The sequence below is a fragment of the Hemiscyllium ocellatum genome, chromosome 11, assembly GCF_020745735.1.
Source record: "Hemiscyllium ocellatum isolate sHemOce1 chromosome 11, sHemOce1.pat.X.cur, whole genome shotgun sequence".
In the NCBI taxonomy this organism is placed as follows: domain Eukaryota; kingdom Metazoa; phylum Chordata; class Chondrichthyes; order Orectolobiformes; family Hemiscylliidae; genus Hemiscyllium; species Hemiscyllium ocellatum.
In genome coordinates, this window is record NC_083411.1 from 23,159,639 (window position 1) to 23,289,613 (window position 129,975).

The 129,975-nt window shown below is 43.2% G+C and overlaps 1 protein-coding gene across 2 annotated transcripts; it reads left to right on the plus strand.

The window, feature by feature from the left end:
* Positions 1-11,272: 11,272 nt before the first annotated feature.
* Positions 11,273-87,635, plus strand: LOC132820132 (monocarboxylate transporter 8-like). Of its 2 annotated transcripts, XM_060832072.1 has the most exons (6): positions 11,275-11,956; positions 38,485-38,629; positions 71,160-71,610; positions 73,981-74,124; positions 81,759-81,987; positions 85,068-87,635. In XM_060832072.1, the coding sequence occupies exons 1-6, from the start codon at positions 11,671-11,673 to the stop codon at positions 85,292-85,294; spliced, it is 1,482 nt and encodes a 493-aa protein (XP_060688055.1). In that variant the 5' UTR covers positions 11,275-11,670; the 3' UTR covers positions 85,295-87,635. The 2 variants fall into 2 exon arrangements, with proteins under 2 accessions (XP_060688056.1, XP_060688055.1); XM_060832073.1 differs by lacking the exon at positions 85,068-87,635 and having other exon boundaries at positions 11,273-11,956; positions 73,981-74,134; positions 81,759-81,907.
* The last annotated feature ends 42,340 nt before the right edge of the window (positions 87,636-129,975 follow it).

The window sequence follows — 129,975 nt, forward strand, 5'->3', positions numbered from 1 at the left end:
CTCGGTTGTAAGCCTGATTTTACTGAACATTGTTCGATGGTAAAATGTTTCATCTCATGGTGAGCTTCTTCAACTCCTTCCTAATGAAACTACTGTACATCACAGTTCCAAAGTTATTCACATAGCATAATTTCCTTTATTTTCTTTGTATATCCCAGAGGCTTGACAATAAAGCTGATTATGTCATTTGTGTTTCTAGTTGCTTCCAATAATTGTATACAAGCTATTTGTTCCTGAGGGCACCTCAATCCTATTAAAACACTTCTCTACATCAAGGAGTTTTATTTGCTACAATTCAAAAAGTAAATTAACTGAAGTTCAAAGGTAACTAGACTCATTTTCTTGTCTGAGAGTATCTCAAACTGTTCTGGGATATTGAAAAATAAAGATTTTTCTGGTGTCAAGATTTAAGAAAGCAAATTTTAAATGGAAAAATACAATGGAAACTGGCTGTAAAAATAACTTTTTGGAGATGCTGGTGTTAGACTGAGGTGTATAAAGTTTAAAAATCACAACACCAGGTTATAGTCCAACAGGTTTTAGGTGGAAGTACACCAGATGGACTATAACCTGGTGTTGTGTGATTTTAAACTTTTTTTTTGTACCCTGTGATGAATAGATACATTCCCTCAGTGAAGGGGATTAATGTGAGTAACCTTGTACATTCCAGCACTCCGCCACTATTTCTTTTTATCTAAAAGAAAATGCAAATTAAAGTCAAAGAAGCCATCAAGTTGGAATAATGTGGAGGGAGTACTCCCAAGTGTGATGCACCATTTAAAGTAAGGCCTTGAGTGCCAGTTCAGGTGGAGATCCCATGCCACTAGTGTGTGATGAGCCAAATGCATGTGCACACTTGATGTGTGTGTGTGTGTGTATATGTATTTGAGGATTTTACTGCCATTTTAAGCTAGGATAGAATCAAAGCAGTTGTCAATTGGATGAAAAGGTAAAATTATCACTACTCACCGTAGCCACAAAATTTTTTTTTGAATCTCCATCTGATTTGACTGTGGAAGGCAAAGTTAATGAAACAATAGACTTGAATTTTCCCTGATTCACCTGAACCTAAAGAGTACCACCTCAAACTGTCTACCAGCAGATATTTAACTGCACCCACTGACCTCAATAACAAAATTCAATTATTTAAAAAAAATTTCTTCAATTAAGCTGCCTTTATTTTTGTTCTACAAAAAAAATTGCATTCCTAAACACTTAGCCAATGTAGTAGTACACTTGAATTAATATACTATTATAGTCAACATAGCTTGCCCACAAGAGGGTGCAATAGCTAAACTTAATCCACCAACCAACCAAAGGCCAAGTCTGGTACCATTTGTGGTGAGAGAAGAAAGTTAATGTTTTGAATCCAGTATGACTCATCTTCTGAACCTTCTTTCATCTGTCACATACATTCCACATGCACAATGTGCTGACATGATTTGAATTAGATTTTGCTACAACTGGCTGGGTTTAATGAGAAAGTTTTGAGTCCTAATAGAAGGGTATTTTTTCTATTGTTCTCTCACTAGAAACCATGTACAGATTTATCTGTATGCAGGGAAGCAGTGAAAATGTCTTAGGATTGATAATTGTTGTCATTGGGTGGGAAACTCAAGTCCTTCCCTATGAATGAGTAAATAGCATCATTACTGATTTGGAGATGAAGGATCCCCTGATGAAGGAGCGACGCTCCGAAAGCTAGTGTGCTTCCAATTAAACCTGTTGGCCTATAACCTGGTGTTGTGTGATTTTTAACATCATAACTGATGGAGTTGTAAAGGATTCTGCTGCTAGACTGGATCTACAGCAGGTGTTGAAAGAACCAGCTAAAGGAAAAAGCTTACTTATCCTTCTCACCAACCTACCTGATACATGAATTTCTTTATGGCAGTATGAGTAAAAATGACCATTAAATAGTACTTGCGGAGATGAAGGCCTGCCTTCACAATGTGAAAACCAACATTGTGTAGCACTGCCATCATAGTGAATGAGATTGATTTTAAGTATATCTAGCAACTCAACTCTTGGCATCAATGAACTGCTGTGAGCAATCAGCCAGATGCAGAATTGTACTCAAAACACAATCTACAACCTCGTGGCATGAAGCATCCTTCATTACTTTCTATTACCCAATTATTGCCACCCAGGAAGGTTCAATGAATGCCCTCAGCAGTCTTAACATATTCAGTTGTAAATGGTGGTGAACAATTAAACAACTAACAAGAAGAAAAGATGCCACAAATAGCCCCCCCCCCCCCCCATTCACCCCACTCAACAATGGTGGTGCCAAATATATCAATACAAAATGCCAGCCTGAATGATTTGCATGTATCTTCAGGTAGTCATGCCAAACGGATGATCGTTCTTGGGTTCCTCTTAAGTCTTAACCATCACATATGATGAGCCAATCTTTGGCCAGTTCATTTCACTTCCCTTGATATCAAGAAACAACTGAAAGCACAGAATACTACAATAACTAGGGGCTCTCACAACACTCCGACAATAGTATTGAAGACTTGTGTCCCATAACTAGCTGTGCCCCTAGCCAAGCGAATTCAGTATAACTGCAGTCCTGTAATTACCCAGTAAATTGCAATGGTGTGTCCTGTCCACAAAGCGCATGACCAATCTGACCCAGCCAAATGTCACTCCATTAATCACACTTAATCATCAAGAAAGTGATGAAAGGTGTCCTTGACAGTGGCAATCACTCGATAATAACCTGCTCTCTGATGCCCAGTTTGAGTTCCACCAGATTCACTGAACTCCTGGCCTTATTACACCATTGGTGGAAACATGGACAAAAGAGCTGAATTGTAGAGGGGATAACATCAAGGCTTTACTTGGACAAATATGGCATCCACGAGCTTGAGCTGAATAGGAGTCAACTGAACGTGGGGGAAATCACTCCACTGCCTGGAGTCCCATCTAACATAAAAGAGAATGGATGTGGTTGGAGGGCAATCAACTCAGTTCCAGAACATTTCTGCAGGAATTCCTTAGGATAGTGTCCGTGTTCAACCACCTTTTTAAAGGACGTTCCTTTCATCATAAGGTTGGAAGTGGGGATGTTTGCTGATGATCACACAATGTTCAGCACTATTCATGACTTCTCAAGTACTGAGCAGTCCACGTCCATAGGCAGCAAGAGCTTTTCTTTATTTACAGATGCTGACCAGTATTGATTGCCTGTGCCTCGTTTCCCTTGAGAAGGTGGTAGTGAGCTGCCTTCTTGAACTGCTGCAGTCTATGTGTTGTAGGTAGACCCACAATGCCATAAGGGAGGGATCTTAACCCAACAACACTGAAGGAACAACAACATCTTACCAAGTCAGGATGGTGAGTGGATTGGAATGGAACTGGATGTATCTGCTGCCCTTGTCTTTCTGGATGGAAATTATCTGGGTTTGGAAGGTACTGTCAAAGGATCTTTGATGAATTTCTGCAGGGTATCTTGTCGATAGTACACATTGCTGCTAGTAAGTGTTAATCGTGGAGGGAATGGACGTTTATGGATATGGTGTTAATCAAACAGGCTGCTCTACCTTGGGTATTAAGATTTGTTCTTTGTTCTTAAGTATCACTGAAGTTGCACTCTTCCAGATAACTGGGGAGTATTCCATCACACTCCCAATGTGCCTTTTACAAAGTGGTGAGGCTTTGGGGAGTCAGGGAGGTGAGGTACTCACTGCAGTATGCCTAGCCTCTTGTAGGACCTACTCTTGTAGCCAGCCCAATTATGTTTTTGGTCCATAGTAACCCCCAGGGTTGATAATGGGGGATGCAGTGATGGTAAAACCATTGAATGTCAAGGGACAGTGGTTAGATTGTCTCTTATTGGAGATTGTCATTGCCTGGCATTTGTGTGGCATTAAACTTATTTGCCACTTTTCATACCAAGCCTGGGGCATTGTCCAGGTAATGCTGCATCTGAATATGAACTCTTTCAGTATCTGAGGAGTTGTGAATAGTGCTGAACATTGAGCAATCATCAGTGAGCAAACAAAAGAAAAATCATCTGTCCGTTGCTTCAGGGAAATACTGATCCCAAGCCTAAAGCCAAGAGTCAGAGAGGTGATAGAAGCCATATACAAACTAGTGTTTAAAGTAAGTCTTAAAGGAAGACAATACTGCAGTGAGCAATTGAGGCGACAGAACCTTTACTTCATCACACCAATCATTACTTATGTTCCTTGTGGCAGTGTAGCTTTCAATACTGGCCATGTGGGTTTGCATTGCAGATGAGATTTATAAGTCAAATCTAGAACTGATAGTTCTTGTTATCCAGCAGCCAGCATCTGGTTAACATGGTGGCTAAAAGGTTGGAACAGTGGACTGGCACTGAATGAATGCATCATGATTGCTCTTAGGGTTGTAGGCAGGATTACAAGCACAGTTGTATATCAATTGTACATTTGATGAGTCACAATCTTTCTCATTATGGTGCAGCTCATGTAAAGCCAGAATGTATGCAGCGCATGGCATTCAAGATCACAGGGAATAATGTAAGAACATAAGAAATAGAAACAGGAGTAGGCCCTTCAGCACACTGAGCTCAATCTTCCAGTCAATGAGATCATGACTGATCTACTATTTCAATGCTATTTTCCTGCATCATCCTGCTATCCTTTGATTTCTTTAATATGTAGAAATTTTTTGATCTCTGTCTTGAACATACATGGCTGAATGATTGAACCTACACAGCAGAGAATTTCCAAAGCCTTGCCATACTCTGACTGAAAACGCTTCCTCCAATCTCAGTCTTAAATGATGTACCCTTATTCTGAGACTGTTTTCCCTGGTTCTAGGTCCTCCCAGTTGGAGGAAATATCTCTCCAGTCAGTCCTGTCAGAATTGCGTTTGTTTGAATGATGTCACTTCTCATTCTTCTAAACCCCAAAGAATAAAGGTCTATTTAATCTTTACAATCCCTCCATCCCAGGAATTAGTTTAGTGAATCGAGGTTGCAGTCCCTCTAAAGCAAGTATATCTTTTCATAGGTAAGGAGATCACACTAAAAGCTCTAGGTCTTGTACTCCAAATGTAGTCTTACCAAAGTTCCAAATAATTGTATTACGACATCTTTATTCTCTCTAAAGTGCTGCCCTCTGACCCCTAAATAAGACACTGATCTGGGTTGCCATTTCTGACCAGGCAGACATTTTGCCTGGTCAGAAATATGCCATCTCTGCCAGTCATCCAGCAAGTGGATGACCCTCCTCTGCATCATCCCATCAACCAGGTCCTCCAGGTTACTGTTGGTGAACCTTGGTGCCAACTTAGCCTTGTCAACTATCACCAGTCACAGTGCTCTGGCATCTGCTCTTAAAGCTGGCAGAGCCACAATGATACTGGTCTTATGGCAGATATCCAGTGAGTGGCAACTTCTGGGAACAGCACATGTTTAGGTGGCACAGAGACACTCATCATTATGTTGGCAATGGCGAATAAACTGGTGGATCTGGTAAGACATTGCAAGAAAACTCGTTCTTGCGCTGAGTCTCACTCCACAAACTCAACACCATTCACATCTAAGCAGAAAAACATAAGATTCTGCTATCACTTCTAAGGTATGCAATCCAGATATTACGATATTTGATCAGTACCTGTCCTGTTTAATGTAACGTGTGTGAACAGAGAAATGTAAAGATACTATGCATTGAAATGTGCAACAAAGAATATGAGAGAAAGTGTTGCTAAGCAGACTGCATTTCATTTATATGCGAGAGATGTCATCCATGTTTCGGGTAAAAGATGTTTCATCAGACTGTTATCTACAAATTCTCATTTGTATGTTGTTCAGAATATAATGGATTACTAGATAAAGCAGTGGAGATAAAGGCCCTGGAATCATTTAAGAAAGAAGGTCCTCGGAGGGAGAAGGATGAACTGGATGAATGAACTTAAGACATTCTGTATTGTTATTTTTATCTGGGATTATGGAAAAGAAGGAAGTAAAAGAACCAAGAAAATCTCACAGCAATGATGTGACAACAGCAAGAAGATAGTGGAAGTTGTTTGCTGAATCTGCATGTTAACTTTCTTCAATTCATGTATCATGACTCTGAACACAAACATTTCCTATTCTGTCACAATTTTTAAAAAAATCTATTTTTATATTTTTCCTGTTAAAGAGGATAACTTTATACTACCCCAATATATTTTTCAGATGTCACTTTATCGCCCAGTTAATCAACCAATCCATATTCATTTGTAACCCATTTGTGTCTTCCTTGCACCTTATTTTTTGTATCATTGGTATGCTTGGATACATTATACTCACTCCCCTCAGCTATCATTGATACAGGCAGTAGACAGCTAAAACTCAAGCATTGGTCCTTGTAGTACTCAGCTAATTATAACCTGCCTACCCATTTGTTACTTCTCTCTGTTTTCAGTTCATTGGCCAACCTAATTTATTATTCCCAACCTCATGAAACCTACTTGTGTAAGTAACACTTAGCCGGCACTTTTTAAAATACGTTTTATAAATAAATTTGTATAAACTAGATCCATTGAGTGTCTGTTATTCACCTTACTGGTTATAGCCTCAAAATTTAATTTCTCTCTGATAAATCCATGTTAACTCTGCTTAATCATGTTATGAATTTTTGTATGTATAATTGCCATGTCTTTAATAATAGATTTGAGCAATTTCCTTACTACTGAGGTTACTAACTGATCAGTAATTTCTGTTATGATCTCAGCTGATGGTAATATTGAACAAGTCAGATCCCAAAGTGAAACATGACTTAATAGACCATAAATTTCATTTTTGTTATTTGTTTACCAAGGAGGTCAGTCACTGAATATCATCACAAGAGGTTGCCAGTACACTTTGAAAGATCTAGGTACAAACTCTTAGGTAAGAAGTAGAAAAATAACGATCTAATTTAAAAGTTCAACACTACATTTCTTCTTCTTAGTATAAAGTAGAAAAATGCAGAAATAAAGTTAAAAGTTCAGCATTACAGTTCTTCCTTAGCTATAAGCCTGCAGACGTTCCACACTGGACTTTCCCCACACTGGGTCACCCTCCCCATGAGGGCCCAATCTCTCCCCTGTGCTGGGTTCAATCTCCCAAGAATACAGTTTTGGAAAATTCTGAATTAACTAGTCATAGAGTTATAGAGTCATACAGCACAGGAACAGACCCTTCTGGACCAGTCCATGCTAAGCAGAATCCCAAACTAAACTAGACCCAACTGTCTGTTCCTGGCCCACATCCCTCCAAATCTTTTCTATTCATGCACTTATCTGAGTGTCTTTTAAACTTTGTAATTGTGTCCACACCCACCACTTCCTTAGGAAGTTCATTCCACATGCGAACCACCCTCTCTGTAAAAAACTTATATCCTTTTAAAATCCCTGTCCTCTCACCTTGAAAATGTGCCTGCTGGTTTGAAATCCCCCCCAACCTAGGGAAAAGAGACCTATCATTAACCTTGTCTATACTCCTCTTGATTTTATAAACTTCTCTATAAGTTTACCTGTCAACCTCCTATGCTCAAGTATTGAAAGGTTTGCCAATTGTGTAACTACTGCAATTTTTTTTTTAAATCACACAACACCAGGTTATAGTCTAGTAGAGTCATAGAGATGTACAGCATGGAAACAGATCTTTCAGTCCAATTCATCCATGCAGACCAGATATCCCAACCTAATCTAGTCCCACTTGCCAGCACCTGGCCCATATCCCTCCAAACTCTTGCTATTCATACACCCACCCAGATGCCTTTTAAATGTTGCAATTGTACCAGCCTCCATCACTTCCTCTGGCAGCTTATTCCATTCACGCACCATCCTCTGCATGAAAATGTTGCTCCTTAGGTGTCTTTTATATCTTTCCCCTCCTACCCTAAACCTATGCCCTCTAGTTCTGGACTCCCCCACCATATGGAAAAGACTTTGTCTATTTATCCTATCCATGCCCCACATGATTTTATAAACATCTATAAGGTCACTCAGCCTCCGATGCTCCAGGGAAAACAGCCCCAGCCTGTTCAGCCTCGCCCTATAGCTCAAATCCTCCAACCCTGACAACGTCCCTATAAATCTTTTCTGAACCCTTTCAAGTTTCACAACATCTTTCCAATAGGAAGGAGACCAGAATAGCACACAATGTTCCAACAGTAGCCTAACCAATGTGCTGTACAGTCGCAACATGACCTCCCAACTCCTGTACTCAATGTTCTGACCAGTAAATGAAAGCATACCAAACGCCTTCTTCACTATCCTATCTACCTGCGACTCTACTTTCAAGGAGCTATGAACCTGCACTCCAAGGTCTCTTTGTTCAGCAACACTCCCTAGGACCTTACCATTAAGTGTATAAGTCCAGCTAAGATTTGCTTTTCCAAAATGCAACACCTTGCATTTATCTGAATTAAACTCCGTCTGCCACTCCTCAGCCCATTGGCCCATCTGATCAAGATCCTGTTGTAATCTGAGGCAACCTTCTTCGCTGTCCACTACATCTCCAATTTTGGCATATCATTTATACAAATGACGAAAGATAGTGGACCCAGCACCGATCCTTGTGGCACTCCAATGGTCACAGGCCTCCAGTCTGAAAAACAATCCTCCACCACCAATCCATTCGATCTGATAAGTAGAAGGTCTTCTACCTTGGAGCCAGTTCTGTATCCAAATAGCTAGGTCTCCCTGTATTCCATGAGATCTAACCTTGCCAACTAGTCCCCCATGGGGAACCTTGTCAAATGCCTTACTGACATCCATATAGTTGAAAATGTGTTGCTGGTTAAAGCACAGCAGGTCAGGCAGCATCCAAGGAATAGGAAATTCGACGTTTCGGGCATAAGCCCTTCATCAGGAAGCCCTTCCTGATGAAGGGCGTATGCCCGAAACGTCGAATTTCCTATTCCTTGGATGCTGCCTGACCTGCTGTGCTTTAACCAGCAACACATTTTCAACTGTGATCTCCAGCATCTGCAGACCTCATTTTTTACCCCCTGACATCCATATAGATCATGTCTACCACTCTGCCCTCATCAATCCTCTTTGTTACTTCTTCAAAAAACTCAATCAAGTTTGTGAGACATGATTTCCCACGCACAAAGCCATGTTGACTATCCCTAATCACTCCCTGCCTTTCCAAATATGTGTACATCCTGTCCCTCAGAATTCCCTCCAACAACTTGTCCACCACCGATGTCAGGCTCACTGATCTATAGTTCCCTGGCTTGTCCTTGCCACCCTTCTTAAATTGTGGCACCACGTTAGCCAACCTTAGTCTTCTGGCACTTCACCTGTGACTATCAATGATGCAAATTTCTCAGCAAGAGGCCCAGCAATCACTTCCCTACCTTCCCAAAGAGTTCTAGGGTACACCTTACTGTTTGCCTTTGCTGTTTGAATTCATGTATTGCTGGACATTTGAGTGTGTCTGGGAAAATTAACAAACAGTAAAATTCACAACTAATCTTGGAGGAACCTGTTTGGCAGAGGTCACAGCACAGAAACAAAAGTGAATATTTAAGCGTGGCCTTAAAATCTGCAGTAGTGAGTAGAGTGGGTTCTTCTTCAATTATATGTTTTATTGAAATATGTCTCTTGATTAAACTTAAAAATAAGCCATAACTATTAATTTAACCTGGAGCAGTGTTTTGTAGATGAATACGATGGTGCTATTTTCTTGGTCTGGAGATTTTGAAGGAGCAAAAATGGCTTTTAGTAGAGTGATATGCACTTCTTGTTGGATGTAGGAGTTTAGGGAGAGTTTAAGGGTTACTGAGGATTATACCTGCAATAAATGCTGTTGGTTGCGAATCCTATCAAATCTAATGGAGACACAATGAGGAATTTATAAAAGCAAGGGGATGTGATGGATGACACTTATAGGAAGGGGGGTAAGTCACAGATACAACCACATAGATGGGTTAACTCCAGGAAAGGTAAGGGAGATAGGCAGTTAGTGCAGGAGTCTTCTATCACTATCCCCATTTCAAACAAGTATGACCTGATCAGGTCCTGGGGATTTATCCATTTTTATGTATTTCAAGACATCCAGCCCTTCCTCCTCTGTAATATGGACATTGTTCAAGATGTCACCATCTATTTCCCTACATTCTATATCGTCCATGTCCTTCAGTAAACACTGATGCAACATACTTGTTTAGTATCTCTCCCATCTCCTGCGGCTCCACACAAAGTCCACCTTGCTGATCTTTGAGGGGCCCTATTCTCTCCCAATTACTCTTTTGTCCTGAACGTATTTATAAAATCCTTTGGATTCTCCTTAACCCTGTTTGCCAACCTACCTCATGTCCCCTTTTTGCCCTCCTGATTTCCCTCTTCAGTGTACTCCTATTGCCTTTATACTCTTCTAAGGATTCACTCAATGTATCCTGTCTATACCTGACATATGCTTCCTTCTTTTTCTTAACCAAATCCTCAATGTCTCTAAGTTCCTCTTGTAAGGTCCTGACCTCTCCGCCCCCACCCCCACTCTGACCTATCATCCTCACCTTGACCTCCTTCCACCCATTGCATTTCCAACACCCCTCCCCCAAGTCCCTCCTCCCTATCTTTTATCTTTGCCTGCTGGACACACTTTCCTCATTCCTGAAGAAGGGCTCATGCCCGAAATGTCAATTCTCCTGCTCTATGGATGCTGCCTGACCTGCTGCGCTTTTCCAGCAACACATTTTCACCTCAATGTCTTTGGTCATCCAGCATTCCCTACACCTACAAGCCTTTCCTTTCAACCTAATAGGACTATACTGTCTCTGGACTTTCGTTATTTCATCTCTGAAGGCTTCCCATTTTCCAGCCATCCCTTTACCTGCGAACACCTGCCCCCAATCAGCTTTTGAAAGTTCTTGCCTGTCAAAATTAACCTTCCTGCAATTTAGAACTTCAACTTTTTAAATCCTTTTCCATCATTATTTTAAAACTAATAGAATGATGGTGTTGTGTGATTTGTCCACCCCAGTCCAACACCTGCACGTTCAAATCATGGCCATTTATTTTAACCTAGTTTCCAAATAACTGGAACAGGAGACGACTGAATATTGAAACTTCAAATTCATATTATAACTGTCCCTCAAACTAAAGGGGCACGTACTGGGAAAGCTGCTGTTAAAAAAAAAGAAAAAAAAAGTTAGAGGTCTTCAGTCGGTCAATCAGCTTTATTGGAGAGAAGCAGGACCTGGAACAGATTGAGTGCTACTACAAATATTCCCCATCTGTCTGTGTATGGCTGTTTATAAGTATCGTGGGATGGGAGTGCAAGTTTGGAATGAGTCCTGCTTCAGGCTACTGAGTCAGAGACCTGACCAATTTTATCCACCTACTTCTCTACCCTCTCTCTTTTATCTTTCTGTGTAGAATGGCTATAGAGGCGGAGCGTCTGCTGTTTATGTACTGTCCGGGGATTCGTTTCCTCTGGAACTGATTGATTTTGATAGTTCCATTTATTCTGGCAACAGGCAGACAGCGGGCGACGACACGCACGCTAACACTTGGGATTTTTGTATGTTTACAGAGAAAACTCGCTCCCGGGCTGTGACTGTAGATCGGAGCAGCCTCTGGTTAAAGTCAGGCCAAAAAAAAAACCACATTATATAAAACCATCGGGTGCAGACCAGACTGATCGGGAAAACAAGTGCACGCAGCTAGCTGGCTGGCAGCGAAAGGGGAGAGGGAATGGACGGCGAGGCGACAGAGCTGAAGCAGACGGTGGAGATGGGCGAAGTGGGTGAGCTGCAGCCCGAGGACAGCGCCCCCGAGTTATCACCACAGGCGGCCTCCGCTCCGGGAGCACAGTCCGGCTCCCCTGTGCCTGAAGGCGGCTTCGGCTGGATCGTGGTTTTCGCCACCACCTGGTGCAACGGCTCCATTTTCGGCATCCAGAACTCGTTCGGCATTCTCTACGTGATGCTCCTGAATGAGTTGGAGGCTCTTAGCGACTCGAGCATCCAGTTTAAAACTGGTGAGTGTACCAATTGTCCAGGTCGTCAGCGACTGAAACTGCGCCTGTCCAACTTGCAAAGAAAATCCGCCCAAGTCGCAAAGTTGCTGCATCTACACGCTGTCTCTTTGATATAAAACGTGATTAGCACGTTATATGTATGCTGTTTGATTTATTATTGTCATGTGTAAGCATAACTTCTACAAGAGAGACGGTTTACACCTTAATAGGTGAGGGACCAGCATTCTGGCAGGCAGGTTTGCTATACAGCTACGTCTAAACTGAGTAGCGGAGGGGGAGGGGGGAACAAACTGGATGTTTAAGAAGGAAATTGAAGGGAAAGTTAGAACAAGAGAAGTCAAGAAAGACAACTGTATCAATGAGGCAGAAAACTCAGAAAGGGATCATGCTGTAAGGTTGAGTGAAATAGGGGTTGATGGGAAGGGTGAGGGCAGTAACCAATTAAAAATACTATGCATGAATGCACGAAGCATTAGACATAAGATGGATGAGCTTGAGGCTCTTTTGGAAATTGGCAGATACAATATTGTGGGGATAACTGAGAAGTGGCTTCAAGTGGACAGGGCCTGGGAAATGAATATTCAAGGCTACATGTAAGGACAGACTGATGGGCAGAGGGGGTGGGGTGGCCATGTTGGTAAGGGATGATGTTCAGTCCCTTGCATGGGGGGGACCTAGAATCAGGGAATGTAGAGTCAGTGTTGGTAGAGCTGAGAAATACTAAGGGTAAAAGGATGTTCTTGGGAGTCATCTACAGGCCCCTAAACAGTAGTCTGGATGTCAGATGTAAGTTGAATTGGCCTGTTGCAAAGATGTTACTACAGTTGTTATGGGGGCTTTCAGCATGCAGGTAGACTGGGAGAATCAGGATTGTATTGGACCTCAAGAAAGAGATTTTGTGGAGTGCCTCAGAGATGGATTCTTAGAACAGCTGGTGCTGGAGCCGACCAGGGAGAAGGCAATTCTGGATCTGGTATTGTGTAACAAACCAGAATTGGTCAGGGATCTCGAAGTGAAGGAGCCATTAGGAGGTAGTGACCATAATACAATAAGCTTCAATCTGCAATTTGAGAGGGAGAGGTTACAATCGGAAGTGACAATATTTCTGTTGAATGTAGGAAACTATGGAGCTATGAGGGAGGAGCTGGCCAAAGTTCAATGGTGCAATACCTTAGCAGGGATGACAGTGGAGGAACAATGGCAGGTATTTCTGTGTATAATGCAGAAGTTGCAGGATCAGTTCATTCCAAAAAAGGAGAAAGATCCTAGGAGGAGGCATGGGTGGCTGTGGCTGACGAGGGAAGTTAAGAAACATATAAAGTTAAAAGAGAAAAAGTATAACATAGCAAAGATAAGTGGGAAAACAGAGGACTGGGAAGATTTTAAAGAACAACAGAAGATTACTAAGAAGGAAATATGCGGAGGAAAAATGAGGTACGAAGGTAAACTGGCTAATAATATAAAGGAGAATAGTTAAAGCTTTTTTAGGTTTGTGAAAAGCTAAAAAATGGTGAAGACTAAAATTGAGCCCTTGAAGACAGAAACAGGGGAATATATTACAGGGAACAAAGAAATGGCAGAAGAATTGAATTGGTGCTTCAGATCTGTATTCACTGGGGAAGACACAAGCAATCTCCCTGAGGTAACAGTGGCTGAAGGACCTGAACTTAAGGGAATTTATATTTGCCAGGAATTGGTGTTGGAGAGACTGTTAGGTCTGAAGGTTGATAAGTCCCCGCGGCCTGATGGTCTACATCCCAAGGTACTGAAGGAGTTGGCTCGAGAAATCGTGGATGCGTTGGTGATTATTTTCCAGAGTTCGACAGATTCGGGATCAGTTCCTGCGGATTGGAGGGTGGCTAATATTATACCACTTTTTAAGAAAGGTGGGAGAGAGAAAGCAGGAAATTATAGACCAGTTAGTCTGACCTCAGTGGTGGGAAAGATGCTGGAGTCTATTATAAAGGATGAAATTACGATACATCTGGATAGTAGTAACAGGATAGGTCAGAGTCAGCATGGATTTATGATGGGGAAATCATGTTTGACTAATCTTCTGGAATCTTTGAGGATATAACTCTGAAGATAGAAGAGGGTGATCCAGTAGATGTGGTGTACCTGGACTTTCAGAAAACTTTTGATAAAGTCCCACATAGGAGGTTAGTGAGCAAAATTAGGGCGCATGGTATTGGGGGCAAAAACTAACTTGGATTGAAAGTTGGTTGGCTGATAGGAAACAAAGAGTAGTGATAAACAGCTCCATTTCGGAATAGCAGGCAGTGACCAGTGGGGTACCGCAGGGATCAGTACTAGGACTGCAGATTTTTACAATATATGTTAATGATATAGAAGATGGTATTAGCAATAACATTAGCAAATTTGCTGATGATACTAAGCTGGATGGCAGGCAGAAACGTGATGAGGATGTTAGGAGATTACAGGGTGACCTGGGCAAGTTAGGTGAGTGGTCAGATGCATGGCAGATGCAGTTTAATGTGGATAAATGTATGGTTATTCACTTACCTAAATGGAATCAATTCAGGTAAAGGGGCAGTACAGAGAGATCTGGGTGTTCTTGTACACCAGTCACTGAAGGTAAGCATGCAGGTATAGCAGGTAGTGAAGAAGGCTAATAGCATGCTGGCCTTCATAACAAGAGGGATTGAGAATAGAAGCAAAGAGGTTCTTCTGCAGCTGTACAGGGCCCTGGTGAGATCGCACCTGGAATACTGTGTGCAGTTCTGGTCTCCAAATTTGAGGAAAGACATTCTAGCTATTGAGGGAGTGCAGCGTAGGTTCACGAGGTCAATTCCTGGAATGGCGGGATTACCTTACACTGAAAGGCTGGAGCGACTGGGCTTGTATACCCTTGAGTTTAGAAGACTGAGAGGGGATCGGATTGAGACTTATAAAATTATTCAAGATTTGGACACTCTGGAGGCAGGAAACATGTTTCTGCTGATGGGTGAGTGCCGAACCAGAGGACACAGCTTAAAAATACAGGGTAGACCATTTAGGACAGAGATAAGGAGAAACTTCTTCACCCAGAGAGTGGTGGCTGTGAATGCTTTTCCCCAAAGGGCAGTGGAGGCCTAGTCTCTGGATTCATTTAAGAAAGAGTTGGATAGAGCTCTGAAGGATAGTGGAATCAAGGGTTATGGAGAAAAGGCAGGAACAGGATACTGATTAAGGATGATCAGTCATAATCATAATGAATGGTGGTGCAGGCTTGAAGGGCAGAATGGCCTACTCCTGCACCTTTTGTCTATTGTCTATTGTCATATGGTGTTTTGGCTTTCATTAACCTGGTGATTGAGTTTAACGTGGTGAATGCAGAATATAGTGTCACGGCTACAGAGAAAGATCAATTCTAATATATGAGGTCTGTTCGTAAGGCTAATAACAGGGGGAAGAGGCTGTGTGTCATATGTTATTTGAAAAGTGTATGCTACATTTAGCAGAAAGAATGACGCTTGCTGCAAGTCAATGGAGCTTTGTTTGTGTCTCCTTGTTGGGAGTTATATCAAAGCTTAGCACTTAAACCAAACCAGAATCTTTTCGGAAATAATTATGGAAGTGGTAGATTTTCCCAAGCAAGATAATGAGAGAAAATGCAGGGAATATTCAGTAAGTCAAGCAGCGTTTGGAGGGAGATGTGGATGTCCAGCTGCAGTGGTGGGTTTCTGGTTGGACTTCACATTTCCAGCATTTGCTTTAACTGAGATGAGTGACTGAACTGTGCAGCATTTGAGCAAGTGAAACATTGCGAATAAAAGCAAAATTCAGTGAATGCTTGAGACTCGAAACGTTGGCCTTTTATTTTTCTCCACAGATGCTGCCAAATCTGCTGATTTCTCCAACATAAAAGGTCTCTGGCAAAATTGAAGTGAACCAGAGAGACAGCTCTTGGTTGGAATCATGCCCAGCAGAAACAAAAGCGGTTACACTGATTGAGATCAGTCGCTTCAGTTCCAGGACATCTCTGCGGGAGCACCTCAGGCTAAATAGTTTCCTAATCAAACTGTTCAGAGATGCAATTCTGCACCTTTGAAGCAGATGGGACTTGAAAGTGGGCTTTCTGGCTCAGAGGTAGGGACACTGCCATTGTGTTACAAGAGCCACCAGCTCCTCTTAGAACCTCCGATCTTTGGAATCCATCTGCTGAGAAATGTTATTACACACCTTTGAAGCAGATGGGACTGGAGCCCAAGTCTCCTGGTCCAGAGGTTAGGGACAGTACCTCTGCACCACAAGAGCCCTGATCTTTTCTAGGTGATGTCCTAGACCCAACCATGATTAGCTGCTTCATCAATGAGCTGCTTTCATCATAAGGTTGCTGGGGAGTGGGGGGATGTTTTCTGATGATTGCAGTTCTCTGTGCGATGTTGGCAGATTTGAGTGCCTCCATTACTTGCTGTTTTTTTTATTGTAGTTGGTGTACAGCGAGATTTTGATATGATTTAATGCCATTTTTAGTAGATTTAAAACAAAATGCTGTTACTATTGTAAAACTTGATTTTTTCTTTCAGTTAAGCCTCCACTAACTGAATGAACTAACTTTCAAGTCATGAGGGTTTTGTGCCAGACGTTTGAAGTGATTTCTGAATAATCCCATGTATTCAAGCTTGAAGTGAATGGACGTCAATGAAAAGAAACCATAATCTGCTTTAGATTGATTTAACTCACCTATTTCAGTGAAAGGCTCCCTAATTACAATGATATCAACTATCAAAATGAGGGGAAAACTTCCCTCTTACATTGATGTGCTGTAATTCTATATTCAAAGTTACTGTTTGCTGTGTGCAGCAATTCTTTGCTGCAGTTTAACACTTAAAATTTATTTCCAAATTAGCTGGAGATCTCTTCTGATCTTAATTCACATTAAAGAAACAGGGGAAAATAACCATCTGTGTTCTTGTATACACAGACTCACAATGTTTCAATAAGATTTCTGAAGTAAATATATTCAATTTGCCAAACTAAATAGGTGAAATTTAGTTAGGTAAAAACAATGATGCTGGAAACCAGAGTCTAGGTTAGAGTGGTGCTGGAAAAGCACAGCAGTTCAGGCAACATCCGAGGAGCAGTAAAATCAACGTTTCGGGCAAAAGCCTTTTGGTTTCTGAAGAGTGTGACTGTTCTTCATAACCCCCAAAGGATATGAGTGTACCTTAAATTTTAGGGAGTATTGGCCCCTTTACCTGAAGCATGGCACAAACACTATGTACATAATGCTGTCATAGAAAACCATTTTGGCAACTTTTAAAATTCATTCATGGGATGTGGGCATCGCTGACTGGGCCAGCATTTAAAATTGCCCTTGAGAAGGTGGAGGTGAGCTACCTTCTTGAATTGCTATAATCTACCTGATGTAGGTAAACCCATATGCTGGGCTTTTGGGAGGGTGTTCCAAAGTTTTGACCTTGCGAGGTTGAAGGAATGGCAATATAATTCCAAGTCAGGATGTAAATGGCTTAGAGGGACCTTGCAGGTGGTGGTGTTCCCAAGTATCTGCTGCCCTTGTCCTTCTAAATGGTAGAAATTGCAAATTTGCAAAGTACTGTCTAAGAAGCCTTGGTAAATGTTTGCAGTGCATCTTGTAGATGGTATACATTGCTATCGCTGTACATTTGTGCTGGTGACAGTGAAGGTTGATGCTGTTGGGTGAGTGCCAATTAAGTAGACTGCTGTGTCCTGGGTAGTGTTGAATTTCATGTGTGTTGCTGGAGTTGTACTTATCCAGGCAAGTGGAGGCTATCCCATCAGGTTCCAGACTTGTGCTTTGTAGATTTTGGACAGGCTTTGCAGAATCAGGAGGTGAGTTACTTGCTGCAGTATTCCTAGTGTCTGACCAGCTTTTTTTAGACACAGTGTTTATATGACTGATCCAGGTCAGATGTTGATAGTGTGCAATTCAATAATGGTGATGTCATTGAATGTTAAGGTGGGGAGCATGCTTGAATTTTCTCTTGTTGGATATGGTTACTGCCTGGTGTTTGTGTGGCATAAATGTTACATGACACTTATCAGCCCAAGCCCAAACATTGTCAAGGTCTTGCTGAATTTGGATATAGACTGTTCAGAATCTGAGGAGTCGTGAATGGTGCTAAGAGCACCGAGTCTAATTTTTCTACCAGCTACGTAATCTTTCAAGATTTATGCGGGGCATTAACTTCCAGAACCAGAAGTCAATTCTATAATTGTCGTGACAATGGTGATTGCCACATGTAGAACATTACAGCAGCTGCGCACATGTGCAGCTTAGTGGGAATGTTGGTCCTGAACATTGCGCAATCATGATCAACTATCCACACCTCTGATCTTATAATGGAGAGGAGCTCTTTAATGAAGCATCTGACAATGGCTGGGCCAGTGACACGACACTGGGGAATCCCTGAGGAGATGTCCTGGAGCTGAGATGATTGCGTTGAATTATTGTCACATATAGCGAGGCACAATCTTTGTCTTTGGCTTTGTCTTCCCCACCCAGAGCCGTCTTCCCCACCCATAGCCATCTTCCTTTGTGCGAGGTATGACTCCTACCTGATTCCCATTGACTTTAGTTTTGCTAGGACTTCTTGATGACATCATGGGTGCCTTTGGCCCAGTGTGCCAAGGGCAGCCACTCTCACTCATTCGAATATTTTCCATTCTTCAGGCTTAGTCAGTCCCAAACAACTAAATGTTAAATGAGTCTATAATGCTGATCAACAACATGCATTCTAAGTGAATGTTCTAAGTGTTTAACTGTACGCGGTGCATGTTAACTGTGCAAAACCAGGCTTTTACTTTTCTTGACTTAATAACATAAAGAAAACATAAGAAATTAGATCCAACTGGAAAAACTTGAGAGCTGTAAAACTATGTTAGAAGTGTGTGTGTCTCCAGAGTTATAGATTGCAACCCACTGGGTTGTAGGGATGTGTTGTTCATGCGTAGAAGCACCACTATCCTTCACCACTTGGTTTTATAGAGTAGAACAACAACTTGATGTTAAATTTAATTGCTGTAATGGATTCAGTCTTGAGGACATAGCAATGCTTTGTTGACTTGTTCCATGTTTTATCTGTGTGGAATTGAATAATGGTATCAAAAAATGTTTTCAATCATAGTTTTGCAATTTAGTTGACTAATATTGCTTTAAAATCATTTTGCTCATTGGAATAGTCTTCATCTCAGACTACGTTATCTGTTGGAGGAAAACCTATATTTGCCTTATCAAATGAACATCATATTTAAAGAAGACTAGAGTCACACTCCTCACTTCCTGGCCTCTAAGAAAGAACAAAGAAAATTACAGCACAGGAACAGGCCCTTCGGCCCTCCAAGCCTGCGTTGATCAAGATCCTCTATCTAAACCTGCTGTCTATTTTCTAAGGATCTGTATCACTTTGCTCCCTGTCGATTCATGTGTCTGTCTAGATCCATCTTAAATGATACTATCGTTCCACCTTTTCCCTCTCACTTGAACTCGTGACCCCTAGTAATTGAGTTCCGCACTCTGGGAAAAAGCTTTTTGCTATCCACCCTGTCTATACCTCTCATGATTTTGTCGACCTCAATCAAGTACCCCCGAACCTCTGTCTTTCTAATGAAAGTAATCCTAATCTATTCAGCCTCTCTTCATAGCTAGTGCCCTCCATACCAGGCTATATCCTGGTGAACCTCCTATGCACCCTCTCCAAAGCATTCACAACCTTTCGGTAAAGTGGTGACCAGAACTGTATGCAGTATTCCAAACGTGGCTGAACCAAAGTCCTATACAACTGTAACATGACCTCCCACCTCTTGTCCTCAATATCCCTTCCAATGAAGGAAAGTATGCCTCCTTGACCACTTTACTGACCTGGATTGCCAACTTCAGGGAAAAATGGATCTGAATGTCCAGATCTCTCTACGTCAATTTTTCTCAGGACTTCTCCATTTACTGTATATTTCGTTCTCGAATTGGATTTTCCAAAATGCATCACCTCACATTTGCCTGGATTGAACTCCATCTGCCATTCCTCTGCCATCTCTCCAATCTATCTATATTCTGCTGTACTCTCTGACAGTCCCCTTCACTACCTGTCACTCTACCAATCTTAGTGTCATCTGCACAGTTGCTAATCAGGCAACCGATACCTTCCTCCAAATCATTTTTTTATATATATATATAAAACAAATAAAAGTGGTCCCAGCATGGATCCCTATGGAACACCATTGGTCACAGGCGTCTATTTTGAGAAATTCCCTTCCACTACAACTTTCTGTTTCCTGTTGCCTAGCCAGTTTTTTTTTCATCTAGCTAGAACACCCTGACACCATGCGACTTCACCTTCAACATCAACCTACCACAGGGAACCTTATCAAATGCCTTACTAAAGTCCATGTATATGACATCCACAGCTCTTCCTCCATCAAGTTACTTTGTCACTTCAACATTGCTTTATGCATGGGAAATCATGTGTCACCAACTTAATTGAGTTTTTTGAAGAGGTAGCAAAGAGGATTGATGAGGGCAGAGCGGTAGATGTGATCTATATGGACTTCAGTAAGGCATTTGACAAGGTTCCCCATGGGAGACTAGTGAGCAAGGTTAGATCTCATGGAATACAAGGAATCCTCACCATTTGGATACAGAACTGGCTCAAAGGTAGAAGACAGAGGGTGGTGGTGGAGGATTGTTTTTCAGACTGGAGGCCTGTGACCAGCGGAGTGCCACAAGGATCAGTGCTGGGTCCATTACTTTTCATCATTTTTATATAAAAGATTTGGATAGGAGAATGAGAGGTATAGTTATACGTTTGCTGATTACACCAAAATTGGAGGTGTAGTGGACAGCACAGGAGGTTACCTCAGATTACAACGGGATCTTGACCAGATGGGCCAATGGGCTGAGAAGTGGCAGATGGAGTTTAATTTAGATAAATGTGAGGTGCCACATTTTGAGAAAGCAAATCTTAGCAGGACTTATACACTTAATGGTAAGGCCCTAGGGAGAGTTGCTGAGAAAAGAGACCTTGGAGTGCAGTTCATAGCTCCTTGAAAGTGGAGTCACAGGTAGATAAGACTGTGAAGAAGGCGTTTGGTATGCTTTCCTTTATTGGTCAGAGTATTGAGTACAGGAGTTGAGAGGTCATGTTGTGGCTGTACAGGACATTGGATAGTCCACTGTTGGAATATTATGTGCAATTCAGGTCTCCTTCCTATCAGAAAGATGTTGTGAAACTTGAAAGGGTTCAGAAAAGATTTACAAGGATATTGCCAAGGTTGGAGGATTTGAGCTATAGGGAGAGGCTGAACAGGCTGGGGCTGTTTTCCCTGGAGCATCAGAGGCTGAGAGGTGACCTTTATAGAGGTTTATAAAATCATGAGGGGCATGGATAGGATTAGTAGACAAAGTCTTTTCCCTGGAGCAGGGGAGTCCAGAACTAGAGAGCATAGGTTTAGGGTGAGAGAGGAAAGATATAAAAGAGACCTAAGGGGCAACATTTTCATGCAGAGGGTAGTACATGTATGGAATGAACTGCCAGAGGAAGTGGTGGAGGCTAGTACAATTGCAACATTTAAAAGACGTCAGGATGGGTATATGAATAGGAAGGGTTTGGAGGGATATGGGCCGGGTGCTGGCAGGTGAGACAAGATTGGGTTGAGATATCTGGTCAGCATGGACGAGTTGGACTGAAGGGTCTGTTTCTGTGCTGTATTTCTCTATGACTCTAAGACTCTAAACCATGCTGCCTATTACTGATAAGCCCATTTTCTTCCAAATGGGAATAGATCCTATCCCTCAGTATCTTCTCCAGCAGCTTCCCTACCACTGACACCAAGCTCACCGGTATATAATTACCTGGAGTGTCCCTGCTACCCTTCTTAAACAATGGGATAACATTAGCAATTCACTATTGTTCACTATTAGGAGGCCTGTAGTACAACCCCAACACTGTTACCGCACCCTTCCTATTTCTGAGCTCTGCCCATATTGCCTCATTGCTCGAGTCCTCTATTGTGCCCTCCTTCAGCACAGCTGTGATATCCTCTCTGACCAGTTTTGCAACTCCTCCACTCCTTTTACCTCCCACTCTATCCCACCTGAAGCATTGATATCCTGGGATGTTTAGCTGCCAATCATGCCCTTCTCTCAACCAAATCTCAGTAATAGCAATAACACCATACTCCCAGGTACTAATCCAAGCCCTAAGTTCATCCGCCTTACCTACTACACTTGTTGCATTAACATAAGTGCACCTCAGACCACCAGTCCCTCAGCATTCATCATTTGCTCACTGCCTCCTCTTCCGCTTCGTCACACTGACTTCATTATCTAGTTCCTTACAGGCTTTAGTTACTGCTTCCTTACTGTCCTGTAACCTCATTTGGTTCCCAATCCCCTACTACATTAGTTTAAACCCCCCATAACAGCATTAGCAAAAGCGCCCCCAAGGACATTGGTTCCAGTCTGGACCAGGTGTAGACCATTCAGTTTGTAATCGTCCCACCTTTCCCACAACTGGTCCCAATGTCCCAAAAATCTGAACGTCTCCCTCCGCCAACATCTCTCAAGCCACACATTCATCCTCCTTATTCTACCACACATTCATCTTGCTTATTATATCATTCCTACTCTGACTAACACATGGCATTGGTAGCAATCCTGAGATTACTACGTCTGAGGTTAACTTGGCTCCTAACTCCCTAAATTCTGCGGACCTCATCCTGTTTATTACCTATATCCTTGATGCCCATATGCACCATGACAACTGGCTGTTCACCCTGCCCCTTTGAGAATGTTCTGCAGCCGATCTAAGACATCCCTGACCTGTGCAACTGGGAGACAACGTACCATTTAGCAGTCTTGTTTTCGACCACAGAACCACCTATCTACTCCCCTTATAGTTGAATCCCTATGACTACAGCCTTTCCACTCTTTTTCCTGTCCTTCTGAATAGTCCAAGGGATGTGTAGACTGGGTGAATTAGCTATGGGAAATGTGGGGTGGTGGGGTGGGTCTGAGTGGGATGCTCATAGGAGGGTTGGTGTGGACTCAGTGGGCCGAATGGCATGTTTCCATGCTGTAGGGTCTCTGATTTCTATGAATTGTTTTTGAGGGCCTGGTTGTGTGCAGATTTGCTGCTGTATTTCTTTACATTGCAATAGTTTCAATAGTTGGGTGCTGCAAAGAATAGTGTTTGGGTTATCCATAATTTCAATAAAAGGACAAATTGTAATCTGTACAAGTTTGCTGAAGATATGAAGCTGGGGGCAAAACGAGAAGGAAGCAAAGGTGCACAGTGGACTGAAATGAGAGACAGAGTTAGAATTAATGTAAAATTATATGGTATCATTAAAAATACAAAGAAATTGTATTTGATTTGCTGTGCTTTTGAGTAAATTTAGAAAGCATGGTTGATTAAGCTTAGAGAGCACAAGAACATTTAACTGAATGGGAATGTGATGCTTTTGTATAACTGAGACCTGACTTTAAAAAAAAGGAGCTTAAAAATGTGTTGCTTGAAAAGCGCAGCAGGTCAGGCAGCATCAAAGGAACAGAAGAATCGACGTTAGGAGGTCTGGATGTTTGATATTCTTGGGCACATAATAGTCAAGAAAGGTAGGAAAGGGAAAAATGTCTAGGGAGTAACATTTTGGTTAAGCAAAATGTTATATTGTGGAAAAACATTAAATATTTTTGAGGGACCAAGGACAGAATTGTTATGGAGTTAAGAAACAGTAATGGAGCCATTATGGTGCTGTATTTTTATAATACACTGAACAATGAGAAGGAAGTAGAGAAACAGATTTGCAAAGAAACTACTTAGTACTGTAGAGTTTTGATAGTGGGAGATCTTAACAATCTCAATCAATAATAAAAGGGCAGTAATTGTACATAGGACAAAGATGGGGATGCAATTCTGAAGTGCTTACAAGAATTGCTTGACCAGTTATGCTTCCTTCTTCCAATGAGGAAGAAAGCATTATTGCTTAGTCCTGGAGAGTGAATTGGATCGAGTGGAGAGTGGCAATGGTGGAAGCACCTTAGAAATAGTGATCATCACATCATAAAGTTTAACTTAATTCTGGAGAAAAGGAAGGAGCAATCTGGTATAACATTATTAAGTGGAGTAGGGCTAATTTTAATGAATTCAGCAGGAAATGACCCAGTTAAATTGGAATCTAAGCTTGTAGGCAAAATGTTATGGAGCATTGCATGGTTTTCAAAGAGGAGAAGATTCACGTAAAGTTTCAATACATTCTCAAAAGTGGAAAAGATTCAGGTGTTTAAAAAAACAGGAATTTCAGCTAAATATAAAGAAACCACAATCTTTGGTTCAACTAGAGGAAGTATGTCTGATCTGGCACCCCATTTTAGAATGGACCTGAAGGCTTTAGAGAGGATACACAAAAGCTTAACTAGAATGTTTCCAGGTATGAAGAATTAGCATTTTGTCAAGAGTGGCGAGGCTGGGATTGTTCTTCAAGCTGAGAAGGCTAGCTTTTCTCGAGCTGCTTAAAATTATGAATTAATTGGATAAAGTAAGGAAAGAGAATTTGTTTCAAATACTTTAAGAATCAATAACTAGACAGCATAGATTTAAGAAGTTTTGTAAAGGAACCAAAGGTAACATGAAGAAAGACATTTTGACACAATAAGTTGCTAGGATTTGGAGTGCACTGTCTGATAAAGTGGTGGAAAACATTAAACAGCAACTTTTAAAACAGAATTGAGTGAATACTTGAGAGGGAGACTAAATTGCAACAAGATGGAGAAAGAATGTGGAGCAGGATTAACTGGATTGCTGTTTGAGAAAGAAACTGAAGATCTCACTGTCAGAGCAATGGTAGGAAAAGAAAAAAATTCATTCAGAGTTGTTGATGCTTAGCCATTGGACAGTCTCACGACTGAATTGAATAGATTATTGGATCAAAGGAAAGCAAAGAACATGGTGATAGTGCAGAAAATGGGAACAATATAATGAAAATCTGATTTGAGGATTGCTGGACTAAGAAGCCTGAAAGAAATGGGTGGGTGGCACAGTGGCTCAGTGGTTAGCACTGCTGCCTCACGGTTCCAGGTTTGATTCCAGCCTCGGGGGACTATCTGTGTGGAATTTGCACATTCTCCCAGTGTCTGCGTGGGTTTCCTCCAGTTTCCTCCCACAGTCCAAAGATGTGCAGGTTAGGTGAATCGGCCATGCTAAATTGTCCATAGTGTTAGGTGCATTAGTCAGAGGGAAATGGATCTGGGTGGGTTACTCTTTGGAGGGTCAGTGTGGACTCGTTGGGTCGAATGGCCTGTTTCCACACTGTAGGGAATCTAATCTAATCAAATATTGTGATGATGAAGATAGAGTGTCAGTTTGAATATAGCCAGCAGAAGCGTGAACAATTGTGAACATTCAGTGAAGCAATTTGGTACTTGCATTTTAATCTCAGACAAACTGTGTTTGCAACCATTTATTACATAAGGCCAGTGACGCAAATACACTTAAAATTCCAAAGAGTATTAAAGATTTTGCAGCTTTCGTAAGATTTTCCATGTCTGTACTAGGAACTAACGAAATCACTTACAAGATAAATTATTACTTGGTGTGTTAACACAGGCGGATGGTGGAATTTGACATGAATAAAAAAGTTAGATTAAGGATCTAATCATGACCATTGCTGAATGTGGGAAAAAAACCATTTGGTTCACTAATGTCCTTTTAGGGAAGGAAACTGCCTTCCTTACCTGACCTGACTTACAGACGCACAGGAATGTGGTTGATGCTTTAACTGCCCTCAAGGCAGTTGGGATTGGCAATAAATGATGGCCTAGCCAGCGATGCCCTCATTCTGTGAATGGATTTAAAAAAACCTTGGGCAGACCTTCCCCTCCCTGGAGGTGACAATAGAGGTAGCGAGAAAAGAAAATAATTGGGCCTAAGAAGTCAGCCTTTACGATGGTCTTTAGGAACCAGAGGCTGCTGGTCTTTGATTGGTTTCCCAGTCTCCAGAATCTACCTGCCAATGTCAAGGGCAGTGATGAGATGCAAAATTTCCTGATGCTTACCAATCAGCTCTTAGTAAGCTTAATGATGCCCAATACATTAAGTTTTCTTAGAGTTGGGAGTGATGTTTTAGTCGCTATTTGACATGAATCCACAACCCCCTACACTTCGTCCCAAAAAGAGAAGGTGACAGCCCTTTTCTAGGTACTACAGGGAATTCAATGCACAGGAACAGCCCATTGGCTCAGTACAAATGTCCTTGTGCTTTACAAATGTCCTCCTACGCAAATCGTCTGACTACTTCAGTGATACCTTCTAATCTTTTTCTTTCATATAATTTTCTAGCTTCCTGTTCAATAATTCAGTATTCCTCGTGTGCCTTACCTCAAACATTTCATCAACCATGAACCAGCTCTGATAGCTTCGTTGATAAATTACTGTTACCTGTATTATGAACCCTGTAGAGAATTCATAACTTTTAAAAATAAATTTTAATCTTCCATTGACCAACTCAAAAGGTCACACAAGATTTCAAGTTTGAATAATTTTTCTGTGCCAAATGAACTATGTTCTGTGTACACTTTAAACTAGAGAAAAGAACATCCCCCATTTAACTAGTCACTAGTCTGAGAACCACCCCCACCCCTTCAAGATTATATTTTATCTCTCCCTTAATTGAACATTTCATTATAAAAGAGCCAGTCAAAAGCTATCCACAGCTTCTGATGACTTGGTTCATTTTTTCCTTTTGTATCTGCATGGCTTCTAATCCCTGAACTGACTTCAGAGCAAGGGTTATTCTGGAGATTTCTCTCCCTGACTTTGTTTAAATTTTCACAACTGTAGCCTAAGCACAAGCTCTTCCCTGTATTCTGTGTGGGGAATGACATGTGCTAAGTAGCTCATGCTTTCTACTCTCTCAGATTCTTGCAGATTCACCTTATTGTGAAACACTATCAGTCAATATTGGTTTTCTTTGGTTTGCCCCCTCAAAGCCCATCTCCATGACAATATGAATAACATGGGCCTTTTATCCAGGTAGAAATAATTATCTACCAAACCCCACCTCTACTCTGTCTTGGAATTAACTAGACAGTTTAAAATATAACCATTTATAAAACCTGACATTTCTAATACCTTCCTATAACTCTTGGAGGTTAATGATCCACTCAGAGACAACAGTGATACCCTCGCCATTGCCCAAAAGATGTATGGACATATTCTATAATTATCCTGATAAAATAATCTGGGTCACCCTTTAATCTTTAATAACCAACCAGCCAACAATGTTGTCTGGCAGAATTTGCAACCATTCACATACTTCCTCTTTATTCCTCAATTTTACCCAAAAATGTAATCTTATAAAGTTTGCATTTGTAGCACTGATATTGTATTGATCTATGCAAATTAAAACCTCCCAGATTCACGTGCACTCTGAGTAAGCTGGCTACATGGTCTAAATGACAATTGCCCTTCATGACCTTTGTTAGGAAGAATTACCATTCCTGATTCCTAATTCTGGATCAGTGGTGCTGGAAGAGCACAGCAGTTCAGGCAGCATCCAAAGTGCAGCGAAATCGACGTTTCGGGCAAAAGCCCTTCATCAGGAATAAAGGCAGTGAGCCAGAAGCATGGAGAGATAAGCTAGGGGAGGTGGGGGTGGGGAGAGACCTGATTCCTATCCAATGCTGAAAAATATGCATGCATGGACATTTATTGAAGACAGTGCCCTCACTTGATAATAGCCTGTTGATAATCATTGTCTAAACACAAACTTGGAAAGAATACTGTTATAGTGACTTCGGTGGGACAGCACAGTGTTACTCCAAAATAGCTTCTGTCCACTGTGCAATGCCAGAAATTAGGCGATCCTGTGTAGAGTGCAGGAGGAGGCAAGAATTTTCTCCTCGAGAGATCAGGAGAGAAGTCATAAGTCAACCACTCTCTGCCCCTCTGTGACTTGAATGTTGTCTGTAAATGAATTGTGTACGATATGAAGATGGAAAAAAATTACCTTTAAATATAATGGAAGAAAAAAGATAGCGGTGTCCCAACTCTTGAGTTTTATGTGGCATGTGTTCCACAAATTGGCCTTCAAGTTAAAGCTGTGATTTTACATATTTTATTTTCTTTAATGAGAGAATACTTGAATGTTGAATTCATTTATAGCCTGTGAGCATCAGTGGGAAACCAGCATTTATTGCATATCCCTAATGACCTGAAAAAGGAAGTGATGAGTCGTCATCTTGAATATAACTGAATGATTTGCTTGAAGAAGGATTACACCTGAGATGTTGACTTCTCCATCTGCTGATGCGGCCTGGCTTGCTGTGTTCTTCCAGCCTCCTGCTTGTCTACCTTGGATTCCAGCATCTGCAGTTTTTTTTGTCTCTGACCATTTCAGAGAGCAGTTAGAAGGTAGCCTAGATAGCAAGTATTAACTGGAGTGGTTCTTGCTGCATGGATTGAATGACCAGCACACACAATGATTTTAATTTTTCAGAGCTTCACTTTAGAAAAGGCAATACATGACTAAATGTCATTCTATTAAGTCTGGAAGAACCATCTTTGCCAGATTACGGATGGTCTAATACATGATTTCAATGTGAAATGGACCCTCATTAATGACAGAAATAACTTGAATCATAATATATAATAGTAGGACGTACAGAATATTTCAGATATCTTGCAGGAGGACTCATTATTAATTATGTTAGTCAAAGATCAGTTTGGCGAGAGGCAGCAGGAGGGTGACTAGGAGAGCTTTGAAATAATTGAGTTGAAAAGTAGCAAAGGTATGAAGAGCAGCAGATGAGCTGAGGCTGAGGCAGGGATCAGCGGAGAGAGGATACTCAAGCAGGAAAATTTGAGTGAGAGGGATGTGATGTCAGAGACTCGCCTCAGTATTTAATAGGAGTACTGACTGTGGCAGGGCAAGCAACAAAAGTAATGTCCCTGGACATCCCAGAACAACTGAATCCAAGCAGAAAGTTTTTGCTGCAGAATTGCTGGAAAGGTCAGCAAGTTTCACAGAATAGACCATTTAGTGCTCCATTAAGATGGTCCAAGGTAGCGGAGGCAGAGTAGGCAGCAATCAGGCTCCTCAGCCTGGGTCTCATCCATCTGTCCACATTTTCCTTTCTTCTTTCTCTCTCTTTCTCTCTAAGATTTTAAAGTGATGTTTCTCTTAAAAAGAGAAAACTTACCTTGGAGCTGGCAGGAGATCCGGAGCAGAGCGGGCACTGAGCCGGAATGGAATGGACAGGAGGTCTGGAGTGGAGCAGAGTAGCTGGCAGCGAGGATCGTTGTTGGACTGGGGACTGATGCAATCTGTCAGCAGCTTGCGAGTCCAGTCAGACAACATGTGGAAACCCTTGCACTGATATACTGAAATATAATGTTTATTTGTAATCTGTTTACCTGACTGCAATGTTTATCCTTTTTACTTTGTCTTATTTTCTAACTTATACTATGAAGGTAATGCAACCTTTTTCTTCCTTATTTCTCTATTTCTGTATCTAAGATTTGTATCTAAGATGGTGCCATGAGGATTGACATTGTAATATTTCACTGTGCTCCTGTACATTGGGTACAAGTGACAATGAACCTAATTCTAAGTCTGGAGACTGTGAATAGCTTATGTAGCCTCTGTCAGTGACCAGGGAGCAGGAAGGAGTTAAAAAAACAAATTCCTGTGGATGCTAGAAATCTGAAACATGCACACATTGGCTGAAAATACACAGCAGATAAGGCAACATCTGTGGAGGTAAATAAAATTACAGATCACTGACGTTTTGAAAGTGACCATTTAGGAGTATACGAACAAATTACTATAGATGCTGGAATCATAAAGCAGTTACAAATAATGGTAGGAGTTAGGAAGTTTTCCCCATAAATTGCTGTGTTGGACTGTCAAGTTTGGATTTGATCGATTTTTTTTAGGGAAAATATATAAGGGATATGGAGCAAATTTTGGCAAATATAGTAAGATTACAGAGTAGCTATGATCTCATTGAATGGCAGAATAAGCTTGAGAGCCTAGATGTTTTCCTCCATCCCTATGTTTCTTGAATCTTTTGACCTCAATATTAGATCTGTGATAGCTTCAACAGAGGTACAAATAGCCATCATGTACAGCATTCCCGTGTGGCCGCATTCTTATGATGAATGATTAGTTGTGAGGGTGTCAACAAAATAAAACTTAGTGTTTCAGTTCCCAGTCATCATTTTTAGATACACCTTCACAATTGATGCTTCAAATATTCGATATCTATGTATAAATTATTTTACAATATACTTATGTTGTGATTTTTATTCCTATTGATTTGAGTTTTAGAAAAAGGCAAAATACGAGTTAATCTTTATTAACAACACAAGATCTGCCATTGTGAGATAGAATTTCACTTTGTACTGTTTTTCTGCTAGAATGCACACAAACCAATGTATTCAGTGTGAAAGAACACAGAATTTGAAGTACAATCAAGACCCCGTGATTTTTGTTTTATGTGATTCAGAATGTATCTTGCTTGCAGCTGGTCCTTCCCACAAAATCACTCTTGCCTCTAGGATGATTGAATCATGTGGACGTTCCATTCAACTAGATCACTTGTAGACCTTCAAGAAGTCTCTAAAATTGAATGGATTCTTTGAGATGGAAGACCATATTTTAAAACCTTCTAAATACCACTGTACACCAGATATATATAGCAAATGGTTAGTTTTCAAGAAGTATTTTTCATTATTTAAAATCAGGTTATTTGGTTATTCATTTGGCATGGTAATTAGAATTGCCCGAAACTTTGTGATTTATTCCAGTTTCACTCAAAAATCATCAAATTATTGTTCTTAAGTACATTGAGGAAGGTAAGGCACATGTGTGTAAATAGAATGTTTTACGTTGAAACTTCTTTAATGCCAGATTCTTGAATTTTCATTGCTATTGTATTAGCATTTTGTGTAACAACATTCCTTTCAGTGACTGATGTTACATGATCTGTGTGATCTCATCAGACCATAAACTCAAAAATCAACATGGTAAGATTTCAAACTTTGTTAACATAATTTCCTGAATGCTACTGCAGTAGACCTTATTTGCTCAATAGATGTAGAATGAAATAGATAGGAGTGCAGGACTACAGCATTGAGTATACTGGAATGAATTTGTATCAGTTAACCTTCAAAAAGAGACGTTAATCTTTCTGTCCTGCTCAAGTAAATAACAACAATTATGTTCATTCTTTACATTGCAGCAATTTAAGGTGCGCTAATTTAAGCCTGCAGCTCCACTTGGATAAAATAACAATAGACTTCCAGCTGTCATTTTTATATTCTCTGAATCAAGGGATGTAGAAACTGGGCAGGAAAGTACAAGAATAGCCATCACCATTCGAAAGGTTTTGTGGAATGGTGGAGCAGGCTTGCAGGGCTGTGTGCTCTTATTCCTTACTATCCTATTTATTCCTATTCCTTCTCATATTCTTTTCTTTGAGCTATTTATCTTGTTACTTGAAACTGATGAATTCCCTGATTGTGTTCTTGCAAAGCACTTTGGAATGCATTATTATATTAACATTACTGTATGAATGCAAGTCATTGTGACTTCAAATTCCCCATTGGTAACAAAGTTATTTTGGATAATATTCTGCTTGAAAATTGACCAGCAATTCCAAGTGTTTTTAACTTAGCCACATAAGTCCTGTCACTACTTTTTATTTGTTCCCAGTATGTGGGCATTGCTGGCCAAGGCAGCATTTACTATCCATCCCTAATTGCCCTTGAGAAGATGGTGGTGGTGAACAGCCTTCTTGAACTTCAGCAGCCCTTGTGGTGTAGAGACACCCCCACAGGAAAGGAGGGAGTTCCAGGAATTTGACCCAGTAACAGTGAAGGATTGGTGACATAGTTCCAAGTCAGGATTGACGAGTCATTTGGAAAGGAACCTGCAGCTGGTGGTGTTCCCCTGCAGCTGCTGCCCTTGGCTTTCTAGGTGGTAGAGGTCACAGGTTGAGAAGGTCATAACCTCTTCCAACTGTCACACAAAGGAACAGAGCCAATTATCTATGTTCAAATTCAATTTCTTTGAGGTTTCAGGGGAGACAGTCATTTGGACCTTTTTCCTACCCCACATTAAGCCAACTGTATCCATCTAAAAGTTAGTCTGCCTCAGCATCCATAAGCTGAGTCCCAACCTAGGCTTCCAATCAGCAACTTGCAATACAGTCAGTCCCCATTTTGTGGGCTGGTCTCAATTTAATTGGCCTTGCAAATGATTAACTGAGGTACTGAATGACAATTCCTGGAACCTATAGCACAACAGAACCCCTTCCTTAATACTTCCACCCAGGAAAGTGCACTTTTTCCTCCCAATTTTCTCCATTCCACTCTTGAAGGTTAACCCCACAGTCACCAACTGACCTTTAGTTCCTAATTCTGGCAATCATTTTCATTCTCTGCTAAAGATCACCGGGACTTCACAACTAAAGCATAAAGGGAAAACATTTATTTATGATATCTGGAGCTTAAAATTCTTCCCAACTTCATAGCTACTTCCTACAATATCATATGTCTGTCATGTTTTTGTGTCAGTTGTGTTACATGTACATTTCCATGTCCACATTTAAGTGAAATCTCTGGCTCTCATGTGGGTGGTGTCTCTATCTCTGGAACAGGTGGCACTTGAATCCAGGTCTTCTCACTCAGACGAGTGTTGTAACTCCCTGAAAATGTTGATGAGAAAATATCTAAACCTGTCATGTAGGCGCTGGAGATGACCAATCAGCTTCTCAATCTTGTTCCACCATTCAGTTAGACCTTGACTAGTCTGCTTTGTATCCTTTACAGCCCCTGGCTAGTTTTGGGAGTAAATAAATAATTGTTTGAACAACAAGGTCACTGGAGACTTGCTTGTCTGTGATACTATTCAGCCTATTTACAGAGAGTCATGCCAATTAACCTTTGTTTAATATTTGTACTCAGTTGGTTACTCATTTTCTTTCTTGTGCTAAGATGAGGCAGTCTAACTTGTTCAGTTTAGTCATTTGAATTATAACATTGTTTTGACTGTGAAACACAACTGCAGAATTGTGAAAACAATCTGGATTGGATTAAATTTATTTTTTTTATTCTTGCAAAATACTTTTGCACTGAACCAAAATTTCAAAAAAGTTAAAAGCAATATAGTTCTTAGTAAATGCTGTTTCTGAAGTCTTTTAAGGATGTGCAGAGCAAGTTGCTCAGGTAAAGATATGATTATAAATTTTAAAAAAAGATTTTTAAGTATAGTGCAACAGTGTACCTTGAGTAATAGTTTAACTTTCTTTTGAACCTTGAACTTTCAGCAGCATCACTGAACTGGCATTGCATAAGTTGGATCAACCCTTGTTGGCCATCCTTCACCTTTTTGATTTTGATGTTTGCACAGAATTAGATTTAGATCGTCACTGTCAGGCAACTTCTCCCTTTCCCTCCCCTCACTGAAGTCCTGGTTCTTATTATTTCTTGCATAGGTTTTGCAAGAGTTCTGCACAATCCCCGGAGCTGGTGGAAGAACACATCCACATGAACACCTCCAGTTGTACTCCGCTTGAGTCCAGAACCAGGGAGCACTATTTTCAAATTAGGGGTCACCCTTTCTGGATCAAGTTGAGGAGACTTTTTTTTAATGCTGAGGGTCCCACAACTTTGGGACTTTCCACCTCCGAAGGTGTTGGAGTTAAGGAGGTTATTAAATAGGTTTTAAGACAGTCTATTATAAAGAATTTGATAATAGGACACTTAAAAATATAAACACTGTATTAAGTCAACATATAATCATGAAAGGGAAATCATCTTCCACAAGCTTAGAGTTTATTGAGGATATACATATTGTAGAATAAATGAGGGTAACAAGTGGATGTGATGTACTTTGATTTTCAGAGGCTTTCTATAAAGTCCCACTGAACAGGTCATTGTGCAAAATTAAAGCTTACAGCATTGAGCATGACATACTGGTGACGGGAAACACTGTAGAAATAAATGGCTGTTCAGAGTGGAACGCAGGTCAGTGGGTTTCATAGGACCTTGTGTCACTTGGATGAGGGAATCAAATGTAACATTTCCAAGTTTCCTAACAACTCAAAACTATTTTGAGTGGTAAGGAAGATGTAAAGAGGCTTCAAGACAAGTTGAGTGAGAGAGAGAGAATAGCTGGCAAGTGCAGGATATTGTGGATAAGTGTGAAGCTTTCCACTTCTATAGGAAAAACAGATTGAATAGGAACAATTTAGAGGGATATGGGTCAAATGCAGGCAAGTGAGATTTGTTTAGTTTGGGAAACCTGGCCAGCATGTACAGGTTGGACAAAAGAGTGTGTTTCCATGCTGTGTAATCCATGACTCTAAGACATTTGTACTGTGCTTTAACAAGTATCCAACCTTGGTTTAGGTGTGGATGTTAATTAGTAAGACCTTACTTTTTCATCCTTTAAAATGTATTTTTGAATTTTTGTCAACAGCAGGGACAAAGATTTACTTGATGTTTCTGGTTATTATATCTGTTTTAGTTGTGCAACTTTATTTAATTATCTGTTATAGAACATAGTTAAGTATGAATTACAGAAGTATTGAATCTGAGTTATAACATCTTAATCGCCCTTCTCTTCTTCAAAGGAGTAATGACCTTTTTTTCCAATATGTAGTTCCTTCATATTTCTTGGAACTTGACTCAACTCCTAGTCATGACTTACCTTTTACTTGGCTCTATTGTTAATTTATATTTTGACAACACAATTTCCTTTGATATGAAATGGAACTCCTGTGTCACTATAGCTAAAGCCATGCGCAAATTGCTAGCTCAGTTAAATTTCAAACATTTTATCAAAAAACTTAGTTTCTCCTCAGCAAGGTCTCAATTTTTAAAAAGCACAACTTTGTTTTCAAACTAATCTTTGACCTTGCCCCTCCCTGATACTGTAATCTCCTCTAATCTCACCAAACTCTATTCTCCACTAAACCTGGCATCTTGTGCATCTTCATAAATCATTCCATCGTTGATAGTCATGCCTTTGGCTTGAATTCCTCACTAAACCTTTCTGCTACTCCACCCTTTAAGACAGTCGTCGAAATGTAAGACTTTAACCAAGTTTATGGCCATCTTCCCTAACAAGGCTGGGTGTCAGATTGTGCTTTATAACATTCCTGCAAAGTGTCTTTCATCATTTTACCTCACTAGAGGCACTAGATAACTGCAAGTTGTTGTGATTAGTTAAAAATAGCCTGTCAGCACAAACTCTGTACAAGATCTCACATGAGGCACTATAGTCCAGTAGCAAGTGCTGCTTTCGAGAAATGAGAAAGATAATATTCAGATCTACTCATGTTAGTAAAGATAGAGCTTTTTTATAAAATCTAGCATTGGAGAGCACCTTAGCTAGGCATTTTTTGATTCCAATTATTTCTTCCTGAATTTTCTTGCAAATGCATATTTAAAGATTCATTTTTTCCTCAGAGTGCTGAAATTCATAATAAGTTGCATGTTGCATTTTTATCTGCTGAAAGGCATTTGATTTCCAGATAACTTTGATCGCACCTGATGTACCTTCTTGTACTATAATTACCTTGTCCGTGCAATCCATTTTGGTCACTTCAGTGTAACGTGAAGGACCGTCTTAATTGATTCTCACAATCCAACATGTATACCTTTTATGGGCAGATGTCAATTTTAAACAGATATCTTTTTGAATAGAGATTGCAGCCTACAACTAGGACCGGGAAGCACTTTTGGAAAATTTATCCAAGTAGAGATTGGGACTTGGGAGCACAAAAATAGTGAACACAAAAATAGAATTTCAAGCTATATGCGTCAGCTGAGCATCAGCACCTGCCAGTCCCAGGTGCCTTTCCTAAATGGAGTGAAACTTGTCAGGTTGGGAGCATGAGTGAAAGAAATTCCCACTGGGACATGAGCCAGAAAAGTTTCAGGGCTGCGGTGTCTTGAATGAAAAAGGTAAGCCTGTGGAAAGAAATGCAGCTCTGTTAAAGGAAGAGTTTAACATTTTGCACAACGATGGACTTGTTCCTTACATTAAGAGAAAAACCATTCAATTAGGAGAGTGAAAACAGTCAGAGCTGATTATTACTTTGCCTTTGATGAGGTCCCCAGAAACACATAATCAAATTCCTTTTAAGTCAGAGCTTTTTCAAGAAGTTGGAAGCTGTTTGTGCAATTAGTTGATGAAGTACTGTTACGGACTGGAGACAGCACTCTGTTTGAGCCCCTGCTGGATTCTTATACTCAGCAATTCATGCCAGAGTCTGAGTTGAATATAGACAATTGCAACTACCTGGAAACACTGTAGTTGGCCTATTCACATTTCAAGAATTGAACTTCTTTGTGGTTTAGTTGTGTGCGTGTGTGTTTTGAAGTAATTTGTTGACATCCCCAAGATCCAACTTTGCACAAAAACTGCAGGCACAGAACTTGTTGCAGCAAGATATTGCACTTATTATGGGCCTCAATCTTTGAAGCAAACACTTTAAGCAAATTTAAAGGAAAGTGGAGCTGCCCGTATTTGCTTCCCCATCACCCAGTGGCCCCTGTTAAGAAGCTTTAACTGCTAGAGTACTGAGTCTAATTTGGGAAAATAGTAGTACACTGCCTGTCACCACCTTTCCTAAGTGTTAAAAAAGCAAAATATTGAAAGGCTTACTGTAGTAATTTGCTTCAAAACAATGGGATGGAATAAACTATTTCACAGTTTTATCTTAAGGAGTGTTTCAGAGGCTGTGAAAGGGAGTGAATTTTTGCTATGCTTTGGACTAATTGGAAACTTCTAGAACCTCAACTCCAATGCCACTGTGTATGCCTCTCCAATTAAGATGCCTAACAATGGCTTATTTTAACGCATAGGTTGTAGCAACCAGCAAGCCTTTTTTAATATCTTGAGCAATGATAAGGAAACTGCAATTTGGCCCTTCAGCCTTAGCAACCCCAAGAACAAAGAGCAGACACCTTGTTTCTATTTATGCTCTTATTTGTCTCTTTTTATTTTGTTTGAATTTCTTGAATCAATTTCTTGAACTACAAAATCTACTGGTTTCAAGGCTACAGGCTCAATGTTCCTGATCTTGCTGCCTATTATTGTACGGTTTGATAGAATTGCCAGAGATGATGATCAGCTCATCCTTTCCTGAACTAGCCCTTGATTAGATACAGTATAATGTTGGTACATGTCCTTTTCAAAAGGGAATTTACAAGAGGTGAGCAACTGCAAAGGCAGGAAGCTTGACATTTACTTACATCATTCAACCTTGTGTAAACCCCACAAGGCATATTATTAAAACAGACTATTAAAACATCCTAGAGATCCAGCAGTAAATTTCCTGAGCTCAGTAAGTGAAATGCATAACTCAAATCATAAGAAAGATTGGTTATTTTCTTGAAGGGTTGCTGTCCTGTTGTGGATAAAGCCATGGGGTATAAAGATTATTTGGTGAAGTGGATTTTTGCATTGAATACAAGAAAAGTATCGGGAGAATTATAGATTGAATTTCTCCAACACTTTCTTTCCTCTCCTCCTGCAATCTAACTCCTGCTGTGCCCTGTCATATGTTCTGCGCACTATGACCTCCACCCTTATCAGCCTTCACTGACTTTTCACTCCCAAATAAATGCTGCCAGAATCCTCCTGCTAGCTGTCTGAATCTCTGTGAATCTTCATCAAAATTTGAATGTGTCACATTCCTCTCTTTGCTCCACCGTTGCATCCAATGTACTAGCACTAATCTTATCCACCTTAATACATTATCCCCACTCTCAAAAACAGCATTAAAATGTAACTATTGACCACACCTTTAGTCACCTGACTCTTATCTGTTCATTTTCTAAGTGCTTATTAGCTGTTCCCTCTGTCTTTGAGAAGCATTGAGGAATATTTACAGGTACAATTTGTTGTCATACCAAGGAAAAATGAATATCATATTGTACCAATGGAATGTAATTTTAAGAGTTAGTGTAGGCCGTTTATTTAGTCTTTCATGCCTGCCCTGTCAAAATCATCATTGACCATCTCACATTGTCGAGCTGAAAATGTGTTGCTGGAAAAGCGCAACAGGTCAGGCAGCATCCAAGGAACAGGAAATTTGACGTTTCGGGCATAAGCCCTTCATCAGGAAAGGCTTACGCCCGAAACATCAAATTTCCTGTTCCTTGGATGCTGCCTGACCTGCTGCGCTTTTCCAGCAACACATTTTCAGCTCTGATCTCCAGCATCTGCAGTCCTCACTTTCTCCATCTCACATTGTCCCCATAATTCTAAATTCCATTAATGTCCCAATGTCTTCAATGTGCTCAACAATTGAAATCGACTGACCCTAGAGGTAGAGAATTTCAAAGATTCAACCTTCTGAATGAAGAAATGTCTTTCCATCGCAATCCTAAAGGGCCAATCCCTTAATCTGTGATTGTGAGCCCAAAGGTTCCCCAAATATTTACAGTGAATTGTGGGTCTGTAGGACAGTATAGGGGAGATCAAATCCAATAAATTGAGTTAAAACTATGTTCTTGTTTCCTTTTTCCTTGCAGCATGGGTAGGTGCAGTCTCAATGGGAATGATTTTCTTTTGTTCTCCGGTAGTCAGTATTTTCACTGACTGGTTTGGATGCAGGAAGACGGCAATGGGTGGTGCAGCGACGGCTTTTATTGGACTGCTTTCCAGCTCCTTCACAAAGTAAGAGTGGATTTCTGTCTTAATGCATACTCCACATACACATGTGCTCTTAAAATTAGTAACATTTATTAAAGTTTAATTTTGAAATATGAAACTGTCTCTCTGTGAAAGTTGATTGAGACCTGGTCAACTGCTTTGATACCTGGATGCATGACGGCACCCTACAAAAGACCTGGATGTTACTGGAAACATCAGGATTGGCAGAGTGGAATTGTTTTCTCTCTGACCTTTATCCTTTGCTGCGCTGTCACTGATCTACTGCATTTCATCATACGTTATCCAATCCAATTCCGCTCCGATCAAGATTTGTATCTGAATGCCAACCCTAGTTTTCAGTGTTTTGTGTTTAGTTGATATAAATTCATGCATACTTTTTGACGTATCATGTCTTTTGCTGATTTCTATGCCATTTGTCATTCATGGACCACCCACAGCTTGCAATAGTCACACTCTTAAGACCAGCTACCAAGGACTGCATTAATGTAACCTGGAAAGATTTATAAAGTTTTCATCTGTGTTAATGCTACCCAACTGTATTATATTGAGATTATTTGCTCAACTAATGCAGGAGGGTTAGGCACACAAGCCCATTTTCCCCCCTATTTTGTGTTCCCAAGTAATGATGCTCCAGTGTTCTTTTTCAGATACCAAGATGAACAGTGCAATAGCAGTGATTACAACTTCTTCCCACTAATATCAAACAAATTTCTAGTGTGTGGAATTGGTGTTGACAGAGTAGTGTGAATGAAGAAGTGGTTAACAGCCAGAAAGAAGAGAATAGGAAAGAGCACATCATTCTTAGGATATCACTAGTGAGATACCACAAGAGTCAATGCTGAGGCCAAAGCTGTTGATTATTTATTATAAACTATTTGAATGCAGGAATCAATTGTAATAGTTCCACATTTACAGATGACACAATGCTTGGTCAGAATGTATATTATGAAGAAGATCCAAGGAGGTTTCAAGCAAATTTGGACAGGCAATGTGATTGGGCAAGAACACAGCAGCTGTGTATAAGTGTGAAGTTATCCATGTTTAGATTACTTACAGTGTGGAAACAGGCCCTTCGGCCCAACATGTCCACACCGACCCGCCGAAGCGCAACCCACCCATACCCCTACATTTACCCCTTACCTAACGCTACGGGCAATTTAGCATGGCCAATTCACCTGACCCGCACATCTTTGGACTGTGGGAGGAAACCGGAGCACCCGGAGGAAACCCAAGCAGACACGGGGAGAACGTGCAAACTCTACACACAGTCAGTCGCCTGAGTCAGGAATTGAACCCGGGTCTCAGGTGCTGTGAGGCAGCAGTGCTAACCACTGTGCCACCGTGCCGCCCACAAACACTTTGGTAGAAAAAGATAGAAGGACAAAATATTTCTTAAATGGTGGGGGATTAGGAAGTATGATATCTAAAGGGTTCTTAGTGTCCTTGTTTATGAGCCATTTGAAAGTTTGCAAGCAGGTGCAACAGTCATAAGGAAGGCAATAATATATTGACCTCCATCACAAAGAGATTGATTTGACTACAGAAGTAAAGATCTGAAACAAAAACAGGAAGTGCTGAAGAAACTCAGCAGGTCTGGCAGAATCTGTTGAGAGGAAATAAATAGAGTTAATGTTTTGGGTCCACTGGACAGAGCAGATGTTGGGAAGATGTTTCCATTGGTAAGAGAGACTAGGACTCGAGGGCACAACCTTAGAGCAAGGGGAAGACCTTTTAGGATGGAGATAAGGAGAAACTTCTTCAGCCAGAAGGTGGTGAATCTATGGGATTCACTACCACAGAAGACTGTGGAAGCCAGGTCATTGAGTATATTGAAGACTGGAGGAGAAAGTGAGGTCTGCAGATGCTGGAGTATCAGAGCTGAAAATGTGTTGCTGGAAAAGCGCAGCAGGTCAGGCAGCATTCCAGATGAAGGGCTTATGCCCGAAATGTCAAATTTCCTGTTCCTTGGATAGGTTCTTGAGTATCAAGGGTTACAGGGAGAAAGCGGAAAATGGGGTTGAGAAACTTATCGGCCATGATTGAATGACAGAGCGGACTTGATAGCTGAATGGCCTAATTTCTGCTCCTATGTCTGATGGTCTTGTGATCCTTTATCAAAACTTATGCTGATGATGGAATAGGAGTGGGGAGAAGTGAGTTGAATAATTGGAGATGGACCTCAAAGAGGAAGAGGAAAAGAAAGGTCAAAGAGATTGTCGATGATAAGCTGAGAGAGAGAGAGATACAGGGTCACTAGACTCAGAATGTTAATTGTTGTTTTTCTCTTCATGGATGCTGCCAGACCTCCTGAGTTTCTCCAGCAATTTCAGTTTTAGTTTCAATGTCCATGATACCTTCTGTGAGTACAGAAGTAAAGATGTCATGCTGTAATTGTGTAACACGTCTTGGTGAGATTGCACCTGGCCACCTTATCTAAGGTAGAATATTCAGTGCTCATCATAGAGAGATTGCAACAGAAGTTCACCACACTAATTGCTAGGATGGCGGGATGCTTCATGTGGAGAAATTGAGGAAATATGGTCTGTAAGTTTGAAGAATGAGGTATGACCTCATTGAGATTTACAGAAATGTTAGAGGGCATGACAGGATGGACATAGATAGGATGTTTCCCTGGGCTGGGAACACGGGGCTGTATTTTCACAAACACTGAATGATTCAAATAATAAGTCAGTTGGGAAAATACAGTGAGATCGGAAAATTTAGATTTTAGATTTTTCTTGAGAAAAAGAGTCCAGTTTTCCACCTAAAGTTTGAATGGCTGAACAAGAATCTCATTTGTGAGCAAAAGTGAACAGTTTTGCATGCATTAACATCCCATTAGGACTCTCACTTTACTCAGCTGTAATTTCCTATTTTCCCATGCAGCTGAGAGGAAGTAAATGGTCACAATCCCCCAAAGTCAGAGTGGGTACCTGGAGGCTTCACTGACAGCTTACTCCTCTGGGCCTCCATCTTGGACGGTCTGCAACATCTTGAGGCACATCCACAGAGGTTGGCATTGTACATGCATAAGCCTCACCACATCTTCCTGGCAAATCTCCAATACATTTGGAGTACAGTTATCCACTTGTGTGCAACACTTTGGAGTGCAGCAACACCATACTTTCAATACCAAAGCAGCTATTTTGTGTACGGGGATAGGCACCTAATTCATATATCAGAGCAGGCTGTAGCTCAGGATTAAATAAAAATCAAGAGAACTGCGGGCGCTGTAAATCAGAAGTTGCTGGTAAAGCTCAGCATATCTGCCAGCATCCGGGAAGGTTCTGAGGAAGGGTCACTGGTTAACTTTGACTTCTCTTCACAGACACTGCCAGACCTGCTGAACTTTTCCAGCAACTTCTGTTTTTGTAGCTCAGGCTGTTTGCTCGCTTTCTTAATACTCACTCACTTTGCACCTACTTTACACATCATCTCTGCCTTTCCTTGCAATGCCATTTTGCATTTTATCACCTCATTCAGAATGTAAAGTCTCACAGTACTTCTGTCTTGCCTTGTCTTAAGCACAGATATAGAAGCCAGGCAGGATATCATGATTTTGTTCAGTCAAGTGGTGAACATGTTGCTGTACAGCAATGTGTTACATCAATCTCATACTTACAGTATGTGCCAGCAGCTAACGTGACAAACCCTGAATATGATTACGTCTCAAGGTCTAAGAGGATTGGTCCCTGGTCAAGTCAAGGGCAACTGTTGTCAGTAAGGGGGGGAGGTCCCACCACAGTACGTCAAGGGCAGCATCTGATCTCAGTCCAGGGGCTTTGGACACGTGAATTGGCTGCTTAGGGCAGACAGGCTCAGGGGTTCGATAGATTGCTGTCTGGGAAGTGGGTCATGGTCAGTTATGCACGCCCAGTGCAGTCAGTCAATGGATTAGCAGTATTTCAGTCAGGGGTCCAGTCACTCACTTACCCTTTGGTCAGGGTGGGTCACAGAGGTACTGGGTCAATTCTGGGGGTCTGCTGACTGGAAATCAAGAGCGCTTATCGGGGGCAGGGGCGTTGCACTGATAGGGAAGCCAATTATAGGGAGTGGAGGCAGCATGTTAGGACACGGGGGGGGTCAATAATTCTGAAAGGAGGTAAATCAACATGAAAGAATGGGAGAAGGTTTCATGGTGTAGTGGTAGTGTCCCTACCTTTGGGCCAGAATGCCGGGGTTCAGGTAAAACCTGCTCTGGAAGTATGTCACAACATCCAGTAAAGTTAATTAAAACAGCTATAAGGGTGATAGTGCAGTGGAGGACATGGGTTACTATGGGAGGGGGCATTATCGGTGGTCACCAGTACCTTTGTTACAACTGGAGAACATTGCCTCACTATGGTTGGCATGGCTAAGCTGCAGGACTGGAGATCAGGGAGTAATGGTGGGAGATGAAGGTGTAAATGAAAGAGCTGGGGGAGGAAGGCGTGGATGGTCAGAACTGATGGAAGTACAGAGAGAGAGAGAATGCAAGGATGGAAGGGACATGAAGATTTGGAAGGCCCCTGGGTTACCCAGCTGAGCCTGAGACACTCTCTCTGCCCAGCATGACCTGCACTCCTCATGGGAATTATGAAATTGCAATGGAAATGGAAAATGGCTACGGCCCACCCAGAATGATCAATTTTTTTTAATGTCTGAGAGAGTGTCTTGTGAACAATGTGAGGTCCTTCAAGGGGCAGTTGCAATAATCAAACAATTTCACAGCATGGGGAAAGATAACTGTAATTATAGTAACCTGCATGTGAAGCACACACAGTGAACAATACAATTCCTGGCCAAAGCAATCTTGACCATCTCTGTGGTCATTACAAATTGATGATAGTCATTTCTGTGAAGCAGAGATAAACACGTGACCTTAAAAGTCTCACCTGCAGGCCAGAATTCGCAAAGACAAGATCTCAAATTCCAAGATCTCAAATTCCGAGATCTCATAGGCTCCACAAGGGCAGAGAGCAGGTAACCTCTCGCCTTGAGTTGTAGGTATTGACGAGGAGAAAGTGAGGTCAGCAGATGCTGGAGATCAGTTGTGGGAAACACCGTGGAACATGCAGGTCTGAGACTCAAGTATATTAAGTTACAGAGGTAAAAACAATGACTGCAGATGCTGGAAACCCGATTCTGGATTAGTGGTGCTGGAAGAACACAGCAGTTCAGGCAGCATCCAAGGAGCAGCAATTTCACTGTTCCTTGGATGCTGCCTGAACTGCTGTGCTCTTCCAGCACCACTGATCCAGAATATATTAAGTTACAGCTTTAATGAAAATTATGTCTTTCAATGCCTGGGAACACACCAGGTAAAACAAATAAAGATAAAAATTGAAAGGGCTAAGGAATTGATGGTCAAGAAAGCTTTAAGTATTGAGACTTAAAACTAAGTGCAGGGCTTCTGCTCAGGAGATGGGTTGGGGCGGGGGGGAGGTGCCTTCAGTGCTTCAGACATGATTTCCAAGACTTTAGAAGTGATTTGTGTTTCCTTGGGGGTTTTTATTTACCATGATCTTCACCTCCCAGCAATCAGCCTTGACAACAACATGAGCGTATATCTTGAAGTTGTAATGAGAACTATGTGGAGCAGTTTCAGAAAGAGAAGCAGCTGTCTTCTCCTCAGGCACCTGTCACTCCACAACACAGTCAGGATAAGCACAGAGTATCAGCTCACAGGGAGTGATACCCAGAACACAAGATGCACAGACACCGGAATAGCAGCAGCTGTATCTCAGCAAGTTGGCAGCACGGTGGCACAGTGGTTAGCACTGCTGCCTCACAGCGCCTGAGACCCGGGTTCAATTCCCGACTCAGGCGACTGACTGTGTGTGGAGTTTGCACGTTCTCCCCATGTCTGCGTGGGTTTCCTCTGGGTGCTCCAGTTTCCTCCAACAGTCCAAAGATGTGCGGGTCAGGTGAATTGGCCATGCTAAATTGCCCGTAGTGTTAGGTAAGGGGTAAATGTAGGGGTATGGGTGGGTTGCACTTCGGCGGGTCGGTGTGGACTTGTTGGGCCAAAGGGCCTGTTTCCACACTGTAAGTAATCTAATCTAAAAAAAAAGTTCTGACTTTCTTAACTGGCCATTCCTGATGGTTGTTGCCATGGTCTGCTTCCGGTTGGATCAGGGGATGGGCACACATTTAGTGTGTTGGCCAAGGTCACTGTAAACTTATCTTCTTTAGCTCGATTTCCTTCTATGGATCTGCTGGTGATGTATGACAAAGGTTGCACTCTGACCCATTCAGTGTCCTTGTAAGTAGTGGAGTTGAAACAGACAGTAGTAGGTTATCCTCGTCCATGCCTGATCTACTCAGATGTAAGACCCTGACTGAGTTAAAGGGTCCCTGGTGAACATATTACTGAATATTCCAAGGTCCTGATGCTCTGCTAGCCTTCCCATTGAGAATCTTGCCATGTCACTTGTGAGAAGCATAAAGGATGGCATCAGGCTGCCTTCGCTGCCTAATTCTGCTATTGCTCTCGTCACTCAGACCCTGGGAAGGTTCTGCTTGTTGTTACGTTGTTACAATAAGAAGGATCTCGATGTTAGGCCTTACGCCTTCAAGATCCTTGTCTATTCTTCCCTCAAGCCTGTACGAGATTATCAGGGTGGGTAGTGCTTGAGGTACTCCTCAGTATTAACCCTTTCACCCAGCTATGAGCTGGTTGGAAAGTTCAAGTTCACCTTTGTAGATTTTGATAGGTAAAGTGTAGAGATGATCTGTCCATTTGTGGGGCAAATCCAAAACTAGTTGCCACAAAAATATGTGAGTCACGAACAAATCTAATAAGAAATTAATGAAAAATTGCTTTACCCAGGCTGTTCATTATGGAATTGATACATTTAAGGGGGAAACTAGATAAACATTTGGCTGATAAGATTAAGCAAAGTAACATGTAGGGTCTAAATACCTGTGTAGGCTGGCTTGAATGAGCAGCTTGTTTCTGTGATGCATATTCTCTGTTAAGCGTGATGATACCACCTCATAAAATTTAGCAAACAGTCCCAAAAAGATATCAAAGAATTAGGAGCAGAATATGAGAGAGTAGAAATATGTTTTGTTTTTTTTTAAAAAATGCTTTGGCTATTCCAAATTCTGTTTAATTGCAAGTCTTTTGGTCCATTGTCTGACAGCATTTCTTTTTACTTTCCCCATCTAAATGTTTGACAGAAACAAGCCTCCCTAGACAGGCAAGAACCTTTGTAAGTTTGCAGGTATGGCAACTGATCTCCCATTCGCTGCATTGAGCCAGTTAATTAACGAAAGGAATTCAATGTAACCAGAAAGAGTTTGTCAAATAGTCATTGTCTATCTTACAGAATACCGTGATGCAGGTTTAACGTAAAATACAATTACAACATTTAAAAGGCATTTGGAAAGGGTTAATACTGAGGAGTGCCTAAAACACTACCCACACTAATGACTAGTGGTTTTGGAGACTGAGGGAGAGAGCAAGGGAAGGAAGGTATTGCATGCAGTAGTGAGAGTAGCAGAGCTCTGGTGGGAGATGGGTGCTGTAGCTGGGATGGATTGAGTGTGATGTAGTGGAGAGAAAAGTGAGACACTTACCCTCGGCAGAGCAGAGGAAGTCATTAGCCTTTCTGTACTGTTGGTTATTCCTTCACACCTTGGAGAGGGCACAGACCAGGTGTGATCTCATATTCCAAGTCAGGATTAGAAGGGTGTGTGGGGCTGGGAAGTCCTCTCTGTAGCCTCTGACTTCTTTGAATTGATGTTTCTGTTCTATAACAGAACATAACTCAATACCAAAATCTTTTCTGTAATGACAAGCACTATCAAAAATGCTGAAACATACAACTAATTTGGAGGCCTTGTGTGCGAATATATTTTGGCTGGCAGATTTGGTAGCTGTTAAAGAATATTTTTTTTTCCTTTGTCCTATTCACATATGCCCGAATGTAGGAGTCCACCTGAGAACAATAGAGATGAGCATGAGAATCTGTTTTCGGTCACCAACAATAAACTGACAAGATGAGTTCATATGCTTCAGGACCTTGAATTCACATCATATTGAGGTTTAATGTTTGTAACATGTTCTATGGAATAACTAAGCCTATAAATACTCTAGAGGTATATTCTGTCACTGCAACTATTTATTATCTGTTGGCTACTTAATAAAACCCTTTGGTAGTTTATGGCCATATGTTCTGTTTATCCTATCACTGTCTGAAATTGAGAAAGTGGCATTATGCTAGATGTTTTGATCAGCAAACTCTGAAGTACAGTGACAAAGGATTACTGTCTGCCCCTTGGACTCACTGCACAGCAACCCCAATATTAGGCAGGTGTGAAGCCATGTTCATTTACAAGGAAGAAGAAACCAGTTAAAAGAAATGAGTCGTAAATGGTAGGAAAAGGCATGTTCAGAAATGAGAAAGGAAAAGGGAGGGAAATATTTTTAGGTTCAAGTAGAGTGTTCATGTTGTGTTTTTAAGTATTTTAACTTTGGCTGAACCCATGCATTATATTCTCCACAATACCCTGACTGATAGGATCTGTTGGCTGTGTTTTCGTTCATGAACTTGGCACCTAGATCATCAAAGGGGTCTCACCTTCCTCAAACGACAAAATTCTGGACATACTTCAACCACATTCCAGATACTGCTTTTGAATTTTAAGGAATTATTGGTGGGGAGAAGCTGTAGTCTCTGTCAAAGCAAAGAATATATTTTCTCAGGATTAGATGATGTATTGTGCTTTTCACCATAACAACAGGTCTAGTTCTGAGGCAATGCAGTGCAATATTACCAGAAATAGAACATCCCCCACTAAAACTGAATCTGTAAAATTGATCGATATCATTCCTACTATTTACCGCAACCTCTGAGACACACCTGCAATAGCAAGATAGGGGAGGATCAGACAGAAAAAAGTTCCATGCAGAACAAAGGGATTGCATCCATCACACATGGACAGGCATGGACTATCCACTACATTTACATATTCTAACCCCAGTTCCTTGGATGTGAGGATCTGAAATCTGAATACAGGCTGAAGTATCGAGTTGTAGTCAAGAATAACCATTTAACACATGCTCTGACTACCATAGGCAGCAATAAAATGGCTTCTTAATGCAAATAACATGACAAAATGGTTTATAGGCTGCAAATTAATAATTCTGCTTAAAGCTGCAAAAAATGGCTTTTAACAGTGTTAAAAGCTGAATTTTGACCATAGTCTGTCTCAACAAAGATTAGCAGACAATGCTTCCTTTACAGCATAGAAATGACTAGACTAGATAAGACATTATTAGTCATCCTAACTGACCTTGCAAGTGCAGGTGCAGAGATTAGGTTCGGGAGATCCGCAATTGGTCAATAAACACGAGCAATTCGCTCTGGTTCTGTAAGATTTCACACTTCATTCAGTCTCGTTCGGGCACAGGTTGTCCGGTAACACAGAAGTTAAACACTTTCATGTTCCTTGCAGAAACTGAGCACATGGCTTAAGACAAAGACATTTTTATACCTTTTTTGAGAGAAGTACAGGCCATCATTACAGAACACATTCAATTACCAATTAATTTTAATGAAATGACTTTATTGACAGCACTTTAGCCCAATGATATTTCTTGGGAACCAACCTTATTTCCAACATCCAGGTACTCCTATCTCGTGAACAGAGTTAAAGGCCATTTTATGCAGCTTTAAACAGAATTATCAATTTGCAGCCTAGAAGCCATTTTATCATGTTATTTGCATTAAGAAGCTATGTTATTGCTGCCTGTGTTAGTAAGGGCATGTATTAAATGGTTGTTCCTGACAACAACTAGTTACTTCAGCCTGTATTCAGGTTTCAGATCCTCACATGACCCTTTTAATTTTTGACAAGTGTTTTGATTTCTTGTCTGGTTCTTGCTTAACCATCCTGATTTAAAGTAGGATTTTAAAAGTTCATTCTCAGCTTGTGGGTGTCATTGGCAATTTTTGTCTGCCTGGAGAAGATGGTGGTGGAAATTCTCCTTGAAACACTACAGTCCTTATGGTAACTCAGATTAGATTAGGTTAATTTAAAGTACATTTAAAAGTCAAACATATCAGTGTCCTCTAACGAGAAGTTGAGTAGGTTCAACCTGTACTTATTGGAGTTGGGAAGAATGAGAGGTGACTGCGAATATAGGATCAGAGGGTATAATCTCAGAATAAGACAGAGATTAAGTGGAAATTCTTCTCTCAAAGAGTAGTGAATCTGTGGAATCTTTTATCTCAGAGGGCTGTCGAGTTTGGGTTGTTATGTGTTCAAGACTGAGGTAAACTGATTTTTAATCAGTAAGGGAATGTAGAGTTATGGGGAAAAGGCTTGAAAGTCTAGTTGAGGATTACTTGGAGTGACACAAAGTTAAAAATCACACAACACCAGTTTATAGTCCAACAGGCTTAATTGGAAGCACACTAGCTTTCGGAGCGCCGTGGGGTGACACGGCTTCATGGTCACTATCAACACTGATATTTTAATGGCAGAGTTTTATTTTAACATCAGAATTGAACCACTTGGTGTAAGTAAGACTGTTAAAACCCACTGGGCTTTGATTCACTGCTAACAATACACAAGAGAAATAAGAACACAACCACAAGGTGCCCAAAATCTCACAAAACAAACAATGCTATATAAACAGAGTTTTCGCACAACTCACTGTCCTTTTAAAAGGTACCACAATGACAGAAATCCAGAAAAGAGTCAATTTCAGCTCAAAGGGCAGATTCTCAGTTTGTATCTGAAAAGTATGTGCAAAATACTGAAATTAGCTGAACATGTCATCCAGTCAAATAGATCAACCATATAAACAAGCCTTTTAATCATAATTTGTATTCAAAATACATATTTTTATTTTGAAGTAAATTGTGTATTGCTGGCTTTTAACCTTTTACTTTGGAGAAAATATGCTGCTGGTGATGCATTTCACTCAAGATTGAGTATTTTCTGACCAAAGAGAGGAGGTCTGTGGCAGGCAAATCCTGTTCTGGTCTTGTTGGTGTTAAAAGTTCTCTTTGGTTTAGCTGAAAAGAGACAAGCACTAAAGTTTTTCATCACGCACTCACTGGGACAGATGCAGGAATACCAGATCACAACGGCAACTACAGTGTATAAAACAAAAGGGCTGATCAGTCGGCAAGTCTTGATCTGTGTGCAATGCCTCTGTGCTTGCAAAACTAAAAATGTAGGACCCAACTTCAGATATATTCCGTGATTGGACAGCACTTACAGCAACACTGTGGCTCATGTGCTTAGTACTGCTGCCCTACAGTACCGGGGACCTGGGTTCGATACCACCCTAGGGCGACTATCTGTGTGGAGTTTGCATGATCTTCCCATGTCTGTCCAGGTTTCCTTGAAGTGCTCTGGTTTCCTCCCACAGTCCAAAGACATGCAGGTTAGGTAGAGTGGCCATGCTAAGTTCTGGATTAATGGTGCTGGAAAAGCACAGCAGTTCAGGCAGCATCTGAGGATTTTACTGCTTCGCGGATGCTGCCTGAACTGCTGTGTTTTTCCAGCACCACTAATCCAGAATCTGGTTTCCAGCATCTGCAGTCATTGTTTTTACCTGGCCATGCTGTTTCCCATAGTGTCCAGGAATGTGTAGGATGTGTTGTATTGGACATGGGAAATGCAGGGTTACAAGGATAGGGGAATGGATCTAGGTGGAATCCTCTTTGGAGGGTCGATATGGATTCGATGGGCCAAATGGCTTGCCTCCACACTGTCGGGATTCTATGTTGACAACCATGCCAAGTGAGCAGAACTATACTGATGACAAATTTAAGATTATCAGTCAGGCTGCAGTGTGGATCTCTTGATCTTGCCTAATATTACACATTTTCATTTGCAGGGGCCTGTCCTCGGTAAGCAGAAAGAGTATGCCGAAGCAGTGCACCTTTTTTTAATTCAACAAAGGGGGACACGAGCATTCCCCAAGTCAATGCCTCAACCAAATAGACTCAGATTTTTTGAAGTCACCTTTAGGAGATAACTGTTACTGGGTGCAATCGACCAATCAGAATCCACTTGGCAACCTTCTCATACGTAGTATAAATTGTTGCTCCCTTTGACACTTGACATTCCTGCATTTATCCTGACGAGTGTCTGACTAAAAAACTTCAACAGTATGTTTCAGCAATTGTCCTGACCAGGTGGATCCAAGAACACTGCAAGAGGCTAGAGAAGAAATTGTGGGAGCCCTGGCTGATATTTTTGCATCATTGTTAGCGACAGGTGAAGTCCCAGAAGACTGCAGGGTAGCGAATGTTGTGCCATTATTCAAGAAGGGTTGCAAGGAAAAGCCTGGGAACTGTGGACCAGTAAGTCTAACATCTGTGGTGGGTAGGTTACTTGAGAAGATTCTGAGGGATAAGATATACATGCATGTGGAAAGATAGGGTTTGTTTAGCATGGCTTTGTGAGTAGGAGATTATGCCTCATAAATTTGTTGGGGTTATTTGTTGAAGTGACAGAAAGGTTCACAAGGGCAGGGCAGTAGACGTAGTCTATATAGATTTCAGTAAGGTCTTTGATAAGCTTCCACATGGTAAGCCGCCCTAGAAGGTTAGATTGCATGGAATACAGGGCAAGCTGGCAAATTGGATACAAAATTGGCTTGACTGTAGGAAGCAGAGGGTAATAGTGGAAGGATGCTTGTCAGACTGAAGGTTTGTGACTGGAGGAGTGCCTCAGGGTTCGGTGCTGTTTGTTATCTATATCAATGATTTGGATGAGAGTGTACAAGGCATGATTAGTAAATTTGCTGATGACACTAAAATAGGAGGTATCTTGGACAATGAAGAAGGTGATCAGAAATTGCAGCAGGACCTTGATCAGCTGAGGAAGTGGGCTGAGAAATGGCAAGTGGAGTTTAATATAGATAAGTGTGAGGTCTTGCATTTTGGAAAATCAAATCAAGGTAGGAGTTTCATGGTGAATGGTAGTGCCTGAAGAAGTGTAGTGAAACAGAGAGATCCTCGAGTTCAGGTTCACAGTTCTCTGAAAGTGGAGTCACAGGCAGACAAGGCAGTGAAGATGGCCTTTGGCACACTGGCCTTTATCAGTCAGGGAAATGAGTCTCGATGTTTTGGTTCAGTGTTCAGTTTTGGTTACCTTGCTATAGGAAGGATGTTATTAAACTGGAAAGAGCACAGAAGAGATTTACAAGGATGTTACCTGGACTCAATGGTCTGAGTTATAGGGACAAGCTAGGACTTCTTTTGTTTAGAGCACAGGAGACTGAGGGGGACCTTTATACAGGTATATAAGATCATCAGAGACATGGATTGGGTGAATGCACTCAGTCATTTTTCCAGGTTGAGGAATCGAGGACTAGAGGACATCAGTTTATGGTGAGAGGAGAAATAATAAAAGGGAACCTGAGGGGCAACTCTTTTTACACAGAGAGTGATACACATATGGAATGAGCTGTCAGCAGAAGTGGTTGAGGCGGGTACATTAACACCATTTAAAAGGCATTTGGATAAATGCATGGAGAGGAAAGGTTTAGAAGAATATGGGCCAAGTGCAGGGCTGTGGGGTTAACGTGGACAGACGTTTTGGCCGGCATGGACCAGTTTGGGGCAAAGGGCCTGTCTGCTGCTGTAGGACTCTATGACTCTATGATTTTAATATTAGTTTGATATTATTAAGTGACATTTTCACTTCACTTTGCGTGTTTTATGTCAATTTAACAGCCTCCATAAATTCAGATAACATGTTGGAATACATAGAATTTGTCAATTGGATGAGTTTTTCAATTCTTTTGTCTGCAAGGATTCCACACAGACCTTGGCCTAGCAAGGAGGCAAATGACCTGCGATCAAACCTTTAATAGACATGTTTTATCGAATAAATTCTGATCCGTGCCTCTCAACAGATCTACACTGAAAGGGAATGTAGGTTAGAGAATGCTCACCACAGGGCTGTAGCCTATTTCCAAATCACATTCCTTTTGAGTGAGTTTCATGGTCGAGGGTGCAAGATTTGTGAATTCATTCGAATGACTCAACTGCAAAACAAAGTGCAGAAGAGGCACTTTTGAGGTAGTGTGCCCATTCATATGTGGCAGTACTGGAACTGTATTCATTGCATCGCTACAACAGCATGACAAAAACAGGGAACCCTGTGTGGGAGATGTGTTGACTTTACAGCCAGTGAGATACGTCAGCAGCAGAAACCTTTCCAGTTACAGCTGAGAAAGAACACAGTGTTGCACAGAAATCCCTTCTCAACCTACATTCATCAGTGCTTGTTCCTAAACAGCTTGCTGGTGTTCATGTGCAGGCAAATGTATTGATACTTCAACTTGGACTGGGTGTTAATGGCTGAATATTTGGCCCACTGAGGTCTGGGATCAGAGGTAGGCTTGGGACTGATAATGAAGGTGCCTTATCAGACTCATTGAGAGCCTAATTGAGGCCAATTGTAATAGGCCAGCTGGAATTGCAGGTTTTTGCAGGTATTGAGGGCCAGTTAGGTGCCTGATGGAGGAGATTCCCAGTAAGTCAAGGGAGCCAGACTCCACGCAGGCCAATAAGCATTTCTGGACTCTTTGTGTAGGGTGAGCCACAGGCTGCTGTGGAGGGCTGCGCATCCCCCCCTCAGAGCGGTGACCTCACTCCTGACTCTATTTCCTCAGTGAAGATGTAAAAGGCGAGAGAGAGAGGGCACCTCCAAACTGAAGCTTGCTCTCTCTCTCTCTGTCATCATCACAGTCTTCTTCCCCAAACCTAGCAGGCCTTTGGCCGTCCTGTCAATCTACAATCCGTTGGCTACCCTTGGATGGCGGTCCTGCCCTCCAGCCATAAATTGACTGATCTGAGGAAAATCACCAGTGTGTGTGATTTTTCCCAGCACCACCAATCACCACCCCCACGCCACAGTGGTAGGTTAGGACCCAGAAAGTCTCAAAACGTATTTCTTTCCCCAAAGAAAAAAATCCAGTTGCAGATTTCTGAGCAAATAACATTTGATTAAGCGATAGAAGTACATTGTTTTTTTCCATGGTTTCAATTCTCAAATTATTTTTGCCGTTATTGTTTCTCTGTATGCCACAAGGTAACAATGTGTGTGAGGCCTACCCTTCAGGCTTCACAAACTGCTAAAAATTAGCCTGTAGGGTGAAGTGATTGCTTTCTTTTTCTTATCCCCGACCTCTCTTCCCTGCTTCCCCAACATCCTGATAAGAAAGTGTTTGCCATTTCTCTGTGTCGCCTTCCAATTTTACAACAAAGGTTAGGACTGCAGCAATGCTCAGCTTTATATCCCACCAACCTGTGACCGTGCATATCACCATGGTGATGCACATGGCTGTTCCTTAAACACTCAGAATGCTGGGCCCACTCTGAAGTGTCTGTACTTGTTCTAATATCCTAGCAGACCCTGAAAGTCTTTAACTTGCAGTGCAATACAGCTCACACATATTCTGCTTTACTGTTCCCTCAACCAGCACATTGTTCTGCAAATGTAGCTACTGCAGCAACAAGTCCTTTGGTTTTTGTAAACAAAATGTCAGGCTAAGCAGCCACCAAGAGATTTACAGGTTTTTTTTTCTCTTTTCCCCCCTCAAACTGGCCTCTCAGGAACAGAGTTTCCGTCTGTACCACCCCTCCCTGATCCTTGTTTTTGTAAATTCCATTGTAGTGTTTTAACTGCTGATTACTGAGAAGACTTGAAGTTCACTTTGCCTCTTTAACTATTTCTTCTTTGTATTGCCATCAGCTAGTAAACACATTACGTGAGCAGTGAATAAGGTTAACCATTTAAAGCTTATAATATTCAGGTCTTGCTAGATTGTCACCTTGCTCTGTGAAGGAATAGCAATTATTTTATAGTTGCACAGATATCTTATCAATAATGTACACAGGATGTGTTTAATAGTGATACCAACATGGTTATATTTAAATTATTTAGCCAGTGTTGTCATCCTGCTTTCTTCAGTCTGAGAGAAGCTATGCTGTGACTGTCAGTCCTGGAATTTGACTAGGGGAGTTTCTGACTTAAAGCTATTCTATCAGGGACATGAGAGATGGATATTTGACATATCAGGATGTGAAGCGCATATACAAACCACTTGCAAACTTTTACAAAACCCTTCCTGCTGACCTGAGGCACTTTCTCCCAGGCACTTCCAGTTTTTGGTGCTCTAAATGCTGATGTTTGGGTTTACAGGCATGTACCAGTGATCATCACTTGATGAACCAACATAGACATGATAGCCATTTACTAAGTGGTACTGTCCATTACAATTTCTACAATGTGGTTCAGGGTAAAGTGCTGAAAATGTACATTGGGCCAGTCAGCACTGGAAAGAAAAAGAGACGTTAATATTTTGAAACGGATTCCTCAACAGGACTGATCAAGATCCCAGATGTTACATTACCCAAGCTTGCACATTCAGTTGCTTTTTAACTTGCAAATTGCCAGCACTGCTGCTCTTTATTTCGGAATTGTAACTTTTCCAGGTTTTCAATTTCTCTCAAACACAAGCGACATGCCTTGTTAAGGTTGGTTTCAGCTGCACCATGCTTTGTTTTATCACTTAAAATCTAGACTTGTACATTTTAGAAGAGGCCCTTCAGCCCATTGAATCTGTACTGCTACTTAATCTACACACTTTCCAGCACTACACCCATAGCCTTAAATGTTGTGACACTTTAAGATAATGGGTCTACTTCTAGAACCAGTGTAAATTTAGTGTATTTTTAGTGGATAAGCCCAACGCTTACTCACCACAGGCTAGTGGTCATTTAATATGTGCCTACCCGCTGTGATATTATCATGGTTGCATTTATTGTGAACACCACAACCCCCAGCTGGAGTAACGAGTGTGCGAGTGCTGGGACACAGCCATGCAGAGTGGCATCACTCTCCAGCAATGGAACAACAGCCACTGCCTGTCCCAAACATGGCACTCTGTGAAATAATCCCACATGGTTACACACACAGTCGTCTTTGCTAATCGAGACATCTGTTCTTTCGGGGTAATCCCTTTCTTCCCCTGCCCAGGCTTGAATCTGTGGCATGATCTGGCTGGAAGTGTGAGAAGTGACCAAGCTTACATGGGTGATTGGTTGTTACTTTTTAAAACTGTGACAGTCTGCACGTGCATTGGCGCTGATGTCATGACGCACAGACCATGATGCCAGCAATGCATGCATCAATGAATCCTTCCTGAAGACCATTGTGGACAGTTGCCATCAACAGTTCCATCAGGACATAAGTTGGGTGTCCATTTTGGCATTTGTAGTAATTACTCCGTATTAGTATGTTATTAGTCAAGAAATTCCAAGGGTTCCTCAGGGGAGCTATGGAACAGGGATCATACAGCATAAAGTGAAAACTAAAAGCCTCCATTGATAGCTACAGGAAGGCTGCAACAGGCATTGTAAAATCGTTACCCCATGTGCCCACAAATTGTGCAGAGGGATCTGTGTGCACACATTGATCCTCATCCATACATAGACAAGGTAACCAACATGTATTTAAGGCGGCTGTAGAGACATCTGAATATGTTTTGATATGGTGTAATGACAGATGTGTATAAAGACAGAATAATAATGTGTTTCAAGTGCTTTCAGGATGTGGACATTGCCAGCAGAATTGGTCTATTTTGAAACCATTTATTATACATGGAACAGGTGAATTGGGATCTCTGTTCTAGGTCAGTGCCTCTCTAAACTTGGTACTTTTAAACTGACTTATGTTTCATTTTCTTCCCTGGTCAACAGTATCAGCCAAAGAGCTGGAGTAAATGCTGGACATGTATTGCTTTAAAGAATAAGACAACAGTCTGGCAATAAGACAGCATTGGTTTTACCTCCCATGTGTCAGTGCATGCAATAAGTAATGGCTTTGCCAACAATTTCCACAACTGAGGCAAAATAATTTATTCTTGTGAATTTTGTTTCCAACGCTCAGTTACTGTTAGTGGTAATGCATGTCCTCAAAGCATACCTCACTATGGTTGTAGAATCCCTGTCATTGCTGTGTAAATCGACAGTATTTACATTAATTGATTGAACTTGAAAGAAAGAATTAATTATGTTCTTTCATAGGGTTTCAGCCACTTAAATAAAATATTCAAGCTTACAGAGCCTCCGATCAATTGCCGAGAAAGAAAAGTAAAGATAGACGGCTTTTGCCCGAAACGTCGAATTTCCTGTTCTTTGGATGCTGCCTGACCTGCTGCGCTTTAACCAGCAACACATTTTCAGCTCTGATCTCCAGCATCTGCAGACCTCAGTTTTTACTCGACTATTTATGTAGGTTACAGAGACTGAATAACAGTACATTCTAATAAAGTTCAAGCTCATTGAATAGAGCCAGGGGCAATGATGGAATTGATGCTCTTTGATTAGATTATCAGATTAGACTTACAGTGTGGAAACAGGCCCTTCGGCCCAACAAGTCCACACCGACCCGCCGAAGCACAACCCACCCATACCCCTACATTTACCCCTTACCTAACACTACGGGCAATTTAGCTTGGCCAATTCACCTGACCCGCACATCTTTGGACTGTGGGAGGAAACCGGAGCACCCGGAGGAAACCCACGCAGACACGGGGAGAACGTGCAAACTCCACACAGTCAGTCGCCTGAGTCGGGAATTGAACCCGGGTCTACAGGCGCTGTGAGGCAGCAGTGCTAACCACTGTGCCACCGTGCCGCCGGCTTGAGCCATCAGTTTTCCTCAACCTTCCTGCTAATCTCATGCTTCATAAACTTAGAGAAAAGTTTACAAAGCTGTACAAAGATACAGTTTCCCTGAACTGATTGATTCTAGGATTTCAATCAAAGAAACACAAAATAGTTACACCATAAAAGGAGATCATTCTTCCCTTTACAGTGGGGCTGGCTTTTAAAAAAGAGCAATATGATTATTCACACACCCTTTATCCCCATCGCACTGAAAATCCTTCCTGTTTGGGTATATGTCAATTCCTTTCTGAAAATTGTTATTAAATTGTCTCCACATTCTTCAATTCATTCCAGATTAAATCAACATGCTGGATTAAAAAAAGAACTCATGTTATCTCTGGTTTTTTTGTCCATTACGTTAATGTATGTCCTTAGGTTACCTTCTGCCACTGGAATCAGTTTCACTCTACTAACTCTGTAAAAACTCAAACCCTACCCCTTCAACCGCAACAAGGACAGAGCCCCCTGGATCTCACCTTCCACTCCACCAACCTCCACATAAATCACATCATCCACCAACATTTCTGCCACCTACAAATGGACTCCAGCATCAGGGATATATTTCCCTCCTCACTCCTATCCGCTTTCTGCAAAGACCGTTCCCTCTGTGACACCTGGTCAGATCCACGCCCCCTAAAAAGCCACCCTCCCCTCCAGGCACCTCCTCTGCCACCGCAGGAATTGCCAAACCTGTACACACACCTCTCCCTCACCTTCATCCAAGGCCCAAAAGGAACCTTCCATATCCATCAAAGTTTCACTTCCACAAATGTCATTTATTGTATCCGTTGCTACTGATGCGGTCTCCTCTACACTGGGGACACTGGATGCCTTCTCACAGAGTGCTTTAGAGAACATCTCCAGGACACCTACACCAACCAACCCCACCACTTCATGGCTGAACATTTCCCCTCCCACTCTGCCGAGGACATGCAGATCCTGGGCCTCCTCCATCGCCACTCCCTCACCACCCGATGCCTGGAGGAAGAACGCCTTATCTTCCTCCTTGGAACCCTTCAACTCCAGGGCATCAATGTGGACTTCACCAGTTTCCTCATTATACCCTCCCTCCCCCCACCTTACACCAGTTCCACTCTTCCAGCTCAGCACAGCTGTCATGACCTGTCCTACCTGTCAATCTTGCTAACCTGTGCCCACACCTCCTCCCTCACCTCTATCCAAGGCCCTAAAGGAGCCTTCCACATCCATCAAAGTTTTACCTGCACATCCACTAATATCATTTATTGTATCCGTTGCTCCCGATGCGGTCTCCTCTACATTGGGGTTACTGGGCACCTCCTAGCAGAGCGCTTTAGGGAACATCTCCGAGACACCCGCACCAATTAACCACACCGCCCTGTGGCCCAACATTTCAACTTCCCCTCCCACTCTGCCGAGGACATGGAGGTCCTGGGCCTCCTTCACCGCAGCTCCCTCACCACCAGACGCCTGGAGGAAGAACGCCTCATCTTCCGCCTCGGAACACTTCAACCCCAGGGCATCAATGTGGACTTCAACAGCATCCTCATTTCCCCTTCCCCCCACCTCATCCTAGTTTCAAACTTCCAGTTCAGCACTGTCCCCATGACTTGTCCGGATTGTCCGACCTGCCTATCTTCTTTTCCACCTATCCACTCCACCTTCTCCTCTCTGACCTATCACCTTCATCTCCTCCCCCACTCACCCATTGTACTCTATGCTACTCTCTCCCCATCCCCACCCACCTTCCTCTAGCTTATCTTTCCATGCTTCCAGCTCACTGCCTTTATTCCTGATTAAGGGCTTTTGCCCGAAACATCAGTTTTGCTGCTCGTTGGATGCTGCCTGAACTGCTGTGCTCTTCCAGCACCACACCTCCATCCACCTAATGCACTCTCAGCTACCTTCTCCCCAGCCCAACCCCCTCTCATTTATCTGGGTAGATACTCTTCAGAGGGTTGGTGTGGAATTGTTGTGAAAAATATGCAAGGACTCTGCATTCACTGTCATTTCAGGGAGAGAGTTTCAAAAACTCTCAGCCTTGTTAAACAGAACGACTTCATCTCTGTTTTAAATGGGTAACCCCTGATTTTTAAAAAGTCACCCCTAATTTTAGACTTTTCGAATAAAGAGAAAACCTCATGACCACGTCAACCGCATTGAGATCCTTCAGGATCTTAGATGTTTCATTTAGTCATCTCTTAAACTCCAGCAGATACAAGTTTAGCCTGTCCAATCTTTCCTCGTAAGATAACCCATCCACTCCAAATATTCATCTAATCATTAGTTGGAATCATAGAATGAGTACAGAAGAGGCCTTTCGGCCCATCAAGTCTGCCCTGACAAAAAGCAATCTAATTCTTTACTAGTGCCACTTTCCAGCACTTACCCATAGCCTTGAGTGTTCTTAATTTTGACTACATTTCAGACCGGCCACTTACCTCTGCATAATTGCACACTTTTTATAGAAGTTTGATGCTGCCTTTACATTACATTTCTTATCAATCACAGATGGTGGGTACATCCCTTGGAATGTATCTATTCTGTGCATTCTGAAAAATATCATCTTTAGCATCTCTATTGACTATTCCTTTAACCTAATTTACCAATTCACTTTTAATCATCTTTGCTTTCATACCCTCATAATTCTGTTATTTGAATAAGAAGTCTCAGACTCACTTGTCTCTGCCTCAAACTAACTGCAAACTTATATAATGGTTGCTGCTACCTGGGACACTTTCACAATTACACTTTCACTAGTTAACCCTGTCTCCTTGCAAACTTCTCATCCAGGCTGTCTTGACCCATCTGACTTTTCCATCAACCAAATATGAAAAATATTTGTGGGATGTGGGTGTCACTGGCTGGCCAACATGTATTGCCTGTCCCTAATTGCCTTTGAGAAGATGGTGGTGAGCTACCTTCTTGAACAGCTGCAGTTAGGGAACCTGTTTGCTTTAAGTGATGCCTTCCTTTACCATCTCTCATCTCAACCTGAACTGTTTCTATATCTTGGTTTCCTGAACTTAGGTCAACCTTCTCTATTGTAATAATAGCTAACAGAGTCACTCCTCCATGCCTTCTTCGTGTCCTATCATTCCTAAACGTCTCATTCCCTTCCAAACCCAGTTTCTAGTCTATGACATCCGATAATCATATAGTGTAATGGTTACCAGATCATATTGTTTATTTTTATTTACATTCTCAGTTTACCTGTTGCATTTTGCCTTGAGGAAGAATAGCATAATGGTAATAATGTTGGATTAGGACAGTTTATCAGATGCACGCATCCAACTGAGTGCTTTCTTAAGTTGTTCATTTAATTACCTGAATTAGCTGCTGGACAATGAGCCGATGGAAGGAGCCAGCCTCCAGTCAAAGTACAGGGAGGTGGGAGCACATCAGGGGTCAACAGTTCCCCTTTCAAGTTGGGGTTGGGGGGATGGTATTTGCTCAGAGTTGGGGGAGGAGGAATGAGAAGTCATTGAATGTTGGCAAGGGCAGAGGTGGGACTTGGGATTATTGGATTGGTCACTAGTGAGTTGGGACGTGTCAGTTTTATCGATATCCAGGATTTAGGCATGGTTTTAAATTGTCTAACATTTCCTGAATAACTAGCTAACTAAGTAAGGCAGAACCATTTGCAAAGTTTTGTTTGCTGTGTACATTCTATGGTACTACAAACTTCATAACTTTAATAACTGTTCACGGATTAAAAGAATCAACAAAGATATACTGTAACACAGAAAGGGGTTCAGTAATAACTCAATCTAGATTTTGCTATTAAGGGTCAAGGAGAAACTTATATAGGATTTGAAGGCAATTAATCACATCCAGGAAGAGGAGAAGTCAAGGCTACGTGAACAAACCTGCTGTGACACCTGCTTGATAAACTGCTTACTTTGTGCCACAAGGATAACTGATTGTTCTGCAGAACAATTTAAGGAGTTAATGACAGGAACACTGCTCAAACAGATGGTTAATGCCAAATGTTATAATCAACAAAGAAACTACTTCTGATAAGAAACCAAGCTAGAGAATTACAATATTTTGGATGTAAAGACTCTGAAAAATCATCAATAACATCAGCCCTGAAGGATGAACATCTGTATAATTATCCAACACCAGAACCTTTCATTAGCAGCATTTTGAAGAACAGCACTGCGCAAGTATCAAACCGTGGACACTTCCAGCAACAAATAATGGAATCATAGCTAAATTCCACCAGTGAAAGCCAAGTTGAATTGTGAGGGTTAAGTCACTTCCTTGTGGGGTGTAATTTAGGTTGCTACATACGATAAAGTTTAAATCATTGTTTCAGCACTTTGTGAGGTTTCTTAATAAGTAGCCAAATTAAAGGTAACCTGTGGTGATTTACCCACAACAATTCATATACAGAACCTTTAGTTTTTTCCTTTTATTCTTTTTGTAAATTCTAGTCCTAGCTGTTGATTTACTTTTTGATTAAAGTACTTTATTGCTGCCTGTCAACATCCAATTGAATTTTCACCATCTGTTTCTCTTTGGCCTTGGCCCTACTATTCAAATTACCACATCTCCCTAAATTTGACTCCTTGGCCCCATTATTTATTTCTAATTTTTAAATTTGTGGGTGTCAGGTCCATTTCTGGATCTAGACCTTCAGCATGTTAGTAATGGTCCTTTGGAATAATCATACAGGAGGCAACTAAATAATGGTCTGCCTCCACATTCACCATCGAATTGTGGATGATGACAGCAACACAATCGAAAGCAGAAAGAGAAAAAGAACATTTGGTGGCCTGAACAGTGCACCCTTTGAGCCGAATAGACTTGCTCAAAAATGACTATCTACTCCCCTGCTTATCACACTGCTCTTGGAGAAGAACCTAATAACGGAGAATGATTTTTGGTGCCCTTTTAGTCTATCTCAAGCTTCCAGCTGATTTATATTGTAGTTGGCTTTAGTTGGATTATTGTCCTTGAGGGAGAGCATGGTGTTCAATACTTTCCCCTTACATTTGCTTGGAAAGGCATCACTTATTATACTGACTATCTTAGGTGCATTCTCAGATGCTACTTTTTGCACATCTAATTGTTTCCTGTTGTTCTTGTGAAATACTAATCTAGTTGTTTTGAATTTCCTGTTATATTTTTACAGGTGGTTCTTTGACACTCTGTTCACTTTGTTCTTCTGTTATTGTACATTTTATATTTGTCCGAGTGAAATCCTTTAGCCTCTCCCTCCAGGATTTACATATGTTGCTCTTTTCTCTTATTTGGATCTGATTAGTCCCAGCTTTAGCCTTACCACTTTTGCTCCTTTATCGACATGAATTCCCATTAAGCAATTGTAATTTCCCACTTTGATTTCAACCCTTCTGAGTTGGCAGTTTTTAAAAAAATTCAGACATGACATGTGGCCATTGCTGACTAGGCTACCATTTATTACCTATCTCTAACTGTTCTCTAACTGAGTGGCTTGCTAGACCTTTTCAAAGGGCAGTTTAGGAATCAACCAAATTGCTTTGAGCCTGGAGCCAGCTCAGGTATGACCAACTTACCTTCCAAAAGTGAATTGAGAGGCCTTTTCTGACAATCAATAATTATTACCTCTGGGCTACTTTTTAATTCCAGATTTTATTGTGTTCAAATTTTACCATGTCTCTTAATGGGATTCAAACACCTGTCTCTAGGATATTAATTTGGATTCTCGATTACTAATCCAATGGTATTGCCATGACAGCACCAGTTCCCTGATGATGTGTGACACTGTGGTATTGCTGTGTCATAGAGTCACGGAGATGTAAAGCATGGAAACAGGCCCTTCTATCCAACTCGTCCATGCTGACCAGATGTCCTAAATTAATCTTGTATCATTTGCCAGCAGTTGGTCCATATGTCTCTAAATCCTTCTATTCATATGCCTGTCCAGATGCCTTTTAAATGTTGTAATTGTACTCCCCTCCACCACTTCCTCTGGCAGCTCATCCCATATACACACTACCCTCTGCTTGAAAAAGTTGCCCCTTAGGTCCCTTTTAAATCTTTCTCCTATGCCCTCTAGTTTTGAACTCCCTACCCTGGGGAAAAGACCTTAGCTGTTCACTCTCCATGTCCATGCTCTTGGTTATTTTAAAAGCCTCTATATGGTCACCCTTCAGTCTCTGATACTCCAGGGAAAATAGCCCCGGCTTATTCATCCCCTCCCCATAGCTCAAATCCTTCCACCCTGGCAACACCCTTGTAGATGTTTTTTGAACCCTATCACAACATCTTTCATTCAGAAGATTTCATTATGTTGATGAACTGAGGGCTAAATGGCTTCCCCCACTCAAGAATTTCACAGAACCATAGAATTCCTACAGTGGGGGAAAAGGCCCTTTGGCCCAACAAGTCCATACTAACCCTCCGAAGAGTAACCCACTCAAAGCCATTCTGCAATACTCTACATTTACCCCCAACTAATGCGCCTAACCAACACATACCTTGCAATTTTAACTTGTCCAAGTCACCTAACCTGCACATCTTTGGACTATGGGAGGAAACCAGAGCATCCAGAGGAAACCCTACAGACATGGGGAGAATGTGCAATCTCCACACAGACAGTCGCCTTAGTTTGGAATTGAACCCAGGTCCCTGGCACTGTGAAGCAGCAGTGCTAACCACAGAGCCATCGTGCTTCCTTAATGACAGCAGAATCTCCCCAGTTCTTCAATATAAACAGACAGTTGTGGAAGGTTCCATGAATAGGAGAGTTGGCCAGCAGAATTATCTGTTTCATTATAATTCCTATAATTTGCTATGTTAGCCATTCTCCAAGGACCCCTAGTCTCATAATGATTATCTGATCATTGGAAAATCTGGGTTAAAATCTTTCAAAAACTAATGGAGGGATTTTGACAAAACTCAGTACATAGATAGGGTTAGGCTCACAAAGAACGAATTACTTTTAGGCAAAGATATGGATTTGGATTGGGTAAGTTTTAAAGGACTGGAAACACTGGGAGATAGAGTAAATTGACTTTTAAGACTATGGGGGATTGTTTTATTTAGAATGTGGTGCATTCACTCACCTGCAAAACGCTACCAAAATGCCAGCAGGATATTCATAGCAGGTTGTTGGATGTGGATTGATAGGTGAAAGCTCTTAATAAATGAATCATTTTTCCAGCTTTGTAGTTACAGAGCATCAACCAAGCAAGAAGAAGCCTCAAGGAACACCTGTGTAATTTAATACCATTGAGTTACCATTTTATCCTTTCACTTGGTGTTCATTTAATTAATGAATTAACTTCCAAGTGGTTAACTATTGGAAGGAGCCTGCCTTCAGTCAAAGTGCAGGGAGGCAGGAACACTTCATGGGATAGGCCAACAATTTCATTTTCAGAGTTTCTGGTTGGAGATGATGAGAGGGTCCTGACGATCAGAGGGTCCTGACGATCAGAGGGTCATGGAGTCAGAAGCTCAGTGAGAGTTGGGGCCATTGTGTTGGACATTGGGTTGGGGTGGGTCAGTATTATAATTGTCTCATAGTTACATAAGGTTTAATTTGCCTTACATGACCTGGGTGCCTATCCAGCAAACATTTTCACAGGGTCCTGGGGAAATTGCCAATTCAAAGTTAAGGTTTTCTGTATAGTTCCCATGGAGTCAGTCTTTTGAGGGGTTCCAAAGGATACTTTTGGGAGTATGTCTGGTCTCCAGCTATCCACAAACTGGAAGACATAGGCCACAATACAATTCTAGGAAGATGGTAGCTTACTGGCCAATGGCACGGCTGTTCACTATGTATGGACAGCATTAGGTGTAGATGTATTGTAGGGATAGGGAGCAGGTAGATTGATTAGGGAAGTATTTTTGCCTTTCCACACTTCCACGACTCTTCTCACCGGACACTGGAATCCAAAGTAACCCAGGGCACAAGCTAATCTCAAACTCAGTAACAGCGCAGTTCGGTCTTGAAGCAGATAAAAACTCTTATGTTTTAACATTGCAGCTGAGTTATACAATGTGACGAAACTGAGATATTTTTGAAACGATTGAAATAACAAAAATAGGTCAGTTTCTTTTGAAAAATTTGTTCTGCCATCTACAGCCTGTGAAGCTGAAATTAGTCTCTGATACAGACGAACACATTGAATGTTAAAAGGCATAAGGACTTTTTTCTTTGTGTTGCTCTATACAGGGTCAGTTAGGTGCCTACAGAAACAGGGTCTTTTACATTTTGAAAACGTCTGTCAGAGGAATGGCTCAAAAAACAGCCAATTTTGGTTTTGTTATACTGACACCAAGTGGTGTTAAGAGGAAGTGTTGCACACTGGAAATAATTTTAATTTTTTAAACCTTTTTTCTGATGTACTTAGAGTCAGAAAGTCATAGAGATGTACAGCACTGAAACAGACACTTCAGTCCAACCCGTCCATGCCAACCAGATATCCCAAGCCAATCTAGTGCCACCTGTCAGCACCCGGCCCATATCTCTCCAAACCCTTTCTATTCATATACCCATCCAGATGCCTTTTAAATGTTGAAATTGTACTAGCCTCCACCACTTCCTCTGGCAGCTCATTCCATACACACACCACCCTCTGTGTGAGAAGTTACCCTTAGGTCTCTTTTATATCTTTCCCCTCTCACCCTTAACCTACGCCCTCTAGTTCTGGACTCCCCCACTCCAGGGAAAAGACATTATCTATTTATCTATCCATGCCCATCGTGATTTTATAAGCCTCTATAAGGTCAATCCTTAGCCTCCGCGCTCCAGGGAAAACAGCCCCAAACTATGCAGCCTCTCCCTATAGCTCAAACCCTCCAACCCTGGCAACATCCTTGTAAATCTTTGCTGAACCCTTTCAAGTTTCACAACATCCTTCCAATAGGAAGGAGACCAGAATTGCACGCAATATTCCAAAAGAGGCCTAACCAATGTCCTGTACAGCCACAACATGACCTCCCAACTCTTGTACTCAATACTCTGACCAATAAAGGAAAGCATACCAAACGCCTTCTTCACTATCCTATCTACCTGCAATTCTACTTTCAAGGAGCAATGAACTCCAAGGTCTCTTTGTTGAGCAACATTCTCTAGGACCTTACCATTAAGTGTATAAGTCCTGCTAAGATTTGCTTTCCCAAAATGCAGCACCTCACATTTATCTAAATTAAACTCCATATGCCACACTCACCCCATTGGCTCCTCTGATCAAGATCCCATTGTAATCTGAGGTAACCTTCTTCACTGTCCCCTACACCTCCAATTTTGGTGTCATCTGCAAACTTACTAACTACACCTGTTATGCTTACACCCAAATCATTTATATAAATTATGAAAAGTACTGGGCCCAGCACCGATCCTTGTGGCACTCCACTGGTCACAGGATTCCAGTCTGAAAAATAACCCTCTACCACCACCCTCTGTCTTCTACGTTTGAGCCAGTTCTGTATCCAAATGGCTAGTTCTCCCTGTATTCTATGAGATCTAACTTTGACAACCAGTCTCCCATGGGGAACCTTGTGGAATGCCTTACTGAAGTCCAAATTTAAATTTAGATTGTATTCATTATTTAATGTAAACATTAATAACTCTTTTTGTAAGCTTATTTTTTAAAGAAATGAATAGTGTGGAACATACTAAAAGAAATGTTTGGAGTTAAGAAAATCTACCTCTTGGAATACAATCTCAACCACATAGACCATAATGTTACTTAATAATCTCAGCGATAACTCAGAGTTACCTCTTTCCATTGAGGTGAGATTGCACAAAAGTTGAAGTTACCTTGATAACTCAAGTAATGTTTTGATATTTAATCTTTTCTGATTTCCTAATGTGGTTTGTCTTTCATAAAGGAAGAAACAATGTCGTTTTCAGTTATTTGAATACAAATTTAGTGTGGGTATGTTTTCATGCCTGTTCACTTTATGTCAGTCCCTATCATCCACCTGAAGTAGGGACTATTTTCCTTGAAGACAAGGAGGCAAAGAGGATACCTGCTAGATGCTTTCAAATTCATAAGGGATTCGGACAAAAGAGAAAGGGAGGAACCATTCCTGTTTAGTAGAGGATGGAGAACCAGAGGGCACAGATTTAAATTATTTTGCAAAAGAAACATACTCAAGATGACAAAACACGTCTTCATCCAGTGAGTGGTTAGGGTGTAGAAGGCCCTGCTTGAAATGTGCTGGAGAAAGGTTCAATTGAGCCATTGAAGAGGGTATTGGATGATCGCCTGAATAGAAATATCATGCAGGATTACAGGGACAGGGCACTACTGCAAAATACTTCAATTTGGTACAGACACAATAGGCTGAATGACATCCTTCTGCAATGAACCAAATTTGTAGTTTGGTAATTCTGTCAATGTAAAGTTGTTTTAATTTTCTGGAACAAAACCAGAAAGCGTACAGAGATTCACCTGCAGTTCTTCATTTTATTTTATTGTATAATTTTCTGGCCTATCTTGATACACTGCAGGAACTACCAATCCCTTTCAAACTAGAAGAACAAGGGCATGCAAATGCCACCACCTGAAAGCAAGATATCATCTTGACCTGGAACTATATTGCTGTTCCTTTGCTGACGCTGGGTTAAAGTCCTTTGAACTCCTTTCTTAAGAGCGAGGTACTGCTGCAGTTCAAGAAAGAAACTCACTGCCACCTTCAAGAGGCAGTTAGGGAATGAGCAATAATTTCTGGCTTAGCTAGTGATGTCCATGTCCTGTGACTGAATAAACAAAACTCATTCCTGACCTGTGCCTTGTAGATGGTGGAGGCATGGGATAGTCAAGGGGTGAATTATTGTCACAGAATTTCCTGCTCTTGTAGCTACACAATTTACATGGCTTAAAATTTTAAAATAAACCACTAAGGCTACAGAAATATCCACAAGTTAATTGTTGATTTCAGACACTCAGCAATGTCCTTCAGGAGTCAGCCAGCTCAGTTAATACTGGTGTTATTGAACATTCACGATGATGGATGTTCTGACTCATCCCTGAGGAGTGGCATTACAGCATCAGACAGAATGGTGGCCAATCTCTGAATAGATAAAGAAGAAGCATACAGGTGGAAATCTTCTTGTTGAGGCAACTACTGTTTTCTGTTTTTGACCAAAAATTTGGGCTTCAAAGGGTGAGGCAAAAGTGATCTGAAGGACTTACCCTCTGCTTATAAAAGAACAGGGCGCAAGGTATGTTGCAGAATGAAGGTTGAATGACTTGTTTGCTGTGCAGGAGACCACAAAGCCAGTGGATATTGAGATAACATTTGTAATAACGTTTGCAGAATGCAACTTGTCATCATCCTAAAGGAAGGAAATTCAGAAATTATAGCTCATTTGTTAGGTTATGATGAAGAATCATAATCCTGCTTTAACACAGTGTTAAGTTTTGTCTGATTACAGCTTGGAACATTTACTATATTAAAGATTCCTCATAAACATAAGTTGTTATATTACAGGTGTGTTGTAGTTGATGTAGTTAATGCTACATTTTTCCCTTCATCTACACGTATTCCAAGGGGATGTGAGTGACTGTAATGGTGGACATGAATTTGTATGATTTCTTCAAATTACAGTATTATGAAAGGGTATCTCGTGCATTGATTAAAAAGAATATCACATTGCTGCTTTCAGTCTGATAGCATTAGCTTCTGAAGATACAGTGCTTTAGTGGCTGGAGGAAATATGTTCTGTTCTGTCCAGACTGAAACATATAAGGTTCACCATTAACCCAATCTGATTTATCTTATTTATCAGCAATTCTTAGTAAACTAAGTGCCATGCCAGAAATTATACAAAGTTATCATGGATGTCAAATTATTATGTCGGAAATAGAGCAGCCAATGTTCACACAGGGTCATTTAAGCAACAATATAATAATTGCTGGGTCCATCTATTCTTAGGTAATGCTTGGAATAAACATCAGCCAGTGGGAAAAACTCTCCAGGTGTTCCCCCAAACCGTATCATGGGGTCTTACATACCTGCCTGGGAATGCAGACAAAGGTAGAATTTCTAACAGTGTAGCACTTCCTCAGTTTGATCTGAAATTTCAATCTAGATGTACTCAACTCAATCTTAACATTTTGGATTCATCATTCACTTTATTTAATAGATTAGATTAGATTCCCTTCAGTGTGTGGAAACAAGTCCACACCAATCCTCCTAAAGTAACCCAACCCCCTCTGACTAATGAACCTCACACTATGGGCAATTTAGCATGGCCAATTCACCTGACCTGCACATCTTTGTGACTGTGGGAGGAAACCAGAGCACCCGGAGGAAACCCATGCAGGCATGGGGAGAATGTGCAAACTCCACACAGACAGTCACCCAGGGTTGGGATTGAACATGGGACCCTGGTGCTGTGAGGCAGCAATGCTAACCACTGAGTCACCATGCTGCCCCAGTGTTCTTAGGATATTTGTACTTTAAGGACATTGGATACTGCAGTTTCTTTAACACTTTAAGTTCAATGAAATAAGTACAGGAGGATGTTCATCTGTCAGTAATTAACAACTTTTTTGTTATACTTGCATCTTGAAGGATAGTTTATCCTGTAATACTGGGTTAGGATTATCCGAGGACACCCTAAGACTTATAACTAAATGATTTAAGATAGTATTTGTTTATCATGTTAAAGAACAGGAATGTGATTTATCTTCACATCTTGGGTGGTACAAGGAGGTTGCAGATGTTTGGAATTGAATTTCTGTCATGTGCCTGGAACTGACTCCGAGAATGTCAGCTTGCTCCTAACCATGTACACTTTTCCGTTTTCTTTTTCTTTTCCCAAACAAGTAAATTGGACAGCTGTCGAAATTTAAAAATTACAGTTCAGGGTAAATATTAACTCAGAGGTGTTAATTATCCGTAGAGTTAAATGAGCTCTCTCACTTCTTCACCAAAGAGACTTTAACGTGTTTCCAGTTCTTCTGTATGGAAGAAGCAATGCTGAATGGAATAGTGATTAATCCAGCAGAATAAAACAATCTCAGGAACGCAAGAAATATTAAAGAAGGGAAAGGCCCCATTCACCTCAAGTGCAGCCTCCAAGTTGAAAGTTCCGATTGTATCTGTCTTCACTACCTCATGGACAAATTATTCTAAATATTTTCACCATTCGGTAATGAGTACTACCTAAGATATGCACTAAATTTATTTTTCAGTAGTTTTAATCTATTATAATTTCCTTTTAGCTCTAGAATTCTAGATCAAAATACCTCACCTATTCCATTTAAGAATTTGTAAACTTCATTAACAAGCATTTCCCTTTCCTGACTCTGGTCTACCACTCCTTGCCTTTGTTTTATTTTAGACATTGCCGCTTACATTCGGAATTAAAGGTTTTCAGATTCATGTTCCAGGGAATGCAGGTTTAGAGGATTCTCGTCATAGGGGCTTCTGATGACAAATGAATCAAATCCTAGAATACAATCACTGTCCACAGCAAAATATTTTAATACATTGGCTATCATTTAATGTCTTCACCTGCTTTGTCTACTCTGGATTGTAGATTTTATTATCCTGTGCTGGAGTCAGTGGTGATTGTGAGGTGCAGTTAAGGGGTACACAGTGAAAGTAACATCTGATCATTTCTTTGCTTAAGTGCCTGAACTGATGCCTCCAATTTGGGGATTTTGTCAAAAAGTTACATGAATTCCCCATTTTATGTATTCCTAGTTCAATAGGAATAGGATCAATGGTATCAGTCTCCTCGTTTTCTCTTAAATTGGATTTTTCCATTAAGTAATTCTAAAAAATTAAATTCTGGAGATTTTGTAAGTTCATCTGGGGAAGCTCTTAATTTGGAAAAGAGCAGATCTTTCAATGTAAGAAGTCAAATGATCTACTGTAACACACCGTCCCATTGTCTTTAACAGGTCCCTGGAACTGAGATATTTCACCTATGGAATTCTCTTTGGATGTGGATCATCTTTTGCTTTCCAGCCTTCATTAGTCATCCTTGGCCATTACTTTAGAAGTCGGTTAGGCCTTGCAAATGGTGTGATGACAGCTGGTAGCAGTCTGTTTTCTGTCACTATGCCTTTTCTCTTAAAGAAGATTGGCGACACACTGGGTCTAGCTCATACACTGCAGATCCTCAGTGTACTCATGTTCATACAGATATTTTTATCCTTGACGTATAAACCTCTATTACCTTTGCCCTCTGCTGGAGAAAGAAGTAAGCCTGACAAAACAGAAGAACTGAAGTGCGTTCACCGATTTAAGAAATACCTAAATCTGAGAGTGTTCAGGAAGGTAACGTACAGGATTTGGGCCTTTGGGATCGCCACTGCAGTCTTGGGCTACTTTGTTCCATATGTTCACTTGGTAAGTGCAGCAGCTTTGCCAGTGTTTTTCTGTAATAAAGTGTATAATCTTTTCAAAAATGGGTTGCGGACACAGGACTGCTACTCTTCTGCTAAATGAGATGAATGGCTCGCATCACAAGTCAATGGAGCTGAGACTTTATTGTGAAAGTATGGTTCATTTCAAAGAAACCACAGCACAAAATGAATCTAAATGGGGATTTATTGCAACAGAAATTATGTGACACCATTTGACTTTGCGTTGGCCACAATAAAACTCCAGCAGATCCAAAGCAAACTCTTTGAAACCTTCATTTATTGGTAACTGTTCCTTTGGTTGTTTGTTTGCGGTCAAGATTTTAATAAGCATTTCAAGAATAGAGGACAGAATGTTGTCCATAAGACAGTAACACGTAGGAGCAGCATTAGGCCATTTAGCCCATTGAGTCTGCCATTGTGCTAACAATGCCAGCTCCCAAAGTTTTCAGGACACCCCAAAATACATTTACTGCCAAAGAAGTATTTTTGAAGTGTAGCTTAATAAACACAGTTGCAACTTTATACAGAGTAAGTGTCAGAACATCATTGGGGCAATTGATCAGATAATATTCTTTTGGTGGTGCTTGTTGAAGGAGAAATGCTGGTCTCTTTGAAGACTCCTTTGTATCCTCCTCGCACTTAATTTGCTTCCTTCTTCATATCATCATTAAATTTGACAATAATAGTCGGTGCCATGAGCCAAATCATTCATACAGTTTGTAAATAGTCGAGGCCCCAACATTGATCCCTGTAGCATTCTAATAACTCCAGCTTGTCAACTTCAAAATGACCCAGTTGTCCTGAATCTCAGTTTCCTGTTTGTTAGCCTCTCCTCTGTCCTTGCTAAAACATCACCCCAAAACTAAAACCCAGTTCTCACAAAGGTTCACTGGACTCAAAATGTTAAGTGTTCTTGTCTCCTCAGATATTACCAGTCCTTCCTTGTGTTTCCAGCAATTTCTGTCTTTGTTTCAGACCTGCAGTTCTTTATTTTATTTTGGGTATCTCTGTTGTAGGGTTTGCGTTAATGGAAAGATTGGATTTTTGATTGTGCACTGACATGGGGAAAAAAGAACTGTTTTAAAAACCAAGGGTTGTTCAAGGATCACTGCATGCTTTTGAATACAAGTAACCTGACAGTCAGTGTAAGGATTATTTACACAGCTGCCAGTTCCAGCAGCAATAGGAAAAACTGCAGACACTCTGGAACCAAGGGTGTGAACTAATGGAGATTCAGCCAGCAACAAGTAGCTGGTTGGTCTATGGACTTGTAACCAGTTATCAATAACAGAGGCCCGCTGCCTGTGAGCAAAAATGTGATTGATTTTGAGGTTGCTGAACAGCTTGGGGATGTGAACAAGATTAGATTGCCTACAGTGTGGAAACAGGTCCTTCAGCCCAACAAGTCCACACCGACCCTCCAAAGAGTTACCCATTTCCCTCTGACTAATGCACCTAACTCTATGGGCAATTTAACATGGCCAATTCACCTAATGTGCACATCTTTGGACTGTGGGAGGAAACCCACGCAGACGCAGGGAGAATGTGCAAACTCCACACAGTCACCCGAGGCCAGAATCAAACCTGGGACCCTGGTGCTGTGAGGCAGCAGTGCTAACCACTGAGCCATCATGCCGCCATGATGGTCTCCACCAGCTCAGGAGTTCTGTCTGCTGTCTGCAGTAAAAGCTAATTTTGAGTTTTAAGAAAGCCAGTTTATTTTACCTTCAGCAATTGCTGTGACTTTTAACTAATAAGCCAGATAGATTTTATAAATGAGAGTCAACCACCGAACCAGTGACAGCTTCTGGAAAAGGAAGACTCAGAATCAGTGTTCTGATTAGCCCAAGGAAGGATCTCATCAGATCCTGTGAACAGGAACCACTTAACTGCTTTCTCAGTTATCCCTCCATACATAATCCCATTTTCTTTTGTGTGTTTACACAGGGAGGTCCATAAAAAATTAGAGATTTAACTAGTAGGATTATAGGTTGGTGGTTGATAATTGTTAACATTAGCTATTTATAAATAGCAATTTATAAATTGCTGTAAATTAGTACAATTAGTAAATTGTAATAAATAGTAATTCTTGTTAAGTGGAGAACCCTCGTTGGTGCTTTCCATCAATCTGGATCTAAAAGACAGGTAAATTGGGGAATTCTGTGTACTTTTAAAGATCTTCCACATTTGTCCCAGTTTGGTGGAAACAGCCATTAAAATAATTTTGTAAGTTTGAGGCAGGAAGTTGAGGGAACACCACATTGATTTTATCTTCCTGACAAAAATGGTCACTCCATTTTTCAGATGCCCCGTGGTATCTTGTCATATTCACTCTAACATGATTTGGCTGCAGGTGAATTTTGTGAAAAAGGAGTTCAATGAAACTGATAGAAATTGGATCCTGCTAGTCTGCATTGGAGCCTCATCAGGTATCGCACGTCTGACCTTTGGGAAGATTGGTGACTGTATCCCTGGACCTAAGAAGATCTTCCTGCAGGTAAATCAATGTAAGCCAAAAGCTCCATTTTTGGGGAGAAGGTTGAGTTTGGTGTTTTATTCTGAAGTTGTATCTTTTTCCAATGTCCATCGTTAGGGTGCTGTCTAGACTTCCCTGTTGGCCAGTCTGGTCAAGATCCTGTTGTAATCTGAGGTAACCCTCTTCGCTGTCCACTACACTTCCAATTTTGCTGTCATAAAACCTTTCCTCAAATTCCTCTATACCTCCTGCTCCTTAACTTAAAATTATTTTCCCTGGTTGTTCAGCCTTACATTGAGGGGAAATGTTCTCCCTTCGTACCTTATCTATGCCACTGTTAATGTCTCCCCTCACCATAGAGTCATAGAGGTGTATAGCACAGAAACACACCCTTTGGTCCAACTCATCCATGCTAACCAGATATCCCAACCTAATCTAGTCCCATTTACCAGCACTTGGCCCATATCCCTCTAAACCTTTTCTATTCATATACTTACCCAGATGCCTTTTAAATGTTGTAATTATGCCAACCTTCATCAGTTCCTCTGGCAGTTCATTCCATACATGCCGTGTGAAAAGGTTGGCCCTTAAGTCCCTTTTAAATCTTGCCCCTCTCGCCCTAAATCTATGCCTATTGACTCCCCGACCCCAGGGAAAAAAAACCTTGTCTATTTACCCTATCCATGCCCTTCATGATTTTATAAACTTCTGTAAGGTCACCCCTCAACCTCTGATGCTTCAGGAGAAGTTCAAATCCTCCAACTCTGGCAAAATCCTTGTAAATCTTTTCTGAACCCCTTCAAATTTCACAACATCCTTCTCATTGGAAGGAGGCCAGAATTGCATGCACTATTCCAAAAGTGGCCTAACCAAGGCCCTGCATAGCTGCCAACTCCTATACTCAATGCACTGACCTGTAAAGGAAAGCATACCAAACACCTTCTTCACTATCCTATCAACCTGCGAGTCTACTTTCAACCAATCAGCTGTCTCTGCTCTAAGGAAAGCAATTCCAGCCTGAAAGGCTTCATTAACTCTTCATTTACATAAAGATTTCCTGTTATGAATAAAGTATATTTCTGAAAATCCTCCAGCCTCTCTAGTATCTCTTCATAGCTGAATTGTTGTTGTGCTGGCTTGGAGTACACTGACCCTTCATTGCACTGGATGTGATTAGCTATGAAGAGAGGTTGAATCGGTTAGGTTTATTTTCACTTGGAAAAAAGGAGATGGGGGGGGATCCTGATTGAGGTTTACAAAATCATGAAGGGTATAGACAGGGTGGATAGAGACAAGCTTTTTCCCAGGGTGAAGGATTCAATAACGAGAGGTCATGCTTTCAAGGTGAGAGGTGGAAAGTTTAAGGGGGATACACGTGGCAAGTACTTCACACAGAGGGTGGTGGGCGTTTGGAACGTAGAGGCAGGCACAGTAGATTCATTTAAGATGCGTCTGGACAGATACATGAGTAGGTGGGGAGCAGAAGATACAGATGCTTAGGAATTGGCCGACAGGTTTAGACAGTACATTAGGATCGGCTCAGGCTTGGAGGGCCGAAGGGCCTGTTCTTGGGCTGTAAAGTCTCTTTATGCTTTGTGTATTCAGAACAAACAGAATATAACACTGTGACCTAAGCATCAGGGAAGTGTCTGAATATGCATAGTTCCAGCTTTCAATGGTTTAGTGATTTTAAACACAACTTAACAGCCAATCATTAGACTCATTCAAGCAAGACTAGATTTAGTTATCGATTTAACAAACTCCTTCCGGAATCTAAATCAACGTTAGAGCTTAAAGCCAGTGTGGTGAGTCTGGTGGCTGAATGTTGCTTCAGGGAATAGTATGGTAAAGACAAAAGACAGATCAGCAAGTGAGATGACCAAGGAGGTGTTAGAGATTAAGGCCAGTAAGGGGCTAAGAGGAATAAGAGACAAGGAGAGATTATTTAACACAGCAGGACTGGTGGTCTGAAGTGTATTTGTTTTCATATGAGGAGTACGGAGCTTTTACAGAGATGCTGTAGAGAGAGAGTCAAAACTGGCAGTTTAACATTGTGTGATTTATATGTTTCAGGTGGAATATAGAGGGATGTGAAAGGTGGAGGAAATGGTATACTGATTAGAGAGAATGTCATAGCTGTACACCTTGGAAGGCTTATCCAGTGAGGCCAGATCGGTAGTGCTCAGGAAAAGGGAGGGTGCAATCACTTTGCTAGGATTGTACTACAAGCCTCACAACAACCAATTGGAGATCCAGATACACATTATGGAAAAATGTGAAAACAACGGGATTGTTGTGGTAGGAGATTTTAACTTCCCCTGTGTTGACTGAGACCACCTTCGTGCCAGGGATGGGGGTGGGATTTATTAGGTGCATTTAAAGGGTTTCTTGAAACGTATGTATAGCCCAACCAGGGAAGGGGCCATACCGACTGACTCCCACAGCTACCTGGACTACACCTCCTCCCACCCTGCCCCCTGTAAAAACTCCATCCCATATTCCCAATTCCTTCGTCTCCGCCGTATCTGCTCCCAGGAGGACCAGTTCCAATACTGTACAGCCCAGATGGCCTCCTTCTTCAAGGACCGCAGATTCCCCCCAGACGTGATCGACGATGCCCTCCACCGCATCTCCTCCACTTCCCGCTCCTCCGCCCTTGAGCCCCGCTCCTCCAACCACTACCAAGACAGAACCCCACTGGTTCTCACCTACCACCCCACCAACCTCCGCATATCATCCGCCGTTATTTCCGCCACCTCCAAACGGACCCCACCACCAGGGATATATTTCCCTCCCCTCCCCTATCAGCGTTCCGCAAAGACCACTCCCTTCATGACTCCCTCGTCAGGTCCACACCCCCCACCAACCCAACCTCCACTCCCGGCACCTTCCCCTGCAACCGCAGGAAATGTAAAACCTGCGCCCACACCTCCTCCCTCACTTCCCTCCAAGGCCCCAAGGGATCCTTCCATATCCGCCACAAGTTCACCTGCACCTCCACACACATCATCGATTGCATCCGCTGCACCCGATGTGGCCTCCTCTATATTGGGGAGACGGGCCGCCTACTTGCGGAACGCTTCAGAGAACACCTCTGGGACGCCTGGACCAACCAACCCAACCACCCCGTGGCTCAACACTTTAACTCTCCCTCCCACTCCACCGAGGACATGCAGGTCCTTGGACTCCTCCATCGGCAGAACATAACAACACGATGGCTGGAGGAGGAGTGCCTCATCTTCCGCCTGGGAACCCTCCAACCACAAGGAATGAACTCGGATTTCTCCAGTTTCCTCATTTCCCCATCCCCCACCTTGTCTCAGTCGGTTCCCTCAACTCAGCACCGCCCTCCTAACCTGCAATCTTCTTCCTGACCTCTCCGCCCCCACCCCACTCCAACCTGTCACCCTCACCTTGACCTCCTTCCACCTATCACATCTCCATCGCCCCTCCCCCAAGTCCCTCCTCCCTACCTTTTATCTTAGCCTGCCTGGCACATTCTCCTCATTCCTGATGAAGGGCTCTGGCCCGACACGTCGAATTTCCTGTTCCTTGGATGCTGCCTAACCTGCTGTGCTTTAACCGGCAACACATTCTCAGCTCTGATCTCCAGCATCTGCAGACCTCACTTTTTACTAGTGGGGGAATGAGCCTGGTCAGGTGATCAAAGTTTTAGTACAGGAGCATTTTGGAAACAGTGACCATAAGTCTATAAATTTTAAGTTGCTGACAGATAAGGATAAGAGCAGTCCGTGGGTGAAAATACTAAACTGGGGGAAGGCAAACTAAGACAATATCAGGCAGACATTGGGGAATATAGAAAGTTGGGGGAGGGAGGGGTGGCAGTTTGAGGGTAAGTCCACATGTGGGAATCATTTAAAGGCCAATTGACTAGAACTCAGGTCTGGCATGTTCCAGTCAAAACAAAGACTAAGGATGACAAGATTAGAGAATCTTGGATGACAAGAGAAATTGTGAGCTTAGTCAAAAAGAAAAAGGCATACACAAAGTTTAGGAAATTGAAGTTAGACAGAGCCCCCAAAGAATATAAATAAAATAGAACTTAACGAAGGGAAGAACTTAAACACGGAGTTAGGGCTGAAAGGGGACTTCCTTGGCAGACAGGATTAAGGAAAATCCCAAGACATTTTATCCAATCATAAAGAGCGAGGATTACTAGGACAAGGGTAGATGCACTCAAGGATAAAGGAGGGAATTTATGCGTGGAGCTAGAATTGTATCAGAATTCACACAGGAGAAGGACATGGTGGATGGTGAGTCTAGAGAGGGCTATGTTGATATTCGAAGACATGTCAATAAAGAAAAGGAAGGGTGTTGGGTATTTTGAAAAACATTAATGTAGGTACCCAGGACCTGATGGGAAGTATCCTAGAATAATGGGGCAGGCAAGGGAGGAAATTGCTGGGGCATTGTATGGAATCTTTGTATTCTCTTCAGTCAAAGGGGAGGTCCCAGAGGACTGGAGAATAGCTGGTGTTATTCTTTGTTTAAGAAAGGTAATACGGATAATCAGGAAAACTACAGGCCCATGAGCCTTATATCAGTGATAGGGAAATTAATGGAGAATATTTAAGGACAGCATGTGGAAAAATGTGAACTTATTGTAAGGCCACTTAGCTTTGTGCAGGGAGGTTGTGTCTCACAAAAGTTGAGTTTTTTGAGGAATTGGTAGATGAGGGCAGGGGTTGGATGTTGTCTATATACACTTTAGCAAGGCCTCTGACAAGGTCCCTCATGGCAAGCTGATACAGAAGGTGAAGTCACATATGATCTGTGGTGAGCTGGTAAGATGGATAAAGAACTGGCTTAGTATTAGAAGACAGAACGTTGTGATGGAAGAGTGTTTTTCTGACTGGAGATCCGTGACCAGTGGTGTTCTACAGGGATCAGTACTGGGACTCTTGTTGTTTGTAATAGATATTAATGATTTGGAAGAGAATGTAGGTGATCTACTTAGTAAATTTGTGAACAACACAAAGATTGGGGAAGCTGTAGATAGTGAGGAGGATTCCAGAGGATACAGCAGGATATTGATAGTCTGGAAATGGCAGATAGAATATAATGCAGACAAATGAGAGGAGATGCCTTTTGGAAGGTCTAATGCAGGAAGGAACTATACAATAAAAGCAGAACCCTAAGTACCATCAATACATCAGTGGTAGGGAAATTATTGGAGAAGATTTAAGGATAGCATGTGGAAAAGTATAGGTGTACAGATCCACATTTCCTTGAAAGTGGAAACACAAGTGGATAAGGTGGTCGGGAAGGCATATGGCATGTTTGCTTTCATTGGTCAGGCATAGAGTATAAACATTGGCAAGTCATGTTGCAGCTGCAAAGAACTTTAGTTGAGCCACATTTGGAATATTGTGTGGAGTTCCAGTTGTCACACCTGCAGAAGCATGTGGAGGCTTTGGAGACGGTGCTGAAATGGTTTATCAGGATGTTGCCTGGTTTGGAGGGTATTAGCTGTGAGGAGAGATTGGCCAAACTTGGTTTTGTTTTCACTTGAGCATCAGAGGCTGAGCAGATAGAAGTTTACAAAATTATGACGGGCATGGATAGTATGGATAGTCAGAGACTTTTTCCCAGGGTAGAAATGTTAGTTACTAAGGCACATAGGTTTAAGATAAAAAGAGGGAAAGTTTAAAGGAGATGTCAGAAGCAAGTTTTTTTTAAATATAGAGTGACTGGAATGCATTGTCAGAGTAGGTGGTGGAGGCAGATACAATAGCAACGTTTAAGAGACATCTTAACAGGGATATAAATAGGCAGGGATTAGAGGGATGTGGATAGCACAGAGGCAAGAGGTTTGTAGTTTAGAAAAGCATCATGTGCCAGTGCAGACTTGGTGGGCCAAAGGGCCTGTTCTTGTGCTGCACTGTTATTTGTCCTTTGTTCTGAGAAACAACGTATTCATTTAGTACTTCTGCCCTACCCTTTGCTTCAATTAACACCGTAACCCTGCTTGTTCCTTATGGGCCTCTCTCTATCCTTCACTAATGTTTTACTGGTAAGATGCTTGAAGAACATCTTACTGTTTGTTTTAGCGCAGCCTGCATCCTTTCCTCATGCTTCCTCTTAACCTTCCTTATTCCAGCCTTAGTCTGTCTCCTGTATTTGAGATACTCTTCCTGATTTCTTTTGTATTATTATTCCAGTGGGCGTCATATACCTCCTTTCTCTTCCTTATTTTCTTATGATATCCTGAGTCTTCCAGGGCATTTCAGCTTTGGATAATTTGTGTTTATTTCTCATGTGTATGCATGCATTCATCTCTCTTTTGATATTCACCCATTTTTCATCCACTGTTTTATTCACCAAAATATGTTTCCTATCAACCTGCTCCAGTTCAACTTCTGGGCTTCTAAAAATCTGCCCTTTTCCAGTCTGACATCTTAATCATTGACTGATTTCTTTTCTCTCCTTTTCTAATTTAATATGAAATCTTATTGTGTTATGATTGCTATTTCCCAAATACTCCCCACTTTGATGTTCTCCACTCGGCCAGCCTCATTTTCTGAGACCAGATTGAGCATAACTCCTTCCCTGGTAGGATCCAGAAAGTTCTTCTGCACACATTGCAGGAATTTCTCCCCTTCTATGCCCTGCACTTTACCTTTTTCCCAGATTACCCAAGTGTAATTGAAATCACCCCAATTATCACAACCCTACTTGTCCTGCAAATTTCCATAATCTACCTAGAGATGGGGCTATTTTCCTTGAAGTGTTGGAGGCTGAGTGGTGAGCTTATAGAGGTTTATAAAACCATGTTGGGCATGGTTAGGGTAAATGGATAAGGACTTTTCCCCAGGGTGGGGTTTTCCAAAACTAGAGGGCATAGGTTTCTTTAAATAGAATTTTCTACTTCCTCCCCAGTATCTGGAGTTCTGTAATAAATATGCAACAAGGTCACCACACTCTTCCTGTTTCTCCACTTTCAACTATATAGATTCTAATTCAGGAACTGCATCTCGTTCAAGGACAATGAAATTACCTTTGACCAAGACTGCTACACCTCCTCCCTTTTTACCCACCCTGTTTTTATTAAAAGCCTTATAACCTGGCATGTTAAGTATCTGGGAGAAAGTGAGGACTGCAGATGCTGGAGATGAGAGCTGAAAATGTGTTGCTGGAAAAGCGCAGCCCTTCCTGAAGAAGGGCTCATGTCCGAAATGTCGATTCTCCTGCTCCTTGGTTGCTGCCTGACCTGCTGCGCTTTTCCAGCAACACACTTTCAGCATGTTAAGTATCTAATCCTGCTCTGGCTTCAGCCATGTTTCTATCACCGCGACTATGTCACATTCCCCCAGAGCAATTTCTGCTTCCAGTTCCCAAATTTTGTGCACGATACTATATATATATATATATATATGTATATACAGGTTAACCCCGCACTGACCTCTTTCTTGCCCATTGGAAGGTGAGCATTTCTCTATTCATTCTCAACACTCAAATCTTCCCTCACTTCCTTCTCCATGTTCCTTATTTTCTCTCTTTTGCCCTTCCTGGGTCTTCCAAAAATAGGCCCATTAGTTAACCCACTCTCTTGCCTTACAAACTTGAATCCATCCACACTACACTATTCACTTTCTCAGCCAGGAGATTAATGCTATTGTGTTTCCAATTTGTAGGTGGCATCCTTTTGGATATTGGGGATTATGTCCATGATGATACCACTGTGCAAAGGTTTTGAACATGTACTTATTGTCTGTATTTTCCTGGGATTCTGTGATGGCTGTTTCATCACCATAATGGCACCTATTGCCTTTGAGCTTGTTGGACCTCAAGATGCATCACAAGCCATTGGCTTCCTTCTGGGACTTATGGCTATTCCCATGACTGCAGGACCACCCATTGCAGGTTAGTGACAAATACGAATGACATTTGTTTAATGTTTATTACTGGATAGAGATTAAAAATCATGGGAAATTGAGATGCAGTTGGATTAGAGAAACAGTATGTTAACATTTACTAGTATATGTTTGAAGTTCTTAATACACATTTTTTAAAAACTTTAAATAATATCTTTGGATATTGTTTATTTAATCCAGTAATTCCCAGGCATATGTGATAGAATTCCCAGATTCTGTTTGAAAAGCAACCTATTCCACAATTGATACAAATCAGTGGCAAAGGACCAGAGCAAGGTTTGAAACCACTTGAGTGTTTTGCACATTGCTTGTTCACATTATTAACCATTAAATCAGATTACATCTTAAATAGAATCAGAAAGTGCCAGTCACCTTCTGAAAAGGAAAACTTTGGTTAAATTTGAGGTGGGATCCTTCATCTTATTAGCACAGATTCCAGGGCACTATTCTCCATTTGTTCACACAGTTATTAAGTCACAAATCAGTTGGTAAATCTTTAACTAAAGTTATTCTGGCAGGGGAGATGTTATTCATTGTGAAAATGTAAGTGAGGAACATGTTTATAATTTTCCAACGAACAGAGAACAGTACAAATTGCTCAAACACACATTCTATCTGCTATTGAAAAACTTACTAAATTTAAGAATAATTGAAATTATGGACAGGCATGGTGAGGAAAACCCTTTCACGCAACACTCCAGCCTTGCAACCAAAAGTGAACCTGCTCCAAGAAAAACACAAATAAACCCTGAACCCTGTAAGCAGCCAGATGCTCAGAGATCCATGTAACCAAAATATATGTTAAATGATTTTTATAAACTTTCGATTTATGTTAACTGCCAATTGCATCTTATTTAAAGAATGATTGAAACAATTATATTTCAAAGTTCTGCAACTGGATTATTTTTAAATTGCAACTTAATTTACAGTTGAATACTGATATAGACAAATCTGTAAGGAACCAAGGCAAACATTGCTGGCGAATCTGTGGAGAGAAAGCAGAGTTAACTTTTCTGGTCCAGTGACCCTTCTTCATAACTAATCTTTCCGTAGATACTGCCAGACCTGCTAAATTTCTCCAGCTATTTCTGTTTTTATTCCAGATTTCCATCATCCACAGTTCTTTGTTTTATTTTACTACTTCATAAGGAACTGTCTTCCTTGAATCAGATTAACGATTGTTCAGCTTTCTGGGGCTGGAAATTCCATGGTTGTGACAAAAGTGTAGCATTTTCAGAGAGGGGCAGAATCTGTGGCACTAGTTGGGTACACTGGAGTTGGATCCCTTCCAAAATGCACAGTAAAATCAGTAGAAATGAGGCAGGCAGAAAGTGGATCCAATGTCATTCTGTTGCATGGTTGGAAATAAACAGATAACGACGGCTGAACCTAAATTGTCAGAGTTTCATCATTTAAGACCTACTTATACCTGACTTAATTAAAGAAATGAGGTACAAGTCTTGCTAAACCAGAATGGGGATTAGCAAACAGGCTTTGCAATGGAAAAAATAATTATTCATCAGTATTGTTAAAACAGAACTGTACAAATTGCCTTTAAGTGGAGAAATCCTTCTCCTCCCTTACCTTTGTGGAGCCATTATCATGAGATTCAGTATGAGCACTTTATCAGTAACTGCTAGTCAACCTCTCTCAGCTGAAATACTAAAGTTTGAATGGGAAAGGAGGGTACTGTCGTGGAGTAGCAGTGTTCCTACCACTGGACTGGAAGGGTTGTGTTCAAGGTCTATTCTATTCCAGAGGTCTCGCTGTAAAGTTCCAGTTTTTATTTAAAAAATGCTTTTAGGAGCTTTTATGGCACAGCAGTAGTATGTCAACGTCCAGGCCAGGAAACTTGGGTCCAAGTCCCACTTGCCCTGGAGCTGTGTCTGAATAGGGTGATTTAAAATAATTCTCTGTATAATCTTGTCACTTCAGTAAGTGAATTGCTTCAGGAGATTATTTTAACATTTAAGCAAATTGCCAATTTCCTATTGTCCATTTTTCACCACTGCCAAGAATTTCTAATTGAATGTCCAGAGATGTTATAAATATATACACACACTCCAACCTGGAGTGGTGGTCAGATTCTGTTCCCAGCGTGCTATGGAAAACAGAACTCACACTCAAACCTCCAGATTCTTCTTGAAAATTACACAGTTAGTTAAAATGGAGGAACAGCAAAGGCTATGGGAATGGTTTTTGTGGAAACGAACACTGGGACCTACTCGATAGACGAGGTGTTGTACTTTGTGTATGAATCCAGGCAGACTGAACATTTCAGTGTCTGATGCACTTAAAATTTCAACCCTGTCTGAACATTTACTAACTAATGTTGGACCTATGGAGGAATGGACAGAATGTCCCATGTATCCTCCTTGACTTTGTTGAAAAAACTAGCCTCCATGCAGAGTCCTTTAGTTTAATTCATCTTATGGACAAAAACAACCTAAATTGTGGAAGGGAATGCCCAATGCTATACAGTTTTAATACTCATGTAACTGTAAGCAGTGGGAACCCAGAATATGATCTGGGAACTTCCCTGGTGGGGCTTACTCGGTGAATCACATGAGCCACTCCCCACACACTCTATTTCCAGAAGACTTCTGTTTCCTTTGAGGCTGTTTCACCTTTTACATGGGATTATAATGTTGTATACTATTATAAACAATGTGTGGTTAGACTGTTTCAAGTCACTTTAGATTGAGCTGAGATTATGGACCAAAGCAGTCCATGGAAAAAGCTGTTTGTCTTGCATGAATATGATCATGCTTTTTGGAAAATCTTTATAACTTGACAGATGCATTTTCTGAAGTTTGCATTAAATTGAAAATCAGTCAGTCTGTTTACATCCAATTCAGCACTATGAAGAGAAATGGGAAATTCATATTAATATTAATTTAGATCTCTACAAGTTCCTTCTGCTCAAGCATTAAAGACATTGCTTGACTAAAGTATTGTCAAAGTTATGTATTTCCAGGTCAAGTAATGGCGTATTAAATTTAAGCTGCAGCTTTGTTGTGGGAGTTTAATACTAACACACCTAACTTCTGGTCTCTTTACTCCATGCAGGAATTCTCTATGATCACTTTCACAACTATCGAATGGCCTTTTACTTAGCTGGAATTCCGCCGATTATTGGAGGATCAGTCTTGTTCTTTATCCCTATAATCCACAACCGAATTCGCAAGAGGCAAGAGAAAGAAGAGCCCGGCACTGACAGGATGTTGTTAGCTTCTGAAAACGTATTCAACGGGGACATGCTTCCCAGCAACTCAAATGTAGAAGTGTCTGCATAGACAATGTTGCCATGCTGTTCTCTCCTACATTCCAGGATGGATCCTTACCAGCACAAACAGTGATAGAGGCCTACAGCACAGAAACAGACCCCTTGGTCCAACCACTCCATGCTCACCGTAATCTCAAACTAAACTACTCCCACCTGTCTGTGCTTGGCTCATGATCTCCAAACATTTTCTATTCCTGGACTTATCCAAATGTCTTTTAAAAGTTCTATCTGTACCTGCATCCACCACTTCCTCTGAAAATTCATTCCATACACAATTTACACTGTGTAAAAAAAAAAGTTCCTCATATCCTTTTAAAATCTTACTCCTCTCACCTTAGTCTTGAAATCCTCCACCCTAGGGAAAAAAAAGACTTTCTATTCACCTTATCTATACATATGATTTTATACACCTCTCAACCTCTTATACTCCATTTTTAAAAAAAGTCCCAATCTGTCCAGCCTCTCCTTATAACTCAAATCCTTCATTCCCAGCGACATTCTGGTAAACCGTTTCTGAACCTTCTCCAGTTTAATAGTATCCTTCCTAAAGCAGGGTGACCAGAATTGGAAACAGTACCCTAGAAGAGCCTCACCACCTCAACGTGATATTCCATCTCCTTTACTCAAAGGTATGAGCAATGAAGGCAAGTGTGTTAAATGCCTTCTTAACCACCCTGTCTACATGTGATACAAACTTCAAAGAATTATGTACCTGAACCCCTAGGTCTCTCTGTTCTACAATACTGCTCAGGGCCTTACTTTTAATTGTATAAGTATGGCCTGTGTTTGTTTTACCAAAATTCATTTATTTGTGTTTATTCAAATTAAACTCCATTTGCCACTCCTTAGTCCATTGATCCAGTTGATCAAGAGCTCTTTGCAACCTTGTCCACCATTCCACCAATCTTGGTGTCATCCACAAACCTACAACCATGCCTTCTATATTCTCTTGTAAATCATTTGTATACATGACAAACAAAAGTGAACCTCGCACCAATCCCTCTGGAACACCGCCATTAACAGGTCTCCAATCTGTAAAACAACATTCCACCACCACTCTGTCTCCTGCCGTCAAGCCAGTCTTGTGTCCAGTGGCAAGCTCTCCCTCAATTCTGTGTGATCTGACTTTACTAATTAATCTACCATGTGGAACCCTTTCAAAGGCTTTACTAAATTCCAAGTAAACAACATCTACCACTCTGCCCTCATCAATTTTCTTAGTTACTTCCTCAAAAACCTCATTTGAATGCTTTAAAACAACTTTTTTGCACATATGTAACATTACAATGAGTTCTTAGAATAAGATAATGTGCTAGATTTTGAAGTAACTCCACATAGTCTGGATTCCCATCACCAAGTCACCCTTTATTTACACACACACACACACACACACACACACACACACACACACTCTCTCTCTCATCCAGCCTCCACCAAGCCAGCTCTCCAAATGAATAGAACCGCTGACACCCCTATTTATTTTTTAAATTTTTTTTCCCCCACACTACCGTCTAACTGCGGTAGTGCTTATTTTTTCCCCCAGCACCCATGTTGTGTGTGTGCAGGTGTGAGACACAGTGAAAGACACAAGGTGCACGAATCTTTATTCAGTTTCCATCACCAGGAAGAAAGGAAACACCTGAGTGGCCAGTGACAAGCAGTGCCCTTCACATCAAAGGGCAATTCTGTGTGAACAAACAGTGAAGGGGAGGGCAGGGATTAAATTAGAATAGAGTTGGATGGGGAAATAATGCACTCCACTCCCTGCGGCGCCCACCTCTCCCTGAACAACTCCAGGGTGTTGGTGGACACTGCGTGCTCCTTTTCCAGAGACACCCGAGCTCTAACGTAACTGCAGAAGAAGGGCAGGCAGTCGGACCTAACGACCCCCTCCACGGCCCGCTGCCTGGACCTGTTTATGGCCAGTTTGGCCAGGCCTAGGAGCAGACCCACGAGGAATCTTCAGCCCTGCCCTCCCTCCTCCGTACCGGGTGGCACCCCTGTTTATTTTTTATTTTTTTTCTCTCATTTTTTAAATAAAAAAATCACAAGGTGAGTCTCATCAACTATCAGCGTGTGACAGAGGTGGAGTAGTGCAAGCTGTAGATAGATATAAGCAGAGCTTCGGAGTATGGTGATGAAGAAAAACAAAAACCACACTTAGTAACCACTCTTCACAAATGGCTCAAATTATTTCATGGAGCTATTGCGATGGAAACAGTGTACTGGGCAACATATTCTTGAGATATTTGGATGGATTATTTATAACTACCATTCTTAGAATAATTGATACTGGGATATACATTAATTTAAGAAAATTCCTGTTACAAAATATCACTAATGGCATACTCATACTATTAAATTGCTGACAAACAACTGTTCAAACGTTCTTCCACATATTGAAACATATTAGCAATTTATTTTTGCTTGATGCAATTTGCTTTTTTATGGTTAACAATGATTAGATCTTGCTTTCATTAACTGAATGAAATGAGCAGAAGGCCCAAGGATCCTTCTATTAGCAGTTGAGCAGATTTTAAGATAAGGTACTGGGTGACAGTAATGTTTGATACTTTTTTGTAACAAACTTTTCCAGCAATTACTGCTTCTGTCCTAATCATTTTTGGTTGTCGCAAAAACTTCACATTAATCAGACTTTGAGAGTTGTTACAGGACAATTATGTTCAAAGAACTAATATTAGATCAAGATTTTGATACTTTATATATAGCTTCATACATCTATTAGGAGTATAATAGCTCAAGCTTGTAAATTACCAAGTTGAAACTGTCAACATGGTGAAATAATTCCACAGAGACAGTATTTGGTCACCAACCCAGCCTTCATTTACACGGGGAGAGTCCTTGACACTGATCCAGCTCCCTCAGAGACCGCTCTCAGAGTGAACAAGATGTCTGACACTTCCCTTTTTTTGTTTACACTACCGTCTAACTGCAGTAGTGCTTATTTTTTCCCCAGCACCCATGTTGTGTGTGCAGGTGTGAGACACAGTGAGAGACAGAAGGTGCATGAATCTTTAATTCAATTTCCACCACCAGGAAGAAAGGAAACACCCGAGTGGCCTGTGACAAGCAGTGCCCTTCACAAAAGACAATTTTGTGTGATCAAGCAGTGAAGGGGAGGGCAGGGATTAAATCAAAATAGAGTTGGAGGGGGAAATAATGCGCTCCCTGAACAACTCCAGGATGTTGATGGAGACCGTGCGCTCCTTTTCCAGACACAACTCCTGTTTATTTTTTTTGTCAGGCTGTTGGATACTCCAGTTTTTTTTCCCTTTTCCCACACTACCACCTAACTGCGGTGGCGCTTATTTTTTTCCCCAGGACCCATGGTGTGTGTGTGAATGTGTGAGACACAAGGTGTACGACTCTTTATTCAATTTCCACCACCAGGAAGAAAGGAAAACACCTGAGCGGCCAGTGACAAGCAGTTCCCTTAAAAAGGCAATACTGTGTGATTGGACAGTGAAGGGGAGGGCAGGGATTAAATCAAAATAGAGTTGGAGGGGGAAATAATGCACTCCCTGAACAGGGTGTTGGTGGAGACTGCGTGCTTCTTTTCCAGAGACAACTCCTGTTTATTTGTATTTTTTTCTTTTTCTTCTTTTTTCACTTTTTTTAAAAACCCCCACACTACCACCTAACTGCGGTAGTGCTTATTTTTCCACAGCACCCATGTTGTGTGTGTGTGCAGGTGTGAGACACAGTGAGAGACACATGGTGCACGAATCTTTATTCAATTTCCACCACCAGGAAGAAAGGAAACACCTGAGTGGCCAGTGACAAAGCAGTGCCCTTCACCTCAAAGGGCAATGCTGTGTGATCGAAACAGTGAAGGGGAGGGCAGGGGTTAAATCAAAATAGAGTTGGAGGGGGAAATAATGCGCTCCCTGAACAACTCCATCGTGTTCCTTTTCCAGAGACAACTCCTGTTTATTTTTTTCTCCCTGTTCATTATATTTCATTGTACAATTCACAGTTTACAAAACAGTTAAAATTTACAGCTGTATAAGGGAGGGGAATGGCAAAGCCAAGCCCGAAACCCTGCCTTTCAATCGGTTTTCAGGGAGAGGTGAACAAATCTCAAATCCCAGTTTTAATCATTACAAACAGGAACAATGACACTTGTACATAAAACACAGTCCAATTACATAAGAAACCGTGCATATAATACACTCCTCTTGGTTCTTTTTTAAACGCCTGTTTATTTTTTTTCTTTCCTTACCCCCACACTACTGCCTAACTGCGGTAGCGCTTATTTTTTCCCCAGCACCCATGGTGTGTGTGTGCAGGTACGAGACACAAGGTGCACAAATCTTTATTTAATTTCCACCACCAGGAAGAAAGGAGACACCCGATTGGCCAGTGACAAGCAGTGCCCTTCACAAAAGGGCAATGCTGTGCGATCAAACAGTGAAGGGGAGGGCAGGGACTAAATCAAAATAGAGCTGGAAGGGGAAATGATGTACTTGCTGAACAGGGTGTTGGTGGAGACTGTGTGTTCCTTTTCCAGAAAAAACACCTGTATTTTTTTTTTAATTTATTTAACACCCACACTACCACATAACTGTGGTAGTACTTATTTTTTTTTCCCCCAGCACCCATGGTGTGTGTGTGTGTGTGTGTGCAGGTGTGAGACACAAAGTGCACGAATCTTTATTCAACTTCCACCACCAGGAAGATAGGAAAGCACCCGGGTGGCCAGTGACAAGTAGTGCCCTTCACATCAAAGGGCAATGCTGTGTGATCAAACAGTGAAGGGGAGGGCAAGGACTAAATCAAATTAGAGACAGAGGGGGAAATAATGCACTCCACTCCCTGCAGCACCCACCTCTCCCTGAACAACTCCAGGGTGTTGGTGGACACCGCGTGCTCCTTCTCCAAGGACACCCGAGCCCTAACGTAACCGCGGAAGAGGGGCAGGCAGTCGGCCCTAACGACCTCCTCCACAGCCCGCTGCCTGGACCTGTTTATGGCCAGTTTGGCCAGGCCCAGGAGCAAACCCACGAAGAGGTCTTCAGACCTGCCCTCCCTCCTCCATACCGGGGGCCCGAAGATCAGGAGCGTGGGACTGAAGTGCAACCAAAAGCAGAGGAGGAGGTTTTTCAGAAAATCAAAGAGGGAGTGCAAACACCAACATCCCATATACCCCATATACACATGGTCCACGGACTCCACAGCACCACAGAACAAGCAGTTGGGCTGGGAGTCCGTGAACCACCGCAATCTGCGGTTGCAGGGGACTGCTGCATGTAGCACCCTCCACCCCAGATCCCTGAGAGAAAGGGGGAGGACTCCCGCGTAGAGAGCCCTCCACTGGGGATCCCCACCACCCGGTGGCAAATGGGCACGCCAAGGCGTGTCCGGACGGTGGATGAGGGAGATTGAGGTGGATGATTAACTTTAATCAGACACTCTGCGGCGGCATACAAAAGTTGTATCCTCTCGAGAGACAGGAAGGCGCTCGGCAGACCAGCCCGTCGACAGAAATGGATCAGGTCCCGGACCAGATGGACGTTGTCGTGTATCCTCCGGCCCGGGACCGTGTAGGACTGGTCCGAGTGTATCATGTGGGCCAGCATGGAAGCCAGGGGAGAAGACAACACCCTGGCGAAGATTTTGTAGTCCGTGCTGAGGAGGGAGACCGGACGCCAGTTCTTTAAAGAACGAAGGTCTCCCTTCTTTGGCAGCAGGACGATGACCGCCCTGAGCCAAGAAAGGGGCAGCTCTCCGGCATTTAGACACTCCCCCAGGACCTGTGCGTAGACGGTCTCCAGGATGTCCCAGAACACCCTGAAGAACTCCACAGTCAGCCCGTCCAGCCCCGGGGATTTGCCCCTCGAGAGCCGGTCGAGGGCGCCGGTCAGCTCCCCTAAGGTGACGGGAGCGTCGAGCCTTCCAGCGTCCTCCGGGCTGAGCTGCGGCAGGTCCTCCCACAGAACTCTGCGAGCATCCTCGCTGAACGGATCCGGAAAGAACAGAGCTGTGTAATAGGTTCGGACGTGGGCCCTGATACCCTCCGGATCCGAGACGAAGGACCCGTCGTCGGCCAGCAGCACAAGGAGCTGCTGACGGGTGCCACGCCTTTTTTCCAGCGAGTAGAAGAAGGGGGAGCCGCAGTCCAGGTCCTGGAGGAGCTGGAGCCGCGACCTCACGTACGCGCCCCGAGCCCCGACGAGCTGCAGGTCCCGGAGCGCGGCCTTCTTCTCTTCGTACACCCCGCGCAGGGCCGGGTCCGCGTCGGGCTGACCGAGGCGTGACTCCAGGTCGAGCATCTCCCTCTCCAACTTCCCGATCCTGGATTTCCGCCTCTTTGTCGACCCCCTTGCATACTCCTGACAGAAGACATGGACGTGAGCCTTGCCCACGTCCCACCATAGCCTCAGGGAGGGGAAGCTTCCCCGCTTCCTTCTCCAGCCGGCCCAGAAACGACGAAACGAGTCCCGGAACCGCTCGTCCTCCAGCAGCAGGTTGTTAAAGTGCCAGTACGCGGAGCCCAACCTGGCGCCGAACGGAAGGAGTTCCGCCCACACCAGGTGATGGTCCGTGCACGACACCTGCTGCGTGGAGGCCTTCGGAAAACAGGAGGCGTACGCCCGTGAAACGTACAGGCAGTCGATTCTGGACGCTCCGACCCCAGGCCTCACGAAGGTGAAGGCGATGGAGTCAGGATGGAGATTCCGCCAGACGTCCACCAGGTCCAAGGACTTGACCAAGTCCGCCAACCTCCTCCCCGACGCCGAACTCGTGCGGGCACCGCCGTGGTCCCTGTCCTCGAGGACGCAGTTAAAATCTCCCCCGAGGACGACGCACTGGTTCTCGTTGACGGAGGCAAGATGAGCGGACACTTCTCTGAAGAAGCTCGCTTGCCTCGGCCCGGCCAGGGGAGCGTAAACGTTCACCAAGTGAAGCACCGCGCCCTCCAGCCGAACCGTCAGGTGAAGCAAACGGCCTGGCACTGGCTCCCTGACCCCCAAAATCTCTGGCTGAAAATGCAGGGCCAACAGGATAGCCACCCTGCCAGATCTGCGGGTGAGGTGACTCATGTAGACCCCCCCCTCACCACTCCAGGAGCCAGGTGGCTTCGTCTCCCGGGGTAGTGTGGGTTTCTTGCAGGAAGCACACCGCATACCTCCCGTCCCGAAGGACTGAGAGGGTCTGGAATCTGTGCTGTGACTCTCTGCTGCTGTTGATGTTGTGGCTGTTTATAGTTGCCTCCATGTTGGAAGCATAGTGCAACCACCACTAGTACAGTTTAAAAAACTATATAGACACAGAAGTCCCTCGCCTTCACCAGGAGTGCTCCCAGGAAGTTCCTGACACGCTTTAGCTCGTTCACGTCGAGTCCGGGCGCCTGGCGCGCAGCGTGGGCCAACCAGTAAACTCTCTCAAAGGAGCTCCAGCGGTCAAGCGCCACTTGGGCTCGATCCCGGCGACTCCGAGTTTCCTCGAGGGGGATATCGGTGGGGGACACCTGGGACTCGAAACTGTCGCTGGAGACGGACTCCGCGTCATCCCCAGTGTCCACCACCGATCCCGAACCCTTCTCCAGGAGGTCGCCCTTGGTCACCTACCCCTCCCTCATTGAGAGAATGGGGGCTGGTCTGGCACCGCCAACTGGCCTCGAACCTCCAGCGACCCCATCCCCAGGGTCATCGGCGGTACCTTCCTCGGCGCACCCCTTCCCGGAACGCCCCGAGTTCGGGTTGTCGGGCAGCAGAGGCTTGGGGCCCTGCTCCTCTCCCGACACCGGGACGCCTGGCTCCTCGGGGAAAAGGTCCTCCCCCAGGGCCAAGGCCTGGGAGAAACAGTCTGGGAGGGAGGAGCGAGGATAACACCTTCCTCCCCTCCACTGCTCAATGACCCAGCAGAGAATTCAATATTGTCATCTGCACCACGGCCCGTGTAGTTATTAAAGCCCTCCCCAGGGGCCGGAGGAGTCATGGCAGCAGAAGGCCCCGTTGTTGCCCCTGGGGGTTTGGGCAGGTCAGATCACAATGCAGGACACACCGTCGGCTCGTCCCTTAGAGAGGGGCAATGCTCCACACTGCTGGGATATCTCTCCGCCCCCCTCCTCCAAGGGCCGGTGCTTCTTCCCCAGAGAGACAGGGGGGAATTTATGGGCCTTCCCCTCCCTGCCCGCCTTGGTGGTCATGGGGCCCGGGGTCCCTCCCTTCCAGCCTTTCCCAGAATACGGTTGGCTGGAGGAAGACGGGGGGTGTGGCCAGGGTGGGGAGGGTCAGCTATGTCACTTCCTGCCATGCCCTGGTTTATCAGGTGATGGCGGTCACGGTTGCTGCAGGTGGTGAGGCAGCGGAGGTTCCCCCCAGGATAGTGCCAGGGTGTGGCTGGGTGGAGCGGGGTTCAGGTTCTGGGGCCGCCAGGTCAGGTGTGTGGCGCCAGGGGCAGGCATTGAGGCACCAGAGGTTTCCGTAATGGGGCGTGGGGTCAGTGGGACCAGGATCAGGTATGGGTTTGGGTTTCGGGGTTCCTGCGCCAGGGCGACGCTGGCACGGCCGCAGGGGCATTGTTGGGGCGGGGCGGGTCGTGGGCTAGGTGGAGGGGAAGGGGAAGGGGATGGGGATAGTGTGGTCTCCCTGTGAGTGGGCCTGACGCGTTGCGTCTCCTTGGGCGCCTTCTGTCCGGTTGGACGCTCACCCCCTCCCTGCCAGAGGCTGAGGCGTTCAGAGCCTCCGGCTTAGCCCCGGGGCCGGGGCTCGTGGTGTTGACTTCGGGGGAGGGGGAGTGGGTGCGGCGATGCCACCCCCAGCCATTGGTGTGGGCTGGGGAGCCTTCTGGGTGGGGCAGTTTTTTCTGATATGCCCCACCTCGCGGCACAGGTGGCACCGCACGCCATACGCTGTCCAGAAGACGCAATAGGCCGCGCCCTCGTGGAGGATGGTGAACGAGGCCCCCCATGACCTCCTCCCGGGCCAGGCAAATGAATACCTGGCATTGGAAGGAGTATATGTGCCGGAGGGCGGGGTCGTTAAGACTGAGCAGGAGTGGTTGGACCCCTGACCGGATCTCCCCAAAGGTGTTGAGGTGGGGAAGAAGGAGCTCACTGGCAAGGAAGGGTGGGACATTGGAGATCACGACCCTCTGGGCCGTGACCTTCAAAGGGTCGATGGGCAGATGTGTCCCGCCCACAGTGAGTCCCCTCTCCACGGCCAGGTGGACCGCCTGCTTGGTCCTGAGGTAAAAAAACAGCCTTCCCGTACATGCGGGCTGCAGCAACGATGGCCAGTGGGCCGACCACACCAGCCATGGTCTTACTGCAGGCCTCAATGGTCATATTGGGGTGGGGATAGGCCTTGACCCCCAGGCGTTTAGTTAAGTGCCTGAAGGGGGTTGCGGTTGCAGCCGGGGTTGGGACAGCCGAGCCTAAGGCAGCGGCTACACCGGCGTAGGTCAGGCTGGGCCCTGCGACCTTCGAGGCAGGCCTCAGGCAAGTCCCAAGTGGGCCCTTGTTTGCACCAGTAGGGGCAGACCTGCTGGGGAGGGTCCCCTAGGCAAGTCCCAGGAAGCCCCAAAATTTAGTCCCAGGCAGCAGCAGTGGAGGCAGGGCCTCAGGTGACGGCAGCAGTTGAGGCAGGCCTCTGAGTCCCAGGCAGGCCCTTGATGGCAGCGGTGGAGGCAGACCTGTTGGGGAGGGACTCCCAGGCAAGTCCCAGGCAACAGCGGTGGAGGTGGGCCTCAGGTCGCAGCAGTGATGGAGGTTGTGGGAAGGGGCCTCAGGCGAGTCCCAGGCAGCGGTGGTGGAGGCAGGCCTGGGCGCAGTCCCAGAGACCAGCAGTGGGAGTGGGCCTCAGGTCAGCTGAAACACTGACTTGACCTGGGCAAGGCCCAGGCTGCAGCTCCAAAAGTAGGCCCAGGACTCAAAGCTTTCACCTCTTTCCACCTCTTCCTCCTTCTTCTGTCTTCTTCTTCTGTCTTCCTTCTTCTTCTTCCTTCCTTCCTCTCTCTCAAGATGTGGGGCAGCTAGTTCAGGGATAGTCCCCTTCCCCTCTGACACCTTCGAGGAGGAGAATCCTTGCACAGGCACACATTCACACTGATCCAATTCCCAGACAGAAACACCAAGTGGTCCAGTGACAAGCAGTGCCCTTCACATCAAAGTGCAATGCTGTGTGATCAAACAGTGAAGGGGAGGGTAGAGACTAAATCAAAATCGAGTTGGAGGGGGAAATGATGCACTCCACTCTCTGCGGCACCCACCTCTCCCTGAACAACTCCAGGGTGTTGGTGGACACCGTGTGCTCCTTCTCCAAGGACACACGGGCTCTAACATAATTGCGGAAGAGGGGCAGGCAGTCGGCCCTAACGACCCCCTCCACGGCCCGCTGCCTGGACCTGTTTATGGCCAGTTTGGCCAGGCCCAGGAGCAGACACACGAGGAGGTCTTCAGACCTGCCCTCCCTCCTCCGCACCGGGTGCCCAAAGCTCAGGATCGTGGGACTGAAGTGCATCCAAAAGCAGAGGAGGAGGTTTTTGAGGAAATCAAAAAGGGAGTGCAAACACCCACATCCCATATATACATGGTCCACGGACTCCACAGCACCACAGAACAAGCAGTTGGGCTGGGAGTCCGTGAACCACCGCAATCTGCGGTTGTAGGGTACTGCTGCGTGCAGCATCCTCCACCCCAGATCCCCGAGAGAAAGGAGGAGGACTCCCGCGTAGAGAGCCCTCCACTGGGGATCCCCACCGCCCGGTGGCAAATGGGCACGCCCAAAGCGTGTCCAGACGGTGGATGAGGGAGAAGAGGTGGACAGTGTGCAGCAGCAGTCTATACAGGGCCCGCCTTTTTACCCCCCGAAAGGGAAACAACTCCTGTTTATAAGTTTTTTTTAAGTTAAAAATATACTTTATTCATAGAAATAAATCTTTGGTACCTGTACAATTTGTCATATCATTCATAGATATATACATTGCATGTCTTAACATAACAAAGAACAGATTGAATTAATCGAATTTACAGTTTTTCTATTTACAATTCCCTTTATTAACTAACCAGTCCCAAATTATTTAGCTGTGGCTTCAGCGGAATCTACCTACTGAGTGGGTGCCCTGCTATACGATAGCAAAGGAACCTTCTTTAACCCCCAGTTTATGGGGTTACCATTGTCCATTTGACTGTCCTGTCTCTGGGGTAGCTGTCTGCATCCCCATGGTGAGCACGAACTGCTGGACCTTCGCTGGGCTGAGGTAGCTATCCAGCTCCTCACTGGGGTCATTTACCCGCTCTGGTGTCATTGAGCCAAGGCAATGGTCTGCACCGTCCAGTTCTGTGTCTGACAATGGGACTAACAGAGGATCACAGCTTTCAGTTTCCTGTAGTTGTGGGGCAGTGGGTACCCCCTGGTTTTCACTGGGTGGACTTTGGGGGGTCCATTGTTTCCTGGTTGGGAGGAAATGCCCTCCTCTTTATCTACGGCGCTCTGTCTCTTCTTCTGGTGGTGATGACCTTCTTTGCGCCCGTCTTCCCCATCCGAAGAGCTGGCCGTCTCTCCCTCGTGCAGTTGTCTTTTCCCCCTTTGCAGGGAGGCTTTGGGGGCCTGGCAGGATTTTCTCTTCCTGTTTTTAACCGGTATCCACTCCTCTGCCTTCTCGATTACCTCCTCCTCCATTGCTTCCATCTGCCCAGCGAGAGCGAGGATCAGCTGCTGTGTCTCGCCGCTGGCTGCTGCCTCCTCCACTCCAGCCTGTTCTTCTTTCTGGGTGCCACCAGTCTCCGTTTCCCTGCTGTCTGGGTGGACCTTGCTGGTCTTTGGGGGTCCACGGCTCACATTGCCACCTCCAACCATCTGTGCATAAGTGTGGCCCCCCGTCTTGGGCAGGTCTTGGACATGTGGCCCGCCCCTCCACACAGGTTGCAGCTCTTTGCTTCCTAATGGTCCTTAGTCAGGTGACCCTCCTGTTTGCAATTCTTGCAGATGGTCACCTTGCAATCCGCCATCATGTGTTCTGCCTTCCCGCAGGTTCGGCACGTTTTCGTCTGCTCTGCATATGTCAGGTAGCCTCTGCTCCCTCCAATTACAAAGCTCGAGGGTGGGTGGAGAATGTTTCCATTATCATCAACCCTCAGAGTTACCCTGACCTGCCGCTTACTGGTCCAGATCCCAAAGGGGTCGATCACATCGGTGGCTTCTCCCTTGACTTGGATGTACCTTCACATGAAGGTCAGGACGTCAGCCGCTGGAACATAGGTGTTGTACGTATGAATTGTAACAACCCGACTCCTCTGTGCAGGAAGCACACACAATGGGATCGCCGACAAGATGGAGAATAGCGGCTCCCCTTCCTTCTCCCTCCCCTTCCCTCGCACTGCTTCACACTTCTGAAGGTCACATCAAAGTAGCCTGCCCCAGGGAAATCCTGCAGGCAGTACACATCCTTTTTTTTATTTCAAAAATATACTTTATTCATAAAATAATTTGATGGTCTGTACAGTTGGTCATGCCATACATATGTAAACATTTACATACAGAGATCAGAATTTATCATTTTTATACAGGTCTGTACACTTTTCAATCATATGCCCATGTATTTAGCTGAGGCGCCAGCAGAGCCCAAATGACTGCATGGTCCCCCTGTTTTTCTTTAGACAGGCAGATGTTACAGGGTGGTCTTTCCCCACCGCGCCTTGGCGGCAGTTGCCTCAAGCTTCAGCACGTCCCTCAACACGTAGTCCTGGACCATGGAATGTGCCAGTCTGCAACACTCAGTCGGGGTCAACTTCTTCAGCTGGAAGATCAACAGGTTTCAGACCGCCCTGAGAGCGTCCTTCACTGAGTTGATGATCCTCCAGGCACAGTTGATGTTCGTCTCGGTGTGCGTCCCGGGGAACAGGCTGTACAGCACGGAGTCCCGCGTCACGGCGCTGCTCGGGACGAACCTCGACAAACACCACTGCGTTTCTCTCCAGACTTCCTCTACATAGGCACATTCCAGAAGGAGGTGTGTGACAGTCTCTTCCCCCCCGCAGCCGCTTCGAGAGCAGCGTGCGGTGAGACTGAGAGTCTGGGCGTGCATAAAGGATCTCACAGGCAGATCCCTTCTCACCACCAGCCAAGCCATGTCTTGGTGCTTGTTGGAAAGTTCTAGTAATGAGACATTCTGCCAAATGGCTTTGACAGTCTGCTCAGGGAACCGCTCGATAGGATCCGCCCTCTCCTTTCCTCGAAGAGTCTCAAGGACACTACATGCTGACCACTTCCTGGTGGACTTGTGGTCAAAAGGTGTTTTTCTTCATAAACTTCTCCACGAAGGACAGGTGATACGGAATGGTCTAACTACTCAGAGCGTTCCGTGGCAGCGTGGCCAGGCCCATCCTTCGCAACACCGGGGACAGGTAGAACCTCAGTACGCAGTGACACTTGGTGTTTGCGTACCGGGAATCCACGCACAGCTTGATGCAGTCACACACAAAGGTGGCCATCAGGGTGAGGGTGGCATTGGGTGTATTTTTTCCCCCGTTGCCCAGATCTTTGTACAGCGAGTCCCTTTGGACCCGGTCCATCTTTGAACTCCGTGGGCGGCACGGTGGCACAGTGGTTAGCACTGCTGTCTCACAGTGCCTGAGACCCGGGTTCAATTCTCGACTCAGGCAACTGACTGTGTGGCGTTTGCACGTTCTCCCCGTGTCTGCGTGGGTTTCCTCCGGGTGCTCCGGTTTCCTCCCACAGTCCAAAGATGTGCGGGTCAGGTGAATTGGCCATGCTAAATTGCCTGTAGTGTTAGGTAAGGGGTAAATGTAGGGGTATGGGTGGGTTGCGCTTCGGCGGGTCGGTGTGGACTTGTTGGGCCGAAGGGCCTGTTTCCACACTGTAAGTAATCTAAATCTAATAAACTGGAAGATGGCCCAGGTGACTGCAGCGGCACAGGTTCTGGGAATAGGCCAGAATAGCACAAACAACGGGACCGACAAGATGGAGAACAGAGGCTCCCCTTCCTTCTCTTTGAAGACCTTCAGGAGCTGCTCACAATTCTTCACACTCCTGAAGGTCACATCAAAATAGCCTGCCGCAGGTAAATCCTGCAGGCAGTACACGTCCATTTTTTTTTAATTTCAAAAATATACTTTATTCGTAAATATTCATAAATAATTTGATACACTGTACATTGGGTAATGCCATACATATGTTCACATTAACATACACAGTTTAGAATTTTCCTTTTTACATGCAAGTCTGTGCATTTCTCGCTCCTATGCCCTTATATTGGGCTGAGGCGTCAGCAGAGCCCAAATGACTGCATGGGCCCCCTGATCTTCTTTAGACAGGCAGATGTTAAACGGTGGTCTTTCCCCACCGTGCCTTGGCGGCAGCTGCCCCAAGCTTCAGCGCGTCCCTCAACACGTAGTCTTGGACCTTGGAATGTGCCAGTCTGCAAAACTCAGTCGGGGTCAACTCCTTCAGCTGGAAGATCAACAGGTTTCGGACCACCCAGAGAGCGTCCTTCACCGAGTTGATGATCCTCCAGGCACAGTTGATATTCATCTCGGTGTGCGTCCCGGGGAACAGGCCGTAGAGCACGGAGTCCCGTGTCACGGCGCTGCTCGGGACGAACCTCGACAAATACCACTGCATTCCTCTCCAGACTTCCTCTGCATAGGCACATTCCAGAAGGAGGTGTGTGACAGTCTCGTCCCCCCCGCAGCCGCTTCGAGGGCAGCGAGCGGTGCGGCAGAGAGTCCGGGCGTGCATAAACGATCTCACAGGTAGAGCCCTTCTCACCACCAGCCAAGCCATGTCTTGGTGCTTGTTAGAAAGTTCTGGCGATGAGGCATTCTGCCAAATTGCTTTGACAGTCTGCTCAGGGAACCACTCAACAGGATCCGCCCTCTCCTTTTCCCGAAAGGGTCTCAAGGACGCTACGTGCTGACCACTTCCTGATGGACTTGTGGTCAAAGGTGTTTTTCTTCATAAACTTCTCCACGAAGGACAGGTGGTACGGAACGGTCCAACTACTCGGAGCGTTCCGCGGCAGCGAGGCCAGGCCCATCCTTCGCAACACCGGGGACAGGTAGAACCTCAGTACGTAGTGACACTTGGTGTTTGCGTACCGGGGATCCACGCACAGCTTGATGCAGCCACACACAAAGGTGGCCATCAGGGTGAGGGTGGCATTGGGTGTATTTTTTCCCCCGTTGCCCAGATCTTTGTACAGTGAGTCCCTTCGGACCCGGTCCATCTTTGAACTCCATATGAACTGGAAGATGGCCCGGGCGACTGCAGCGGCGCAGGTTCTGGGAATAGGCCAGACCTGTGCCACGTATAACAGCAATGACAGTGCCTCACACCTGATGACCAGGTTTTTTCCCGTGATGGAGAGCGACCGTAGCCTCCATCTGCCCAGTTTCTGCCTCACTTTACTGATACGCTCCTCCCAAGACTTGGCGCACGCCCCAGCCCCCCCGAACCAAATACCCAGCACCTTCAGGTGGTCGGTCCTGACGGTGAAGGGGATCGAGGATTGGTCGGCCCAGTTCCCGAAGAGCATGGCCTCGCTCTTGCCTCGGTTTACCTTGGCCCCCGAGGCCCGTTCGAACTGGTCACAAATGCACATGAGTCTGCGCACGGACAGCGGATCCGAGCAGAAAATGGCGACGTCATCCATGTACAGGGAGGCCTTAACCTGCAGGCCCCCGCTGCCCGGAATAGTCACCCCTCTCAGGCTCGCATCCTTCCTGATGGACTCGGCAAATGGCTCTATGCAGCACACAAACAAGGCTGGAGAGAGAGGGCAGCCCTGCCTGACTCCAGATCTGACTGGGAAGCTATCTGATTCCCACCCATTGATTGAGACTGCACTGACGATGTTGGTGTAGAGCAGTCTGATCCAATTGCAGATTCCCTCCCCAAAGCCCATTTTGGAGAGAACATCTCTCATATACATGTGTGATATCCTGTCAAAGGCTTTCTCCTGGTCCAGGCTGATCAGGCAGGCGTCCAACCCTCTGTCCTGCACGTAGGCGATCGTATCCCTGAGGAGTGCGAGACTCTCAGCGATCTTCCTGCCTGGCACAGCACAGGTTTGGTCAGGGTGAATCACCGACCCCAGAGCAGACCTGACCCGGTTGGCAATTACCTTTGACAGGATTTTGTAATCTGCATTCAACAGTGTGATCGGTCTCCAATTTTTGAGTTCCTCCCTCTCCCCCTTCCGCTTATAGATGAGGGTGATGATGCCTTTCCTCATGAATTCGCTCATGGTACCTGCCCGAAGCATACTGACATACACCTCCAGCAGGTCCTGGCCAATCAAGTCCCACAGAGCGGAATAAAGCTCGACCGGTAAGCCATCGCTTCCGGGAGTTTTATTCTTTTCGAAGGACTCGAGGGCCTTGGTCAGCTCGTCCAGAGATAGCGGCTGGTCCAGCCTCTCGCGTGTTCTGTCGTCTAAGACCTCCGTGATAGACGACAGGAACGACTGGGAGGCCGCGCTGTCGGTCGGCTTCGCGTCATACAGACTGGCATAGAAGGATTTACTGATCCTCATGACATCAGCCTGAGATGACGTTATCGAGCCATCTTCTTCCTTCAGGCTGCTGAGCACAGAGCTCTCTTTGTGCACCTTCTGGAAGAAGAAACGTGAGCACGTCTCGTCCTGCTCCACCGAGCGGACCCTGGACCGGAAGATTATCTTGGAGGCCTCTGAGGCAAAGAGCGAGGCTTGCTGGCCCTTCACCTCCTTGAGGTCCTCTGTGACATCGACCCCCATCGTCTGCAGCAGGAGCAGGTTCTGCATACTTTCCTGGAGCTGGGACAGTTTTCCCCGCCTCTCTCTCGCCTCCTGAACACCTTTGAGGATGAAGAACCTCTTGATGTTCCCTTTAACTGTTTCCCACCAGTCCGCTGGAGACTCAAAGAGGGGCATCACGGTTCTCCAACCTGCGTAGTCCCTCTTGAGCTCCTCAATGTTTCCCGGGGTCAACAGCTTTGTGTTCAGCTTCCACGTTCCCTTACCCGCCCGCTGCTCGTCCTGTAGGTGACAGTCGGCCAGCAGGAGGCAGTGGTCAGAGAAGAACACTGACTTGACGTCGGTGGATCTGACCGAGAGCGTTCGGGACACAAACAGGTAATCTATCCTTGAGCGGATAGACCCGTCTGCCCGTGACCAGGTGTATCTACGCTGCGCTCCGTCTGCAGGGATGCTGAAGACGTCGTGCAGCTTGGCATCTTTTACCGCGTCCAACAGGGCTCTGGACGTGGCCTCCAGTTTACTGTCCCCCCCGCCGGATCGTCCATCTGCATCAATGATACAGTTGAAGTCTCCGGCCAGAATGACCGGCCTGGACGTAGCCAGCAACAGTGGAAGCTGCTGCAGGACGGCCAACCGTTCACTCTTACCCACTGGGGCGTACACATTGATCAGTCTCAGGGGAGCATTCCTGTACATAATGTCGGCGACGAGGAGGCGCCCGCCCACCACCTCCTTAACCTCGGAGATGGTGAAGTTGCTTCCTCGCAACAGGATACCCAGGCCGGAGGCGCGGCTATCGTTGCCTCCCGACCAAACTGACTGCCCATGGGCCCACAAGCTCGACCATCTCCTGTAGCTGCTGAGGTGCGGTATCCCACACTCCTGCAGAAACAGGAGGTCGGCTTTAACGCTGGCCAGGAAGGCCATCGTTGAAACACATCGCGTAGCCGATTTGATGCTACGCACATTGATGCTGGCAACTTTAAACCCCATTTTAACAATTTACAAGGTTAATAGTGTCCATTTGCTGCTGGTCTTGCTCCTCTGGGGTAGCTGCGTGCATCCCCGTGGTGACGGCAAACTGCTGGACCATCCCAGGGCTGAGGTAGCTGTCCGGCTCCACGCTGGAGCCATTTCCCCGCTCTGGTGTCTTTGTGTCAAGCCCAGGGTCCGCATCGTCCAGTTCTCCATCTGACAGCGGGGCTGTCACAGGACCGCTGCTCCCAGTTACCTGGAGCTGTGGGCCGGTGGACACCTCTTGGTTCTCACCGGGTAGGGGGAGGCCTTTACCCATCCCCACAGAGGGATCGTCTTTCCCTTCTTGGGTGGTGCTGCCCTCCTTTCTCCCCATGGCGCTCTGTCTCTTCCTCTGGTGGCGACCCTTCTTGCGCCCGTCCTCACCATCAGAAGAGCTGCCTGTATCCTCGACTTGGAGGTGTCGTTTCCCCCTTCTCTGGGTGGCTTTGGGGCCTGAGACAGGTTTCCTCTTCCTATTTCTGACTGTGATCCAGTCATCTGCCTCCTTTGATTCCTCCTCTTCCATTTCCTCCGCCTGCCTTGAAGGAGCTTGGATCGGCTGCTGTACCTCCCCGCTGTCTGCCGTCTGCTCCGCTACCGCCTGCTCTTCCTTCTGGGTGTCTCCAGGCACCGTTTCCGTGCTATCTTGTGGTGCCCTGCTGGGCTTTGGCAGTCCCCGGCTCGTGTTGCCACCTCTGGCCATCTGTGCGTAGGTGGCGGCTCCTCGTCTTGGGCAGGCGTTGTACATGTGGCCCGCCTCTCTGCACAGGTTACAGTTCTTGGCCTCCTTGCAATCCTTGGTCAGGTGGCCTTCCTGTTTGCAATTTCGGCATACAGTCACCTTACAGTCGGCCGCCATGTGGCCTGACCTCCCGCAGGTTCGGCACACCTTCGGCTGCCCTGCGTATGTCAGGTAACCTCTGCTTCCTCCGATGGCGAAGCTGGAGGGTGGGTGGAGGATGTTCCCGCTGCCATCGACCCTCAGGGTTACCTTGACCTGCCGCTTACTGGTCCAGATCCCGAAAGGATCGACCACATCAGTGCTTTCGCCTTCCACCTGGACATACCTCTTCAAGAAGGTGAGAGCATCTGCCGCTGGGACGTAAGGGTTGTACATTTGGATTGTCACAACCCGACTCCTCTGCGCAGGAAGCACACACAACGGGACCGCCGACAAGATGGAGAACAGAGGTTCCCCTTCCTTCTCCTTGAAGACCTTCAGGAGCTGCTCACAATGCTTCACGCTCCTGAAGGTCACGTCGAAGTAGCCTGCCCCAGGGAAATCCTGCAGGCAGTACACGTCCGCTTTTTTAATTTCAAAAATATACTTTATTCATAAAATATGCATAGAATAATTTGATACACTGTACATTAGGTAATGCCATTCATATTTCCACATTTACATACACAGCTCCGAATTATCATTATTCCATACAGATCTGTGCATTTCTCACTCATATATTGAGCTGAGGTGTCAGCAGAGCCCAAATGACTGCATGGGCCCCCTGCTTTTCTTTCGACAGGCAGATGTTAAACGGTGGTCTTTCCCCACCGCGCCTTGGCGGCAGCTGCCCCAAGCTTCAGCGCGTCCCTCAACACGTAGTCCTGGACCTTGGAATGTGCCAGTCTGCAACACTCAGTCGGGGTCAACTCCTTCAGCTGGAAGATCAACAGGTTTCGGACCGCCCAGAGAGCGTCCTTCACCGAGTTGATGATCCTCCAGGCGCAGTTGATGTTCGTCTCGGTGTGCGTCCCGGGGAACAGGCTGTACAGCACGGAGTCCCGCGTCACGGCGCTGCTCGGGACGAACCTCGACAAATACCACTGCATTCCTCTCCAGACTTCCTCTGCATAGGCACATTCCAGAAGGAGGTGTGTGACAGTCTCGTCCCCCCCGCAGCCGCTTCGAGGGCAGCGTGCGGTGCGGCTGAGAGTCCGGGCGTGCATAAATGATCTCACAGGTAGAGCCCTTCTCACCACCAGCCAAGCCATGTCTTGGTGCTTGTTGGAAAGTTCTGGCGATGAGGCATTCTGCCAAATTGCTTTGACAGTCTGCTCAGGGAACCACTCAACAGGATCCGCCCTCTCCTTTTCCCGAAGGGTCTCGAGGACGCTACGTGCTGACCACTTCCTGATGGACTTGTGGTCAAAAGGTGTTTTTCTTCAAAAATTTCTCCACGAAGGACAGGTGATACGGAACGGTCCAACTACTCGGAGCGTTCCGCGGCAGCGAGGCCAGGCCCATCCTTCGCAACACCGGGGACAGGTAGAACCTCAGTACGTAGTGACACTTGGTGTTTGCGTACCGGGGATCCACACACAGCTTGATGCAGCCACACACAAAGGTGGCCATCAGGGTGAGGGTGGCATTGGGTGTATTTTTTCCCCCGTTGCCCAGATCTTTGTATAGTGAGTCCCTTCGGACCCGGTCCATCTTTGAACTCCATATGAACTGGAAGATGGCCCGGGCGACTGCAGCGGCGCAGGTTCTGGGAATAGGCCAGACCTGTGCCACGTACAACAGCAATGACAGTGCCTCACACCTGATGACCAGGTTTTTACCCCGTGATGGAGAGCGACCGTAGCCTCCATCTGCCCAGTTTCTGCCTCACTTTACTGATACGCTCCTCCCAAGACTTGGCGCACGCCCCAGCCCCCCCGAACCAAATACCCAGCACCTTCAGGTGGTCGGTCCTGACGGTGAAGGGGATCGAGGATTGGTCGGCTCAGTTCCCGAAGAGCATGGCCTCGCTCTTGCCTCGGTTTACCTTGGCCCCCGAGGCCCGTTCGAACTGGTCACAAATGCACATGAGTCTGCGCACGGACAGCGGATCCGAGCAGAAAACAGCGACGTCATCCATGTACAGGGAGGCCTTAACCTGCAGGCCCCCGCTGCCCGGAATAGTCACCCCTCTCAGGCTCGCATCCTTCCTGATGGACTCGGCAAATGGCTCTATGCAGCACACAAACAAGGCAGGAGAGAGAGGGCAGCCCTGCCTGACTCCAGATCTGACTGGGAAGCTATCTGATTCCCACCCATTGATTGAGACTGCACTGACGATGTTGGTGTAGAGCAGTCTGATCCAATTGCAGATTCCCTCCCCAAAGCCCATTTTGGAGAGAACATCTCTCATATACATGTGTGATATCCTGTCAAAGGCTTTCTCCTGGTCCAGGCTGATCAGGCAGGCGTCCAACCCTCTGTCCTGCACGTAGGCGATCGTATCCCTGAGGAGTGCGAGACTCTCAGCGATCTTCCTGCCTGGCACAGCACAGGTTTGGTCAGGGTGAATCACCGACCCCAGAGCAGACCTGACCCGGTTGGCAATTACCTTTGACAGGATTTTGTAATCCGCATTCAACAGTGTGATCGGTCTCCAATTTTTGAGTTCCTCCCTCTCCCCCTTCCGCTTATAGATGAGGGTGATGATGCCTTTCCTCATGGATTTGCTCATGGTACCTGCCCGAAGCTTACTGACATACACCTCCAGCAGGTCCTGGCCAATCAAGTCCCACAGAGCGGAATAGAGCTCGACCGGTAAGCCATCGCTTCCGGGAGTTTTATTCTTTTCGAAGGACTCGAGGGCCTTGGTCAGCTTGTCCAGAGATAGCGGCTGGTCCAGCCTCTCGCGTGTTCTGTCGTCTAAGACCTCCGTGATAGACAACAGGAACGACTGGGAGGCCACGCTGTCAGTCAGCTTCGCGTCATACAGACTGGCATAGAAGGATTTACTGATCCTCATGACATCAGCCTGAGATGACGTTGTCGAGCCGTCTTCTTCCTTCAGGCTGCTGAGCACAGAGCTCGCTGCTGCAAACCCACAACACTCCAGCAAAACCTTCTTCACAAACACTGTCCGATCGACCGGTGTGTGCTCCTCCACCTTCTTCACAGTCACCCTGACTGTGTTGCGAATGCCCTGGCCAGGGCTGCGAGCGGCTGCTGAGGCCATAGCTCTGAGGTTGGCTGATACCTGAATTGGCGTTAGGCCGAAGCCAGCATGAAGATCCATCAAGAGCAGGTCAGCACAACCAAACGATCCTCCAGCGGCCAATCACGATCCAGCGATGGTCTCCAGCAGCTCCCATGACTTGCAACACGATCCCCGTGGTTCCTCCCCCAGCACACGTCCGCAGCGTCGAACCTGCAGCTCTCAAGCAGAATCTCTTCCTCTCGTCCTCAGGAACTACACATATTCCGAGCCAAAAGGCCGAGAAGCAGGCAGTACACATCCACTGCGGCGAACCCACAGCATCCCAACAGCACTGCAATAGACTGGTGTTCGACCCTCGACCTTCTTCACAGTCACCCTGACTGTGTTTCGAACCCCCTGTCCAGGGCTGCAGGCAGCTGTTGAGGCCATAGCTCTTGAGGTTGGCTGGTACCTGAATTGGTGTTAGGCTGAAGCCAACATGAAGATCCACCAAGAGCAGCTCAGCACAACCAAACGATCCTCCAACGTCCAATCACGATCCAACGATGATCTCCACTAGCTCTGATGACTTGCAACTCGACACCTGTCCTGATAAGAACAGACACTTGATCTTAGCCAAAAGGCCAAGAAGTGATCAAGTGTCAGTCAGGGCTTCCTGATCGGGGCTGTGACTTATGTCCAATCAGGCAACTCATATTTTATGAGGTCTATGTGGCTGACATCATTACAGTCAGTACAGGTTTGTACCTGGATCTTAAAGTGCCATTTCAAATTTAGTTATAGAGCAGTTGCTCTGATTGCATTTCAACACCATAATTTCAACTAGGCAAGTATATGCTAATCTGTGCAGAATTTATAGAGCTACAATCACCTAGTTTCTTTTAATGTCATTGGTGCATGATCATAAAAAAAATTCAGTCCTTTTCCTTTTAGCAGGAGCTTTTAAAATTAACAAGTGCTCACGATTATACTCAAGGAAAAGCAGAATGAAAATAAAAATAGTCTTACCTTAATTGGGAATTGGTGATATCCCTTCCCAACTTTTAGGATTTAGACCGGAAACAGTGCAAAATTATTAAAAATAGTAAAGTTTGATCATTGAAGATTCTTAGTCAAATACTTATTGTTCTGCCTACTTTATAGTGATCAATTCCTAACGGATAGCATTCAGAGGACTGGGCACATGGATGAAGCATTACTGCTCCCACTTGATTGCATCATATTGACCAATAATGCCAATTGATCCAGGCAATTATGGCTCTGATTAAAGAACACTCACTTCTTCAATCTCTATTAATTTTATAACACTACTTCCCAAACTATTTTCTACACATTCCTTTCAGCCTCTGCATATGTTGGCTCGACACATGAACATCCTGGGCTGCCCATTCTGAAATGAAGGATCCACTGTGCGCTCACTGTTCGGATGAGTTGGTTCATTATTGTCCAGGATTGTCCAATCAGTGCTTTCAGATTGGATCCTCTCGATAGTCAACTTGTTACTTTCTTGGGAGGTTATGACCTGCAGTTTGCAATCCCTCCCTCATAGGCTTCTCCAGTGTGTGGAACATACAAATAAATAAAAGATTTAACTAGCCTACACATCTTCCACATACCAAAGCTTCACATCTCCCCCAAACAACAGATTGCGAGCTAGCAAATGGCTATGGGTAATAATGTATTCCTTAGCCATTATAACTTCCATATGAAACAAAAGAAGCTATTCAAATTGTTGTAGGTTTTAACAGTCTCCTCCCCTTCCCTATACGGACTGTGTACCTAATTATGTATTTGAAAATCTTGATTTTGTAATTGAAATGCTTGTGTCAGTATTTTGTTCCAAAGCACTTATTTTCATCTTATATAATATTCATGATCTACATACCAACAAACAGGCTTGGAATTCTTGGAGATGGACGTTATGCTATGTTTGGATGAAAGCTCTGGTTAGACAGCATCTGTTGTACTGTATTCAGTTCTAGACACCAAAACTGCAGTGGAAAGATGCACTGACATTGGAGGACATGCCGTGCAGAATGATGCCAGCTTAAAATGTTAGACCAGATAGACTAAAAACACAGATTGGGCTGCTGTGTATTTCAATGTAGAATTTAAAGGCACGATCTAATTGAAGTTTTAAAGCACATTCAAGGATTTAGGTGGCTATCATATGTCTGCTGAACCAACCAGGACCAGCTCATCATTAGAGCCAATTATGGACACCAATACTGTTTTCCAGCATATGGGGTCACCAACTGGACTTGATTCGCCACTCAGAATAACATGCCATCATCAGATCGGGCATGACTTCAATATTAACCCTTTCGGAATTATTATTTTGTACTATATGGAGATCCGTTCTTGCCTCTGGTAGGGGCACCAAGGGAGAAGGCACATAAGCTTCCCATTGGAGACTGGCCATTCAGACATGATGCAAGAAGCACCTCTGCATACAATGGCCAGTAGGAATCTGGGACTCTCGCTTCACAAAGCTGAGATTGATAGGTATTCTTGTTTGGCATAAGCATTAAGTTGAAAATGTCTTGCAGGAAAAGTGCAGCAGGTCAGATTCCTTTCCTGAAGAAGGGCTCATGCCCGAAACGTCGACTCTCTTGCTCTTTGGATGCTGCCTGACCTGCTGTGCTTTTCCAGCAACACATTTTCAGCTCTGATCTCCAGCATCTGCAGTCCTCACTTTCTCCATGAGCATTAAGTTTTCAGGAACCAAGGCAGGTAAATGAAATCAGGATACATGTCGGGCATGATCTAATTTAAAAACTGAATACACTGTCTCTCTGTGTTACAGTGGACACATTCCACATACTGCACCATACAGAGTATCTGCAATTTTACTATATGGGAGAAAGTGATTTTTAATCTTGATGCTTGAACCTGTAATCAAGGAAGGATTTACAATGAAGCAATTGCATTTTCAAGCCTAACTGTACTGATGATGACATTACCTTTTCAAGTCAGATTTTAATGAATACTTGCAAACAGGAGCATCTTGATTTATCATTTCCATGGTAAATTGATCTGAATGTTACATGATATGCAGTGCATCAACAGGAATGTACTGATTGAACCCAGATATGAATTGCAATTATGTGGAGCTACCTTCTAATTTTAAATTATTAGAACTCTGTGATCCTTTCTGCATTCAAAACAAACACATAATTAAGTTTCCTGTGCAAAACAGAGATTGGTTGCAATTCTCAGTCAGTTTTATCACCTTTTTCAGATAATGTTATTTGTTTTCATGACTTAAATCTACTGTGTCTTTCTGCAGACAGGCTGTATTTAAATAAAGAAGGATGCCTATCAATGACAAAATTCAATTACTTCAAATCTTAAAATTGGAGAGAATAATGCTGTCTTTTAAATTCCTTTAGCCTTTCATATTTACTGGCAGATAACTCTGATGAAAAGTATTGTTTTTGCAAAGAAAGTAATTCATGCAGCTTTATTGATAGGTTTTCTTCTGGTAGATGAAGATGAGTGGAAATTGATTGGATTTATATTCCAGACTTTAAGGTGACGTCCAAAGTGTACCTAATCATCTCATACTTACCACCATAATGTTACAGCACTTTCCAGACCCTGGTAGCCAAACAGACTTTAGTTTTTTTATCTTTCCACAATGAAAAAAAAAGTGTTTGGGAATATTAGGTACAGGTATTAGCACCACTGTGCCATAAAATACATCACGAGATCCTTCCTGTGCCCTCTCTAATTTCTGCGAGGATCCTAATAGTTGATATTGTTGACAAGAGGCAGGGTAGTAGGTGGAGACAGCCACTTCCCTCTCCACTCCAAGGTGAAATCACAACCGCAACACACTGCTTTATAGAGGGAACAGGACTTTCATGCCCTTATATAACAAGTAGCAAGAACAACAGTAAAAATAGATAGTAAAAGGAGTTGCAAAAATTATTTCAATTTTGGAAATTATGTATATTTATTTGGTTGCATATTGTGAAACTACAGGTCTCTGACAAACTTAAGCAATCATGGTTCTGTCTATGATACACAGAGACTACACTCTCGTTAATGTCTGGAATAGATTTTACAAATCTAATTTGCATTAGGCATCTGTCCTCCACTCACTGTCTTTTGCTGTCAAAATAATCCTGCTGTATTCAGTAAGGTCTATTAGCTTCCACTTCAGTCTTGACCTTGAAAATCGTGAGTCAACCATGGTTTAGCTGGTAGCATCTTCCCCTGTGAAACCCAAGATTCTGTGTCCAAGTCCCATATTCAGCGCTTGGGTTCAAAAATCAAGACTGACACTCCAGTGCTGTACTGAGGAAGCATGGGAGATGTCATCTTTTCAAATGAGACATTCGAATAGGGGCCTGATCATTTGCATGGCTGAATGTGAAAGATCACATGACACAAGATGGACCAAAAACAAGGCAGTGTAGTTACCCTGGTGACTAGCCAATATTTATCCCTAAACCAACATTACATGAAACAGATTATCTGGTCAACAGCACATTGCTGTTTGTAAGAGATTGGCTGAGTGCAGGTTGGCTGCAGGACGAAGAGCTTATGCTCGAAACATCGATTCTCGTGCTCCTTGGATGCAGCCTGACTGGCTGTGCTTTTCCAGCACCACACTGCTATGTTTTATGCACTTCAAAAACAAGTGCTGAATTGGCTGTGAAGAAATTTGAGATGTACAGTGGGGTGTGAAAAGTCCTTTATTTTCTCTTTCCACCTCTAACTCATTGACTGAAATTAATTTAATTTATTCTATTCCTCCCACTCTCACTTTCCTCCAATAGAAGGTAATTTACCTGCAGTTTGTGGAAACAATAAGGTTTTTTTGCCAGTTGTATTTGTGCAGATATGTTGAGGCTGTTGAAACTATTGTTGTACTTTGGGTTTTGGACTTACAGCTCCTAAATGTTTCCTCCATTGAAGGACCTTCAGCAAATTGCAGTTTAGGGTTTGGTACCATTTTGTAATCTATCTGAACCAGCAGTCTAGGGGCACAGGTGACAATGACAGCATCTGTTGTTTTTAACTGACCAATAGTATTTTTTATGATTTTGCTTCCATCTTCCCAATGCTAATTTAGGATGCAATCTATTGGAGGCAGGTGAGAGGAAGATTATTAAGCTGATACCCAGAATGAGTGGGTGGTCTTAGGAGGATAGTTTGAATAGTCTGAGTTTGTTTACACTGGAGTTTAGAACAGTGAGGGGTCACTTGATTGAAGTACATAAGATCCTGAATGATCTTGACAAAGTGGACATGGAGATGATGCTTTACCTTGTGGTTTAGTGTGGAATGGGGGTGGGGGACACTCAAACTTGGGGACTTGAGACTTTGGAACTCTCTTGTTCAGAAGGCAGAGTGGAATCACTGAATTTTTTTAATGACAGAGGTCCATAGCTTCTGGTCCGGCAGATGGAATCAAAGGTCATAAGGATGAGATAGGAATGTGGCATTCAAAACAAAACCAGATCAGCCATGAGCTTGATCTTAATGAGCAGTGCAGCAGCTCAAAGGGCCCAACTACCTTCTTCTGCTCTTACTTTGTATGTTTTTGAAATGTTTAAATAACATTTCAAAAGGACATTGTCTTGTGTAAATCAACCACCATTCAATAATCTTTCAAAATAATAAGTTTTTGTAATTGGTTAGATTCAAAGTATCATTTTCCAGTTAGTTCCACCTTATAAGCTGACAATTCCAGCTGGACAATGGTGTAGAAAACCTGAGGAGGATGCAGGAAGAGCGAGCTTTATTCAGGTTAACTCACAAAGGCATTCACATAATATTTGATAAGGGAATCGCCCTCACTCTCTGTCCCAGTAGCTTTGTGTCAGCTTCTTTTTCCCTCCTTTGGGTATGTTTGGTTTGCAAGAAGGACTCATTTCTTCCCTTTCCCCTGTTTGAGATATTTCACTCCCCCATTTCCTTTAATTCCTACATTCATCTTGAATTAAAAGCACAGATACCAGCCGCTCGAGGACTTGACAGATCCCTCTCACTTACCACAATAAAACATTGTTAATTTTCACCTATGCCTCATCAGAAGAAGCTCACCGAGCAGACAGTTCTAACTTAATATATGAAAGCTTCCTCAAAGTGTTTGTTATATATTGTAGCTAACTTTTCCGCAAAACAAATTATAGTATTTACACCTTCCAAAACTTAAAATGGTTCTAGACTATCACTGCACAGGGTAAACTATAAACATTAAACCATAAAATCATTAAAGTTATCTACATTTTTGGATAGTTTACAATTATATTAATTCAGATTTTATTAAAACTCTAATTTAACAACATAAAGACAGTGTGTTGTGTAAATCAACAACCATTCAATAACTTAAAAATAATATCGGTGTTTGTAATTAGTTTGATTCAAGATATCATTTTCCGATTAGTTCCACCTTTTAGCTGACAAGCAATAAAACTATTTTTCCAAATCTATTCTGTTATAGCTGTGTCAAAAATAGGCCAAATATAGCAAAAGGTAAATGTCAATTATTTATACACCTCCTGCTATTCTCATTAGAAATGAACATGAATACGTTTAATGTTTATCAAAACAATCTGATGTTAAAAAGTTCATTTGTGTCTCTTTTTCATGTTGAAAATTGTTCACCAATAGTATTATGCATAAGTGAGAGGTGAATGACATATCAAATCAATGGAAGGATGATTTTAGATACAATACAAAATAAACTTTGAAAAGCTCGAAATATAATTGTTTTATCCCACAGCTTCAAGTAATTGCTAAGCGGGCATTGACATTTGATAATGACAAACATTTAAAATGACTACTTTGAATACACATGTCCATTGGTTAATTGCCTGGTAGTACAATCGCTAAACTTGGTAAAATGAGACATGTAGCCAAAACTTTTCATTTTGTACTTATCAGCACTGGCATTGCAAGAAACAAAACTTTGAAAGGGAATGTCAATTTATGCAGCATGAGAACAGAGTGCCGATTAGTTGGATCATAGTTGGCATGGACATGCAGCAGGTTCTGTTAATTGCCAATCTTCCCCTGAAAAACATATATACTGTTTTGGATTCTGTTGGGGGGGACGACTTACCAAAGGTATGCAATGGGGCCCAGGTCTCTGACACAGAGCCTGTCCCTGTTGCACAGAAGGGAAGGAGTGAAAGGAGGAGAGTCTTAGTCACTGGGGACTCAATAGTTAGAGGCTCAGATAGTAGGTTTGTTGGGAATGAACGAGACTCACAGTTGTTGTGTGGCCTCCCAGGTGCCAGGGTCTGTGATGTCACGGATTGTACCTTTGGGGTCCTGAAGGGAGAGGGTGACCAGCCCCAAGTCGTGGTCCATGTAGGTACCAATGACATAGGTAGAAAGAGGGATAGGGATGTAAGGCAGGATGGAGGCTGAGAACTGGAACAAACAGTTGTTATCTCTGGTTTGTTATCTGTGCGATGTGATAGCAAGGCAAGGAATAGGGACAGATATCAGCTGAACACATGGCTGCAAGGATGGTGCAGGAGGGAAGGTTTCAGATACTTTAATAATTGGGGCTCATTCTGGAGAAGGTGGGACCTGTACAACCAGGATGGTCTTCACGTGAACCAGAGGGGTACTAACCTCCTGGGTGGGAAATTTTCTGGTGTTATTCGTGTGGGTTTAAACTTCAGCAGGAGGATGGGAACCGGAGGTGAAGTTGCAGTGCATAGGAGGATGAGAGTAGGGAGGACAGGGACAGGATTTCAGGGTCACAGGAATGTGCTGGCAGACAGCAAGCTAGTTTGAAGTGTGTCTACTTCAAAGCCAGAAGTATCCTAAATAAGGTAGATGAGCTCGCGGCATGGATAGGTACCTGGGACTTCGATGTTGTGGCCATTTTGGAGACGTGGGTGGATGGAGCAGGAGGAGGAATGGATATTGCAGGTTCCAGGGTTTAGATCTTTCATTAAGAACAGGCAAGGTGGTAAAAGAGGGGGAGGTGTGGCCTTGTTAGTCTAGGATAATATAACAGTGGCTGAAAGAACTTTTGCCAAAGACTTGTCTACTGAGGTAGTGTGGGCTGAGATTATAAACAGGAGAGGAGAGGTCACACTGCTTGGAGTTCTTTTTATAGGCCTCTGCAGAGTTCCAGGGAGGTGGAAAAGAGGATTAGCAAAATTATTCTGTGTAGGAGTGAAAGGAACAGGGTGGTCATTATGGGGGACTTTAACTTCCCCAACATTGACTGGAAATGCTATAACTCTAGTACATCGGATAGATCAGTTTTTGCCCAAATGTGTACAGGAGGGTTTCCTGACACAGCATGTCAAAGGACCAATAAGAGGGGAGGCCACACTGGATCTGGTGCTTGATTAGATTCCCTACAGTGTGGAAACAGGCTCTTCGACTCTCCGAAGAGTAACCCACCCAGACCGATTACCTTTCCTTCTGACTAGTTGACCTAACACTATGGGGCAATTTAGCATGGCCAATTCACCTGACTTGCACATCTTTGTGACTGTGGGAGGAAACCCACGCAGACACAGGGAGAATGTGTAAACTCCAAATAGCCAGTCACCCAAGGCTGGAATCGAACCTGGGACTGTAAGGCAGCAGTGCTAACCACTGAGCCACCGTGCTTGGTAATGAACCAGAGCAGGTATTTGGTTTAGTTAGAACATAGAACATTACAGCGCAGTACAGGCCCTTTGGCCCTCGATGTTGCGCTGACCTGTCATACCAATCTGAAGCCCATCTAACCTACACTATTCCACGTACGTCCATATGCTTGTCTAATAACGAGTTAAATGTACTTAAAGTTGGCGAACCTACTACCGTTGCAGGCCCTTACTACTCTCAGTAAAGAAACTACCTTGGACATCTGTCCTATATCTATCACCCCTCAATTTAAAACTATGCACCCTTGTGCTCGCCGTAACCATCCTTGGAAAAAGGCTCTCCTTGTCCACCCTATCTAACCCTCTGATGATCTTATATGTCTCTATTAAGTCACCTCTCAACCTTCTTCTCTCTAACAAAAACAGCCTCAAGTCCCTCAGCCTTTCCTCGTAAGACCTTCCCTCAATACCAGACAACATCCTAGTAAAGCTCCTCTTCACCCTTTCCAAAGCTTCCACATCCTTCTTATAATGCAGTGACCAGAACTGTACACAATACTCCAAAAGCAGCCGCGGAGTTTTGTACAGCTGTAGCATAACCTCATAGTTCCAGAACTCGATCCCTCGATTAATAAAAACTAAAACACTGTATGCCTTCTTAACAACCCTGTCAACCTGGGTGGCAACTTTCAAGGATCTGTGTACCTGGACACCGAGATCTCTCTGCTCATTGACACTACAAAGAATCTTACCATTAACCCAGTACTTTGCATTCCGGTTACTCCGACCAAAGTGAATCACCTCACACTTGTCCGCTTAAACTCCATTTGCCACCTCTCAGCCCAACTCTGCAGCTTATCCATGTCTCTCTGTAACCTACAACATCCTTGGTCACTGTCCACAACTCCACTGACCTTAGTGTTGTCTGCAAATTTACTAACCCACCCTTCTACTCCCTCATCCAGGTCGTTTATAAAAATGACGAACAGCAGTGGACCCAACACCGACCTTTGCTGTACACCACTTGTAACTGGACTCCAGGATGAACATTTCCCATCAACCATCACCCTCTGTCTTCTTTCAGCAAGCTAATTACTGATCCAAACTGCTATATCTCCCACAATCCCATTCTTCCACATTTTATACAATAGCCTACTGTGGGGAGCCTTATCAAATGCCTTGCAGAAATCCATACACACCACATCAACCAGTTTACTCTCATCTGTTTGGTCACCTTCTCAAAGAATTCAGTAAGGTTTGTGAGGCACGACCTACCCTTCGCAAAACTGTGCTGACTATCCCTAATCAAATTATTATTTTCTATATGATTATAAATCCTATCGCTTATAACCATTTCCAACACTTTACCAACAACTGAAGTAAGGGTCACTGGTCTATAATTACCAGGATTGCCTCTACTCCCCTTCTTGAATAGAGGAACCACATTTGCTATCCTCCAGTCTTCTAGCACTATTCCTGTAGACAATGATGATTTAAAGATCAATGCTAAAAGCTCGGCAATCTCCTCCCTGGCTTCCCAAAGGATCCTAGGATAAATCCCATTTGGCCAGGGGACTTATCTATTTTCATACTCTGCAGGATTTCTAATACCTCCTCCTTGTGAACCTCAATCACACCTAGTCTAGTAGCCTGTATCTCAGTATTCTCCTCAAAAACATTGTTGTTTTCTGGAGTGAATACTGTTGGAAAATATTCATCAAGTGCTTCCCCATCTCCTCCGACTCCACATAACTTCCCACCCCTATCCTTGATTGGCCCAATCTTACTCTCTTCATTCTTTTATTCCAGTTGTAGGTGAACACTTTGGAGACAGTGACCATAATTCAGTTACGCTTAGTTTAGCGATGGACAGGGATACGTATATGCCACAGGTCAAAAGTTATCGATGGGGCAAGGGCAATTATAATGTGATTAGGATGCATAAAATGGGGTAGCAAAATGCAGGGGATGCAGACAATGGAAATATGGGTTGGTTTAAGGAACAGGTTTTGGGTGTCCTTGATAGGTATGTCCCTGCAGGCAGGGAGGAAGTGATAAGGTAAGGGAACCGTGGTTTACTACAGAAATTTTATCTCTTGTTAAGCGGAAGGAGGCGTTACAGATCAGCTGGAAAGGATTTAAAGAGAGAGTTAAGAAGAGCAAAGAGAGGACATGAGCAGTCTTTAGCAAATAGAATAAAGGAGAACCCTAAAGCTTTCCATAGGTATGTGAGGAATAAAAGGATGACTAGGGTAGGAATAGGGCAGTCAAAAGACAGAAGTGGGAATTGGGTGTAGACATTATGGAGATTGGAGAGGTGCATTTCATGCTGAAACAAACATTTCAGGAAAAGGAGAATATTGTAGAGGAGAAGAATGAGATATGAGATACTAGACTAGAAAGGATAGAGGTTAGTTATAAAGAGGTGTTATCAATTCTAGAAGGAGTGAAAGTAGACAAGTCCCCTGGGCTGGATGGGATTCATCCAAGGATTCTCTGGAAAGTTAGGGAGTAGATAGCAGAGCTTTTGGTTTTAATATTTGAGTCATCATTGTCTACAGGTTTAGTACCAGACGACTGGAGGATTGCAAATGCTGTGCCCTTGTTCAAGGAGGGCAGTAGAGATGACCTAGGTAATTATAGACCAGTGAGCTTTACTTCTGTTATAGGAAAGGATTATAAGAGGTAGGATTTATAGTCATCCAGCAAGCAACAATTTGATTTCAGATAGTCAATATGGTTTCATCAAGGGCAGGTTATGACTCACAAATGTCATTGAGCTTTTGAAAAGGTGACTAAGCATGTAGATGAGGGTAGGGCAGTTGACATGGCATACATGGACTTCAGTAAAGCCTTTGATAAGGTTCCACATGGTAAGCTGTTGGAGAAATTGCAGAGGCATGGAATTGAGGGTGATTTAGCAGTTTGGATTAGAAACTGGCTTTCAGAAAGAAGGCAGCGAGTGGTGGTTGACGGAAAATATTCAGCCTGGAGTCCAGTTACTAGTGATGTGCCACGAGAATCTGTTTTGGGACCACTGCTGTTTGTCATTTTTATAAGTGACTTAGATGCAGGCATTGGTGGATGGATTAGTAAATTTGCAGATGATACTAAAGTCAGTGGAATAGTGGACAGTTTGGAAGAATGTTACAGGTTGCAGGGGTACTTGGATAAACTGCAGAGTTCAATGCAGCTAAATGTGAGGTGATGCACTTTGGCAAGAACAACAGGAAGGCAGAGTACTGGGTCGATGGAACGATTCTTGGTAGTGTGGATTTGCAGAGCGATCTTGCAGTCCATGTACATAAATCGCTGAAAGTTGCCACCCAGGTTGATAGTGCTATTAAGAAGGCACACGGTGTGTTAGGTTTTATTGGTAGAGGGATTGAGTTCCAGAGCTGCAAAATCATGCTGCAACTATACAAAATGCAAGTGCAGCCGCACTTGAAATATTATGTACAGTTCTAGTCGCTATAGTTTGGAAGGATGTGGAAGCAATGGAAAAGGTGCAGAGGAGATTTACCAGGATGTTGCCTGGTCTGGAGGGAAAGTCATATGAGGGAAGGCTGAGAGACTTAGGCTTCTTCTTTCCAATGAGAACAGACCCAAAAGGGGATTTGATAGAGACATACAAGATGATCAGAGGATTAGATAGGGTAGACAGTGAAAGTCTTTTTCCCAGGATGATGACATCAGCTTGTACAAGGGGAAATAACTACATGTTGAAAGGTGATAGATTTAAGACAGACGTCAGAGGCAGGTTCTTCACTCAGTGGTAAGGGTGTGGAATGCCCTGCCTGCCAATGTAGTTAACTCAGCCACATTAGGAAGATTTAAACAATCCTTGGATAAGCACATGGATGATGATGGAATAATGTAGGGGGACGAGCTGAAAATAGTCCTAATACCATAGCTGGTCACTGAGTGAGTAAATTGGTCTCTTAAGCTAATGCCCACTCTGCTCTGCCCATACTTTGGAGCACTTGTGCCATTTCCAGATCATTTCTTCATTACTGCCCAACAAAGCATGAGAGGATAAATAGAATTTCATTGATTGAAAGATGATTTGTGCTTTATTCTGTATCTGTTACAGGCTCCAAGTTAAAGGAATGTAAATCAATAAACTAAATGTTTTAACTTGGCTGCACTGATGCTCACTTCATGGGCAAAACTGTTTTTTTTATCAAATGTAATCTTTTGCTTGTTAAGGGTTTGAATATTTTATCTAGTTAACTATCTAAAATGATTGTGGATAGAGGTCCTATCCCTATACTTTACAATACTTTATCTGTGCAATAAAAAAGTTTTGTTAAATAATGTTCATGAACTACCCTGGGTTTTTTGACTACACAAAGGGAACCGTTATAATGTAAGCTATCAATATGGTCAGCCATATTAATTACTTGCATTTACCTGCAATAAAACTAACTTGTTATTTCTGAGGCCATCAGCGGAATTGGTGCCACTTATTTTGAATGTTGGCTTCGCTTAAGCTGTGTGACTTGATGTTTAAGATAATGATTCTGAAGGAATTAATGTTCTTGTCACAGTGAATTCCACCATCTGCAAAAAACGACAGTGATGTATATTCTAGATCTGGGAGGCAGCAAATGTATCTGTAACAGGACCATAAAAAGGTCCTCATAATTCTGCTCAACTAAATATCGTTGCACTTACTGCCATCATGCAATAATTCTTCCTATTATCTAAGAACAGTGCCTCTTTTTATGTGTTCTTTGTTGGTTTATCTTCTACCTTAAATCATTAGACAAACCCATGATAAAGCAAAGACAAAGATGGATTGGTGGCAGCAAACTGCCTCAAATAATGACCACCCAGTACCACATACTGGCATCGATGACAATTCCACAAGGTTGTATTCCCAGTTATCATTTGGAAAATAAGTGACTGCAATGGTTAGGATCTGACCCACACCATGAGAATAAATCCAGAAGACCTAGGAGAAAATAATAACTCAAGCAAATGAGCTTAGCATTCTATGAACATTACCATTTGAAGAGTACACAGCTTAGTCAGCAGTTGAATTGAATTAGGCAAAAGTGAGGACCGCAGATGCTGGAAACCAGAGTTTAGATCAGAGTGGTGCTGGAAAAACACAGCAGGTCAGGCAGCATCCTGAGGAGCAGGAAAATTGACATTTCGTGGAAGAGAGATAAATGGTTGGGGTGGGGTGCGCGCTGGGGAGAAGGTAGCGAAGGGTACAATAGGTGAATGGGGGCTGGGATGGAGGTGATAGGTCAGAGGAGAGGGTGGAGTGGATAGATGGGAAGGGAGATTGGCAGGTATCCCCACCTCCATTCACCCATTGTACTCTTTGCTACCTTCCCCCACCCTTCTCTCTGACCTATCACCTCCATCCCGACCCCCCACTCACCTACTGTATTCTTTGCTACCTTCTCCCCAGCCACCACCGCCCCACCCCCATTTAACTCTCCACCCTGGAGGCTTCCTGCCTCTATCCCCGATGAAAGGCTTTTGCCTGAAACTTCGATTTTCCTGCTCCTCGGATGCTGCCTGACCTGCTGTGCTTTTCCAGCACCACACTGATCTAAATTAAATTGAATTACCTACAGTGAAATTGCAGCAACAATAAGCTCAAAACTCCAAAGACAAACCTTCACCAAAAATGCTAAGACATAAATGAAAAAGTGTAGGGTCTAGGGTAAGAGCAAAACATTAGCCACTTAGGAAAACACTAAGGCTTTAGTGAAGGAACAGCAAGAAGGACACTGGCATAAAGTTAGATATCCTAATGGAAAAGCAGAAATATTTCTGAAAATAGCATAAAGATCAGAATGAGAAGGCAAAGTGGAGGGGGGAAAAAAAAGTGTTTTCATCTCTCACAATAAGCATTATTGCCATTCAAATTAAGCTCCACAGGCACACCTGCAAGAGACCAGCAAATAAACTTATACTGGGGCTACAGTCAGGAAAATAAGCCTCAAACTTCATTTAAAAATTGATTAAGTTAAAGTTAGAGAAATGCAGATTATTACATAGTCTTGTTAAATTACTGGTTGACCACACTCCAAGTATGGTTTGTAGAATCACTGATGGGGAGAGACTCAATGCCCCAATCTATCAAAGACGTCAACTCCACAGTTCAATCCAATGAACTACAAAAGATGAGTTTTATTTGGAGCAGTAGGCTGCTTGTTATATAGAAGACACCATGCATGACAGTTGTGCCATGGGCAGTGGGTACGAATAAGGGCCTTCAACAGGAATAATTCGGTCAGACAATAATCCATATATCGATTGCTCATTTTCCATAAAGCTGAAGAGAGTTGTATGGAACTATTGCTATCCTGCAATAAAGCTAGCTACCCAAATACTCTACAGAGCTCTGTCCTCTACATGTCATCACCAGATGAGCCCAAGGTAAAGACAAGGAAGCATCACTGACCATGAACTACCTTAACAACTGTTACCCATTATAACACACTGGGAGAGGTGATAAATACCGTAAGGTGCCAACTGTGGCTAGTTGAGAAAACACCATATGACCGGAAAATAGACATTACAATGAGCATTCTTTGCCACATGGAGACTAGGCGATCTGGGATATTACACAATCAGGTAATGTTTCAAAAGTTGAAGAGAATTTCAAGAGTACCTGACTCTCTGGAATAGACATGGCTTGGTGGAATGTTGTTTTTCCGAGCTTCATTAATGCTCGGATCCTAAATTTCAATGGGATTCTCCCGCTTTACTGTTGTAACCAGAAACTTTGATGGAGTAACAGTCCAGACTTTAGCTGTCAATATATTCCCAGGAGGGACTCGTGCCAAAAATATGGCAACTCAGTTGAGTGTCATTTGACAAGAAGTAATTTGAGGTTTGTAGGGCTGTAGGGATTCCAACTGTAACATGATCTTCGAATTAAAATCGATGATCACCACAGTCCATTGAAGGAATTCACTCAATATTTCAAATACTGTTTGTTATTATGCTCATGATTGTACATAGATGTTGTATAGAATTAAAATCTAAATCATCCACCTTTGCCCATGCAACAAGGAATGCACAAACCACGGCAAGTATGGAAGATTGTAATGATTAAGATGTATGCAACAGCAGTTGGTAAAAACCAACACACTGGCTTTCTTTTTCAAGCAGTTTTTGATCCACAGCAGAGGAATACCAGCTGCACTGTAACATACAACCTTCTGAGGCATCTCCTACACGGCATTCTTTCAAATGTTTCACCGAGAATTAAACATCCCCTGCACCTGTTTTCATGGGTGCAGCCGCGATGAGATACATTTGCAATGCTGGAGTCTTGACCATGAGACCACATGGAATTCTGTCTCCAAGAAACTAAAATTATGCTAATAAAAGAGTAATCTTTCAGCTATTTGATTCTGAAGTTTGTGTCTTTGAAACTGAATGCACCATTATCATTGTCAGGACTCCATCTTGTGGCACAACCTTGCTTAACTGGAACCAAATCAACTTGTTGGAAAAGCTCAGCAGGTCTGGCAGTATCTCTGGAAAGAACTCAGTTAACATTTATAGTCCAATAACCCTTCCTCAGAAATGGAGAGAGATCCAAAGGACCCAAAATATTAACTCTGATTTCTCTCCAGAAATGTTACCAGAACTGCTGAGCTTTTCCATCAATTTTTGTTTACGTTTCTGATTTCTGATATCCGCAATTCTTTTGGTTTTCATCTTGTTTAACAGGAACTGTACAATGGTTGCTATTTACAGATTGTAGCTGCTTTCCTAGCCAGGAGGTCTTTTATTTATTTTTGTTTTACGTGTCTGAGGAATGCTCTGTGGCTTGGAACCAGCAAGCGTACATTCAACTGTGACCATGGCAACAACAGAATCATATCAGCAGCAACAATATAAGTAGCATTAAGATGAAGTAGAAGGTACTGCACACAAAAAAAAATTAACACAAGTTAGCTTGGTAATTACTGAATGTCACACCCTGTCAGTGCTGGATTCACATTCACATTGCATGGTATTTGCAAAGCACAGGCACGTCCATTTCGAGAGGATTTGAAGCATTATAACTAACCCCTTCTCCCACTGCTCCTTAACTATTAGCTCTTCTATGACCAGTCTTGGACCGAAGGGTCTGTTTAGGTGCTGTAATCACTATGACTATGACTCAGTCATCAGGACATTGTGCCTGCATCTGCGCTGTCCAGTCCTGTTAGCATTTTTTGTGCTTCTATGTGACACCTCATGCTCCAGTGAATATAGTTCCACTCTCAGCTATCTTCCACCCATCCCCACCCCCCTCCCATTCATCTCTCCACACCCCGCCAAGGCTCATTCCTGATGAAGGGCTTTTGCCTGGAACGTCAATTTTCCTGCTCCTCGGATGCTGCTTGACCTGTTGCACTTTTCCAGCAACACACTCTCGACACTGATTATAATCCTACACATGATCTTTCCACGTCAGTCCTGCCATCCTTAATCAACCTGATAACATTCCATGTCTATGTCGTCAGCACCATTTAGTTACCCTCAATCACCTAACGAGGTACATCCCAAGCTTCTGAACAAAACAAATCATTTAAGTGGAAATAATCTACAGAATTTAAAAAAAAACAAATTTACAAAAGCAATACATAATGCTCAACATGTGAATCATCTTATGTAGCAATCGCAGTTTCTTTCTAGTGACCATCAGGGTAGGATACAACGCATATTCAAATTGAGTTAATTATTTGGTGTTACTTTTAAATGATACAAAACAATTTCCCCATCTTTGGAGGAAAAGCTCAATTTTTTTAAAATCACAAACACTTAAGGATAATCTATAGTGAAAGAAATTATGTCATGATCTTTCCTCAAAGGGCCATTAAAATCTTGCTCCTGAGATCTCAAGGTCAAGCAGTGGTGCTTGCTTACTTTTAAAAATCTCATCAATATTTCACTCATGCATGAACATGTTACTGATTCACAATAAACCTTTGCCCGCCATGGTTGAAGGCTCTGTTCAACAACTGATTTCATCAGACAAACACTTATGCTAATCAACCCGCTCAGACAAACTATCACTCAAGTCTGGGGCAGATAAGCTCTTAAATGTTCTGGCCTATCATTACACCACAAGAGCCTCAAGTCTGGCACGTGGACACTGCTCTAACTTAGTTCTATTGGGCTGGAAAGTAAAATACTAGCATGGTTTATAGTGAGAGGTATAGATAAATAGTAGCTGTCTTTTCCCTAGGATGGGGGACTTTTAAAACTAGGGGGCACTTTTGTAAGGTGAGAGGTGATAGACTTAAAATAGACCAGTGAGGCATTTCTTTTTTTTAAACAGAGGCTGGTTCACATTATTATGAACATTCTTAGAAAGTGGTGGTTGCAAATGCAATTACAACATTGAAAAGACATTTGGATAGGTACATGAATAGGTACTTTCACCCTCACCTTCATCTACCTATCGCATTCTCAGCTACCACCTCCTCTCAGCCCCCTTAGCCCACAAGCCTCAATCCTGATGCAGGACTTATGCCCAAAACATCGATTTGCCTACTTCTTGGATGCTGCCTGATCGGCCGTGCTTTTCCAGTATCACAGTCTTCGACTCTGATCTCCAGTCTGCGCTTTCACCTGGGTACATAAATTGCAAAGACTTGGAGGGAGATGGGCCAGCAGCAGGCAGGTGGAACTAGTTTAGTTTAGGATTATGTTCAGTATGGATTGGCTGGTACAAAGGGTGTTGCAAAACTCTACGTTACTCCTTCCCAGTGTTGATTGCCCAAAATCTTGAGGGAGAAACATTTCAGTTAAACATGCGATGTGGGCGGCATGGTGGCATGTGGGCGGCATGGTGGCACAGTGGTTAGCACTGCTGCCTCACAGCACCTGAGACCCGGGTTCAATTCCCGACTCAGGCGACCGACTGTGTGGAGTTTGCACGTTCTCCCCGTGTCTGCGTGGGTTTCCTCCAGGTGCTCCGGTTTCCTCCCACAGTCCAAAGATGTGCGGGTCAGGTGAATTGGCCATGCTAAATTGCCCGTAGTGTTAGGTAAGGGGGCAAACGTAGGGGTACGGGTGGGTTGCGCTTCGGCGGGTCGGTGTGGACTTGTTGGGCCAACGGGCCTGTTTCCACACTGTAAATAATCTAATCTAATCTAAGAGCGTGTCCTTTATATTTCACTCTCCAAGGATGGAATACACAACTTTTAAAAGCTTATTTGCATTCCAGATTATACAGCATCCTGTAAAAAGTCTGTTTCTGCCAATGGATCAATTAACCGTATGAATGTGAACTGTTTTGGATACTGCAAACAGATTTTGAAAACAAGAGTCAGCTTCACTTCTAAGAAAGTTTGCAGTTTTACGAGAGTATTCCTACAGTGTGCAAAACAGACCACTGACGTGTGTGACTGCAATGCCAAATGATATCCTGTACATCTGAAAAAATAGCTTGAGTTTGAGTTTATTTACATGCTCAGAGGCTTCTTTTACCGTATGTAGCAATCCGTAATTTTTTTTTGGGAATTAAAACAGTCAACATTCGTGATGAAATATTTAAGAATGAAATACTGAAAATAAAAGAATTCCCATATCACACTGGAAGCAATTAGTTCAAAGAACAGACCTGAGAACAGATTTCAAACACAATGCTGAGAACAACTCCAGGGCTTATGCTCGAAACGTCGAATTCTCTATTCCTGAGATGCTGCCTAACCTGCTGTGCTTTGACCAGCAACACATTTGCAGCTGTGATCTCCAGCATCTGCAGACCTCATTTTTTACTCGAACAACTCTGATCTGTCAACTTAGACAATGTGTAGACTCGGAATGCAAGTGTTACTTGTGCAATCAAGAGGCCAAGTACAAATCCACAGCAAATGAAGTTAAGATAAAGGGATGAATCGTGAAGCATGACTAATTATGAAAGAGGACCTAATAAATGAGGCGAGAGGTAAGGAAACAGACAGTCAGCCTAGAGAGATCACAGACACCATTGCTAATCACAACACCATCATCCAAATGATAGTGGTGGACCTTGGCCTGTGTGTATATTATATTTACTTAAATCTGAGTACAAGCACAACATATGAACAAGTATATAAATTCCATGTAGATAGTGTATATTTATGAACATAGCACCTTAATGCAAAAGCTTTTAAATAAAATAAATACAAATTTTAAAATAAATTAACCTAAAAGCTTATAAGCAGTACATGAGCATATTATGAAGTCTTAGTCCACAAGAACAAATCTATATCTGCTACATTACAATCATACATTTCTGTGCATACCCTAGCAATATTTTCTGTGCATATTTTTAACGGACGTTTGTGTACACTTATTATAATAGATACTGCTGCAAACATCCCACACGCCATGGTACCTTCCCCAATGGAGATATTGCGCATATATTTACAATGACATCTGTTTATAAATGCAGAGATAAATTTAAAATGGAAAATATCCATATCTGTCACTCTAAAACAAAATTTCTGTAAATGTTATGTCACTATTCCCCTTTATCAATGATTTGCAGATTCTAACTGTATAAGATTCCACAAGACCTTTTTCTAACTTCATTGCTATATTCTAATTTAAAATGAGCATTCATTTTAGAACAGTTGGATCATGAGTGCAGCCATTTTCTAGTTAAGATTACATTGATCATTATGTTATAGTGGGTCATTACATAAGCATTCCAGCCAAGCTTCTTTGGGAAATAGCATTGCAAACTTACTAAATGCCATTTTCTATTTAATACCTTTGTTCTCCCAACTGTGTAAAACCAACGTTTTTTGTCTGAGATACTTCTAACTTTTAAAATGTGAGGTGCTTCCTCCCACCAAAATATTCATCGTTCAATAAGTTATACTACAATCTTTCCAGTATATTACCATTAACAGCTTTTGCTTTGAAGTATCAAAGTCCTTCAATCAGATGGACAATGCTGCTACAACTAAACTGACAAAATATACCGACGAACAAACTTTGATTGAATTACGGTGGCTCAGAACAAAGTCAGGATGAGAGATTAGTATCTCACAGTACTTCTATAATCAAGTCTCACTGGACAAGAGAAAAATACATTATGGGATACACTTTGATTAAAAAAAAATCACTAAACGTGCCATTCAAGATAGGCTAGTCTGCACAAAAGGCATCTTGCCCTTTTCATCCCAATTGAATTTAATAACTTCCGAAGACAAAAGACGACATTTTTAAAAATCACAATTAAATTCAAATCTTCTCAGACTGAAGAATTTAAGATGCTCCTAACTCAATCTCATTTATACATGCAGACAATTAAAAGAAAAATGCAATTTTATTAAAATGGGAAAAAACTTTGTCTTTTCCTTACCATTAACCTAATTTGTCTTTTTTATATTTTATTTCTCTCAATGATTAACTCTCTCCCAGTGATTCTTGTTCTCTCAATATTTAAATCCCACTGTTTCAGAAGATATTCTTTGTTATTGATATTTTCGTGATTAACTTTTCTAGCAAGTTACAGCACAAATCAAGTAGAAATGGTAATACTTCTGGATGCTCTAATCCAGGCAGTAACTTTCTCAATGACAACAGCCAAAACTAAAGAAAGATGCACAATGTATCCATTCATTCTTTCTCCTGCTCTGTAATCCTAATTCAAGTGCAGATGTTCAAGTAAAATACTTCTTACACAGACAGGGAATTTGAATAAATGCAACTATTTAGCACCTTTCATAAATTACACTAACCTGTAGAGTTAAACCACATTAAGCGAAAGAATTGCACCATTTCTTAGAACACTTGAATCAACTTTGGCACTGCTGAATGTGCAAAGCTTTTTTTTTACTGAAGATAATGAGAACTTTATTGATAGATATACACACAGTATGAATGTGTTCATTAAAAGGAATACTTGATATTTTTATTGTTGAATTTCAGACTATCCAGAATCACGTACAAGCAAATTTTACCACTTAGTGTAGTACATTTGAGCTTTGCTGAGTGAGTTACGAAGTTAACCACCAAATGGATTTTTCTCTAACACTGGATTTCTACACAGATGTAATTTACATTATTAGTTTAATAGCAGGCAGGCTTACAAGGCAACTTCACTGAAATGGATGCAGCATAATGTCTGCTAACTTCATGCAAGACATGAGTAATCAATCTATTACAAAGGAGGTAGAAACAAATTTGAGGCAACAATTAGCATTAAAAATGCTCCATCATACATTCACCCCTATCTTTTATTCCCCCTCAGTTGCTCTATTTTTATAATACATAGCCATCTTTATTTTAAAAGAAAATATTACCTGGAATAATTAAAAAACTTAAAAGGCACATTTGAAAACGTTTAGAATTTGAAATTATTGCCTTGCACTGTGATTTGCAAAAACACCAATGAATAGATTCTAGAATTGTTTACACAGTTCAAATTGCATCTTTGAATGAGAACCTCCACATCTATTGCATAAAGGTGGCAGGTGCACGGGAACAGTACCATGTACAAGTTTGCCTCCAAGTCACACACCATTCAGATATGGAACTATTTCAAGTGTCAACATTTTGAAACTTACATCTTAAAGCACTCTAGGTGTAGCTACACATGATGGACTATAGCAGCTCAAGGAGGTAGATCACTTCATTCTTTCATCATCAAATAAATACCAGCTTGCCAGCAACACATTCAACCCACTATTGATTAAAAACACTGAAGAAACTCCATAAACCACCTTTACTTCCAACTGTTCTACTAAAAATTGTGGTTAATTGTCACAATAGCTGCCTTCTAACAACTAGGCAAGTATCAGGCAGAGGATGACATTCGCACTTAAGTTAAAAACTCAAACATTAACCCGATTGAGATATACAAAATTATGAAGAGCATAGAATGAGCATAAACCTTTCCTCTGAACACAGGGAACAATTATTGGAGGGCACAGATTTAAGATAACAGACAAGAGATTTAGAAGAATTTTAGCAGAATTTCTTTTTACTAATGTGGTAGGTATTTTGGACTTTCTGACTGAAAGAATGGTAGAGGCAGGAATCATTATGACATTTAGATAAAAACTTGAAACATCATAGCATACAGGATCCTAGACCAAAGGCTGGGAAATGCAACCAGAGTAGTTAGGTGCTCTATTAGTAGCACGAATACAATGGGTTGTAGGGCCTCTTTCCATGTTGTAATACTCTAAGGCTATTTTGATGTCTCTCTTCTTGCATGATTTGGAGATGCCAGTGTTGGACTGGGGTGCACAAAGTTAAAAATGACAACACCAGGTTATAGTCCAACAGGTTTAACTGGAAGCACACTAGCTTTTGAAGCACTGCTCCTACATCAAGTGATCACCTCGCACTCCGAAAGCTAGTGCTTCCAATTAAACCTGTTGGACTATAACTTGGTGTTGTGAGATTTTTATCTCTCTCTTTGCAGTTAGCTTAGTGTATCTTAACATTAGTCTTGTAAGATGAAA

Excerpts from the sequence above, each read along its gene's own strand:
- LOC132820132 (XM_060832072.1), top strand. The coding sequence starts at position 11,671 with ATGGACGGCGAGGCGACAGAGCTGAAGCAGACGGTGGAGATGGGCGAA. Across the intron at positions 38,630-71,159 it reads CTTTCCAGCTCCTTCACAAA|GTCCCTGGAACTGAGATATT; the intron begins GTAAGAGTGGAT and ends TGTCTTTAACAG. Across the intron at positions 81,988-85,067 it reads TGCAGGACCACCCATTGCAG|GAATTCTCTATGATCACTTT; the intron begins GTTAGTGACAAA and ends TACTCCATGCAG.